Genomic DNA, 144,179 nt, shown 5'->3' on the forward strand with positions numbered 1-144,179 from the left:
ATCTGTCGCGATAGTTATTAATTACTCCTCCGGTCCTTATTATAAGACCCAATTTGACTTTTTATTTGGTCCTAATTATAAGACCCAATCCATTTTGTCTCTTATATTTATGCATTTTTTTCCAAGATAATCCTTCTAATAATGATAGTTTTAGCCAATATACTTAATTAGCAAGGATATTTTAGGAATGACAACACTTATTTATTATAAATAACCAACTTAACTTACTTCCTTAATCTCCTCAAATAAGTCAATTGGGTCTTATAATTAGGACCGGAGGAGTATTACACTTTAAGTTGTTTCGCCACTAAAAGTCAATTTTGTTTTGGTAAAGGGTTCATCAGATATGTGTGTGTGTTGTGCATGGTTGGTTTGATTATAGATCCTTGTCCTTTCTCCTGTCAGGGCCCTTGGCTGAATCGGGTCAGTATCCATGTTATTGTTATCTGGGTAAAAATTAAACTATAATTTTAAAAGTTATTTTATAATATATGAGAAAAGTTTTGTCTCAATTTCAGTAAAAACATTTATTAAATTATTTTTTTGCATATACCAAATACCTACCGAGTCTACTTAAATACACGTGTGTATTGTTTGTCTGTTTTTCTTTTAAATCCGTGCTGGTGCACATATTGTCTGTGTTATTATTTATTAGAGTAAAATGCTCTGGTCATATTTTTGTTTTCGCTTGATTATTTATATAGACTTATCTTCTATTTTAAAACTATATAATTTAGTCCAAATCATTAACATCAGTTAAAAGAATATTTTGTAAATATTCTTGAAGTATATTTTTTAATTAAAAACCATATTAGAATAAATCTTGTTTACTATTCTATCTCTTATTTATGCTAAATCTCTAATTTATCTTTTAATTTTATACTTATTAATGATTTATTTAATATTTTTACTAAAATTAGACAAAATTTAGGTAACTTCAAATTTGAACAAACAACTTGATCAAAAATTTGAGTAATTTGTTTAACAAAGATATGTTTTAAGAAATATATTTAAAAATTTTAATTATATAATATCAAGATATGATTCTCGAAATTATATCCTTTTATGACTTTATAACTTAATTGAAAATACATATATATATATATGTTTGAAAATATTTTTAATCAATATATATTTAAAAGATTGCATTACAAATAAATGTTAATAAATAAATGATATTAAATATTTAGATTTATTGAAAAATAAAATTTATGTTTATAAAATTAATTAAGTTTGTAATATGGTCACAATCTTTAATAAAAATATTAAACTATATGTCAAAATTATCTTGAATAAGAATACATTATATGTGATTAAATGATATTTATTAAGTAATATTTGTGTTAAGGAAGGGCATTTTGGTCAGAATAATGAGTTAAAATTATGATGCTATGATCAATTAACGGCTTGGTGGATAAAAGTTGAATATCAAATTAAAAGAAAAATTTATGCAACTTATATTTTGATTTTAACGAATGTCCATATAGGTTTTCAAAATAAAAGAAAGCTCCCAATAATTTAGTTTATATAGAAATGAGGTTGACGTATTTTACTATATTTATTAATGTATAAGCACTATTTTATTTTACTGATCTAGTCATATTTATAAGTTATTTCTAAAATATTTCACACAAATTAAAAAATAAATTTTATTAACTCATTTAAAATTTAACAATTTTTTAATTTGGAAAACTAATTTGGATGTCCTTGTACTTTTTATCAGTTTGGAATCAAGTCTTTATGGTTTTTTTTCCTCTTTTTATTAGATCCTTTACTTTTCTCCGGTCGATTAATCCTTACCGTTAAATAACACAAACACTGTTATAACTTTCTGTCAACATCTCCTCCTACCCCGCCGTTCTCGCGCCCTCACCGATATGAGTAGTGTTAGCTCGTCGATCAAACTCGTGAAAACACCTTGAATTCCAGCTGCGTCCCACTTGTTCATATGATATATTTCCCCACTTCCACTTTCTTCCTTTTTCTTTTTCTTTTTTTAACTGATCTGCACAAGTCTCTCTCCCTTTAAGCTGTTTGTTAAATTGAATCTATGCTAGTTATAGAATTTATCTTTACTTTATTGTTGGATTTAGTTTATTTTTCATTTGTTCCTCAATTTTCTGCGATCCTCTTATCTCAAATTTGCTTCCCCTTAGTCTGGACTCTGAATATTCTATCTTAGCAATTCAAGCTCAAAGAAATGAACTTTGTACGAAACCCCATTTTAAGGTTCTTTGCTTTTTTTCTCTTTTCTACTTCGCCTTCATTCCCTGTGTTCCCACCCTACCCCTGTGAGCTATATGGACATGACTTAGGAACACGTTCGGGGGGTTGAGGAGAAGATTTAACGGAAAGTTGTAACGGTGTTTGTTATATTTAACTGTAGGGATTAATGGACCTAATAGGAGAAAGTTAAAGATCTAACAAAAAGGAAAAAAATTTACTAGGATCTGATTCCAAATTGATGATAAAAACTATAAGGACCGTCAAATTAGTTTTTCCTTTTATTAGTATACCTTATACCTCTTGATACCTAATGAGAACAATAATAGTATAATAATAAGTGAAGGGTAAAATTATTCAATTCATATAAAAAAAATTTCTTCCTCTACCCCATAAATAGGGCAAAAATTTCTTCTCACTTCCTTATAAATAAAACTAGATGAGTATGTCCTTAGTGTGATTCCTTTTGTAATTGCGCTCAACCCTAACCCATTTGGAAGTAATTAATATATATAATATTCTAGGCTAAAATATATTTTTAGTCCTTTAATTTTATATAAAATGCTACTTCAAAGAGTATATTTTTAGTCATTTAACTATAAAACCATTAACAAAAAATGATGTCATTGAGATTTTGAATGCTAATAAATTATTTTCAAATGCTAACATATTAAATTTAATTTTTAAAATAATCATTATAGTTGTAAAAAAAATATCATTTAAAACTAACAATTTTAGAGTTAAATGACTAAAAATGTACTTCTTAAAAATTGCAGAGGTCAGATTAAAACTTTGTATAAAATTAAAGGATTAAATATATATTTTGGCTTTTGACATATAATTCACTCTCATGACATAGGTACGAGAAGTGATTTTAAATAAATTTGTGCTGTGAACTAAATATATGAGATGGATTTTTTCTTGTAAAACATAAAATTCTCAAACTAACACTTATTAGTAATAGTAATCACCTGTAGTTTTTCACAACATGGTAAGCTAAGATTCAAATCACTGTTAAAAAAAATGCTTACATTTAGTGTTTGAAAGTGTCTCAAATAAAATGTGTGTGCGCGTAAAATAGTGACCACACAGCAGGGTGAGGACGTCAACAAATCAAGCCATGCAAACGCGGTACACACATACGTTGGTCCCAAACGACAGGCTTTTTCCATACGCGGCCATGCGGGGAGGACCACATCACATAGTGACGCGATGACTGACAGGGGCTTGCTGGCTTCTGCACAGCCACACCATTTCTACAAATTCTTTTAAACAAAGAGGGAAAAAAAAAACTAAGATATATCCAGCACTTCAAAATATTTTTTCAGGTATATTTAATACTTTAAAGTATTTTTTAATGTATCTAGCATATCAAAATATTTTTATGTGTGTTCACCACCTTGAAGTGTTTTTTTTGCCTTAGTGCAGGATGCACGAAAAAATATTTTCAAGTGACTTTGAGGTAGTAGATGCACATAAAAAATATTTTAGGATACTGAATGCCCTACAAAATATTTTAAGATATTGGATGTATCTTAGGCCAAAAAAGAATATTATTTTACACTCCATTGAAGGTACTTAATTACGTGGAAATAATTAAATTGTCTTGCGTTCACACTCTCATATACATAATTTGTAGCGCAATTTAAATTACAAAGTAAATATTATATTAAGAATAGGAGGTATAGCACAATCAACAAACATAGAACACATCAAATGCAGCCAACCAGTAATTAAACAAGCTAATTAAATCACGAGTTATTAGTGTACAATAATAATAATCCAATTAAAAACTACTCAGTTTATTTGTCAATTCTTATCTAATTAAGCCACATAGACCACACAAATAAGAAATATCTAGAAATAACGATACTAAGAATTAATGACAATAAAGAGGACACTCTGGGACGGTGGGAAAGGCGATGAAATCAATAATGCAGCTGCGAAAGGACCTCATACGTATTTCAAATATTCGACAAACCACATAACTTTGGCTGTACGTACGTTCTTCAGTTCACACCTCACACTCTTGCTATTATGACACTCCTTTTCACACGTCGCTTTCTCTCATTCTCTATTTGAATCACTAAGACAAATACTAACGATTTCATAACTTCTGGTTAAAAAAATAAGTTATAAATATTTAAATCATATAAATTAAAAATTAGTTCAAATTTAATAAGTATGTCAGAAATTTATTCTTTTTTCCCCCTCAAAATATGCCCTCGCTCATAGAGAGGATAAGTGAGAGAGGAGAAGTGGGTGTATAAAAATATGAAAGAATGTATAGAAAAAAGTACATATAATTAATTATAAAATAAAAAATGTATTAAATTCATATATGTTCAAAGTGTAGCTTAGAAAAGGATGAGAATTATTCAAAAAATTATAATTTATAAAAAAGAAAAATGATAAACAAAGATTGTAAAAGTTGTAAAATCTCAAATCAGGCATTTTCATAAAAATATGCTGTTATTTGCAAGTCAATTTTTGTTAAAATTTATTAAAGTGTTGTGATAAATCTTGATTTGAAAATGTATCATTTTTACGGTCTTTATTTATTATTCTAATTTTACAAAAAGTATTGGAGGGGATTTTAAGGATGTAGGATGCTGTCCTTTTTTTTGTATCAACTCTATCGAGTTCATAATTCAAAGACAATTAATGCGAAGAAAATGACGGGCGAACATCTCTTCCCACTCAAGCTCAATGATCGTATTTCTTTTAGGCTAGATTCCTAGAAATTCCCTAGATATGCCAAAAATAAAAAAGATTCCTAGAAATTTCCTCCCCTATTTTTTCAGGTGCAGTTAGTGTCTTCAAATATTTTATAGTGTAAATTTGTCTTTGAAGTACTTTTTTCATGAATAATTGTGCTGTTAAAATGTTCTTGGAAGCAATCTTAAGCTTGCCCATAATTCTGTAAAATATCCACACACAAAAAAATAAAGGTATATTTAGTATTCTAAAATATTTTTTTAATAGCATTCAATATTTTTAAATAAATTTTTATTCAATTTTTCCTTAAAATATCTTTTTTTAGTTAATGTTTTTATTACTCCTTTTTTTTCTTCATATTTTCAGTGTTCATCTTCCATATTTTTAGTACTTGTTCTTAACATTTTCAATGAGATGTTTTCCAAATTTTTTTAGTGGTTATTTTAAATATTTGCGATACTTATCTTTCATGTTTTTACCTACAATCTTTAATTACTTTCTTTTTTTCGGGTGATATAATCTTTAATTACTTTCAGGACGTAAAAACTCCGTGGAAGCTTTTCAGTTTTTCAATAATAAGCTTACATATTTTCAATCCTCGTTTTACGAGCTTTTAATACTATTCAAAAAATTGAATAATTGAACATTGAAAATGTTACCTATGAGTACGAAAAATTGAACAAAAAAATTAATTTAGAAATACTTTAAAGGAAAAACTGAGCAAAAAAAATTATATTGGGTGTTGAGTGCTATATTGGTACTAAAAAAACATTTTAAGATGTTGAATGTAAAGTTAAAAGTGAGATTAAAATTACTCTTGAAAAATACTTTAAGAACAAAACTACTTTTAATTTTTAAAAATATGTTTTTAGAACATAATTGTACCACAAATATTTTCAAAATTGTGAACGCCTATGAAAAAGATATTTCACCGCGTTAATTTAACAAGACAGGAGACTCGGGACGCGTTCACAAGCTGAAATGCTAGTACTAAACGACAACACACACACACACATATATTTGGTTTTGTTTTTCTTGGAGAATTGTGCAGAGGCAAATTATCACAAATTCACAGCCACAAACAACAATTCGATTTTTTCATTATCCCATCCGCCGTTATAAATATTGCCACCTCGCTCAAAAATAAACTCATCAAACGTACAATAAAACTCTCACTCTGATCTCCTCCCTTTGTGATTTTGTTCGTGTCATAATATGGCTCCTCCTGAAGCACTTTCCGGCGACGGAGCCTTTACTGTGCGGCGGCACCAACCTGAACTGGTGTCCCCGGCGAAGCCCACCCCTCGTGAATTGAAACCGCTCTCCGACATAGATGACCAAGATGGTTTACGATTTCAGATACCATTTATGCACTTCTACAGTCACAAAGCTTCCATGAAAGGGAAGGACCCAGCTCAAGTGATAAAGAAGGCACTTTCTGAAGCTCTGGTATTTTACTACCCGTTTGCAGGTCGACTGAGAGAAGGAGATGGACGGAAGCTTATGGTGGATTGTAATGGAGAAGGAGTGATGTTTACTGAAGCCGATGCTGATATTAGTCTTCACCAATTCGGTGACACTCTTCAGCCTCCATTCCCATATTTTGATGAGTTGCTTTATAACGTTCCTGGTTCTCAAGGAGTTCTCAACTGTCCCCTCCTAATCATCCAGGTCTTAATGACTTTCCCCAACACTTTGATTTCTACCATATATATCATCCTCCTCGCTTTTATAAAATAAGTCAAATAAGTCCCTCAGTTCTCATAATTTCATGTGATTTTTGAGCATTTATATATATTACGTTTTTTTATTTTTTTGACCAGGGAATTATGTTTTTTATTAAATATTTTCAAGTTTCCAGCTCGATCATTATATTAAGAATCTTCTAATTAGAGTTACTGTGGATGCTGACGAAACGAAACCGTATGAAAAGTTACCACAAAATATAACATAAAAAAGAGTTATTATTCATAATTATCTTCTTACTTTTATACGAATAATATGTAATTTGATTGATTTTGGAGAGGTTAAAAAAACCTGATTGATTTTGATTTTATTTACATCCATGAGATAAAATTAATTCAAGTATATGTTGAGTTAAGAGCTATGTCATCAGTTACTAACGTTGTTTCTCTTATAAATTAACAAATTATGAATATAGAAACCAATATATATATGATTGAGAAAAGCATAAAGACTTGATAAAGAAACTACGATGACCTAATTAATTAAAATTATATAAGATTATACTACTTCTGGTCCTTATTATAAGAACTTATCTGACTTTTATTTTGATCCTAAATATATGCTCCAATCCACTTTATCTCCCATATTTATCTATTTTTTTCTAAGATAGTCCTTGTAATGATAATAATTCTATCTAATAAACTTAATTAGCCAAGATATTTTAGGAAAGACAACATCTGTTTATTACAAGTAATTAACTTAACAAGTTTTCTTAATCTATTTAAATTAGTCAACTAGCTTTTATATTAAAGACCGGAGGTAATAGTTATTTACAAATTAATTTTTCCTGTAACGTATGATGGCGATTTATATTTAAGCATCTGCGCTCATTTTGTTATAGGTGACGCGCCTCCAGTGTGGCGGATTCATCTTGGCCTACCGCCTAAATCACACCATGAGTGACGGTCCTGGCATAGTCCAATTCCTAAACGCCGTGGTGGAGATTGCCGGCGGTGCACGTGAACCGTCGGTTGCTCCGGTATGGCGGAGAGAGCTTCTATCAGCAAGGGACCCGCCTCAAATTACTTGTACACATCGTGAGTACGAGCAAATCCCCAGTAACTACGATCCAATATGGACCCAAGAGAGCATCGCTCATCACTCTTTCTTCTTTGGACCCAAAGAGCTAGAAGCCATCCGCCAAATGTTTTCCAGTTATAATAATGGTCAGTACACTACAAGGTTTGAAGCTCTCACGGCTTTCCTATGGCGTTGTCGTACTAAAGCATTGCAATTAGAACCCTCTCAAGAGGTTCGCTTTATGTGCATCAGTAATGTAAGGGGCAAATCAAACCCTCCAGTACTACCACTTGGTTACTATGGCAATGGTTTTGTGTACCCAGCTGCAGTCACAACAGCAGGGAAGCTATGTGAAAATCCATTTGGGTATGCCTTAGAGTTGGTGAAGAAGGCCAAAGCTGAGGCCACGGTGGAGTATATGCAATCTGTGGCTGATTTTATGGTCACTAAAGGACGACCCTGCTTCGTTATGCCCGGAACATGGATCGTGTCGGACACGTCTCGTCTCGGGTTTAGGGGTGTGGATTTTGGGTGGGGTAAGGCGGTGTACGGTGGACCGGCGACGGCCGGAGCCGGTCCTTTTCCTGGAGCGAGCTATTATGCTGCATGTGAGAATGCAAAAGGAGAGGAAGGTATTGTTGTGCCATTCTACTTGCCGCTCAGTGCTATGAAGAGGTTCATCCACGAACTGGATCGTGTACTTGGCCAACTAGAACAATTAACAAGCTTCTCAGATAGTCTAGCGTCATTATCATAATTATATGGTCGTTTGGGCTGTGTTAAATACATATTGTGCATGGTTTAATTACCTCAATTATTAATAGCTTATAGTTGTGGTTGGTTTGGTTATGGATCTTTGTCGCTGAGGGTCCGTTATTTTAATGAAGTGGGTCAGGATCCATGTTATTATTGATGGAGTACTCTAGATGTAGGTGTGTATTGTTGTTGGTTTTTCTTTGTTGTCTGCATATATGTATATATATCACCATTCCCCCATGTTATCAATATCAGTCTGTTATTCTTTCGCAAGGAAAAATTTCAATAAACACCATTCAGTAACCAATTAATATCAGTCAACCCTTTAAAAATTCTGAAATTTCAATGCATCAAAAAAATTTTATGAGAAAACAAAAATATCCTTACTTTATTTGAGTTACAAATCGCCGAATTTAAGTTGTAAATTGCCGACTTCTTGTTGTAAACTGTAAAATTTTTGTTATAAATGGATGAATTTGAGTTGTTCATTCATTCATAAAATTTATAAGAATTTACAACTCAAATTCGGCTATCTACAACAAGAATTTAGTGATATGTAATACAAACTCTGTGATTTGCAACTCAAATGAGGTAGTAGTATTTTTATTTTCTGGCACAAAAAATTATGGTTAAGAGGATCCAATAAAATTTCAGAATTTTTTGGAAGTAACTGACATTAATTAGCTATAAAGGAGGTTTATTGAAATTTTCCCTCCTTCGAATTGGACTAAATCCCAACTCTAGCTACCTACAATCTGAAAAAATTTGTGATACGAAAAGAAAACCATTTAAAAAAACAGAGAGAAAAACTACAGAAAGGTAGTGATGTTTGAATCGAGGAGGAATGGCTACTACCAAGTGGCATCAAAATTTGTAGCAGAACTTAATTATAGCAGTTGTTGGACAACTAGTTCGGTGTTCATTGCATGTATGAATATTTTGGGACTCAAATACAATTTTAATGATTTAAATTTAAATTTTTTAATCTATAATCTTTAAATTAAAGATTACTTTTGAAAAAAATTAATAATTAGTTGAGATATTGTTTTTACCTTGGATTCTATACCCTTTAAAATAAAAAAATTAAGAAAAATACAAATTATAAAAAGTTTCTAGACCATCCATATTAAATTTGAATTGTCCTGATTTGGTAAGTATGATGCCATTCGTCACTTTGATGAGCTCTGATTCCCTCTAGTGAAATTGGTGGTTAGAAAATCATCCGCAAAATAATATCAACTACTTCGTAAATGTCTTTTTAGCATTCACGTGACACACGTTTTGACTGCATGACACAATTAAGGTGACCTGAAAATCTATATTTGGCGAAAACGACAACAGATGACAGAGAGAATTAATTTTATTTTTGGTAATGTTATGTAATTTATGTTTGTCTCTAGCTACCTCAAAAGCTAAAATTTTATCAACACAAGTTGTTACTTGAAATAGTAAGTGATCTCCCTCTTATAAGGCAGAGAAATAAGCTTAAATCTTGAGAAATACATTTTTTGGGAGAGCTTTAAACTTAACATTATATTCTTGGCCTGACAAAAATTAGTATCAAGTCTAAAGTGACTTGAGGATGCTCTGAGCTAAAAAAAAAAAACCTAAAATTTTTTAAAAAATTATGATTTTAAATATTACTAAAAATATGTTTACATTAGATTTATAATAAAAATATATTTTTTATATTTGACAATCTAATTAATTAAAGATATCTTTACTACACATGCACAGTAAAAACTTAGGGAGAATTAGACCAGAGGACTTATAGAGAAAAATATTTAGTAAGAAAGACCATAAAAATTAGAATTATTTAAAAGAACCAACTGTTCAAATATAGATTTTAAAATACCAAATTACCCTTTTCACTTTATTTGTTGCCTTTGTGATTCTCCTATTTTGTTTACATTTAAGAATAAAAAAAGAGTAAAATATATCAATATCCTTTCTACTTAAATTACAGAGATCTTATTTTTATTTTGAAAACCTATATGAATATCATTAAAATCAAAATATATATTGCACAAGCCTTCCTGTTTTGAGATTTAACTTTTATCCATAACCATTAAATCATAGTGTTAACTTATTATTTGGACCAAAATAGCCTTCCTTAACACAAATATTATTTAATAATTATCATTTAATCACATATAACATATCTTTATTCAAAATTGAAAATACATATTCTAATTTTTTTCCCTATGCTATTAAATCAATTACCATATTATAAATTTAATTAATTTTATAAATATAAAATTTTATTTTTTAGTAATTTAAATGTTTAATTTCATTTATTTATTAAAACTTGCTTGTGAAAATATTTTAAATATATATGTTGGCTAAAAATATTTTATAATTGTATATATGTATTTTTAATTAAATTATAAAATTATAAAAATTTATTGACTAAAATTATATTTAAAGGAACTCATTAACTGTCAATTTTTGATATATCATATGAGAGAATATAAGAAGATTAGTTGTAGACAATTTTATCTTTCTAAAATTATATTTTAATATATGGTTCTTTAAAATAATTCTAATTTTTATGATCCTCTGCACTAAATATTTTTCTCTATAGGTGCTTTGTTCTAATTTTCCCAAAAACTTATTATATTTTATTATAATAATATATATAGATAAAAAAAATTATCAAGTCATCATCCATGAAACTTCCCAGTGTGTCCTGAACTTTTATTTCCTTTTGGTTAGACGTGACTATCGTTTCGTGGGGACTTAGCAAAAGTCTTGACTATACCTATATTTTATTATGGATAAGGTTCAGCTAGCACCCAAATTTTATTGCCTAGGTGCACTCATCACCTCGATTTTATCTTTTTTGATGCATTCAACGCTTTAATATTATTTTTGATATTTCAAAGCACCCTGAAGATTATTGGATGTAACTAAAAAAATAATATTAGGGTGTTGGATACTTTGAAAAAATAAAATCGAGGTGCTAGATGCATCCACTATAAAAAAAAAAACAACTAATTAGCGACGGAATTTGTGACGGAAACAAATTTCATCGCTAATTTCCGACGGAATTTGCGACAAAAAAAAATTCTGTCGCTAATTTTTGACGGAATTACGACGAAAATTCTGTCGTTAATTTTTTTGATGGATTAGCGACAGAATTTTTCTGTTGCTAATATTAGTGACAAATTAGCGACGGAATTTTTGTTCATCAATAAATTCCGTCGTTAATTCATTGGAAAATCCGTCAGTAAATATTTAGCGACGGAATTTTTTTCGTCAGAAATTTTCATCGCTAATTCCGTAGCTAAATTGTTTGTCATAGAAGTTTTTGTCACTAATTCCGTTGCTAATTTCATTCCGTCGCTAATCCTTCACTAATTTTAAATTTTGTTATTTTTAATTATAATCTTACAAAAATTATATAATAACAATTAAGAATATAATGATTTAAAAACATTTTTAATTATAAAATAAATCGATATACTTGTGGAGTTGTTATTAATGAAGATATCGTCATCATTCATGTCATCATTATGTATATACTGAAAATAAAAAGACAATTTCTTAGACAACTTGTTTATATTTTGTTAAAATAAATTCCTCTTGATTATTAATAATAATTAAAAAATATAATAAGAATATTAATAACTTTCTTATACAAACTGATATAAGAAAGAAATAATTTTATCATATCTAAAATATATTGAAATATATAATATATGATAGAAATTCATAACAATTTAATAAATTTATATGAATGCAAGTTAATATTGAAATAAATTTTGAATTTCAATTATTAAACAATCAAATTTAATCAGGATATAATTAATACCCATGATATAGATTGATTTTAGTCTTCAATACAAAAACAAATGGTGTATACAAAAAATTTTAAGAAAATAAATTACATAGGATATATATACAAGTAGGAGAATACTGTTTATCATAATCTATCTAAATCATTTAATTTTTTATATAGAATAATTTATTAGATTTTATTATAGTAGTTATTTTTTGAATAACAAGATTTTTTGCCTAATTGTAAATGATTTTATTCAAATATATAAAATACATATAGATAATATAATATAATGTAATATAATACATATATCATTAAATTGTATATCTTATCAATATTAATTAAAAAATAAATTTAAAAATTATTTATAAAAAAATTATTTATGATTTAAAATTCAAAATTAGTGTCGTTAGAAATTAAAATTATATTAAAAATATTTTTTTAAAAAATAAAACATTATAAAAAATCGATTATAATGAAAGAATATAATTTAATTATATATATAAATATTCATAGACAACTCTAAGAAGTAATATTTAAATAAAATACTAACATATAAGTAAATACAACATTCATGTATAAAACACATACAACCCCACAAAATAAAATCAGACCACAAATATGTAGACTCCTAACTTTTTTTTAACTCAAATGGCGTCATTTTGAACACGATAGGAAAAAAAATTATATAAAACCTAACTTGATGGTCCGGCCAACTCTCTGGACAGTATCGGGTCAACCATAAAAAATCCGGAGTCAATTGACGTTTTTTTTTAACATATGAGTATCCTCTTACTACAGATGATCCCATCTGAGATACTATGAAATAGAAAATTATAATATGAATACTTTTCCAGTGAGAATCCAAATTAATTATTATTTATTCTCAATTAGTTGGGGTCAATTGAACCAGCGAAATAGCCAGTTCTCTGGATCACCAATCCAACAGGCCATTCTAAGAATTTAAAATGCTTTGTGACACAACCCCACATAATTTTGCCCAATGCATGATTCTAGGCTTCGATAAAGAAATTCAGATCTAAAATTACACATAAAGAGAAATAATATGAAACAAACAAGCAATAATAATTTTAAAAACAAAGGGACCTATATTATATGCATTCATTGCCTCCTGATAAGGGTTTGATCAAACAAATTAAAGACATTACCCATGAAACAGACATATAGCCATTGGATGTCTAGAAAGCTTTGCTTGCTGTTGGAGATATCTAAACTAGAGCTAACCCACGTAGTACGTTAATTTGACATAGTAATATTGGTTCTTTGAACAAGTTTCGTACTAAAATATTTAAATAACAATAATAATAAGAAAATGGCAAACCAAAAAAAAAATTAAGAAGTTGAGACGACTTAGTCATCACTGACGCACATTCATTTTCACCTTCTGCAAAATATATCATCAATTTTCCTCTGCCTCTTAATGTTAATTAATTTTAAAATTATCAATATTTCAAAATTTCGGTCGGAACATAATTAATGGTCAACTAACTGTTGAATTAATGAACAAATAAAAGGAATATTGGTATCATATATAACCATGTACTAACTTTTAATTTTAACAAAAATTTGATCGTTTTTGACTTTTGAGAGTGAAAAGGGTAACTCTGGCAATAATTAAGGAAAAATAATATGGAGCCTACCATGCTTCAGTGATACTGTGACAGACTGATAGTACTCTTATAATAATTATGCCGTGGAGCATTTATTTACCCATATTGTTATTAATTAAAAAATAAAATACATATAACCTTACCTGAATCTATCTCAAATGGTAAAGATATAGAGTGAGATGTGTAGATAGAAATGTGAACATAAAATCATCCTTATATAATAAAATTGGCAAAAAAAATAATATATATGATTTATAAGGGGTTCGCTCAATAAATTCACTTGCCCTGAATTGTTTCCTCTTGGACCCTGCGTTTAATCTCTCTAACTAGAGTTTTTTTAACTAACAGCCATTATATTAATCCTAATGGAAGGAATTAGCCATATAAAAAAGCTAAGATATTGAGCTCTAGTATAAGTGAATGTTAGAAGTGCTTTTCATAAAGAGTTGCTCCCAAATAGGGCCCCCCTTTTTATTAAAAGACAATTTCATTAAAAGATAAATAAATACAGATGAAAAGGTCGGCTGGTTACGAAAAAATTATTTGAGCAAAGCCCAAACAATCAACAGACAAAGGCCGGCTCAACATAAAGTAAAAGATAACAAAACTGGAAAGAAAATAAATGTAGAGTAGCCTAAACTCAAGCTCAATGAACCAAATGTCCACAATGAATCAAGAAGAAGTCCACCCACACAAGTCTAAATCAAAGTCAGGTTGAACCAGAATTAGCCTTGCAAAATAGTATCCAATTCAAATGTCCATCATGGACTGACATGCTAGCTAGCTACCCTGCAGAAACCGAGGAAGTTCCGTCAAACAAAGACCTTTTGAAGGTGAAGGATTGTTTGGGATCAAGGAGATACGCCACCGCGAGTTTTTGGAGCAGCAAGCCAAAGCCTAACAACATATATAACTCAAAGGGTATTGAAATCTTGTTGGATGTTATAATGTTTAAAGCATGTCACCCACAAAGCATGAATTGCCTCCGCATGACACACCAAATTAACTGTAAATGGAAGATGCTGATAACAATAACCAAATCGGCCTTAAACTAATCGTTCTATACAAGCACATCAATATGGATAATTCTTTCTGTTGCAGCTGAAATATCATTTTATTGAATAAAAACCCAACAAACTACACATAATTACGGACTACTTGGCTCGTGAAGGCCATACTGCTGACTCCTTTAAAACAGTGTTTCTATAAAAGCAATACCTTTGCTAATAAGCTTCTATCTGACTACTAGAGGTACTGCCTAGTTTTATTTCTCAAGCTTTTTGTTTGTCTTTGTATTCCAAAAAAAAAAAAAAACGTCCACATGGTCTAGAAAACGCTAAACGCAACAAAACCGTAATCACAATATCACTCTGTCATCAGACAACAAATACATCATTCAACGTGGGGGGGTGTGTGTGTGTGTGACCAACCCACATTATTAATTACATTTTATTTATATCCACAGATTGGTTCTTTTTCGCATCGGATCTCATCCAAAAATTTTATGAAGGCAAAGGCGCTTGCCATGAGAAGCCACCCCCCGATCAAAAAGCTCAAAGATGAGTTAACTACCGGTGCCTTCCCCAAACGAGCTATCAACATTCCAAGCGCTGGTGAGGCAACGCTCGCCACACCCACCGCCGCCGCCAACCTCACCTTGTACTCTCTTATGGGTGCCGCCACGATCGGGAAGATAGCGCTGCAGGCGAACCCACCTGCTGCGGCCATGGCAGCCATAAGCGGGCATGGTAAGTTTGTTTCGTCGTCCGTCAATTCTTCTCCTCTTTTCAACCGAGCTTCCTTGATTTCAAACTTCGAAGACGCGGATACAAACTCACAGATGGCCATAGCCAAAGCTCCACAGACTGAGCCAACACATACGACGATGATCCTCGTCCCAACGTCCTCCTTCATCAATTCCACATAGAGCGACACCGTCCAGACCAAGCCCTCGTTCGCTTTGAAAACGGCGGTTCGGAACAATATGGCCCCTTGTAGGTTATCAACCTCGACGAGTCTCATCACCATCACGACGATTGTATATATATATCTAGGTGGGGGGAAAACGATGGGTGGGGGATTCATACTTCATAGGCTTAAAAACTGGACCGACTTTGCTTAGATGTGTTGGATAAAGAGGGGACGGAGAAAGCTATATATATACACAGTGTAAGTGCGGGATTTTTTGTGGTTGCATGCATGGCCTTGTTAAAAGGCATTTTAAGGTTAAGGCTAAATTATTGGAGAGTCTGGTGTACAAATTTAGCAATTCTTGTATTACTTTTCTAATATGCTTTTGTTGTAAAAGAGCTCTTTTGAAATTGATTTTGGCTTGCATAGGGTATTTAGTAATAAGAACCGTCACAATAGTGTTAATAATATTTTATGAATAATGCATGAATTAAAAAAACTACTCCTCTTATCCCTTAATATAAAAACTACTTAATTAATTTAGATATATTAAGAAAGATAAAAAGATTACTTAATCTTAACAAATATGACATAATCTTCTTATATTACTCCTATGTAATATTAGATTATCATTATACATCAATTTATAAGTTAAATAAATTAGTTTGAAAAATAATAAATATGAGAGATAAAGTATATTGAGATTTTGCATTTAATTTTATAACTGGATTTTACATTTAAAACTAGAGGAGCTCTTACAAATATATAAGAAATGTACTATTTTTTTCGAGTATACCTTTGTTTATAAGATATAAGTGATAAAGAGAAATAATAAGCAAAAAGATAAAAGAAAACGTATAAGAAAAAGATAATACAATAAATTAAGGATAAAATTAATAAAATTGTATTTAATGTTCAGAAAATTCCACCGTAAATATATTTATCACAAATACTAAGAGAATTATTGAAAAAAAATGAATTGCTTCATAAATTTTTGTAAAGTGAGTTATAAATAAAATGAGATGGGGTTGAAAATCGTAGATTGTTTGAGAAATGGTTCAATATGAACATGTTGAAAGAGAAAAGGACTCTGAGGATGATATGCTTCCCAAGTTGCGTGCTTCTCCTAGATTTTACTTGGTTCCTTTAAACAATTTTTCTTTATTTATTTTTGCGGTAATACAAATTTTGGTCCCTCAAGTTTATCATTATTTTGTTTTTGGTCCATCAAATTTCAAACCATAGATTTTCGTCCCTCAAGTTTCTTTTTAGTTATAATATTGGTCCCTATAATCTAATAAAAACTTGTATCATTTTACCTCTTCAGGGACCAAAACTTATAGTTTAGAATTTGAGAGACCAAAACTAAAATGAGAGCAAACTTGAAGGACTAAAAATTATATTAACCCTTTATTTTTTTTATAATATAGAGTAATATTTACGGTTTTTTTCATAGAAAGAAAAAGGAAAGAAAAAGACTCAGATAAGATATTATATTATCTAGGAAGAATGAAAAAGTACGAGAATCCTCCATTAATTTGATTGATGAAGTCACAAATTGACTTAAATAATTATACTATAATGAATGGGAAGATTGCGTTTTGGACTTTTGGTTAATCTAAATTTGATTTACCATCCCTTTAAGATAGAAGCAGCAATCAAACGCGCAAAACAAGTTTGTCCGTGCGACAATTTTCAACACAACATTGCCAACCACTCTTGGCGACTAGGTGCCTTCATAACTAAGATAAATAATAATATACTAAGTAGTGTCTCTGAAGCTTCTATTTTATTATATTAATACTCTAATCCTAAATATAAGACACACTACCTCCAGTCCTTAATATAGGACCTCGTTTGACTTTTATTTTGATTCTAAATATAAGATCCTAATCCATTCTGTTTCTCATATTTATGCATTTTTTCCTAAGACAATCCTTTTAATAATAATAGTTATAGGCAATACACTTTATTAGCAAGAATATTTTAGGAAAAACAACACCTATTTATTACAAATAACTAACTTAACTTATTTTCTTAATCTCCTCAAATTAGTCAACTAGCTCTTATATTTAAGATCGGAAGTAGTATTTTACAATGTAATTTAGGTTTTACATTTAGAAGCTGAGAGTATACTATTCATCTACTTTTAATTTCAAAAAAATTATGGTCTTGTTGTTTTAAAAATCGTTTTTATTCGTACCACACACGTACTAGTGGAAAATACATGCTAATTTAATAATTTTATTTTTGTGTTTGTTACTTATGGAGTAGCAGTGGAACTAAATTTATCATATTTTCACGTCTGCTCTATTTTTAACGAATGTCTTAATAATAACAATTATGGTGTCTATTCAACAAACACCAGAATACAGATTGACATACATGTTGAAGCCACACCTGCATAAAGGAAAACAATGGAAATAGTTATCATCGCCGACGTTAATTTGGACGAAGTCAAGAGACATGTTCTGGCCCAGAATAAGGTTCTTATTTTCTAAATTTTATATATACGCCCATACTCATCTTTTAAGGAATTTTATATATTCATCCTCTAAACAAGAGCGTGGTTAGGAAACCCCCACCAAGTGTCTTAACGACAAATCAGAGATACCTCAAGGTGGAGCATTTGCACAGCGAATGTTCTTAACAAATCCACAATTCCAGCTTCCATCATTTCTCCTCAAAACTCCCCTATAGCCACCGTGTCCAGGACACCCTTTAGCGGATCCATCAAAATTCAACTTAATCCAACCAGGTTGAGGAAACTTCCATTTAGCATCCAGATTCAATCTAGCCATACCAAATTTATTTACCTTCGGAGTGAGAGTCAAACATTCCCAAGCATATTTCTTGGCACATATATCAGGTCTTATAGGCATAGTAAAACCTTCTTTAAACAACAATTTTTTCCTCCAATTCCATATCATCCAACAGCATATTCCAAATGTCATACTCCACTCACATCCTCCACCTAAGTTCCCTATAAACTATCTATTCAGGGTCCCATTATAGAAGCCACCCGCCGCTTGGACGCCCAATGCGGTCCAAATTTTCTTAGATTCAGGGCAATCTCACATTACATGAAAAAGATCCTCGGCACCTACCCCTCATCTCATGCATTTCTGATCTCTTCCAAATATTTTCATTCACCTCTTAGCAGTGCAGAGACGGTTTTGAACAGCCAACCAGAGAAAAACTTGGATTCTCCTGGTCACTTTTAAATTCCAAATGAGCCTCCATATTCGGTTCCTTGGACCTGCTTCCATGGTAACTAATTTTTTATACATGCCAGCTACCACATAGCTCTTACTCTGGGTTTCTAGCCAAACAATTCTGTCTTTACTGTCCTTCAAACAGGGAGGAGGGATACCATGACATCTATTTACATGTGAGCAGGAAGGACTTCATGCAACTACTGCCAATTCCAATTCCTTGATTATCAATAGCCCCCTCCATTACAAAATCTATATCCAAACTTTCTGGATCCCTTACACAGTGATCAATCAACTTGCCTTCTTTTACTAGCCAGCAATCAGACTAGAATTTCACTTTATTTCCTCTTCTTACCTCCCACCCAACGTTTTGGATTAAGGTCAGCCACATGTCTCCTACCCTTCCATAAAATAGAATCAGAATTCCATAAAATAGAATCAGAATTTTTAACGTACACCTCTCTCATCAGGTCAGCTTGCCTTTTATATTTAGCTAGCACACCCCGTGAGCAAAGACTTTCAGGTTTAGTGATTAAATTGCACCCAATCTTCCCAAGCAGCGCCTCATTCATTTCCTTTGCCCTCCTTATTCCAAATCCTCCTTCCTCCTTAGGTTTACAAACGTTTTCCCAACTCACAACATCTAACTTTCTCTTTTCATCTGCAGAGCCCCACATAAAATTCCTTTGCATATGTTCAGTTTCATTACATATTCCAATAGGAATAAAATCATGCTGCATTTGAAAATAACCTGGTTGCGAAGTAACACATTGTACCAGCATGAGTCTTCCAACCAAAGAAAGAGTTTGAGTCTTCCATCCATTTAAATTCTGTTGAACCTTGTCAATAAGATACTAAAATTTTGCTCCTGGGTAGGTGATTCTAGCACCCAAGTATCTGCCCAAATCCTCCCTCTGAAAACCACTCTGCCCCGAAAGCCGGTTTTGTTTAGACGGATCCACATTTTTAGAAAAAAAGATTGTAGTTTTTTGATAGTTGATTTTCTGTCCAGATGTAGCACCACAGAGATCCATACACTCAAGAACATGTTGCATTTGAGTTTCAGGTGCCTCATAAAATAGAAGAAAGTCATCTGCAAATAGGAGGTAAGAAATACAAGTTCCATTGCGTCCCAATTTTATAGGCTTCCATTTTCTACAATGTACAGAGTCAGCAATAATATGGGATAATTTCTCCATAGCTAAAACAAATAGGCATGTAGAGGGGAGATCTCGTTGCCTTATACCTCTGGATGGTCTAAAAACCTCTTTTTTACTACCATTCCACATAATCTGCATCTCAACAATGGAAATATAAGCTCGAATGTTGAGGTAGATTAATTTCCTCTAAGGCCTTCAACAAAAAATCCTAGTTTTAAGTGGTCATATGCTTTTTCAAGGTCAATTTTAGTGACCATAAAACCTCTCTTGCCTTTCATCCTTCCTATTGTATGAGCCACTTCTTTAGCCATGATGACGTTGTCTTGAATATTTCGGCCTATAACAAAACTACCCTAGAAAGGTGAAACCAATTTTAGCCATACTAGCAACTTAGTTAATCCTTTATACAACACATTACATGAAGTGATCAGTCTAAACTGAGACACGTGAATTCAGGGTTCTCAATTTTTGGGATTAGGACAAACAAGATTTTATTGAGATCTTTAACTAACTCAGGCCGCATCCACAATTTCTTAATCAACTCAGTCACTTCCCCTCCTACAACATCCCAATTCCTATGATAGAAGATTGCAGGGAATCCATCATCTCCCAATGCTTTTAGTCCCCTAATCTCAAAGAGAGCATTTTTTATTTCCTTATCATCAATTCTTCTTCCTACTCTGTCTAGTTCACTTCTTGATATATAACCCCACCTTTGTCGAGTCACATGCCAAAAGTTCTGGAAACAACATCCTCTTTAAAAAGCTTCTCATAAAAATATTGAAAATGTTTGTAGATAGTCCCTTCCTCTTCAACCCAAGCCCTTGCGTTATTTTTCAAGCTATGGATTCTATTTCCTCTTTTTCTCACCAAGGTTTTGTTGTGATAATACTTAGTGTCACCCTGTCTGATCCACCTACTTCTAGACTTCTGAAACCATAATAATTCTTCCAGCTTTAGATTGACCAGCAACTGTTCTTCAAGTTCTTTTTCCAATTTTCACAAAAAAGATTCTCAAAGCAATTAATTAGCACCGCACTATATCTCTTTAATTCTTCTATTCAATCACTTATTTCCGAATTGAATATTGCCAAAAATCTCTTTATTCCAACTAGCAAGAGCATTTTGTAAATCTTTAACGTTACCTTGCACCACACCTCCTCTCGGCTAGTGTTCCTGCAAAATTGGTTTAAAATTGCTATGACAAAGCCAAGCCGCTCAAAATGAAAAGTAGCATCATTTCTACTCAGTTTCGGTAGACAAGTAATAACAATCAAGGGATGATGATCAGAACTCAACCTTGTAACTACTTTGACTCCTGTATCTAGAAACAAATTTTGCCACTCAACATTGCAAAGGCAATGATCTAGCCTCTTGAAAACTCGTTCTTGCCCTTGCCATTTAGGTCCCTTCCAAGTAAAGAAAGGCCCACAAAAGCCTAAATCAGTTAGTGCATTACCTTCAATCCATTCGCAAAATCACCTACATTTGCTCTCATTAACTCTCCCACCCTTTTATTGCTCTAAGTGATTGCAAATTTTGTTCTAGTCCCCGGCTAATAACCAAGGCTCTGTCGTATTTCCAGCAATCTCATCAATCCTTTCCCAAAGCTCTTGCCATTGGTTCTCATGAGGATTTGCATAGACAAGAGTGAAAAACCATGGTACCAAATTACCATAGCAAACACGATAACAATGAAGGAATAGTAAATGTCGCAACAAAACTTTAATTTTAAGGTGGACATCATTCCAAAATAACCAAAACCCTCCTAGAGCCTCTAGCCTCCACTAACTCAAAGTGTTTGAAACCCAATGAACGGATAACCCGCGCTACTCTCATCCTACCAATTCATGTCTCAAGCAACACAACAAAATCTAGTACCAACGAATGTGACTCTAACATTGTTCAATATATTCTATAAAGTGATACTTACACATTTGTCAATGCATGACCAATAATCAAAATATTGTCCTGTGCAATGTTTATGCCCAGATTCGTCATGTTGGATCCTTTTAACGCAGGAAGTTGAAGAATTGAACTTTATATGGTATCAAAAATTGCATTCGCGTGAAGATTTGGGAGATGGAAAATCCACAAGATCACTCTTTCCATCCCAAGTTTGAGATTGCCTAGCCAACTTCTAATTTTGAAAGCAAGGCGAAGAAAACAAGTTTGAATGGTTTGTAAAACCACCGGTTTACTGGTTGAGTTGATTTATATGATCCAATTTAAATAACCATGGTGCAAAACAAAGCCCAAACAATGGGACAGCTGCAGCCCAAATAATTGTTTTCTACATCTACATCGCATTTCTAATAGTTTTCCCTATTTCTTGCCATGGTTAGTGATTATCTTTTTGTTCTACAATTAACTAATTTTTTTTACTAAGTATAAGTATTCTCCTATTGGAAGCAATTTTTTTTTAGGTACTGTTAGGTATTAAATGTAGTCATCTCATCTAATAGAAATTTGAATCTTGGTTTGTCATATTACGAGTGACTAGTCCCTTCTACTAGACCCAATCCTTTTGCTTAATTAACTAAATTTTATCCATTCAATGTCATCTTCAATTCCCTATGCACCCACCCTATAACACACCAACAGCATCCCTGTCATTCTAAATTTCCTCATGGCAGATTTTTCATCAGAATTTAATGGGATTTCACTGGTTAGAACCAAATGCTGTATTATCTTAAACAGGTTTACCCACCTTATGAGTCATTATTTTTGTTCATGTTCCTTTTGGTTTCCTTCTCGATTGTGAATGACTGATCAACTGAATTCTCTGGGACCCACATTCTACTCTATATCACAACCAGTGTGTGCAAAATAAAATAAGAAATTTCAAAGTGAAATTTTTCCGAGTCATTTGATGCCACAAGTGTCCCCTGTCTATAACTGATTGAAAGTAAAAGGACCTCGAGTTTGTGTCTTTGAAAGCTGATTAGTCATTGAAATGATATGGCCTCCAATCCTAAACATCAAAAAGAAAATTTTCAAAATGCATACCTGATATTCCAGCAATGGTTTCACACACTTTGGTTTGCCTCGAGATATCCCTTAGGATCAACAGGTTCTTCGTCAATCCTATATTCAAAATAAAACACCAAGATGAAATAACAGTATTGAAAACTAAACAGCAGAGCAACGACCAGAGCCAAAATAAACAAGCAACAAAACTTACAAGAAGCATCCGATAACGAAGTTACTAAATACAAAGAACCAGATCTAAAAACTCAAACTCCTCCTAAATATCCAATAAAGAAAAAGAAAAAGAAAAAACACATCGCCCTGTGTAAGAAGGATATTACAAGTCCACAACTTTAATTATGACTTATTTGCGATATCGCTATGATCTTCTGGGTCAGTCTTGCGTATATGCAATATTGGAATCCATAAGTTTATCAAAAGATACTTCTTCCGTGTAGTCCTACCCAAAAAAAAAAAAAAAAATCCAGTCATTGGAATGCCATGGCTCCAAATGATTACTGTAGAGAAGATATTTAAAATATAAGAATTTGTAAGGTATCTGGCTTTGGATGCCCTATCTAAGTCCAGTTTTGCGAATTGCACTCACAAGCAATTTATGTCAATCTCTAGACCTGGAGGACACGACCCCCCAAATGAGAATAAGTACGGATATAGGGCACAAAAAAATGACTTCAAAAAGAATGCTCATTAATGGTTGCACATGTTGGTATAGGTTACACGCCTCATGTGTGGGGGATTCATCTTTGGCCACAGCCTAAATCACACCATAAGTGATGGTCCTGGTATGTTCCAATTCCTAAACGACGTGGCAGAGATTGCCGGCGGCGCATGTGAACCGTCCGTTCACCACTCTTCTTTGGACCCAAAAAGCTAGAAGCCATCCGTCAATTGTTTTCCCCTTACAATAATGGTGAACATACTACGACGTTTGAAGCTCTTACAGCTTTCCTCTGGCGTTGTCGTACTAAAGCATTACAATTAGAGTCCTTGGTGGAGGTTCGTTTTTTCTGTGTCAGTAACATAAGAGGCAAATCGAATCGTCCATTATTTCCGCCTGCTTACTATGGCAATGCTTTTGTGTATCCAGCTGCAGTCACAACCGCAGGAAGCCTCCGTGAAAATTAGATCTCGTTTGGTAGAAAGAATTGAAAATTATAGATAGAGATTGGGATTGGAATTGGAAAAATCTATTAAAAAAGTATTTAATATAAAAGATTGCTTGTTATATGGGATTAGCTAAACCCATATATATAGGATTGGGGAATACCATGGGAGAAAGTAGTATTCTCTAATTCCATCTCTATGAGTTTATCTAATTCCATGTAATATGTAATTACTTATACTAAATATATTTTAACAATTATTTTCAATTGTAATTATAATCCCTATTCCTCATTTTCAATGCTTCATGCCTAGCGGGACCTTAAGTTATGCCTTAGAGTTGGTGAAGAAGGCGAAGGCTGAGGCAATGGTAGAGTATATACAATCGGTGGCTGATCTTATGGTCATAAAAGGACGACCGCGCTTCACAATGCGTGGAACATGGAGTGTCTCGGCTATTTCGCGTCTTGGGTTCAGAGATGTGGATTTTGGGTGGGGTAAGGCCGTGTAGGGTGGACCCGCGACCGCCGGACCCGATGACTATATGCTCCCTTTTGTCCTAATTATAATACTTCATTCTTATAATTACGACAAGATAGTATTATATGTTCTAGGTATGTTTTTGCTTGGTTTGGTTAAAGATCTATATTGTTTCACGGTCCATGTTATTATTGATTATATCAATTTTCATTCTCTCACTATTCTTATTAAATACTACCTCCATTCCATAATATAAGACTCTGTTTGACTGTTATTTTGGTCCTAAATATAAGACTCTAATCCACTTTGTCTCTCATATTTATACATTTTTTTCAAAATAGCCCTTCTAATAATAAGAGTTCTAGTCAATACACTTGATTAGCTATGATATTTTATGAAAGACAACACCTATTTAGGACAAATAACTAACTCAACCTCCTTCCTTAATCTCCTTAAATTAGTCAACTGGCTCTTATAATTAGGATCGAAGGAAGTATAAGCATATATATAAGAAGAATATTTAATTCTTATCAGAATTATCTAAACGTCTTATAAAATGGACTAAAATTTCTTTTTAGAAGGCTTCCTATGATAATCCGATGTACGGGTTTTGACTAAGTGGGTTGGGTCAGGATTCAATGGATCGGATGTATTAACGGGGACTTTGAACATGCATATTTGGCGAAAATTAAAACCTAAATATATAAATTGAAAAAACATGTCAAAATGATATTGTAAAATCTATAATTCATTATATTTTATAATTTATTACCTCTGTGCATAAACCTAAACTGTATATTTTATTCGAAAATTTATTACCTTCGTGCATAGTGAAAATTATAAAATATAAGCAATAGCGTGCGGTTCAAAATTTATGATCCTGTGCATAGTAAAAATATAAAAAAAAAACCTGTTTTATTTTTAAAATTTATTATTTTTATACATAATAAAAATAGAAATGACACATTGTTTTATTTCATAATTGTTCACCCCGTGAAATTTAAAAGCTAGTCTGGTTAATGATATGAACGAAATTATTTATTAATTTTTTACTCTGCGTAACTTATAAATTTTTAACAAAATATCTTATTTCGTAATTTATTACCCCATGCATCCCAGTATTTATAAGTCTTTTGAAAAATTAATAGCTGATCTCAAGCATGTATAAATAAAAAAAAAATCTAACATAATTCCATATAATTTAAAAAGAAAAAATAAAAAAGCTAAAATTAAAAAATTATATTAAATCAGTAAAAAGGTTTTTATATTAGACTTATAATAAAAATATATTTTTTTATATGAATATCTGACTAAGTAAAGATATATTTACCCATACATCTACAGTAAAAACCTATTATACTTTATTATAATAATACACAGACAGATAGAAGATGATCAAGTTACCATACCCGAAACTTGCTAGCACGAGTGTGCTGAACCTTTTTCGTCAAACAATATATTTTTATTAAAGACAATTCTGTTCGAGATATTATTAGATATTAAGTATGGATAGTTACTTTAGCCGGAATTCACACTTTAGTTTACTACATTAATTATGGGGAATTTCGCTAAATCTTATCCCTTAATTGCGTGTCCTAAACTTCTATTCCTTTTTGGTTAGACGTGACTGTCATGTTGGTGAGGACTTAGGAAAAGTCTTGACTGCGTATTAAAATACTATTCATTGACACAAGTACAATTTTTTTTTTAACTTAAAATATTTCAAATGAAAAGTTTCAGGCAAGGCCCACTGTTTTATAAATTTTGTATGGAACACCAAATTAATCATTCAATCCACAAGCGGTAGTTCAGGAGTTAGAATTGGGATCAAGTCCACTATAATTAAAATAATTTAATTTAATTAAATATATATAATTCATATATAATCCTAAAAAATAATACTTAAATAAAAATTACAAAAAATCCTAAAAAAATGACCGTTGAATTTCAAATTTTCAAATCAGTAATTACTACAAAAATATGTTGTTATTTACATTTTGAGTGTAGTTATTTTCTTTACGAATATAGTAGCCAATGCTGATTTAAAATTCTAAAATTCAATAGTAATTTTTTTGAAATTTTATCTAAAAATTAATATATAAATAAATAGAACATTCATGTATAAAACATATGTAATTCAACAAAGTAAAGTTATCAAAGTACAAATCTGGAAGACTCCTATTTTTTAAGATTCAAAATGTTATCATTTTAAACACAACAAAAGACATTGCCCGTGAAAAAGACACATAGCCATTAGACGTCCAGAAAGTTTGCTTCATGGAGATATCTAAAGCTAACCCACGCAGTAAGTTAATATGACATTGTTGTGTTGGTATTTTGAACAAGTTTCCAAGTAATAGAATATAAAATATTTATTGAATATTGCTACCTCCCTCAAAAATAAACCCAACACAACACATAGCTCATTGTGATTAACACGTGCACTAGGTCGCCTCCTCCATTTGCAATCTTGTTAATTTGTGTGATGACATGGCTCTGCCCGTGGCGTTTTCCGGCGGTGATTTAGGGTTTACAGTGAGGCGGCGCGAACCAGAACTTGTGGCTCCGACGAAGCCTACCCCTCATGAATTGAAACTGCTTTCAGACATAGATAACCAAGATGGTTTCCGATTTCAGATGCTGGGGATACACTTCTATGGTCACAAAACGTCCATGAGAGGAAAGGACCCAGCTTAAGTCATAAAGAACGCACTGGCTCGAGCTCTGGTGTTTTACTACCCACTTGCAGGTCGACTCAGGGAAGGAGCTGGACGCAAGCTTATGGTGGATTGTAATGGAGAAGGAGTGATGTTCGTTGAAGTCGATGCTGATATCTCTCTTCACCAATTCGGTGACCCTCTTCACCCTCCCTTCCCATACTTTGATGAACTCCTTTATAACGTTCCTAGTCTGAAGGACTTCTCAACTATCCCCTCTTAACTTTCCAGGTCTTCCCTTTCCCCAGCACTTTGATTTCAACCATATCTAAGTTATACAAACACACACTCTCTCTCTACCTCTAGTCTTTAATATAAAACCTAATTGACTAATTTGGAGAGATTAAAAAAATTAATTAAGTTAGTTATTTGTTATAAATAGGTCTTGTCTATTCTAAAATATCTTTGCTAATCATGTATACTAGCTAAAATTACCATTAATGAATTCTTTAACGTATGCAACTATTATACGGATTATTTTTAAAAAAAATAAATAAATATGAAAGACAAAATGGATGGGATCTTATATTTATGATAAAATTGAAAGTCAAACAGGTCTTATAACAAAGAAGGGAAGTAGTATATATAAGAATGCTCTCATTAATGGTTGCACATGTTGGTATAGGTTACACGCCTCAAGTGTGGGGGATTCATCTTTGCCTACAGCGTAAATCACACTGTAAGTGATGGTCCTGGCATGTTCCAATTACTAAACGCCATGGCAGAGATTGCCAGCGGCGCATGTGCACCTTCTGTTGCTCCGGTATGGCGGAGAGCTGCTATCAGCAAGGGATCCGCCTAGAGTTACTTGTACACATCGTGAATACGACCAACTGCCCAATAACAATGATCCAATATGGACCCAAGAAAGCATCGTTCACCACTCTTTCTTCTTTGGACCCAAAAAGCTAGATGCCATCCGTCAATTGTTTTCCCCTTACAATAATGGTGAACACACTACGAGGTTTGAAGCTCTTACCGCTTTCCTCTGGCGTTGTCGCACTAAAGCATTGCAATTAGAGTCCTCCGAGGAGGTTCGTTTTTTGTGTGTCAGTAACATAAGAGGCAAATCAAATCCTCCATTCTTGCCACCTGGTTACTATGGCAATGCTTTTGTGTATCCAGCTGTAGTCACAACCGCGAGAAATCTCTGTGAAAATCCATTAGGGTATGTATTGGAAATGTTGTGTATATATTTCTTATTTTGTTTTGTTTTGTATGGGCTGACCGCTGCGTGTATATGTGAGTAGCCTGCCCGCTTTTGTACATAGTCAAGACTATTTATAAATAGAGTCCAGTAGGCCCATTTCTGTGTAATCTGATTTTCAATCAATGAAATATTCAGTTTCATTACTTTGAGCTGTGCGTTTTGGGAAAAGTGGAGGCAGGGCGTCTTGTTCAACATGGCATCAGAGCCACATGCCGTCGTCTAGGGCTACCGACAAAGCCAATCGACGCAAGCCCTTGAAGAACCTCACACACACAAACCCTACACAGCAAATTCAATGGGAGAGGAGAAGATCGCGGCCGAAGCCATCCCCTTTTCACACCCTCTATTTCTACACCCTTCGGATACCCAGGGAACAACAATCATTCCTCATATCCTCACCGGCACCGAGAACTATACGGTATGATCTCATGCGATGCGAATCGCTCTCCTTGGCAAGCATAAGCTTGGCTTCGTGGACGGCTCGTGCAAGAAAGCAGATCAAGATAGCCATCTACAGCCATAATGGTAGAGATGCAACGCTGTCGTCCTTTCGTGGTTAATCAATTTGATTTCTAAGGAATTGGCCACCGGCATCATCTACTTTCAAGATGCTCATGATGTTTGGACTGAGTTAAAAGAGCTTTTTGACAAGAAAAGCGGCTTAAGAATATTTGCATTACACCGGGAAATTAATTCTCTCCGTCAAGGCCCCAATTCTGTCACGGTATATTTTTCGAAACTAAAAGAATTATGGGAGGAGCAGGCGGCACTCGTTGCTATCCCATCTTGCAATTGTTCGACCGCCAAGGCATATTTTGATTCAATCCAGGAGCAGAAGTTACTCCAGTTTTTGATGGGCTGAACGAAAACTTTACACAAGCGCAGAGTCAAATCCTGCTCATGTCCCCTCTGCCATCCGTCAACGAGGCATATTCTATGATCATCCAAGATGAAACTCAACGGTTCATCAGCTATGGAGATAAAAATGTCTCAACAGAGGGACTTGCCATGACCGCAAGAGGAAGGGGTCGCGGACGTGGACGGGGAAGAGGAGAAAATGTACCGGAATGTACCCACTGTCACAAGAAGGGACATGTTCGTGAAAATTGCTTCCAGATCATTGGGTACCCGGTGAATTTCAAAGGCAATAAAGGGAGACAACAAAAGGAATTTCAGCAAAGGGAGCAGATTCTGTCAAGGATTCAGATTTTCATGGCCATGCAGCAACTACGGTCGCTCCAACTTTTACGCAGGAGCAATATGAAAAGATCTTGGAGCTGCTCAAGAAAGACACAAAACCTGCAGTGCACGCTTTAACTGGTACAGGTTTGATTTCTCTTATCCCTAGTTTTCAATCTTATACACACTGGATACTGGATTTGAGTGCCACAACCCACATGGCTAGTAAACTGGACCTATTGGACAATTATGAACAATATTTTGGACCGATCAAATCAATTAAAATACTTAATGGGGATAGGTTATCTGTTACTCACATCGGTTCGGTCACTGTAGCTGAAAATGTTATCATTCATAATGTTCTTTATGCACCCCGCTTGGAATTCAACCTTATATCTATATCCAGATTCACGAGAGAAAATAATTGCATGGCAGCCTTCTTCCCTGATCTCTGTATACTGTAGGGCCTTCAGGATGGGAGGATCAGGATGACTGGTAGAGAGTATAAGGGATTGTATGTACTAAAAGTGATCAACAGTATTCACGATTCAGCTAATGTTGTCCAAAATGAGAAAATTTTGAAGAAGGATTGTGATGTTCAATTGTGGCATAGAAGGCTAGGACATGCACCCCTATCTGTGTTAAAACATTTGAATCTTACATGTACTGATTCTTCTATATTGAATAAAGATTCTCATTCATGTGATATTTGCATTCGGTCTAAACAGACTGAGTTTCCATTTAATTCCAGTGTGATTAAATCTAAGAGATGTTTCGACTTAATTCATGCAGATGTTTGGGGTCCCTACAGGAACCCCACACATCAAGGTTTCTAGTTTTTCTTAACTTTGGTGGATGATTTTTCAAGGGGGACTTGGATATTTTTAATGAGACATAAGAATGAGACTGAATCACATATTAAAAATTTTATTGCTTATGTTTCAACACAATTTTCTGTCACTGTGAGAAAGATTAGGAGTGATAACGGGACTGAATTTACTAACAACCAACTAAGAACTTACTTTCAAGAAAAGGGCATAGTTCACCAAACATCCTGTCCCTATACTCCTGAACAAAATGGGGTAGTGGAGAGAAAGCATAGAACCATCATGCAGATTACTAGAGGTCTTATTTTGCAGTCTGGGATTCCCATTAAATATTGGGGAGAGTGTGTCAAAATGGCTGCCTATATTGTGAATAGGATACCTTCTAAAGTAATCGATTATCAAACACCTTATGAGCGTGTCTATGGGATCAAACCAGATCTGAGTCACCTAAGAAAATTTGGATCCCTTGCTTATGCTACTGATTTGAAAGCTAATGATAAGTTATAGGCCAGATCCATCCCTAGTATTTTCTTAGGATACCCAGATAATCAAAAGGGTTTCTTACTCCTTAACCTGAAAGAAAGTACTTTTTTTGTTAGCAGACATGTTAATTTCATTGAGGATAAATTTCCTTTTAAAGATGTTAAAGATAATTTTCAAAAAAGAATAAGCAGTGATATAAAGTCAATGTTCTGGTTTGATTCTGATAACTCTGTAAGTCAAAAACCTGAGACTATCAAGGGGTGTGAATCAGTGAATAATAATGAGAATTCTTGTTCAGTTGGGGATAGAATGAATTGTGAAGAAGAAAGTAATAGTAATATAGACAGCAATGTTAACCGAACTGATCTACCTGGTCAGAGATCCACGTGTGTGAGGAGACCCCCTATTTGGGCAAATGATTATGTTTGTTCCTTGTTACAGTTTGATTCCAATTATTCTGTGAAAGGGAATTGTAAATATCCTATTGATGATTATCTATGTTATGCTAATATGTCTGCTGATCACATGTGTTTTTTGACCTCCCTTGATTCTAATAATGAGCCATCTTGCTATGAAGAAGCTGTGCAAAATACTAACTGGATTAAAGCCATGGAGGCTGAAATGAGTGCTTTAGAAGGTAACAGAACCTGGACAATAGTACCTTTTCCTAAGGATAAAAGACCTATTGGTTGCAAGTGGGTGTACAAAATTAAGTATAATGCTGATGGTAGTATAGATAAATACAAGGCTAGACTTGTAGCCAAAGGTTACAGTCAAAAAGAGGGGATTGATTACCATGAAACTTTTTCCCCTGTTGTGAAAATGTTCACTGTTAGGGTTGTTTTAAAACTAGCAGCAATGAATAAATGGAGTCTTTACCAAATGGATGTCCATAATGCCTTTTTACAGGGTGACTTAGATAAAGAGATTTATATGAAAATACCTCAAGGTTTTGATAGACAGGGGGAGCAAATGGTTTGCAAACTAAATAAGTCTCTCTATGGTTTACAGCAGGCTTCAAGACAATGGAATCAAAAGTTGTCTGAAGCATTGCAAATAGGGGGGTTTATACAAAGTAAATCAGATTATTCTTTGTTTCTTAAACATTTTGATCATGGAGTTGTTCTTATTCTGGTTTATGTAGATGATCTGTTGATAACTGGAAGTACTAAAATCAGTATTGATAAAACTAAAAGGTTCTTGCATAGTCATTTTAAAATAAAAGATCTTGGTCTAATGAAATATTTTCTTGGCATAGAGGTAGCTAAATCTGAAAAAGGGATTGTTCTGTCACAAAGAAAATATGTGCTGGATCTTTTGTTTGAGACTGGTATGACAGGTTGTAAACCGTTGGGAGTACCTATGGCGCAGAGCTTGAGACTTCTTGCTTATGATGAGAAGAAAAACTACAAGGAGGACCTGTTAAAGGAACCAGGGAAATATAGACGATTGGTTGGTAAGTTGATTTATTTGACTATGACCCGGCTTGATATCTCTTATTCTGTGCAGACATTGAGCCAGTTCATGCAAAAGCCAACCAAAGCACACATGGCCGCTGCTAGGAGTGTTCTGAGATATCTTAAGGGAACTCCTGGGCTAGGGATTTTTATCAGCTCAGAAGGGAAACCAGAGCTAGAGTGCTACTGTGATTCAGATTGGGCTTCCTATGCAATGACAAGAAGATCAGTTTTTGGCTATCTGCTGAAGTTGGGAGGATCGCTTGTGATGTGGAAAACTAAGAAACAACATACTGTTTCGAAGTCTTCTGCAGAAGCAGAATACAGAGCCTTGAGTATGGCAACTTCTGAGGCAGTTTGGGCTATTGATCTGTTAAAAGACTTGGGTATAAATCATGAGGGTCCAGTGAAGGTGCACTGTGACAGCAAAGCTGTGATACATATTACAGCTAATCCAATTTTTCATGAGCGTACAAAACACATAGAGATAGACTGTCACTTTGTCAGGGAGAAATGGGAGTCAAAGCTAATCGATTTGTGTCATGTTAGAAGTCATGATCAAGAGGCAGACCTGCTGACAAAGGCTGTAGGAGGAAATGTACAGAAGAGTCTTTTAGGCAAGTTAGGAATTATTGATGTTTTTAAGCCCCCAACTTGAGGGGGAGTATTGGAAATGTTGTGTATATATTTCTTATTTTGTTTTGTTTTGTATGGGCTGACCGCTGCGTGTATATGTGAGTAGCCTGCCCGCTTTTGTACATAGTCAAGACTATTTATAAATAGAGTCCAGTAGGCCCATTTCTGTGTAATCTGATTTTCAATCAATGAAATATTCAGTTTCATTACTTTGAGCTGTGCGTTTTGGGAAAAGTGGAGGCAGGGCGTCTTGTTCAACAGTATGCCTTAGAGTTGGTCAAGAAGGCCAAAGTTGAGGCAACGGTGGAGTATATACAATCTGTGGCTGATCTTATGGTCATAAAAGAACGATCGGGCTTCACAATGCGTGGAACATGGAGTACGTCGGATATTTCGCGTGTTAGGTTCAGAGATGTGGATTTTGGGTGGGGTAAGGCCGTGTACGTTGGACCGCCGACGACCGGAGCTGGTGACTTTCAGTGGGTAAGCTATTATGTTGGATATCAGAATGGAAAAGGAGAGGAATGCATAGTTGTGCCATGCTTCTTACCGCTCAATGCTATAAGGAGGTTCATTCAGGAAGTGGATCAACTGCTTGGGTAACTTGATCTATTATGAATCTTCTAAATTAATGGAGGTTGCTCCGTAGCTAAACTATATACTATTAAATAGGTCTTACTTCTATGGATGTCTATGCTTGGTTTGGTTATAGATCTATGGTGTTTCAGGGTCCATGTTATTATTAATCATATTAATTCCAGCATTATATTAATTTTCATCCCCTCACTATTCTTATTAAATACTACCTTCAGTCCTTAATACATAAAAAGTTAATTGACTAATTTGAGTAAATTAAGAAAATTTGTTAAATTAGTTATTATGTGTAATAAATAGATGCTGTTTTTTTTTAAATACCATTGCTAATCAAGTATATTAGTTTTAATATTTGATGAAAACTTTTAATAATATGTAATTGCTATATCGAACATCTTCGAAAAAATAAATAAATATATATGAAAGACAAAGTAGATTGGGGTTTTATATTTAGGGCCAAATCAAAAGTCAAACTAATTCTTATATTAAGAATTGGAAGTAGTATGAGCATATAAATAAAAAAATATTTAATTCTTATCAGAATTATCTAAATGTCTTATGAAATGGACTAAAAAGACTTTTTAGAAGGCTTCCTAAAATATGAACCGCAGTAGCATCCAAGCGCTTCTTTAATGCCTTGATAGGATTCATTTGGATAATCCGATGCACGGGTTTTGACTAAGTGGGTTGGGTCAGGATCCAATGGATTGGATGTATTAACGGGGACTTTAAAAATGCATATTTGGCGAAAATTAAAGGGAAAATGACATTGAGGTCCCATGGAGAACAAAATACATCAAATAGGTCCCCTGAAATCTGATAATTTTTTTGAAGTCCCAAAGGGACTTAGATGCAATTTTCAGAATCCACTAATTACCGTTTTGCCCTGCCCCTGCCATCAGAAAAAAAAAAAAAGACGGGAGAATGAACTTTGAGTATTTCCTGCGCAGAAGCTTGAGGGAGAAGACATTGGGAAAGAGAGAAGGAGCCATTTATGATGAAAAATCTTCTCCATTACCATTATTGAACTCCAAAGTGCTTCCATGTGAATCTTCACAAATCTTGAGGTGTAAAACTTTCTTTTCTCTCCTCTCCTACCTTTCTTGACAGATTCTGGATTTGTTTGGGAATGAGAAATCAAAAAATCACTTTTGCCTTTAGTATTTCAAAGCTTTTGTTTTTGGTTTAGGATTCAGAAGTTAATGAATGGGAAGGCTGTGTTTTTGGTTGGTGTGTGTTGTGATTTAAATTGGGTGTGTAGAATGATAATGGGTGCTCTGTTTTTGGGTGGTTTTCCTCTGTTCTGACGTTATTTTAGTGGCAAAGGAAGAAAAAGATGAAGGTTAGTGAGGGTAGAAACCCTTAGCACGAAATGGGATTGTGTTGTCAATCAGGCCGCGATTGTTGTCAATGTATGCTGCCACACTTGTCAATGTAGCTCCTTAAGTTGTCAATGACAGTTGCGTGCTGGTTGATATAGGTTTAAGTTACTGATGGTATTTCAAAGCTTTTGTTTTTGGTTTATGATTCAGAAGTTAATGAATGGAAAAGCTGTGTTTTTGGTTGGTGTGTGTTGTGATTTAAGTTGGGTGTGTAGAATGATAATGGGTGCTCTGTTTTTGGATTGTTTTTGGGTAGTTTTCCTCTGTTCTGATGTTACTTTAGTGGCAAAGGAAGAAAAAGATGAAGGTTAGTGATGGTAGAAACCCTTAGCACGAAATGGGGTTGTGTTGTCAATCAAGCCGCGATTGTTGTCAATGTGTGCTGCTACACTTGTTAATGTGGCTCCTTAAGTTGTCAATGACAGTTGCGTGCTTCTTGATGCAGGTTTAAGTTACTGATGGCAAGTACGTCTAGAAAACATCTATTTTGCTTTGTTCACATAGGGAGAAAGTTTATAAATGATGAAGAAGATGATATGAGATATGTGGGAGGAAGTGTAAGAACAACCAATGTAAAGGAGGGCACAAGTTATGAAGAATTGAAGGAAATTATATCATCAATTGCTGGAAAAAAAAAAAAGCAACTCATTTCTTCTGAAATTCTCAGTTGTGTGAAGAGAATTTTTTGTAAATGGATATACACCAATAGTTAGTTTTGTAACTATATGCAACCTTTATGTTTTTTTTTGGATGGATTGTGAAATAAGTGTAGTTTTATGTATATGAAGGTACAAATAAAAGTTGGCTATGAATTGGCATATTAGATTCTGCTATCATTTCAGTTGTCATTACTTGTACCCTGTATTGTCATTAGACCTGTTATGACTTGTCAATAGAGCACTGTGACTTGTCAATTAATTTGCTGATATAAGTTGTCAACAATATGAATTCAAGTTATTTAACCTGTTTTAGTATCATATGATATTTTCAATTACTTTATCATATTATATTTCGGTTATATTGTCATATATAATCATTATTAATAAAGTGTCAATGGTGACACTATGACTTATCAATGGTCGCACTGTGACTTGTCAATAGTGGCACTATGATTTATCAATAATGGCACACTGACTTGTCAATGGTAGCACTGTGATTTGTTGTTCGCCGAATAACTTCTTAAAACGGTTGGGTGCCGCGGCAAATATGATTAGGAGTCGCAGCGCCTTGCACAGAATGACAGCTACTTGGGACAGATGGGGGAGTTGTGACGGATATGGTCAAACGCCACGGTGAATTATCAATTGTCAATAGTGGCACACTGACTTGTCAATGGTGGCACTATGACTTGTCAATGGTGGCACACTGACTTGTCAATGGTAGCATTATAACTTGTCAATGATGACACTATGACTTGTTAATGGTGGTACACTGACTTGTCAATGGTAGCACTATGACTTGTTGTTTATCGAATAACTTCTTAAAAGGGTTGGGTGCCACGGTGGATATAATCAAGAGCCGCAGCGCCTTACATAGAATGACAGCTCCTTAAATAGATGGGGGAGTCACGGCAGATATGGTCAGACGCCGCGACGAATTATCAATTATCAATGGTGGCACACTGACTTGTTAATGGTGGCATTATGACTTGACAATGGTGGCACTATAACTTGTTAATGAAGGCACAGTCCCTTATCAATTGAATATAAATTTGAGTAACACCTTCTTTTTAATAATTATATTTTAATGCAAATATTACTTAACATTATAAATAAATGACATGTTCAGTTGTAAAAATTTTGAATATCAATTGTTAATATGCACACATTTATTTGTTATGAAATTGTTAATATCACTTGTGACCATATAAATCCATTGCAGCCCCCCCATCCGTCCCAAGTAGCTGTCATTCTGTGCAAGTCGCCACAGCTCTTGATCATATTCGCTGTGGCACCCAACCGTTTTAAGAAGTTATTCGGTGAACAACAAGTCACAGTGCTACCATTGACAAGTCAGTGGGCCACTATTGATAAGTCATAGTGCCACTATTAACAAGTCACAGTGCGACCATTGATAAGTCATAGTGTCACTATTGACACTTTATTAATAATGATTATATATGACAATATAACCGAAATATAATATGATAAAGTAATTGAAAATATCATATGATACTAAAACAGGTTAAATAACTTGAATTCATATTGTTGACAACTTATATCAGCAAATTAATTGACAAGTCACAGTGCTCTATTGACAAGTCATAACAGGTCTAATGACAATACAGGGTACAGGTAATGACAACTGAAATGATAGCAGAATCTAATATGCCAATTCATAGTCAACTTTTATTTGTACCTTCATATACATAAAACTACACTTATTTCACAATCCATCCAAAAAAAAAACATAAGGGTTGCATATAGTTACAAAACTAACTATTGGTGTATATCCACTTACAAAAAATTCTCTTCACACAACTGAGAATTTCAGAAGAAATGAGTTGTTTTTTTTTCCCAGCAATTGATGATATAATTTCCTTCAATTCTTCATAACTTGTGCCCTCCTTTACATTGGTTGTTCTTACACTTCCTTCCACATATCTCATATCATCTTCTTCATCATTTATAAACTTTCTCCCTATGTGAACAAAGCAAAATAGATGTTTTCCAGACGTACTTGCCATCAATAACTTAAACCTGCATCAAGAAGCACGCAACTGTCATTGACAACTTAAGGAGCTACATTGACAAGTGTAGCAGCACACATTGACAACAATCGCGGCCTGATTGACAACACAATCCCATTTTATGCTAAGGGTTTCTACCATCACTAACCTTCATCTTTTTCTTCCTTTGCCACTAAAGTAAGGTCAGAACAGAGGAAAACCACCCAAAAACAATCCAAAAACAGAGCACCCATTATCATTCTACACACCCAACTTAAATCACAACACACACCAACCAAAAACACAGCTTTTCCATTCATTAACTTCTGAATCCTAAACCAAAAACAAAAGCTTTGAAATACCATCAGTAACTTAAACCTGTATCAACCAGCACGCAACTGTCATTGACAACTTAAGGAGCTACATTGACAAGTGTGGCGACACACATTGACAACAATCGCGGCCTGATTGACAACACAATCCCATTTCGTGCTAAGGGTTTCTACCTTCACTAACCTTCATCTTTTTCTTCTTTTGCCACTAAAGTAACGTCAGAACAGAGGAAAATCACCCAAAAATAACCCAAAAACAAAGCACCCATTATCATTCTATACACCCAACTTAAATCACAACACACACCAACTAAAAACACAGCTTTTCCATTCATTAACTTCTGAATCCTAAACCAAAAACAAAAGCTTTGAAATACCAAAGGCAAAAACGATTTTTTGATTTCTCATTCCCAAACAAATCCAGAATCTGTCAAGAAAGGTAGGAGAGGAGAGAAAAGAAAGTTTCACACCTCAAGATTTGTGAAGATTCACATGGAAGCACTTTGGAGTTCAATAATGGTAATGGAGAAGATTTTTCATCATAAATGGCTCCTTCTTTCTTTCCCAATGTCTTCTCCCTCAAGCTTCTGCGCAGGAAATCCTCAAAGTTCATTCTCTCGTCTTTTTTTTCTGATGACAGGGGCAGGGTAAAACGGTAATTAGTGGATTCTGAAAATTGCATTTAAGTCCCTTTGGGACTTCAAGAAAATTATCAGATTTCAGGGGACCTATTTGATGTATTTTGTTCTCCATGGGACCTCAATGTCATTTTCCCAAAATTAAAACCTAAATACATGAATTGAAAAAACTTGTTAAAATGATATTGTAAAATCTATAATTCATTCTAATTTATAATTTGTTACCTCTGTGCATAAACCTAAACTGTATATTTTATTCGAAAATTTATTACCTTCGTGCATAGTAAAAATTATAAAATATAAGCAATAGCGTGCGGTTCAAAATTTATGATCCTGTGCATATTAAAAATTTTAAAAAAACCTGTTTTATTTTTAAAATTTATTATTTTTATGCATAATAAAAATATAAATGACACATTATTTTATTTCATAATCTTTCACCCCGTGAAATTTAAAAGCTAGTCTGGTTAATAATATGAACGAAATTATTTATTAATTTTCCACTCTGCGTAAATTACAAATTTTATCAAAATATCTTATTTCATATTTTATCACCCCATACATGTCAGTATTTATAAGTCACTTGAAAAATTAATAGCGGATTTCAAGCATGTCTAAATAAAAAAAAAAATCTAACATAATTCCATATAATTTAAAAAGTAAAAAGTAAAAAAGCTAATATTAAAAAATTATATTAAATCAGTAAAAACTTTTTTATATTAGATTTATAATAAAAATATATTTTTTATATGAATATCTGACTAAGTAAAGATATATTTACGATACATGTACAGTAAAAACCTATTATACTTTATTATAATAACATTCAGAATAGATAGAAGATGATCAAGTTACCATCCCTGAAACTTTCTAGCAAGAGTGTCCTGAACTTTTTTTTTTTCCAAGCATAATATCTTTTTATTAGAAACAATTCTATTTGAAACATTATTAGATATTAAGTGTGAACACTTCCTTTAACCAAAATTCTAGCTTTAATTCATCACATTAATTACGAGGAATTTCGCTAAATCTTATCCCTTAATTGCATGTCTTAAACTTTTATTCCTTTTTTGTTAGACGTGACTGTCATGTTGGTGAGGACTTGGGAAAAGAGTCTTGACTATATGTTAAAAAACTATTCATTGACGCAAGTACAATTTTTTTAAGCTTAAAATATTTTAAATAAAAAGTTTCAGGCAAAACCCGCTATTTTATAAATTTTGTATGGAAAATCAGATTGATTATTCAACCCACAAGCAGTAGTTCAAGAGTTAGAACAGGGATCAAGTCCATTATAATTAAAATAATTTAATTTAATTAGATATATGAAAATATTCACATATAATCTCAAAATGTAATATTTAAATAAAAATTAATAAGTAAATAGAACCAGTGTTTTAAAAGCCGGACCGGATATCAAACCGGAAAGGTCGGCGGGTCATGGTTCAAACAGTTAGATCGGTTGAATCATCCGGTCGGACCGGTAACATAATAATTAAATAAAAATAATATTATATAAACATATGATAACATATGTGTAAAAAAATAAAAAATCAAATCGTTAGATAATTTGAAAATATAAGTATGTAGTTCAATTTCATCATTTTAGTAGCAATTCAACCCATCATAGTTAAAATATTATCAATGTTAATTAATTTTAATATAAATGAAAACTGATTCTAATTTATCTTTAAATAAACCAAGAATTAGTTTACAATTTATTTAATGTCACTTTTGTAATTGGGATGAAATATAAAAAAAAATATGTATTTAAAAAATTATTCAGCAAAAATAGTTAAAAAAAAAGAGATGAAAATATATAATGTAAACTAAGGTGATTAAATAGTTATCTATTTGTTGAAAAAATAGTAATTTAAAAAGTCAAAGAATAAAAAAAAGTTGATGACTTGGAAAATAATAATCATCATCATCAAATATACGTTTACTATTTTTGCCAACTATAAAATATGCATTTATAATTACGTTGAGATTTGTTATATGACATGTTTTATATTTAAAGAATGCTCATAAAAAATAAAAATCAAAAGTAAAATGTGCAAAGTCTTGTCAATACACGTTTTACCACAAGTCTGCAACATTTAAAGTTATCTTCCCTTCCCTATATGAGCCGATCAGACACTTTCTCTTGAGCAGTTGAGCTGTCCACTTTCTACAACTATTTTCTTCTTCACTCCCACAATGTAGACCACTGAATTTCGCAAGGTCTAAAACGGCATGGATGGAGGTTGCAACTTGCATCTATGGAGAAAGAAGGAAAAGAAAATGCTATTGGTAAATTTTATTAATTTTTGTTCTTCGTTTTTATTATCATCTCCTTCCCCTTTTCTTTTTTCCTTCTTCATCGTTGTTATTTTTGCCATAACACCACCACGGACCCATGGAGAAAGATGAACAAGCGAGAAAATGTGTCGGCTTGACGAAAGAAAAAAGACGAAGCAAGTGGTGAGTAACAGAAATTTCAAACTCGTCCGGTTTTCTTGAAGCAGCTCCGGCTTTCGGCTTTAATCTAGATTCCGGGTCAAATGCCGGTTTAGGACAGCCTAAAGCAGTCTAATCCTTTGAACGGTTAAAACATCCAAACCGAGCCGGGAAGATGAACGGGTGACGGTTGGACCGGTCTGACCGTCCGGTCCGGTCCAGCTTTCAAATCATTGAATAGAACATTTATGTATAAAACATATATAATTCAACAAAGTAAAGTTATCAAAGTACAATATGGGAGACTCCTATTTTTTTTAATTCAAAAATGTTGTCATTTTAAACACAACAAATGACATTGCCCGTAAAAAAGACACGTGGCCATTAGGGGTCTAGAAAGTTTGCTTCATGGAGATATCTAAAGCTAACCCACGCAGTAAGTCAATCTGACATTGTAATGTTGGTATTTTGAGCAAGTTTCCGACAAATAAAATATAAAATATTTATTAAATAAAAAGAAAATGGCAAGTAAGAAAATAGTTGAGACGACTAACTCGTATATCATTGACGCACATTCATTCTTCACCTCGCGCAAAATATATCATAATAATTTTGCCTCTGCCTCTTCATCTTAATTAATTTTAATAAATAAATATTTCAAAATTTCATCTCAAAATTTTGGTCTTAATATGTAATTAACGGCCGACTAACTGTTGAATTAATTATTAACTCTTGAATTTTGAGGGTCAAAGGAGATAACTGTAACAATTAAGGTAAAATAATAAGGAGACTAGTATGCTTTAGTACTCCTATAAAAATTATGTCCAGAGCACGTATATTTGACCCTCAATATCATTTATTGTTATTAATTAACCACTCCTGAAGTTATCTCCGATGGCAAAGATAGAGTAAGATGCAAATAGAAATGTCAACATAAAATAACCCTTATATAATTTAATATAATATAATTAGAAATATATATATATATATATATGATTTATAAGGAGTCGCCAATTTGTTTCCTCTTGGACTCTAATCTCTCTAACTAAAGTTTTTTAACCCATATACATTAGTTCTAGAGAAGAGGATTTTGATCACGTCAGCATGAGATATCTAGTCTAAATGATTTTTTTTTTTTTGGGGTATAAAGTGATCATAGTTTTCCTAAGTCATTTTGTACTTGAAATTAATTTTTGTCAGGCCGAGAATATAATAACGTTAAAGCCCTTCTAATAAGTATACTTTATAAAATTTGAACTTGTATTTTCCCCTTTATGGGGTGAGATAGTCTAAATGAATATTAAAAATGTCTTTTAAAGGGTTATCTCTAGTTAGGCCCAGCATTAATCAAATTTCATCCAATTACATGGCCATAAAAAAAAAAAAGTTATCTACACATTTCATTTGATACCAATTCTACTACTACTATTACTTTTAACACTGTTGTCACTGCTACTATTATTCATTCAATCTGCTTTACACAATTCAATAGAATTTAAGTGTTACAAGAAAGAAATACAAATTTAGCTTTCTAAAACTTGCAAGTCATATATCTATTCTGTGCATCACAGTGCTGAAAAAGGCATCAAGATGATGAAATGAGAAATCAAAGCCAAGAGTACAAAAGAAAGAATTAATCTTACCATTTTGATACGTTCATATATAATAAGAACCTTAAACTGATCGTTCTATAAAAACACATCAATATGGATAATTGTTTGTTGCAGCTGAATTATCATTTTATTGAATAAAAAGCCAACAAACTACACATAATTACAAAACCCTAATCATAATCATCACTTTGACATCAGAAAACAAGCATATCATTCAGCATGAATCATAATTTTAAAAGTAATTTTACGATAAAAAGAATAAGTACGAGGAGTTATATCTTGACTTGTAAAAAAATACTTTTAAAAAGTGCTTTTTAATTTGGAGGTATCCAAACACCCTACATTTAATTACATCCACACACTAGTTCGTTTTCTGATCGGAACTCATCTAAAAATTCTATGATGCCAAAAGCGATTGCCATGAGAAGCCACCCTCCGCTCAAAAACCTCAAAGATGACTCAACTACCGGTGCCTTCCCCAAACGTGCTATATATCAACATTCCAAACGCTGGCGAGGCAACGCTCGCCACATCCGCCGCACCGCCAACCCCACCTTGTACTCTCTTATAAGTTTGGGATTTTTTGTGGTTGCGCGCATGGCTGTTTTAGAGGCATTTTAAGGTTAAGGCAAAATTATTGGAGAGTCTGGTGCACAAATTTAGCAATTCTTGTATTATTTTTCTAATATGTTTCTGTTGTAAAATAGCTTTTTTGAAATTGATTTTGGGTTGCATGGGGTATTTGGTAATAAGAACCGTTATAATATTGTTAATAATATTTTATGAATAATGCATGAATTAGAAAAACTACCCATCTTATCTTTAATATAAAAACTACTCAACTAATTTAGATATATCAAGAAAGCTAAGTAGATTACTTAATTTTAACTAATATGACATGATCTTCATCTATTACTTCTATGTAACATTAGATTAGATATCAATTTATAAGTTAAATAAATTAGTTTGAAAAATAATAAATATGAGTGATAAAGTACATTAAAGTTTTGTATTTAATTCCTTAATTGGCTTTTACATTTAAGACTAGAGGAGCTCTTACAAATATATAAGAAATATACTACTCCTCCGGTCCTAAATATAAGACCCACTTTGTAGTGTAATTTACACTACAAAGTGGGTCTTATATTTAGGACTAGAGAAGTTTTTTTTTTTCAAATATGCCTTTATTTATAAGATATTAGTGATAAAGAGAAATAATAAGGAAAAAGATAAAAGAAATAGTACAAGAAAAAGATAATACAATTAATTAAAAATAAAATTAATAAAATTGTATTTAATGTTCACAAAATTCCACCGTAAATATATTTATAATAATTACTAAGAGAATTATTGAAAAAAATTAATTGCTTCATAAATTTTTGTAAAATGAGTTATTAATAAAATGAGATGGGGTTGAGAATCATAGTCTGTTTGAGAAATGGTTCAATATGAACATGTTGAAAGAAAAAAGAACTCTGAGGATGATATGCTGGCCAAGTTGCGTGCTTCTCCTAGATTTTACTTGGTTCCTTTAAACAATTTTTCTTTATTTATTTTTTTATAAAATAGAGTAATATTTACGGTTTTTCTGAGGAAAAAAGACAAGAAAAGAAAACGTACGAGAACCCTCCATTAATTTGATTGATGAAGTCACGAATTGACTTAAATAATTATAATCTAATGAATGGGAAGGTTGCGTTTTGGACTTTTGGTTCATCTAAATTTGATTTACCAATCCCTTTAAGATAGAAGCAGCAATCAAACACGCAAACCAGATTTGTCCGTACGACAATTTTCAACACGACATTGCCAACTACTCTTGGCGGCTAGGTGCCATCCTGACTCAGATAAATAGTAATATAATAAGTAGTATCCCTGAAGCTTCTATTTTGTTATATTAGTACTCAGCTTACAAATGTAAGATTTACTGTATAATAGATTAAGAAGAATATTTATGTACTTACGTTTTCAAACAACGTTATGGTCTTGTTATTTTAAAAATCATTTTTATTGAGTATCACACACGTACTAGTGCAAAACACATGCTAATTTAATAATTTTATTTTTGTGTTTGTTACTTATGGGGTAGCAGCAGAAATAAATCTATCGTATTTTTCCGTCTGCTCTATTTTTAACCAATGTCTAAATAATAACAATTATTGTGTCTATTCAACAAACACCAGAATACAGATTGACATATATGTTGAAGCCACACATAAAGGAAAACAATGGAAATAGTTATCGTCCCCACGTTAATTAGAACCTCATTAAATAGAATACTACCTCTCATCCTTAATATAAAACCTCATTTGACTTTTACTTTGCTCTTAAATATAAGATCCTAATTCACTTTGTTTCTCATATTTGTATATTTTTTCCCAAAGGAGTCCTTTTAGTAATAGTATATATAGCCAATACACTTGATTAACAAGAATATTTTAAGAAAAATAACACTTATTTATTACAAATAACTAACTTAACTTATTTTTTTAATCTGCTCAAATTATATATATGTCCAGACTCATCTTTTATTCATCCTCTAAACAAGAATGTGGGTAGGAACCCCCACCAAGTCCTTTTAGATGGAGCATTATCAAATTTACACAAAATAATAGCCAAGAGATAAAATTAAGTTAGCAAGCCAATCAGCTACAAACTACCCTCTCTATACGGATGAGAAAAAACAACCTGTACCCTCCTCTGAAAATTCCTCAGCGCGCGTTGGAGGACTCTATTCTGGCATTACTCTCCTCTCCAAGCATTTTGAAGAAGATTGATCACATTCAGAGAATCTCCTTCAATGATCCACTTGGAAATGCCTAATTCCTGCGCAATATAATCTCCCACCCATGGACGACCTCCCATAGCTCAGCAGTGTAAGCATTTGCACAGCCTATGTTCTTAACAAATCCACAAACCCAGCTTCCATCATTTCTCCTCAAAACTCCCCCACAACCAGCGGGTCCAGGACACCTTTTAGCGGATCCATCAAAATTCAACTTAATCCAACCAGGTTGAGGAAACTTCCATTTAACATCCAGATTCAATCTTAGCCATACCAAATTTATTTACCTTCGCAGTGAGAGTCGTACATTCCCAAACATATTTCTTGGTACATATATCAGGTCTTGTAGGCATAGTAAAACTTTCTTTAAAGAATACTTCGTTCGTCCAATTTCATATCATCCAACAGCATATTCCAAACGTCATACTCCACTCACCTCCTCCATCCAAGTTCCGTATAAACCATCTAGCAAGGGTCTCATTATAGAAGCCATCCGCCGCTTGGACACCCAATGCAGTCCAAATTTTCTTAGATTCAGGGCAATCTCGCATTACATGAAGAAGATCCTCAGCAGCCACCCTACATCTCATGCATTTCGGATCTCCTCCACATATTTTCATCCATCTCTTAGCAGTGAGGAGACGGTTTTGAACAGCCAACCAGAGAAAAACTTGGATTCTCCTGGTCACTTTTAAATTCCAAATGAGCCTCCATATTCGGTTCCTTGGACCTGCTTCCATGTTCACTAATTTTTTTATACATGCCGGCTACCACCTAGCTCTTACTCTGGGTTTCTAGCCAAACAATTCTGTCTTTACTGTCCTCCAAACAGGGAGGAGGGATAGCATGACATCTATTGACAATGTGAGCAGGAAGAACTTCATTCAACCACTGCCAATTCCAATTCCTTGATTATCAATAGGCCCCTCCATTACAAGATCTATATCCAAACTTTCTGGATCCCTTACACAGTGATCAATCAACTTGCCTTCTTTTACTAGCCAGCAATCAGACTAGAATTTCACTTTATTTCCTCTTCTTGCCTCCCATCCAACGTTTTGGATTAACGTCAGCCACATATCTCCCACTCGCTTCCATAAAATAGAATCAGAATTTTTAACATCCACCTCTCTCATCAGGTCAGCTTGCCTTTTATATTTAGCTAGCACACCCCGTGAGCAAAGACTTTCAGGATTAGTGATTAAATTCCACCCAATCTTCCCGAACAGCGCGTCATTCATTTCCTTTGCCCTCCTTATTCCAAATCCTCCTTCCTCCTTAGGTTTACAAACATTTTCCCAACTCACAACATCTAACTTTCTCTTTTCATCTGCAGAGCCCCACATAAAATTCCTTTGCATATGTTCACTTTCATTACATATTCCAATTGGAATAAAATCATGCTGCATTTGAAAATAACCTGGTTGCGAAGTAACAGATTGTACCAGCATGAGTCTTCCAACCAAAGAAAGAGTTTGAGACTTCCATCCATTTAACTTCTGTTGAACCTTGTCAATAAGATACTAAAATTTTGCTCCTGGGTAGGTGATTCTAGCACCCAAGTATCTGCCCAAATCCTCCTTCTGAAAACCACTCTGCCCCGAAAGCCGGTTTTGTTTAGACGGATCCACATTTTTAGAAAAAAAGATTGTAGTTTTTTGATAGTTGATTTTCTGTCCAGATGTAGCACCACAGAGATCCATACACTCAAGAACATGTTGCATTTGAGTTTCAGATGCCTCATAAAATAGAAGAAAGTCATCTGCAAATAGGAGGTAAGAAATACAAGTTCCACTGCGTCCCAATTTTATAGGCTTCCATTTTCTACAATTTACAGAGTCAGCAATAATATGGGATAATTTCTCCATAGCTAAAACAAATAGGTATGTAGAGGGGAGATCTCGTTGCCTTATACATCTAGATGGTCTAAAAACCTCTTTTTTACTACCATTCCACATAATCTGCATCTCAACAATGGAAATATAAGCTCGAATGTTGAGGTAGATTAATTTCCTCTAAGGCCTTCAACAAAAAATCCTAGTTTAAATGATCATATGCCTTTTCAAGGTCAATTTTAGTGACCATAAAACCTCTCTTGCCTTTCATCCTTCCTATTGTATGAGCCACTTCTTTAGCCATATATGGCAATGCTTTTGTGTATCCAGCTGCAGTCACAACAGCAGGAAAGCTCTGTGAAAATCCCTTAGATCTCGTTTGGTAGGAAGAATTGAAAATTATAGATAGAGATTGGGATTGGAATTGGAAAAATCTATTAAAAAGGTATTTAACATAAAAGATTGCTTGTTATATGGGATTTGTCAAACCCATATATGTAGGATTGGGAAATACCATGAGGGAAAGTGGTATTCTCCAATCTCATCTCAATGGGTTTGCCTAATCCCATGTAATATGTAATTACTTATACTAAATACTATTTTAACGATTATTTTCAATTGTAATCGTAATCCCTATCCCTCATTTTTAATACTTTGTGCCAAACGGGACCTTAAGGTATGCCTTAGAGTTGGTGAAGAAGGCGAAAGCTGAGGCAACGGTAGAGTATATACAATCGGTGGCTGATCTTATGGTCATAAAAGGACGACCATCCTTCACAATGCGTGGAACATGGAGTGTCTCGGATATTTCGCGTCTTGGGTTCAGAGATGTGGATTTTGGGTGGGGTAAGGCCGTGTACGGTGGACCCGCGACAGCCGGAGCCGATGATTTTCGGGGACTAAGCTATTATGTTGGATATCAGAATGGAAAAGGAGAGGAATGTATAGTTGTATCATGCTCCTTGCCGCTCAATGCTATGAAGAGGTTCATTCACGAAGTGGATCAACCACTTGGGGAATTTGAACTATTATGAAGCTTCTAAATTAATGGAGGTTGCTTTGCAGCTAAACCATATTCTACCGCTGGTGCTAATTATAATACTTCATTCTTATAATTAGGACCGAAGATATTATTATATATTCTAGGTATGTTTTTGCTTGGTTCGGTCAAAGATCTATGTTGTTTCAGGGTCCATGTTATTATTGATTATATCAATTCCAGCATTATATTAATTTTCATTCCCTCACTATTCTTATTAAATATAAGCATATATATGAAAAGAATATTTAATTCTTATCAGAATTATCTAAACGTCTTATGAAATGGACTAAAATTACTTTTTAGAAGGCTTCCTATGATAATCAGTTGTACGGGTTTTGACTAAGTGGGTTGGGTCAGGATCCAATGGATCGGATGCATTAACGGGGACTTTGAACATGCATATTTGGCGAAAATTAAAACCTAAATATATAATTGAAAAAACTTGTCAAAATGATATTGTAAAATCTATAATTCATTATATTTTATAATTTATTACCTCTGTGCATAAACCTAAACTGTATATTTTAGTCGAAAATTTATTACCTTCGTGCATAGTGAAAATTATAAAATATAAGCAATAGCGTGCGGTTCAAAATTTATGATCCTGTGCATGTTAAAAATATAAAAAAACCTGTTTTATTTTTAAAATTTATTATTTTTATACATAATAAAAATAGAAATGACACATTGTTTTATTTCATAATCTTTCACCCCGTGAAATTTAAAAGCTAGTCTGGTTAATAATATGAACGAAATTATTTATTAGTTTTTTACTCTGCGTAACTTATAAATTTTTAACAAGATATCTTATTTCGTAATTTATTACCCCATACATCTCAGTATTTATAAGTCATTTGAAAAATTAATAGCTGATTTCAAGCATGTATAAATAAAAAAAATCTAACATAATTCCATATAATTTAAAAAGAAAAAATCTAAAATCTAAAATTAAAAAATTATATTAAATCAGTAAAAAGTTTTTTATATTAGACTTATAATAAAAAAAATTTTTTTATATGAATATCTGACTAAGTAAAGATATATTTACCGATACATGTACGGTAAAAACCTATTATACTTTATTATAATAATATACAGATAGATAGAAGATGATCACGTTATCATACCCGAAACTTGCTAGCACGAGTGTCCTGAACATTTTTCTTCAAACGCAATATATTTTTATTAAAGAAAATTCTGTTCTAGATATTATTAGATATTAACTATGGACACTTACTTTAGCCAGAATTCAAAGTTTAGTTTACTACATTAATTATGGGGAATTTCGCTAAATCTTATCCCTTAATTGCGTGTCCTAAACTTCTATTCCTTTTTGGTGAGACGTGACTGTCATGTTGGTGAGGGCTTAGGAAAAGTCTTTAAAAAATGACTGTTGAATTTCAAACTTTCAAATCAGAAATTACTATAAAAATATATTATTATTTACTTTTTGAGTGTAATCATTTTCTTTACGAATATAGTAGCCAATACTGACTTGAAATTTTAAAATTCAATAGTAATTTTTTTGAAATTTTATCTAAAAATTAATATATAAATAAATAGAACATTCATGTATAAAACATATGTAATTCAACAAAGTAAAGTTATCAAAGTACAAATCTGGAAGACTCCTGTTTTTTTAGATTCAAAATGTTATCATTTTAAACACAACAAAAGACAGTGCCCGTGAAAAAGACACATAGCCATTAGAGGTCCAGAAAGTTTGCTTCATGGAGATATCTAAAGCTAACCCACGCAGTAAGTTAATAAGACATTGTTGTGTTGGTATTTTGAACAAGTTTCCAAGTAATAAAATATAAAATATTTGTTAAATATTGCTAGCTCCCTCAAAAATAAACCCAACACAACACATAGCTCATTGTGATTAACACATGCACTAGGTCGCCCCCTCCATTTGCAATCTTGTTAATTTGTGTGATGACATGGCTCTGCCCGCGGCGTTTTCCAGCGGTGATTTAGTGTTTACAGTGAGGCGGCGCGAACCAGAACTGGTGGCTCCGGCGAAGCCCACCCCTCATGAATTGAAACTGCTTTCGGACATAGATGACCAAGATGGTTTCCGATTTCAGATGCCGGGGATACACTTCTATGGTCACAAAACGTCCATGAGAGGAAAGGACCCAGCTCAAGTCATAAAGAACGCACTGGCTCAAGCTTTGGTGTTTTACTACCCACTTGCAGGTCGACTCAGGGAAGGAGCTGGACGCAAGCTTATGGTGGATTGTAATGGAGAAGGAGTGATGTTCGTTGAAGCCGATGCTGATATCTCTCTTCACCAATTCGGTGACCCTCTTCACCCTCCCTTCCCATACTTTGATGAACTCCTTTATAACGTTCCTGGCTCAGAGGGACTTCTCAACTGTCCCCTCTTAACTTTCCAGGTCTTCCCTTTCCCCAGCACTTTGATTTCAACCATATCTAAGTTATACAAACACACACTCTCTCTCTACCTCTGGTTTTTAATATAAAACCTAATTGACTAATTTGGAGAGATTAAAAAAATTAATTTAGTTATTTGTTATAAATAGGTATTGTCTGTTCTAAAATATCTTTGCTAATCATGTATACTAGCTAGAATTATCATTAATGAATTCTTTAACGTATGCAACTATTATACGAATTATTTTGAAAAAAATAAATAAATATGAAAGACAAAGTGGACGGGTCTTATATTTATGACCAAATTGAAAGTAAAACAAGTTCTTATAACAAAGAAGGGAAGTAGTATATGTAAGAATGCTCTCATTAATGGTTGCACATGTTGGTATAGGTTACACGCCTCAAGTGTGGGGGATTCATCTTTGCCCACAGCGTAAATCACACTGTAAGTGATGGTCCTGGCATGTTCCAATTCCTAAACGCCGTGGCAGAGATTGCCGGCGGCGCATGTGCACCTTCCGTTGCTCCGGTATGGCGGAGAGAGCTGCTATCAGCAAGGGATCCGCCTAGAGTTACTTGCACGCATCGTGAGTACGAGCAACTGCCCAATAACAATGATCCAATATGGACCCAAGAAAGCATCGTTCACCACTCTTTCTTCTTTGGACCCAAAAAGCTAGAAGCCATCCGTCAATTGTTTTCCCCTTACAATAATGGTGAACACACTACGAGGTTTGAAGCTCTTACCGCTTTCCTCTGGCGTTGTCGTACTAAAGCATTGCAATTAGAGTCCTCCGAGGAGGTTCGCTTTACGTGTGTCAGTAACATAAGAGGCAAATCAAATCCTCCATTATTGCCACCTGGTTACTATGGCAATGCTTTTGTGTATCCAGCTGCAGTCACAACCGCAGGAAAGCTCTGTGAAAATCCACTAGGGTATGCCTTAGAGTTGGTGAAGAAGGCCAAAGCTGAGGCAACGGCGGAGTATATACAATCTGTGGCTGATCTTATGGTCATAAAAGGACGACCGGGCCTCACAATGCGTGGAACATGGAGTGCGTCGGATATTTCGCGTGTTAGGTTCAGAGATGTGGATTTTGGGTGGGGTAAGGCCGTGTACGCTGGACCGCCGACGACCGGAGCTGGTGACTTTCAGGGGGTAAGCTATTATGTTGGATATCAGAATGGAAAAGGAGAGGAATGCATAGTTGTGCCATGCTCCTTACCGCTCAATGCTATGAAGAGGTTCATTCAGGAAGTGGATCAACTGCTTGGGTAACTTGGTCTATTATGAATCTTCTAAATTAATGGAGGTTGCTCCGTAGCTAAACTATATACTATTAAATAGGTCTTACTTCTATGTATGTCTATGCTTGGTTTGGTTATAGATCTATGGTGTTTCAGGTTCCATGTTATTATTAATCATATTAATTCCAGCATTATATTAATTTTCATCCCCTCACCATTCTTATTAAATACTACCTTCGGTCCTTAATACAAAAAAAGTTAATTGACTAATTTGAGTAAATTAAGAAAATTTGTTGAATTAGTTATTATGTGTAATAAATAGATACTATTTTTTTTTAAATACCATTGCTAATCAAGTATATTAGTTTTAATATTTGATGAAAACTTTTAATAATATATAACTGCTATATCGACTATCTTCAAAAAAATAAATAAATATATATGAAAGATAAAGTGGATTGGGGTTTTATATTTAAGGCCAAATCAAAAGTCAAACTAATTCTTATATTAAGATCTAGAAGTAGTATGAGCATATAAATAAAAAAATATTTAATTCTTATCAGAATTATCTAAATGTCTTATGAAATGGACTAAAAAGACTTTTTAGAAGGCTTCCTAAAATATGAACCGCAGTAGCATCCAAGCGCTTCTTTAATGTCTTGATAGGATTCATCTGGATAATCCGACGCACGGGTTTTGACTAAGTGGGTTGGGTTAGGATCCAATGGATTGGATGTACTAACGGGGACTTTAAAAATGCATATTTGGCGAAAACTAAAACCTAAATATATAATTGAAAAAACTTGTCAAAATGATATTGTAAAATCTATAATTCATTCTACTTTATAATTTGTTACCTCTGTGCATAAACCTAAACTGTATATTTTATTCGAAAATTTATTACCTTCGTGCATAGTAAAAATTATAAAATATAAGCAATAGCGTGCGGTTCAAAATTTATGATCCTGTGCATATTAAAAATATTAAAAAAAAATTTTATTTTTAAAATTTATTATTTTTATACATAATAAAAATAGAAATGGCACATTATTTTATTTCATAATCTTTCACCCCGTGAAATTTAAAAGCTAGTCTGGTTAATAATATGAACGAAATTATTTATTAATTTTCCACTCTGCGTAAATTGTAAATTTTATCAAAATATCTTATTTCATAATTTATCACCCCATACATGTCAGTATTTATAAGTCATTTAAAAAATTAATACCGGATTTCAAGCATGTATAAATAAAAAAAATCTAACATAATTCCATATAATTTAAAAAGAAAAAAGTAAAAAAGCTAAAATTAAAAAAATTATATTAAATCATTAAAAACCTTTTTATATTAGATTTATAATAAAAATATATTTTTTATATGAATATCTGACTAAGTAAAGATATATTAACTATACATGTACAGTAAAAACCTATTATACTTTATTATAATAACATTCAGAATAGATAGAAGATGATCAAGTTACCATCCCTGAAACTTTCTAGCAAGTGTCCTGAACTTTTTTTTTTCCAAGCATAATATCTTTTTATTAGAAACAATCTATTCGAGATATTATCAGATATTAAGTGTGAACACTTCCTTTGCCCAAAATTCTAGCTTTAATTGATCACATTAATTACGAGGAATTTCGCTAAATCTTATCCCTTAATTGCGTGTCTTAGACTTTTATTCCTTTTTTGTTAGACGTGACTGTCATGTTGGTGAGGACCTGGGAAAAGAGTCTTGACTTTATGTTAAAACACTATTCATTGACACAAGTACAATTTTTTTAAGCTTAAAATATTTTAAATAAAAAGTTTCAGGCAAAACCCGCTATTTTATAAATTTTGTATGGAAAATCAGATTGATTATTCAACCCACAAGCAGTAGTTCAAGAGTTAGAACAGGGATCAAGTCCATTATAATTAAAATAATTTAATTTAATTAGATATATGAAAATATTCACATATAATCTCAAAATGTAAATTTTGAATAAAAATTAATATAGTAAATAGAACATTTATGTATAAAACATATATAATTCAACAAAGTAAAGTTATCAAAGTACAATATGGAAGACTCCTATTTTTTTTTTTAATTCAAAAATGTTGTCACTTTAAACACAACAAATGACATTGCCCGTAAAAAAGACACGTGGCCATTGGGCGTCTAGAAAGTTTGCTTCATGGAGATATCTAAAGCTAACCCACGCAGTAAGTCAATCTGACATTGTAATGTTGGTGTTTTGAGCAAGTTTCCGACAAATAAAATATAAAATATTTATTAAATAAAAAGAAAATGGCAAGTAAGAAAATAGTTGAGACGACTCACTGGTATATCATTGACGCACATTGATTTTTCACCTCCCGCAAAATATATCATAATAATTTTGCCTCTGCCTCTTCATCTTAATTAATTTTAATAAATAAATATTTCAAAATTTCATCTCAAAATTTTGGTCTTAATATGTAATTAACGGCCGACTAACTGTTGAATTAATAATTAACTCTCTTGAATTTTGAGGGTCAAAGGAGATGATTGTAACAATTAAGGTAAAATAATAAGGAGACTAGTGTGCTTTAGTACTCCTATAAAAATTATGTCCAGAGCACGTATATTTGACCCTCAATATCATTCATTGTTATTAATTAACCACTCCTGAAGTTATCTCGATGGCAAAGATAGAGTGAGATGCACATAGAAATGTCAACATAAAATAACCCTTATATAATTTAATAGAATATAATTAGAAAAAAATATTATATATATATATATGATTTATAAGGAGTCGCCAATTTGTTTCCTCTTGGACTCTAATCTCTCTAACTAGAGTTTTTTAACCCATATACATTAGTTCTAGAGAAGAGGATTTTGATCACGTAAGCATGAGATATCTAGTCTAAATGATTTTTTTTTTGGGGGGTATAAAGTGATCATAGTTTTCCCAAGTCACTTTGTACTTGAAATTAATTTTTGTCAGGGGGGAGTATAATAACGTTAAAGCCCTCCTAATAAGCATACTTCATAAAATTTGAATTTGTATTTTTCTCTTTATGGGGCGATATAGTCTAAATGAATATTAAAAATGTCTTTTAAAGGGTTATCTCTACTTAGGCCCAGCATTAATCAAATTTCATCCAATTACATGGCCATAAAAAAAAAGTTATCTATACATTTCATTTGATACCAATTCTACTACTACTATTACTTTTAACACTGTTGTCACTGCTACTATTATTCATTCAATCTGCTTTACACAATTCAATAGAATTTAAGGGTTACAAGAAAGAAATGCAAATTTAGCTTTCTAAAACTTGCAAGTCATATATCTATTCTGTGCATCACAGTGCTGAAAAAGGCATCAAGATGATGAAATGAGAAATCAAAGCCAAGAGTACAAAAGAAAGAATTAATCTTACCATTTTGATACGTTCATATATAATAAGAACCTTAAACTGATCGTTCTATAAAAACACATCAATATGGATAATTGTTTGTTGCAGCTGAATTATCATTTTATTGAATAAAAAGCCAACAAACTACACATAATTACAAAACCCTAATCATAATCATCACTTTGACATCAGAAAACAAGCATATCATTCAGCATGAATCATAATTTTAAAAGTAATTTTACGATAAAAAGAATAAGTACGAGGAGTTATATCTTGACTTGTAAAAAAATACTTTTAAAAAGTGCTTTTTAATTTGGAGGTATCCAAACACCCTACATTTAATTACATCCACACACTAGTTCGTTTTCTGATCGGAACTCATCTAAAAATTCTATGATGCCAAAAGCGATTGCCATGAGAAGCCACCCTCCGCTCAAAAACCTCAAAGATGACTCAACTACCGGTGCCTTCCCCAAACGTGCTATATATCAACATTCCAAACGCTGGCGAGGCAACGCTCGCCACATCCGCCGCACCGCCAACCCCACCTTGTACTCTCTTATAAGTTTGGGATTTTTTGTGGTTGCGCGCATGGCTGTTTTAGAGGCATTTTAAGGTTAAGGCAAAATTATTGGAGAGTCTGGTGCACAAATTTAGCAATTCTTGTATTATTTTTCTAATATGTTTCTGTTGTAAAATAGCTTTTTTGAAATTGATTTTGGGTTGCATGGGGTATTTGGTAATAAGAACCGTTATAATATTGTTAATAATATTTTATGAATAATGCATGAATTAGAAAAACTACCCATCTTATCTTTAATATAAAAACTACTTAACTAATTTAGATATATCAAGAAAGCTAAGTAGATTAATTAATTTTAACTAATACGACATGATCTTCATCTATTACTTCTATGTAACATTAGATTAGATATCAATTTATAAGTTAAATAAATTAGTTTGAAAAATAATAAATATGAGTGATAAAGTACACTAAAGTTTTGCATTTAATTCTTTAATTGGCTTTTACATTTAAGACTAGAGGAGCTCTTACAAATATATAAGAAATATACTACTCCTCCGGTCCTAAACATAAGACCACTTTGTAGTGTAATTTACACTACAAAGTGGGTTTATATTTAGGATTGGAAAGTTTTTTTTTTTTCAAATATGCCTTTATTTATAAGATATTAGTGATAAAGAGAAATAATAAGGAAAAAGATAAAAGAAATAGTACAAGAAAAAGATAATACAATTAATTAAAAATAAAATTAATAAAATTGTATTTAATGTTCACAAAATTCCACCGTAAATATATTTATAATAATTACTAAGAGAATTATTGAAAAATTAATTGCTTCATAAATTTTTGTAAAATGAGTTATTAATAAAATGAGATGGGGTTGAGAATCATAGTCCGTTTGAGAAATGGTTCAATATGAACATGTTGAAAGAGAAAAGAACTCTGAGGATGATATGCTGGCCAAGTTGCGTGCTTCTCCTAGATTTTACTTGGTTCCTTTAAACAATTTTTCTTTATTTATTTTTTTATAAAATAGAGTAATATTTACGGTTTTTTCTGAGGAAAAAAGAAAAGAAAAGAAAACGTACAAGAACCCTCCATTAATTTGATTGATGAAGTCACGAATTGACTTAAATAATTATACTCTAATGAATGGGAAGGTTGCGTTTTGGACTTTTGGTTCATCTAAATTTGATTTACCAATCCCTTTAAGATAGAAGCAGCAATCAAACACGCAAACCAGATTTGTCCGTACGACAATTTTCAACACGACATTGCCAACTACTCTTGGCGGCTAGGTGCCATCGTGACTCAGATAAATAGTAATATAATAAGTAGTATCCCTGAAGCTTCTATTTTGTTATATTAGTACTCAGCTTACAAATGTAAGATTTACTTTATAGTATAATTTATACTGTATAATAGATTAAGAAGAATATTTATGTACTTACGTTTTCAAACAACGTTATGGTCTTGTCATTTTAAAAATCATTTTTATTGAGTATCACACACGTACTAGTGCAAAACAGATGCTAATTTAATAATTTTATTTTTGTGTTTGTTACTTATAGGGTAGCGGCAGAAATAAATCTATCGTATTTTTCCGTCTGCTCTATTTTTAACGAATGTCTCAATAATAACGATTATTGTGTCTATTCAACAAACACCAGAATACAGATTGACATATATGTTGAAGCCACACATAAAGGAAAACAATGAAATAGTTATCGTCCCCGCATTAATTAGAACCTCATTAAATAGAATACTGCCTCTTTTCCTTAATATAAGACCTCATTTGACTTTTACTTTGCTCTTAAATATAAAATCCTAATCCACTTTGTCTCTCATATTTGTACATTTTTCCCCCAAAGGAGTCCTTTTAGTAACAGTATATATAGTCAATATACTTAATTAATAAGGATATTTTAAAAAAAATAACACTTATTTCCAGCAATCTCATCAATCTTTTCCCAAAGCTCTTGCCATTGGTTCTCATGAGGATTTGCATAGACAGCAGTGAGAAACCATGATATCAAATTACCATAACAAACATGAGAACAATGAAGGAATAGTGAATGTCGCAACAAAACCTCAATTTTAAGGTGGGCATCATTCCAAAATAACCAAAAACCCCCCAGAGAAGCCTCTAGCCTCCACTAACTCAAAGTGTTTGAAACCCAACGAACAGATAACATGCGCCACCTTCGTCCTACTAATTCGTGTCTCGAGCAACACAACAAAATCTGGTTTATTCATCTAAATCAAATTCGCAAGAGTAGCTATAAAGCCTTTGCTAGTTGCGCCCCTACAATTCCACACTCTGAATTTCAACATTAGCAAACAAAGTTGGAGATTTACCTTCCTTTTTACATGACAACTCCTCATTCTATCCAAACTTAGAATTTCCACAGGGACCCTTTTGGCCAAAGACAAGTCTTTTTTCAATCCAGAAGCCCCTTTCTTTAGCCATGTCATCACCATAAAACTATCAGACCTCCTCTACTAAAGTTTTGCGAGGCTTGTGAGTCACTTCAAGACCCATATCATATCCCTCAGTAGTCCCCTCCCCACCCTTAAATGGTGCTAACCTAGTCTATCTTCTTAACTTAGGAGGTTGGGTCCTACTAGGTACATTGGAAATATCCATCAATAGAGCTATAGGGTTCTTTGGTGTAACAACACTACTCTTCTTCTTCTTTTTTTAACAAACCTCCTATCAGCTAAAATGACTTCCTTCCTCGCATCTTGAGCCATTCTATCGCCATTCCTAGAGACTACGTAGTTATCAAGGACAATAAAAGGTGAAGAGGTCTGAACACTACCACTTTCAACCTTCACTCTCCTCTATCTCCTATTCCTCAAGACTACCTTCCAAGGACTCTCTTCCAGGTTCAATAGCCCTATGCTTTCACGCTCTCTAACAACCATACCATCCTCTAGGTCTGCAACCACCTCATTACTATTCCCAAATTCCTTCTTCATGTCCAGGCAAGAGTTCTGAAAATGTCCATACATTCTGCAATTTGAGCACAAAGTATGCAAACTTTCATATTCAATTTGTTTCATCTCTCCATCAATCATATAATGAGGAATTAAAGGTTTAGTTAGGTTCGGTTCTACGTACACATGGGCAAACTTGTTTCTCCCTCTACCAACGATATACTTATCTAACCCAAGGACCTTACCTACCATACTATCCAAATTATATAAAATCTTCTTGTCAAACAATTCAACATCAATACCAAGAAATCTTATCCACGTAGCAATCCTGTCTATCTTTTCTTTGCGAGGGTATTTGGATTAGCTTATTTATGTAAGAAGACTTTTGTCTTATAAAGCACAAAACAACTTTTCTTATAGCTCCTACTTTTGAATACAAAGCTATAATGTAACTCTAACATTGTTCAATATATTCTATAAAGTGATACTTACACATTTGTCAATCATGACCAATAATCACAATATTGTCCTGTGCGATGTTTGTGCCAAGATTCATCATCTTGGATCCTTTTAATGCATGCTTGCAGAAAGTAGAAGAATTGAACTTTATCTGGCATCAAAAATTGCATTCGCTCAAAGATTTGGGAGATGGAAAATCCACAATATCACTCTTTCCATCCCCAGTTTGAGATTGCATTGCCAACTTCTAATTTTGAAACCAAGGTGAAGAAAACAAGTTTGAATGCTTTGTAAAACCATCGGTTTATTAGTTGAGTGGATTTATATGATCCAATTTAAATAACCATGGTGCAGAACAAAGCCCAAACAATGGGACAGCTACAACCCAAATAACTGTTTGCTACATCTACATTGCATTTCTAGTAGGGCTCGTTTGGTTCAATCCCATTGCACTTCGCATTGCAATGCAGTGCCATGTAATGGGTATACAATGTAATAGTAATTACGTCATTAGTGTTTGGTATGTTTATAAATGAGAGTGCAATGAAGTATTTTTTTAATGATCATATAAAATTAAAATGCGATAAAAAGACCATTTTACCCCACAGATAATTCCCTCGCTCGACCCCTTTTCCACATTCTCTCGTGTTCATCAGCTGCACCCATTCCTGTGGCAGAGGACGCGCACGGTAGACTTGCATGGTTGTTTTTTTCATACAGTTCTATGTCTAAGCTCTCCCTTTGTATTTGTCATTGTCTCGCTCAATTAAGGTCAAAGGTTAATGCACAACGTGGTTCTAATACTCATTTCTCACAAGATTTGATTAAGAAATTGGGTTGGCGATTAGACTTTGGCCATGTTGACACAGACATGGTTAGTGCAAAAATTCAATTCTTATTCCCTGGTATAGTTGGTTGTATCAAATAATTCTAATTTTAAGTCTGATTTTGTGTTGTTGTTAAAAAGAAATTTTGTTTGAATGGGGGTCTCTTATTATTTTACTTGTCCAAATATACAGAAGATAGAAACCGTAGGAGGTGAACCATGGACAACCATTTCAAGCTTAGATGATGCCAACAAACTTTGGTATGGTCTGTAATCATTGAAAAATTCATGAGTTATGCAAGTCATAACATATTTGATGAAAATAGTATATTAAAAACTTTGACATGTACTAAGTGCCAAATTATTGAATAAAAAACAACATTAAAAAAGAGGAATTCATCAACGTGTAATAATTTGCATAATGCGAACCCAAGAAAGAATGTTAGCTATATTACATAATCCAAGGACTTTACTGTTATGATGACTTGTGGGGTTTCATTCAAGATTTCTGGTTTTACTCATCCAAGTAAAATAATTTAAATTTGGCATATCATGTTGATTCCAACTTGAATTTACACTTTATCTTTTCTCCATGCCGTAAGTTTGTTTTTTGCCCTTTTAAAAACAAATTCTGATTGAATTTATACAGGAATTGATTTCTTGCAATTCAGGCCTTAGAGATAGTTGCTATAGTATAGGGATGTTTGATGCTGCAAGCTTAAGCTATCAAAGTGAGGAACTGATAGATGGATCAGGTCTTCTTCACATGATAGTGCAAATACCAGGATGAACAAATCAAGCAAACCTGAAGACACTTCCAAGTTGCAAAACGTGAACCTTTTCTTTATAAGACGTGTGTAAGGTGGCATCATATTAGATGCTCTTAGAAGGAAAATGTATTGTAAATATTTTGTAATGAATCTCAATGCCACGGAAAGCTATATATTTTCTCTATTTCCTCATTCAATATTTCTTTATGATAGTCACTATTCATTAAATTTTGAAATGCTTTAAAACAGTAAAACCAATCTGGTTACTAATTTTTGTGTGATGTAGCAGCAAGGCTCACTAAATTTGAGCAAATTAGTTATACTTCATGCAATTGAAAACAACAATGAAAGAGAGGATAGTGGTATGAGCAACCTTTAAATATAAATTTGCCGCACATTTTATTTAGAAGTGCATAAATAAAAAAGATGTCTTATGCAGCCATACACACCACATAATTAAATGTAGCACTTGTGATACCTAAACAAAAACTCAAACATGGAGTTCCTCTAATCAAGCACTAGTAAAATAGTTATACTAGCTAGTTGATGACATTGCGAACCCAAGCAACCTTGAGTTCATCTAGAATGAGTGGAAATCCAATAATTAGATTCTGAGATTTAGCAATTCTAACATGAGCTCTGTTGATCTCTTCAAATGTCAGCCCTTCAACTTTTAGCAGTTCAGTGTATAGTTGTTGAGCAACTTTCACAAGAGAAGAATCCTGACGAGCCTCAACAAATGATTTGCGTATGTTATCGGAGACTTAGATCAAAGTCTTAAAAGATTCCTTCATTGCTTCAGACAACAATTCTAAACCATCACGACTTGTTCTACACCTCTTCCTAGATGTTGAGTGTGCCTCAGTTGAAGAAACATGTGGCTGGCTGTCATTTTGATCCGCTCAACATATTGTTCAATAGTAGGCTCAGCTTGTTCATTTTCAGTTGTTTTTTCATTTTCATTTGCCTCCTGTTCAGCCTCCTCAAGAGCTTGAGAAGGCATTACAGTGCTTTTGCCAGTGGCTCGATCCTTTCCCTATATAAATGCTAGCTTTTCAAAGTGCCGTAACTTCCTATTGCAAAATTTACCAGCATTCTTGTTCCCCTAAAACCACAATAATATTTGTAAAATAACAATAATATGAACCAGTTTTGCCTCTTCAAAAATAAAAAAAAGCCATACCTTCACATATTGCTCCCACACTGCATCCTCAGCTTTAATGCACTTGTTTACTGGGTCCCGACCAAATCCAGATGTATTGGCATCATAAATCATGTTGTGTACAATCTGCCACTGGTGCTTTAATGTCCTCAATCTAGACCATATGCTGGGATGTGCTTTGATGTTGGTAACCGGAATCTTTTCTTTTAGCATTTCCTCTAACTTGCCCACATAGCCTCCACCAAATCCTATATCGACAACAAACCTGCCTTTCACCTTTAATTGAACCAAACAATCAACAAGTACATCATCCTCAGAATCAGTCCACAAATGCTTCAGTCCGTTGGAGGCATTATCCTGCTCTTGATTGTCCATTCTAACAAGATCATATAAACACATTGAAACTAGGTATAATGTGAAACACACAAATTGATAATGGAAAATAGCTTTCAAACACATTCCAACAAATTTGAATTACACATATATCATAAAATCATATATAACATGAAAGTTTTAAATCCAAATTAAAGTACTGATAACATAAAAATATCAAATCCATCACAAATAGCTTATCTATTTCCCCTACGAGCTCTAAATGCATTACACATTTCATTGGCTAAATTATCCCGAAGTGCACTCTAAGCATCTGAAGACTCCATAGTCACAATGGGATTAAACTCCACGAGGATGTTTGGTTCCTCTTATGTATCATATTCAACTGCTAATGGATCATTTAAGTTGTCCCGCACTATGAGATTATGGAGCAAGCAATAAGCAATGATTTATCGATTCTGCATGCGAATGGGATAAAATATGGACTTCTTAATATTGCCCATCTCAATTTCAACATCCCAAAACACCTTTCAATTATATTTCGTGTCGATGAGTGCTGCATGTTAAAACACTCTTGGGGAGTTTGAGGATGTCGACCCTCTCACCACTCACTTAGATGATACCGTTGACCTCTGTACAAGGCAAAAAACCCTTGACAATTAGTGTAGCCCACATCAACCAAATAAAAGTTTTCTGCATCCAATTAATAATTGTCAAAAATAAACACATAGGACACAAAGTCAACATGTAAACTCTAAACAATGAAGGAATTAATGTTGTATTTGTACCTTGGGCTACCTTGAAGCCATTAGGTCTATCAATAGCATCTCGTAACACTCTTCTATCTGCTACAAAGCCTTCCCAACCCTGGTATACAAGTATAAATTGGCCATCTGGGGAGCATACACCAAGTAGATTAGTAGTTACTTCTCCTTTGCTATTTTGATACCTAGCTTTTATGGAAATCAGAACTTGAACCTGTATGTGTGTGCCATCTAATGCACCCAAGCAGCCCTGCATCCAAAAATAATCATATAAGGTACCATGTATTACCTCATAAGTTAATTTCAAAATACAAGATGTATTGGTACCTTAAACCACTTCCACCTCTTATCATTTGAATCTTCAAGAATTGGCTCAGGAGTTTTAAAAAGTTCTCCTTGGATGCGCATCATGGCTCTTAGTACTATGGTGAAATACCTACTAATGGTCTCCCTAGACCTCCCAAACTCAAATTGGGTTGCCCTATTTTTCATATGATGAGCAAGTATACACAAGAACATAGCTACTTGCTCATCCACTAGCATGTGTCTAGATGGTTTGAGGCCACCTATTGTATCTAGCATACCACAAAGTTTATCAAATGTAGATCTATACATCCTAATTTGATTGTAATAAGTATTGTCACTACCATAAACCAACTCCCTAAGATGCCTGCTCTTAGTATGAAAATCAAGAGAGTAAGAACGATCTTGTATGCTCCTTTTGCTTAAAATAGTTATAGCACATATCATATTCATCAATATTCTTTGAAAAGCGTGAAAACCATTAACCATCCAAGCATTAGATGGAGATCTGCTTCGTCACTCTCTTGGTCCATATTGTCTGTTTCAGTTAACTATTCATATATATGTTTAAATTTAAAAAAAAAAGCCCATGGAGCTATCAACCATTTAGCACAAGGATACAAAGCACCAATTAAAGAAAATATAGAACAACAATAGTAGAGGAACATATCACTTAAAGAAATCATACTTCATTTAAAAAATTCATATAGAGCAACAATTCATGTCACTTAAAAAATAAAATCATATTCAAATAAATTATGAATATCACTTCCAAGAAAATATAACATACAAATTAATTTTATCAACGTTTTCTTGTTCTGAGGGTAAGACATAAGAATTCAATACTAAACCCGCACTCCTGCACCTCCAAACTACCAAAAAAAGATTAATTTCTTTTTTAAAGTATAAGTATAATTGTCTTGTCCTTTCAATATTTCAAATCCCATTTGTTCATATTTCATCAATATCAGTATATAAAAATATATGAACTAGTGACACACGCAAGATAGAGCTGCCAGTGTTTTTTGTTTGGGTTTTTTGAAACTAGAAACCCAAAATCATGGTTGACAAATTCTTCAACTATTTTTCTTAGCCCCCTCCCTTCACAGACGCACAAGATAGCGACTTCAATCAGAACTCAATGGAAAACAATAACAAAATGAATGGCAATAGTAGAAGAAACAACACTGAAAGAGGACAAAAAACCAACACTTACCTCATCAGTGCAAGTAAGGATGTCTCTCCTTCTGTTTGCCGCAAACCCACCTTGTTCTTGAGTGTCGCACCCATGTTTGCATTTTTGGAGATATATGCTAGGGCTTTTGCTGATGAATAAGTGGATTCCACCATTTGTGAGATTTCTTGATTAATGACGTGATTGCATAATTTGTGAGATTTAGCTGATGAACAATCCGATCGCATGAGATTGTGCTGATGAACAATCTGCTTGTACGATTTGTGAGATTTGCTCACGACTAATCTAATTAGGCAATTTGTTTATGAGGGCAAATTTTGTCTTTTCGTTATGTTATTTAGGACAAAATTGATATTTCATAAAATATTACATATTTGCAATGAGGATTCATAGGGGTTCCCCTAGGAATGAATATTACCAAAAAAATATGCAATCATTTTTACCAATGTAATCTCTTTTACCGTCAATAAGTCCAACCAAACAAGTCATATGTGGTAATGCAATAAGAATTACCATTGCATGTGTGCAATGGGATTAAACCAAACGGCCCGTAGTTTTCCCTATTTCTTGCCACGGTTAGTGATTATCTTTTTGTTCTATAATTAACTAATTTTGTTTACTAAGCACAGGTATTTTTTTATTGGATGCAATCCTATTTGAGGTACTGTTGGGTACTAAATGTAACCACCTCATCCAATAGGAATTCTAACCTCAGCTCTTTGCATTGTGAGTTACTAGCCCCTTCCACTAGATCCAATCCTTTGGTTTAATTAATTAAATTTTATCCATTTAATATCATCTTCAATTCCCTATGCACCTATAATATATCAACAACATCCCTGTCATTCTAAATTTCCTCATGGCAGATTTTTCATCAGAATTTAATGGGATTTCACTGGTTAGAACCAAATCCTGTATTATCTTAAACAATTTTACCCACCTTATGACTCTATATTTTTGTTTATTCATTTTGGTTTCCTTCCCTAGGGTGAATGACTGATCAACTGAATTCTCTGGGGCCCACATTCTACTCTATACCACAACCAATGTGTCCAAAATAAAATAAGAAATTTCAAAGTGAAATTTTTCAGAATCATTTGATGCCACAAGTGTCTCCTGTCTATAACTGATTGAAAGTAAAAGGACCTTGAGTTTATGTCTTGGAGACAAAAGCTGATTAGTCATTGAAATGATATGGCTTCCAATCCTAAACATCAAAAAGAAAATTTTCAAAACGCATACCTGATATTCAAGTAATGGTTTCACACACTTTGGTTTGCAAGACTCTTCAAGATATCCCTTAGGATCAACAGGTTCTTCGTCAGCCCTATATTAATAAAACACCAAGATGAAATAACAGTATTGAAAACTAAACAGCAGAGGAACGACCAGAGCCAGCAACAAAACTTACAAGACACATCCGATACCGAAGTTACAAAACACTAAGAAATCTAAAAACTCAAACTCCTAAATATGCATTAAAGAAGAAAAAACAGATCGCCCCGTGTAAGAAGGATATTACAAGTCTGCAACTTTAATTATGACTTATTTGCGATATCGCTATGCTCTTCTGGGTTAGTCTTGCATATAAGCAATATTGCAATCCATAAGTTTATCAAAAGATACTTCTTCTGTGTGATCCTACCAAAAAAAATTCCAGTTATTGGAATGCCATGGCTCCAAATGATTACTGTAGAGAAGACATTTAAAATATAAGAATTTGTAAGGTATCTGGCTTTGCATGCCCTATCTAAGTCCAGTTTTGTCAATTGCATTCACAAGGAATTTATGTCAATCTCTAGACCGAGAGGACACAACAACCCAAATGACAATAAGTACGGATATAGGGCCCAAAAAATGAGTTCAAACATTTTGTAAACCTTATTAGTTAGCTGCGTGCTTATTTTAAGGATAGGATCTTACCTTTTCTGAAAGTAACACAAAATGCAATCCAATATGAATCCTATGAGGTGCCTTTCTCGCGCACTCTCACACACAGAGAGATAAAAATACAAATAAAATCACGTCAAAAATCATTAAACTCATGAGGACAGTAGTTATTTCCGAGAGAATAAAGTGTCAATTTCCAAAATAAAGGTGAGCATGTATACAAAGAACAAAGTATGCATAAAATTCATGCAGCTGAACATGAGGAAACAGATATATAGCATGATTATTTATAAATATGCGTTTCTTATCTGCATTTCTTCCTATTACTTACAAATATGTCACTTCTATTTTTCAATATTGCTCATCCCTCTTACTAACCTATTTTTGAAGGAGGAGAATACAAACTTATAGCAATCTTAATCAACCCATAGCCTAAATTATATTTTGGTGATATTAATGAAGGTTTTGGGACGTACCTGGAAGAAACCAAATCACAAGTTTAAACTCCGATTGTGATTAGGGCTGGTAATACAGGCCAACCCGCGGGTTGTGGATCGACCCGTGACGGTTAGGTTGAAAAGGCTTGTTTGAAGGCAGGTTAGCTTTTAGCTAACCCTAACCCACCAAGATGGGTTGGTGGGCCGCCAATACTTTTTTTTGTTGAAAATTTTCTTTTATTTTGTAATTCTTTTTCTTATACAATTTCCAAAAATAGTAATAAATTTTTTCTTTTTCCTTAAAATATTTGATTAAAAGCACCAAATAAATTATATAAGTATTTTTTTAAATTTTTTTAGATAGGATATAATATATAATAATATAATTATAATAATTAAAAATTTTCCAAAAAAATAAAAAAATAAATGTGGGTTAGCCCGCGGGTTGGTAGGCTAACCCACGGCAGGTTGCGGGCCCGGCAATACGAGTTAAAAAAGCTCATTTACTAGTCGGTTGGCTTTTGACCAACCCTAACCCGCCATTTTTGGTAGGTTAGCGGGTTGGACCTGCCATATTACCAGTTCTAATTGTGATGCATGCACAGAAAATGATAGATGACACCATGGAGGAGAGAAGAAGCAATATTGATAGAGAGGGGTCATTTGGAAGTTGTCATTCAATTCTCCGAAATGATTGGTGATATTGATGATAGTTTTGGAGTGTACGCAAAGATAAGTGTCATGAAGGTTGGCACAAAATCAAATCACAAGTTTGGACTCAAATATAGATTAATTAAGTATTGGTAATTACACTTGACGATTATGAGTTAAATTGTTAAGTATTTGCTACAAGAAAACGTTTTATTGAGCTAAATACTAGAAGATTTTTGCATTACGACTGTCAACTATTTTTGTAACCATATATGACAATGTTTGCATATTTGACGGTTCATAACTATCAATTATTATAATAAATAATCGTCAAGCATTGTATTTTTGTAATAGTAAAATGATAACACCATGAAAGAGAGAAGAAGTAATAGCCCGAGAGAAAGGAGGCATTAGAAAGTTATCATCATTCAGTTCTCCAAAAACTAATTTCCTCAAACCCATTTAGCATATTTCACACATAGAAGTGATTACATAGTTACACGAGTCTAATTTAAATCACAAAGGGAAAACTACCGCTATGGACCCATACTTTTCCTCACTTGTATCGGGCTTCGGTCTTAATCCTCAAAGTTAGATTAGGTATAACCTAAAATCATACCATCTCACAAGCTGGTCCACATTACGTGGTTACATGGCCAAATATATTGGTAGGGGTTTAATTTGCTGGCCGGTGCACAGCCATGGAAAGTCAACAAATTTCAATTCATTAAGGGGCGTTGAAATAATTAGCATTCTTCTTTTCACACTCCTTTTCACGTCACTTTCTCTACCTACACCGCTCACTCTCTCACGGCTTTTTATTTTTCTTATCTTTTCTTCTAGACTACAGTAAGAGGTTGCAATCGGGATCAAACTGGTCACTTCTCGTTAATAGATGAGCTTTTATGCTACTATCCCAGCCAAGCATCAAGCGCTGTCCTATCCCAGTGCCAACTCTAGAGTTCATAATTCAAATACCTTCACCACTCCATCGGGTCACTGGCTCAACCCAGGGCCACATATATATAAGAAATATCCATAGAAACAATAATAAATACCTCTAATTTTTAATATAAGAGTTAGTTTCGCTTTTATTTTAGTGTTAAATATAAGACCCAATATATTTTATCTCATATATTTATCTATTTTTTTCAAAGTAGTTCTTATAATAGTAGTAGTTATAATTAATATACTTGACTAGTAAGGATATTTTAGGAAAAATAACACTTATTCATTACAAATAACTAATTTAACTAGTTTTCTTAATTTATTTAAATTAGTCAATTAGTTTTTATATTAAGGACAGAAAGTAGTATTTTTTTTATTTTTCAGAACACAATGATAATAACACATTTTAAAAATTTTTATTTAAAAAAACTGTTTTGAAAACAGAAAACTAAGTAGGCCCAATATTATTTGGATACTGATATTGTCCCATTATTATAACGCTATAAATATTTTTACCTCCCTCAAAAATAAACCCAACGCAGAACATAGCTCATTGTGATTAACACTCTAGGTCGCCTCCTCCATTTGCAATCTTGTCAATATGTGTGATGACATGGCTCTGCCTGCGGCATTTTCCGGCGGTGATGTAGTGTTTACAGTGAGGCGGCGAGAACCAGAACTGGTGACTCCGGCGAAGCCCACCCCTCATGAATTGAAACTGCTTTCCGACATAGATGACCAAGATGGTTTTCGATTTCAGATGCCGGCGATACACTTCTATGGTCACAAAACGTCCATGAGAGGAAAGGACCCAGCTCAAGTCATCAAGAACGCACTGGCTCAAGCTCTGGTGTTTTACTACCCAATTGCAGGTCGACTTAGGGAAGGAGATGGACGGAAGCTTATGGTGGATTGTAATGGAGAAGGAGTGATGTTCATTGAAGCCGATGCTGATGTCTCTCTTCACCAATTCGGTGATCCTCTTCACCCTCCCTTCCCATACTTTGATGACCTTCTTTATAAAGTTCCTGGTTCTGAGGGACTTCTCAACTGTCCTCTCTTAACTATCCAGGTCTTCCTTTCGCCCAGCACTTTGGTTTCAACCATATCTATACATACATACATACCTATATATATTTATATATAAGAATGCTCATTAATGGTTGCACATGTTGGTATAGGTTACACGCCTCAAGTGTGGGGGATTCATCTTTGCCCACAGCCTAAGTCACACTATAAGTGATGGTCCTGGCATGTTCCAATTCCTAAACGCCGTGGCAGAGATTGCCGGCGGCGCAAGTGAACCGTCCGTTGCTCCGGTATGGCGGAGAGAGCTGCTATCAGCAAGGGATCCGCCTAGAGTTACTTGCACGCATCGTGAGTACGAGCAACTGCCCAATAACAATGATCCAATATGGACCCAAGAAAGCATCGTTCACCACTCTTTCTTCTTTGGACCCAAAAAGCTAGAAGCCATCCGTCAATTGTTTTCCCCTTACAATAATGGTGAACACACTACGAGGTTTGAAGCTCTTACCGCTTTCCTCTGGCGTTGTCGTACTAAAGCATTGCAATTAGAGTCCTCCGAGGAGGTTCGCTTTTTGTGTGTCAGTAACATAAGAGGCAAATCGAATCCTCCATTATTGCCACCTGGTTACTATGGCAATGCTTTTGTGTATCCAGCTGCAGTCACAACCGCAGGAAAGCTCTGTGAAAATCCACTAGGGTATGCCTTGGAGTTGGTGAAGAAGGCCAAAGCTGAGGCAACGGTGGAGTATATACAATCTGTGGCTGATCTTATGGTCATAAAAGGACGACCGGGCTTCACAATGCGTGGAACATGGAGTGTCTCGGATATTTCGCGTCTTGGGTTCAGAGATGTGGATTTTGGGTGGGGTAAGGCCGTGTACGGTGGACCCGCGACGGCCGGAACCGATGACTTTCAGGGACTAAGCTATTATGTTAGATGTCAGAATGCAAAAGGAGAGGAGTGTATTGTTGTCCCATGCTCCTTGCCTCTCAATGCTATGAAGAGGTTCATTCACGAAGTGGATCAAGTACTTGGGGAACTTGATCTATTATGAGGCTTCTACATTAATGGAGGTTGCTTTCTAACTAAACTATATACTATAAAAATAGGTCTTACTTCTATGTATGTCTGTGCTTGGTTTGGTTATAGATCTCTGTTGTTTCAGGGTCCATGTTATTATTAATCATATTAATTCCAGCATTATATTAATTAATTTTTATTCCTTCACTATTCTCATTAAATACCACCTCCGGGACTTAATATATATAAAGTTAGTTGAGTAATTTGAGTAAATTAAAAAGTTTGTTGAATTAGTTATGTATAATAAATAGATGTTTTTTTTTTCAAATACCCTTATTAATCAAGCGTATTAGTTTTAACATTTGATGGAAACTTTTAATATGTATAATTGCTCCAGGGCTACCTTGGGGAAAAATAAATATATATATGAGAGACAAAGTGAATTGGAATCTTATATTTAGGACCAAATCAAAATCAAACTAACTCTTATGTTAAGGCGCGGAAGTAGTATGAGCATATAAATAAAAAAATGTTTAATTCTTATCAAAATTATCTAAATGTCTTATAAAATGGTTTAAAAATACTTTTTAGAAGGCTTCCTATAATATGAACCGCAGCAATATCCTAGCGCTTCTTTAAAGTCTTGATAGCATTCATCTGGATAATCCGACGCACGGGTTTGACTAAGTGGGTTGGGTCCGGATCCAATGGATTGAACCCATTAACGGGGACTTTAAAAATGCATATTTGGCGAAAATTAAAACCTAAAGATATAAGTTGAAAAAACATGTTAAAATGATATTGTAAAATCTATAATTCATTATATTTTATAATTTGTTGCCTCTGTGCATAAACCTAAAGTATATATTTTATTCGAAAATTTATTACCTTCGTGCCTAGTACAAATTAAAAAAATATAAGCAACAGCGTGCCATTCAAAATTTATGGTCCTGTGCATATTAAAAATATTAAAAAGACTGTTTTATTTTTTATACATAATAAAAATATAAATGACACATTATTTTATTTCATAATCTTTCACCCCGTGAAATTGAAAAGCTAGTCTGGTTAATAATATGAACGAAATTATTTATTAATTTTTTTACTCTGCGTAAATTATAAATTTTAACAAAATATCTTATTTCATAATTTATTACCCCATACATCTCAGTATTTATAAGTCATTTGAAAAATTAATAGCTGATTTCAAGCATGTATAAATAATAAAAAATCTAACATAATTCCATATAATTTAAAAGAAAAAGTAAAAAAGCTAAAATAAGAAAATTATATTAAATCAGTAAAAACGTTTTTATATTAGATTTATAATAAAAATATATTTTTTATATGAATATCTGACTAAGCAAAGATATATTTACTATACATGTACAGTAAAAATTAGTAGACTTTATTATAATAATAAACAGATAGACAGAAGATGATGAAGTTATCATCCCGAAGCTTCCTAGCAAGTGTCCTGAACTTTTATAATTTTAGCTGAAATTTGAACTTTAGTTCACCGTATTAATTACAGGGAATTTCGCTAAATCTTATCCCTTAATTGCGTGTCCTAGACTTCTACTCTTTTTTGGTTAGACGTGACTGTCATGTTGGTAAGGACATAGGAAAAAAGTCTTGACTATATATTAAAATACTATTCATTGACACAAGTACAGTTTTTTTTTTAAACTTAAAATATTTTAAATAAAAAGTTTCAGGCAAAACCCACTATTTCAGAAATCTTGTATGGAAAACTAGATTTTCGGCGGCGTTTGGATGCACTTGCAAACCATGGTTTGGAAGCCCAAACCATAGTTTGCACAAAATACTATCCAAACACCCCCTCAAAAACCAAAACCATGATTTTGGGTCAAATTATGGTTTTGGCTCCAAAACTATGGTTTTTGGAAAAGCAAAATTTTTTTGCTTTTGGAGAAAAAAGAGAGAGTGTGAGAGCCTATAGGATATGTATCTTGTTATTTTTTTTATAAACATATTTTTTTTATAAACATATTTAATCTTATATTTTATAAATATATATACATATTAATTATTTATTAATTATATTATCTTATGTATTATTAATTATGTTAATAAAAAATATATTATTAACAATTTTATTCCTCTAAATTAAAATATATCATAAAATCTATTTTTTCTGTAATTATCATATTAACTTATTTCTTTTTTTTAGTAATTTATATATATAAAAAATGCTTCTGATAACAACTATCCAAACACTCTCACTTCTCAAAATCACTTTTTTATAAAATCTATTTTCTAGAATCTATTCTTCCCAGAATCTATTCTCCAGAATCACTTTTCCAAACCACGGTTTGGTTTCATCCAAACACACCCGAAGGTAGTTCAAGAGTGAGAACTGGGATCAAGTCCATTATAATTAAAATAATTTAATTTAATTTAATTAAAAATATAAAAATATTCATATATAATCCTAAAAAGTAATATTCAAATAAAAATTAATATATAAGTAAATACAACATTCATTTGTAAAACATATATAATTCAACAAAGTAAAGTTAATTGCGTGTCTTAAACTTTTATTCCTTTTTGGTTAGACGTGACTGTCATGTTGGTGAGGACTTGGCCATTAGAAGTCTAGAAAGTTTGCTTCCTGGAGATATCTAAAGCTAACCCACGCAGCAAGTTAATTTGACATTGTAATGTTGGTATTTTGAACAAGTTCCCAACAAATAAAATATAAAATATTTATTAAATAATAAGAAAACGGCAAGTAAGAAAATAGTTGAGACGACTCATTCATATATCATTGACGCGCATTCATTTTTCACCTCCCGCAAAATATATCATATTCTTCCGATCCTAAATATAAGATCTTTATACCAGTGTCTTATACACATTAGTATAAGAGTCTTATATTTAGGATCGGAGGAGTAATAATTTTCCCTCTGCCTCTTCATCTTAATTAATTTTAATAAATAAATGTTTCAAAATTTCACCTCAAAATTTTGGTCTAAATATGTAATTAACGGCTGACTAACTATTGAATTAATTAACTTTCTTGAATTTTGAGAGTCAAAAGAGATAATTGTAACAATTAAGGTGAAATAATAAGGAGACTAGTATGCTTTTGTACTGCTATAAAAATCAATCAATCATCAACTATATTTTTAAAAACTTGTAATACCCAATTTGTTTGAAAATAGATCATATTATTGAATCCGAATATATTCAATTAATGAAATTTGAATAATATATTAATTGAAACTTGAATATATTGAATTAAATAAGAAATATTATAAATAAATGAAATTTCAATTAGATGCTTAAATGAAGAAATTAATAATTAATTTTAAATTTGAATAATATTTTAATTGGAATTTGAATATATTGCATTAAATGTGGAGCATCATAATTAAATAATATGTCAATTGGAGCCTTAAATGAAGAAATAAATAAATAATTTTAATTTTTTATTGATTCCTCTTAAATTCTGCATCTCTAATTCAAGTTCTATTTGAATGAATAAAAAAAATCATACTCTTATAAAAAGTAGATTTTGAGCTATAATAGATAATGTAATTTATTAAAATTTTAAATCTAATCAAATATGCTAATCCATACATCGCATGCAGAAGAAATTTCTAGTTATGTCCTGAGCACGTACATTTGACCCTCATCAATATCATTTATTGTTATTAATTAAAATATAAAATATATATCCACACCTGAATCTATCTCAAATGGCAAAGATAGAGTGAGATGCACATAGAAATGTCAGTTAAAATAATCCTTATATAATTTAATATAATATAATTAGAAAAAAATATTTTATATACATATATATATATATATGATTTATAAGGAGTCGCGCAATTGTTTCCTCTTGGACTCTAATCTCTCTTACTAAAGTTTTTTGACCCTGAGTCCAAAAAAAAAAAGAAAAGTTTTTTGACCCGTATACATTAGTTCTAGAGAACAGGATTTTGATCACGTAAGCATGAGATATCTAGTCTAAATGATTTTTTTTTTTTGGGTATAAAGTGATTATAGTTTTCTTAAGTCACTTTGTACTTGAAATTAATTCTTGTTGAGCTAGAAGTAAAAAGTTAAAGGCTTAAAACCCTCCTAACAAATATACTTTTTAAAATTCAAACTTGTGTTATCCTCTTTATGGGGTGAGATAGTCTAAATGAATGGTAAAAATGTCTTTTAAAGGGTTATCTCTAATTAGGCCCAGCATTAGTCAAATTTCATCTAATTACATATCCATAAAAAAAAAAATTATCTACACATTTCATTAGATGCCAATTCTACTACTATTACTATTACTTTTAATACTGTTGCTACTGCTACTATTATTCATTCACTCTCTTTTACACAATTCAATAGAATCTAAGCGTTAAAAGAAAGAAATACAAAGTTGGCTTTCTAAACTTGCAAGTTATATATCTATTCCGGGCATCACAGTGCTGAAAAAAGCATCAAGATGATGAAATGAGAAATCAAAGCCAAGAGTACAAAAGAAAGAATTAATCTTACCACGTTGATACGTTCATATATAATAATAAGAACCTTAAACTGATCGTTCTACAAAAACACATCAATATGGATAATTGTTTGTTGCAGCTGAATTATCATTTTATTGAATAAAAGCCAACAAACTACACATAATTACAAAACCCTAACACAATCATCACTTTGGCATCACACAACAAACATCATTCAACAAGAACGTGTGTGCATGAGCGATCATAATTTTAAAAGTGATTTTACAATAAACAAAATAAGAGGAGTTATATCTTGACTTGCGAGAAAATATTTTTAAAAAATGCCTTTTAATTTGGAGGTATCCAAACACCCTACATTTAATTACATCCACAAACTGGTTCTTTTTCTGATTGGAACTCATCTAAAAATTTTATGAAGCCAAAAGCGATTGCCATGAGAAGCCACCGTCCAATCAAAAATCTCAAAGATGACTTAACTACCAGTGCCTTCCCCAAACACGCAAAGTTTGTTTGGATTGGCGGTAACAAAACTGATTTTTGTTTTATCTGACTTTTACAAACGTGAGCTAAGATAAAAGTCAATTAATGTAAGGTGATTTATGTTTGGATTGACATTTGAAGAAAAGACATTTGAAGAAAAGTCAACTTAAACTTGTTTGGATTAATTGTAGAAAAATAAGTTTAGATGTAAAATTACTAAAAGAACATAAATTTTGTTAACTAATTATGTATATAATGTGATAATTTTAAAAAAATATTAAAATTATAAAAATAGTTAATATATTATTGAGAAAATTTGAATATACTAAATATAAGATTTCAATCCATTTTGTCTCTAATATTTATTTAGTTTGTTCCTAAGTAATCCCTATAATGATTATACACATTAAAGAGTTTTTATTGATGGATAGTTTTAATGCACATGATTAATAAGAATATTTTAAGCAATATAATATTAATTTATTATAAATAACTAATTTAATTAATTTTATTAATATCTTTAAATTAGTTATCTAACTCTTATATTATAAGAATATGTAGTATCAAATTATTGCATTTGTTAGGAGTAATTTTTTCTTTCTTCATTACCATCTTTTCTCTCTTCACGTTTGTGACCGCAAAAGCTCAAAAAATTAGCTTTAGCATTAGGCTATTTTCTTTACCCAAAAGCTCATTTGCAAAAATGCTCACCAAATATTTGTTTGAGCATTTACCTGCTAGTAACGTGGGTTTGCATCATTCCAATGCATGTTTTCCGTTGAAAACGTTGATGCAAACATACGCTAGATGCCTTCATGACTCAAATAAAAAGTAATATAATAAGTAGTACTCCTCCGGTCCTAATTATAAGACCCAATTGACTTATTTGAGGAGATTAAGGAAGTAAGTTAAGTTGGTTATTTATAATAAATAAGTGTTGTCATTCCTAAAATATCCTTGCTAATTAAGTATATTGGCTAAAACTATCATTATTAGAAGGATTATCTTGGGAAAAAATGCATAAATATAAGAGACAAAATGAATTGGGTCTTATAATTAAGACCAAATAAAAAGTCAAATGGGGTCTTATAATAAGGACCGGAAGAGTATCTCTGAAGCTTCTATTTTATTATATTGGTACTCTCCTCATAAATGTAACACTTACTTTCTAATATAATTTATAACACAAAATAAATCTTACGTCTAGAATCAAGAGGAGTATTTATGTACTTCCTTTTTCAAACAACATTATGGTCTTGTTATTTTAAAAATCATTTTTAGTGCGTATCACACACGTACTGGTGATACAAATCTTTTAGGGCTTATTTGGTTTGAGGGGAGGGTAGGGGAGGGAAGGGGGAAGGTTTCAACCTCACCTTGTTTGGTTTGATTAAAAAGGAGGGGAGGGGAGGACATTTAATGATCCCTTGTTTGGTTCAAGGAAGGGAGGGGAGGGATAGTAATAATCAATTTATCATTTTACCCTTACATATTAGTTTATGTTTTTTATTGTTATATTATATAAATTAATTTACATCTTAATTTAAATCATATAATTTAATAAAAAATTCAGTCTTATCATGTTAATATGTGTATTAAAAAATTGGTACAGTAATTTTTTATTATAATTAATATAATAATATATTTAAAATAATCAAATTAACAAATTTTATATGCTCTAAGAAAAATGAAATTTTATTCTCTTTAGGCTATCTTTTTTTCCAGCTTTAAAATATATTTAATAAATAATATATTTATAAAAAACAATTAATTTTATAATATTATAATTTTTTATTTAAATACTTTTTTATAATATATTTTTAATTATAATATTGTATATATTTTTTATTTTTTTACTTAGGATAATATATTTTTTATTTGAAATAAATATTATAATAATATATTTTATAGGTAGAAGTGGAATATTAAAAAAACTATAATGGCATAATAGTCCAAAAATTTGACTCCCTTCTAAAAACCTCTAATTTGGAGGGGAGCTAAAATGTCCCCTCCCCTCCCGCCCCCGCCCCCGCCCCCGCCCCCGAATAAGGTGTCTGCCTTTTGAAATTTCTATTTCACTAGATAGAATAGTATGAAGTCGAGAGACATATATGCTCTTGGAAATTTTAATTTCAAATTGCTTTATGTTATTGGAAGAATTACATGCAGGGGCCAAATGGGAAAAAAATTAATTACCCGCAAATCTTAACTACTTGCAAATTTAAAAGTTAATTCTGTTACGTGAATATTAAAGCATGACATATAGATGAGATAAGAAATAATTAGTTTTCATTTGGGGCCTATTTATAATTCTTCTCGCTTCATTTTATCATGCATCTCAAAAATCAAACTTAATGAACTCGTCAAGACGCCAGTTCAGGCTCCATTAGTCAGATTCCAGTTAGATCATGGTTAAATTAGTTTTAAAAAAAAATTAACAATATTTTTTTATTTTATATATTAAAATTGCATATGATATGAAGCTTCCAAAAATTGTTTGATATAAAAAATTAATAATAAAGATAATAGGCACATAATATATGTATTAATTATGAACTCCCCTCAATAATAATAATTTAACCCCACAATGTACGTCGGCCCAGACAAATTAAACTTCCATTGCACGACAAAATCCCACTTAAAAAGTCAGATCCACCACATTGTCAAGTGAAAAAGCATCCTTCCAAATCAAAAGGAGTAACGACTTCGCTAGTGTTTCACTTTTTTTCTTTTTTATTAAAGACCGACCTAAGATCACCCTGAGTTCAAACTTTCACAGTAACCACAATAACGGGTGCAAAGGCAAATGTGAGGGAGCAGTCATTTCCAACAAAATAGGAGATGAAAAGATAATCATCACAATATACCAAAATCATCTGCCATCACTTCAGTTTGGAGAATAGCTTCGGTGCAACCTGCATGCATTGAAGGATTATGGTTTAGAGGGTGTTTGGATTAGCAAATTTATGTAAATAGATCGTAAAGCACAACACAACTTTTATTATAGCTCTTAAAATTGAATACAAAGCTATAATGTGACTTGTTCAATATATTCTATAAAGTGATACTTACACATTTGTCGATGCATGACCAATAATCAAAATATTGTCCTGTGCAATGTTTGTGCCCAGATTCATCACCTTGGATCCTTTTAACGCATGCCTGCAGAAAGTAGAAGAATTGAACTTTATCTGCTATGAAAAATTGCATTCACACGAAGATTTGGGAGATAGAAAATACACAACATCTTTCCATCCCAAGTTTGAGATTGCATTGCCAACTTCTAATTTAGAAAGCAAGGTGAAGAAAGCAAGCTTGAATGGTTTCTAAAACCACCGGTTTACCAGTGAGTTGATTGGTATGATCCAATTTAAATAATCATGGTGCAAAACAAAGCCCAGAGAATAGGATAACAGCAGCCCAGAAAACTGTTTGCTACATCTACATCACATTTCTAATAGTTTTCCCTATTTCTTGCCATGGCTAGTGATCACCTTTTGTTCTATATTTAACTAAATTATATCCATCGAATATCATCTTCAATTCCTTACGCGCCCACCCTATAATACTCCAACAGCATCCCTGCCATTCTAAATTTCCTCATGGCAGATTCTTCATAAGAATTTATGCTGTTTTGTCTCAAACAGTTTTACCCACCTTATGAGTCTTTATTTTTGTTCATGTTCATTTTTGTTTCCTTCTCGAGGGTGAATAACTGATCAACTGAATCTCTAGGGCCCACATTCTACTATATATCACAACCAGTGTGACCAAAATAAAATAAGAAATTTCAAAGTGAATTTTTTCAGAATCATTTGATGCCACAGGTGTCCCCTGTCTATAACTGATTGTAAGTAAAAGGACCTTGAGTCCATGTCCTTGAGACAAAAGCTGATTAGTCAATGAAATGATAAGGCTTCCAATCCTACACATCAAAAAGAAAATTTTCAAAATGCATACCTGATATTCAAGTAATGGTTTAACACACTTTGGTTTGCAAGACTCTTCAAGGTATCCCTTAGGATCAACAGGTTCTTCGTCAGCCCTATATTCACAATAAAACACTATGAAATAACAATATTGAAAACTAAACAGCAGAGCAACGACCAGAGCCAAAATAAACATAAGCAACAAAACTTACAAGAAGCAACTGATGCTGCAGTTACAAAATGCAAAACCAAATCTAAAAACTCAAACTCCTAAATATGCAATAATTTTCATCGGGAGGAATACAATACCTCATAGGACCACCCCCCCCCCAACAAAAAAAAAAAAAAAGAAACAAAAGAAAAAACAGATCACCCTGTCTAAAAAGGATACTACAAGTCCACAACTTTACTTATCACTTATTTGCGATATTGCTATGCTCTTATGGGTCAGTTTTGCATATATGCAATATTGCAATCCATAGCTCACTTCAACAAGTCTATTATCAAAAGATATTTCTTCTGTATGATCCTACCAAAAAAAAAAAAATCCAGTAATTGGAATGCCATGGCTCCAAATGATTACCGTAGGATGTAGATATTTAAAATATAAGAATTTGTAAGGTATCTGGCTTAGGATGCACTACCTAGGTCCGGTTTTGCCGATTGCATTCCCAAGGAATTTATATCAATCTCTAGACCTAGGGGCCACAACCCCAAAACGAGAATAAATACAGATGTAGGGCCCAAAAAATGAGTTCAAACATTTTGTAAACTTCATTAGTTAGCTGCGTGCTTATTTTAGGGATAGTATCTGCCTTTTCTGAAAGTAACATAAAATGCAATCCAATATGAATCCAATAAGGTGCCTTTCTCGCACACTCTCACACACAGAGATATGAAAATACAAATGAAATCATGGGAAAAATCATTAAACTCATGAGGAAAGCAGTCATTTCCCAGAGGATAAAGTGTCAATTTCCAAAATAAAGGTGAGCATGTATACAAAGAGCAAGGTATGCACAAAGTTCATGCAGCTGAGCATGAGGAAACAGATATATTAGCTAATACCAGAAAAAGTATGGAATGTCAAATGAATCACTAAACCACAAACCCAACCTCAAACACTTGGAAGACATCATCTTTTTCACTTTAAAGATGCTATCCAAAGCACCGCAAAACATGAAGGGACAAATTTTATCAGGAATCAAAATAGCAGACACCTTACAAGCATCCCCTAGCATCATTTCTGGCCTCAGAATAATCCATTTTTCAAGGGGTTATAGACAAAAGGCTGCAGCATATCAAGCTCCGATAAATGTGAAGAATGCAGAAAGAAGCTAAGTTCAACTAAGTCGGAACGCTAGCGTATGACAGTCCCAATTTATTGCGTTAAACATCTGCCCCACATTGATTACGATACCAAAAAAATTAAAAAAAAAAAAAATGGATGCAACTACAAAGAACATCAGTATCTCAATTTATAACTCCTATTATAACAGTTTCCGCGGGAATCAAATGAGGACTAGAAGTTAATTTCAGGCCTTTATCTAAAAACATTCTATGGGTTTCATAACTAAACAATCAACTTACAGCAAATTCCGAAACCCTAGATTTGCAAAACACTTTTATAGCACCACATTCAGATTAAAGAAAAATACACTACCGAAAATAAAAATTAGAGACAAACATAGATCAGATTGAGAAGTAACGGAATGAACAAGGAACTTGGGGCGTACATTGTGTTAGTAAGAAGAAGACGAGGGTCGCAGGTCAAGGAGATCTAGCAGTTGGAAATAGTGGTAGACAATGGCTGCGGTGATCGTTGGTTTCAGCGGAGCGGAACGAACTCGAGGCATAAATGGCGGATCCGGGTTTGATCCGAACCGTGGAGGGAAATTCAGGATGATTCCAGAATTCGAGGAAATTATGCTAAGAACCAAAATCAGGAGTTACCTGTACTGAAGGACCACAAATTTCTGAATTTGAATACCTAAGGCCCTTCTTTGTGCCAAAACACAAAAAATATCGTGCTGAATGAAATTTGTTTTTCTGCCAGCGTGATGAATGGATTGCTCTTGTGGTTAAATTTACAATCTCTATAATTGATAAATATATATACTCTTCCGGTTCTAATTATAAGACCCAATTGACTTATTTGAGGAAATTAAGGAAGTAAGTTAAATTGGTTATTTATAATAAATAAGTGTTGTCATTTCTAAAATATCCTTGCTAATTAAGTATATTGGCTAAAACTATCATTATTAGAAGGATTATCTTGGAAAAAAATGCATAAATATAAGAGACAAAATGGATTGGGTCTTATAATTAGGACCAAATAAAAAGTCAAATTGGGTCTTATAATAAGGACCGGAGGAGTATATTAAGACCTGTAAATTTGTGTTTATACAATGACGGGTGATTAGTTTAAAAATTGTTTGGTTAACCCTAAAAATACTTTTAAAAAGTACTTTTACATAAATTAAAATAAAATTCTTTTTACATACTTACTCCATATATTATAAAATCATTTTGTGTTTTGGTAGACACAAATGCTTTTTATTAAAAATAATTCTATTTAAAGCACTTTCAAACATTAAATATAAGAGTCGCTTTAAATATTAAAAAATAGTTGAGAGTTTGTAATTATTTGAGCTTGAGTTCAAATCAAATAACTTTAAAAGCCCAACTTTGATGGTTTAAGTTTTCAAGGTTTTTCTTTTGGCCAAAAAAAAAAAAGTTTTCAAGTTTTTTAGTAGCCTTTTTACGGTTAGGTCATGCTTTTAATAATAAATTTAACCAGGATCCAAATAAAACATTATATAAGTTAGGGATAATATAATTTTTAATCTATCAAATTTGTTTTCATTTTTGTTTTGGTCCTTTAAATTTTAAACCATATGTTTTGATCCTTCAAGTTTCTTTTCATTTATAATATTTGTTCTTGTAATCCAATAAAAGTTTAGACTATTATACCCTATAAGGGACAAAAACTTATGGTTTAAAATTTGAGGAACTAAAATCAAAAAAAAAAAAATTTAAAGGACCAAAGATTATATTAACCCTATAAGTAAATTGGTTAACTTTAGTCTTTAAATTTCAGTTACCTCCTATTATAATTTAGACCATTTTCACTCTACCTACGTAAAATGTTGAATCTCTTTATAGCTTATATTTTGGGGAAATTATTTAGGACAAACGGCTAACACTTATTACGGTGCTTTAATTACATAAAATCAATAATATTTTAATATTTTATGATCATGTATTAGTATAATTTTGAATTTTTTTATGATTTTTAAAAAATGCTTTAAACTTCAAAATTTCACAATTTAAAACTCAGTCCGAGTTAATTCACTGTATTTTGACAATCATGATTTTGACCCAAAAAAATGCTTTTAGCTTTTTTTTTCAAATCTATTTTACTCAAATATTTTTTTAAAAAAATTTATTCCTCAAAATCTAATCCAAATAGCATGCTTAGTTGCTAAAATCTCTACATGGGGACAATAACATGATTTTTAAAACAAGTTCGTTTGGTTCATTTAGGCTGGGAGAAGATTCTCCCAATACAAGATACAACAAGTGAGAAGAGAAAGATATTACCAAAAAAAAAAATGTAAGCAGAGAAAGAGAGATTTTAATAGGACCCCCTAAATTAAACCTCTTCTTTCTTTTTCTTCCATCCAAATTTGAAATTCTTCTTAAGAAAATTAAGACCCTTTGAGCCCTCATTCCTTTTTTAATGTTGAGGTGGATTTCAAGCAAACGTGCAATAGACATGGTCACCCATATACACTTTTAATTTATTCTGTTATTAAAAAAATGGAGAATAAAAAAGAAATGTAACACATTCTATATGCTTCATATCTTGAAAAGGTCTCAATCTAGCAAGAAGCATTCTCAATGACACACTACAAAAAAAAAAAAAAACTTATGTTTGCAGCGATTTATTTGTGATAATGACAAACAACCGCTACAAAGTGCATGATTTGTGCCATTTTTTTTTTGCTAAACCACTATAACTTTGTAGCCTTTTAATGAGGCTAAAGTTTGTGTCATATTTTGTTGCTATTTTTCGCTTAAATAATTACTCCTCCGGTTCTTAATATAAGACCCAATTCTTAAATTGGTTTTAATCCTAAATATAAGACACATTTATCATATTTATCAATTTTCTCTAAATTACCCATATAGATACTTCCTCAATCATAATCAAGTAGAAGAGGGAGATGAGATATTAAAAAAGATTATTATGGTGTTTTAGGAAAAATGTGTCACTTTTCTTATAATTAACTAACTTACCTAACTTTCTTAATTTAATCAAATTAGTTAAATGGGTCTTATATTAAGGACCGGAGGAGTATTATGTTTAGACCACATCAGCATTTGTCTTTAGATCTTCAATGATTTCAACGATTGAATCCTTGACAGATTAATCTCAAAAAAACTTTAGAAAAAAGGGAGGAAACAAGATTTCACATTTGACTATAGGTGAAATTATTAAAATCTAAAATTTCTTAAACCGGACTAATTAAAAGCCCTCATGAATTATAGAGCAGATACAAAACCAGACAGAATTCTCATGCAATGCATGGTTTTAAATTATACTAAATCTTTATCGAATATAATAATAAAAATAAATAGTGAATTTAAATGACAGTATTAATGAATATATAATTAGTAAAAACAATGGTCGATTTGAAAAACATATATAATATTAATATTTACAGTAATGAATGATTGGAGGAAAAAACAACAAATGTACCTAATTCCATTTGAACACTAAGTTTAGTTTTGATGATTAGACTAAATTAACATGCTTACTCTAGGTTCTTTAATTTAACTCTATCAGATTTGTAAGGTATATATTTTTATTGTATATATATACCAAATCATTCCACAAAAGCAATCTTCTAGCAAAACCCATGCAGAATGATTTATGGTTTAATTAGCCATAAATTTTATCCCGTTACGTGCAACTGAAAAAAAAAAAAAACTGGAACCAACGGTAGCCAATTCACTTACAAACAATATGAACTAAATAAAATAAATAAATAAATTACATGGTACTTTGTTTATGTAACTAATTTAATGAAATTAAAAAATTAGGTATGGGTACTAATAACTCATTTATACACTCGGATGACAACTAGCATGATTCGTACACCTTTTCTTTTCTTTTTTCTTTTTTGGAAAAGGTCCTCACGTTACGCGGAATTGAAACTTTGAATTGAATTTTGATGATTATTTAATAATTTATAGGTTTCTCATACGATCATATCAACGTAGGCAATCAACTAAGAGAAATACCAAATAATAATGAATTGAATAAATTAACATCATTTCCTTGGCCGCATAAGGGGCCCACGGCCTAAAGAGGTGACACCAATTTTAGCCTTAAACACTAAGAAACATAAATTTAATACATATATATTTATATGTATTTCTATAATTATTGTAATTTTATTTTGGATTAATACAAACTTTAGTTTCTCAAGTTTGCCTTCATTTTAATTTTGATTCCTCAAATTTCAAATTATAGGTTTTGATCTCTCAAGTTTCTTTTTATTTATAATATTGGTTCCTATAATTCAATAAAAACTTGAATTATTTTGTTCTTTATGGAATCAAAACTTACAGTTTAAAATTTGAGAGGCCAAAACTAAATGAGGACAAACTTGAAAAGCCAAAGATTATAATAACATTTTTATTTAACTTTAAATTTAAACCCTTCCTGGCCAAAAGATAGACTTCATAATTGAAGATATTGTGTTTAAATCTTTACTATAATTCAAATAAAATTTCAATTCTATAATATTCATTGAATTTTTTGGATACTATTTTATTGCAAGCCATCATATGTGTGTGTGTGTTTAAGTTCTTAATAAAATATCTATAGTTAAATAAAATAAAAAAGTTTAACAAAATATTGACTGAATTATTGAGCAAATTACAGCCACGGGTTGAATAAAATCATCAGCACGAAGATATAATTTTTCCCTAAAATGCAAAAAAAAAAAAAGAGTGGTAGAGTGTGCTCTTCTTTTCTTGTCCTTTAAACCCTCCCAGAATTATCATACATTGATTTCCCCCCAACATTTGACATATTGGTTAATAATGTACTTAAATTATATACTTATTTCAATTTACATTAAGTATATGAAAGCACTAGTGATCCGTGATTTGATCATATTGTTGTTTTTCTTAAATTGTACTAATAATCAAACTGCTGTCAAAATACTCTTGAAATGATTGAGTGTTGGATATATAAAAATTAGAATACATACAAATTTGATTCATTATTTTTTTTTCCTATTTTTACTCATTAACTCTTCAATACAATGATCTAATTATCAATATGTCGTTGTAGGGGGACTAACTTTGCCCGTTGTGGCTCGCCAAAGCTTCTTTAAAGGAGTCTTGTTCGGTGATTTGGATTTGGAGAACTCTTGATCAACTATAATCTCTAGTTAAAAGTGATAGATAGTGCTTGGTTTAAATAATATTGCTTCTGGTGTTTAATATATATAAGACTTAATTAACTAATTTGTAGAGATTAAAAAAGTTAGTTAAGTTAGTTATTTATAATAAATAAATATTATTTTTTTCCTAAAATAATCTTATTAATAATGTGTATTTGAATTATAAATTGACAGCAAGTGCTTAACAAATACTCCTCCAACCTTAATATAAGATCCATTTAACTAATTTGATTAGATTAAAGAAGTTAGGTAAATTAGTTAATTATAAGAAAAGTGACACATTTTTCCTAAAATATCATAATCATTTTTCTTAATATCCCTTCTCCCTTTCCTACTTGATTATGGTTGAAAAAATATCCATAGGGGTAATTTAGAAAAAAACTGATAAATATGATAAATACGTCTTATATTTAGGACCAAAACCAACTCGATAATTAAGTCTTATATTAAGGACCAGAGGAGTACAACAACTATATGATTACTTTAGGCAAAATAAATAAATATTAAAGACAAAGGGGATTAAAGTCTTATATTTATAACTAAATTAAAAATCAAACTAATTCTTATATTAAAAACTCTGGTAGTAGTTAATCAGCATCTCTAGGAGACATTTTGTCTTGGACTTATTTACCTGTGATTTGTACTTTGTTTTATTTTAATGGAATTTCTCTTTCTAGCAAAAAAAAAACTCAGCCTTAATAAGTTATGAACATGTGATTCTTGCTTAGAATTTATACTATAAATAAAAAATATATTTTTGGCCAGAAAATGAACGAAATAATGAATAATTGATGAAATGAGAAGGGAAGGTGGGTAGTGATAAAGTATAGCACGACTTTGAACGTATGGTCGGTTGAGAGCGGCCCCCGAAGGAACCGCCAGCCCATCATAGCCGCCCGTTGTGACGTGGCAGAGCATCAACATGAGGGACATGGACGGCAATGACAACTTTGTTGGATTCCAAATCCACCTCAGATCATCTCCCCTTCCCAACAAGTCGTGACTGGAGCCTTTCTTTCCTCAACCCCTTGTTTGGTTTCACAAAAGTACTGAGAATGCGGGTTAGTAATCTAATTATAATTAAAATAATACCATAATTTAACTGAAAATATGTAAAAAATATTTATACATAATTTTGAAGGAATAATACTTTTAATCAATGAGTAAATAAAAACAAAATTATTAAAGTATAACATGACTAAGGGTCTGTTAAGAATAGCGTTAAACAATCATAATTTTAGATAATCATAATTTTTATAAGTGATATCAGTTAAATATAATGCTGATTAATCATGATTTTTGTTTAGATACTTTTTTCTTATAAGTAATTTTAAGAATGCAGATTATTTTTAAATTTTGTTTATTAAAATCGCTTATAAATATATAATTAGTCAAGAGCAATAAGTGTAGGTAAAAGAAATATAATTAAATACTAGTATAATTTTTATAAGTATTTATTTATTATTATTTAAATATAATTTTAAGTTAATAATTAATAATTATTATTAAAAAAGGTATATAGGAGAAATTCTTGTAGTAAACCTCAATTGGATTTTCCAATCATAAAAGTTACTCTTAATAGTTTATGCTCAAACGTGCGATTGGAATTGAAATCAAGATTTATTGAAATTTCAAAAAATTCAGCAAATAGGATACATAGATTACTTATTTGATTTCAAATGTGCTTATTTGAGTTCTTACCATTTAACCAAACAAGGCATAACTCTTACTTTTTGTTGTTAAACTTAGGATGATATCATTTCAGACCCTAAAAAAAAAAAAAAAACCAAATTAGTCAGTCTATTAAGGAGTGTTTGAATTAGTTTTTCAAAAGTAATTTTACAATATTTAAATTAAGTATGTGAGAGTGAAATTATTTTTTTTTTTAATTAATTCTAATACTTTCCAAACACCCCTTAAAACTCTCATCCTTCCAATTATGGGCTTGGTTTATTGACTCGAACCAATCCATTTGAAGTGGTTTTAAGTTTTAACACCATGGGTTTAACAATCTCCATCTTTAGTTTCATAAATTAAAAGTAGACTAATACCCACATTATTATAAGGGGTTTAAAGCAGAATAATATATTAATTTATTTAAAGAATATTTATAATAAGAATTTAATGGAGTATCTAAAATATTTTTGCTGCTAACCATACGTAACTAGGTAATAAACATGTTTTAGTCAGGAAAATATGTTAAATATATCAATGGGTTATTTATATGACAAAGAAGAATATCCATGTTTTGTTTTCCTAAGAATGGGCACATGGTAAGTAAACAAATTGGTAACAAGACAAACTAATGTCAGTCAAACCATGCTGCGACCTTTTCCCCAGAAAAACTTTTTCTTTGCCATTCGGCAGTTTCAAATTCCTTGCATTCATAATTTTCATTTACTGCTCCAACCAAACAGAGCCATGTGGGCATCTTCTATCTGCATTTGAGTTTCATTTCACTTGCATTTCACTCTCATTTAGCTTTGCTCATCTGATATAAAAGCATAAATAAGGAATTCGCTCTTATTCTCTGTTTTATACTTTTGCTTTCAGCTGCTGCTTCATCGAACTGATTCTCTCCTGTTCTTCTTTTAGCTGCAACCCGGGGAGTTCAAGTTCAAATTTGAAAGGTGTGTTTGGATCCTTGTTTCCCTTTCTTGTTTTAGCTAGTTGATCTTGTGAATTTTCAGTAAATTTTGTTTTGCATGGTTTCTCAATAAACCCCTTTTTCATGTCTTGCTTTTTTAAATTCTGAATGTGTAACCCGAAGTCTTTGTCTGATAATGTGTGCTGGATTCGAAACCATCCTAGCTTTATTTGTTTCTGTAGGGGATAGATCTGTTTTATTGCTCAATTTTTTGTCTGGGTAAGTTATAAGGTGTTGATTTTTTATGTGTGGTGTCTGTGATGCGGTGGATTTGATGTTTGTTTCGTTTCGGATATTCTAGTGTAGGAAATTGGACTTGTCTTTTATATTCGGGGTCTTGCCTATGGTTTCTGTTATGCCTACCTCTGATCTCTAAGGTTTTTGCATGTAATGTAATAAGTCCTTTCAAAACAAAACTGTATTATTTCTTGGTTCCAATGAATTGATTGTAAAATAGAATGGCACGACTTTATTCTATTGTATGGGTGTATATGATCAAACTAATACCCGCATAGATTTTCTTATGCTAATTGTTGCTGTTACTACTGACTGTCTTTCATATTTTCCAGCGAATGAGCAATAACTATTTGATTTCCTTTCTGTTGTACAGATCATAAAAGATGGCGGATGCCGAGGACATTCAACCTCTTGTTGTTGACAATGGGACTGGAATGGTCAAGGTTAGTCTATCTGTTTTTAAGGAATGAGAAATTGAAGATTGCAGCCTTTACATGTTTAAAAGGCCTGAAGGCTGATGCTGTTCTATTTTGCAGGCTGGTTTTGCTGGTGATGATGCGCCAAGGGCTGTGTTCCCTAGCATTGTTGGGCGACCTCGCCACACAGGTGTTATGGTTGGGATGGGTCAGAAGGATGCTTATGTGGGTGATGAGGCACAGTCAAAAAGAGGCATCCTTACCTTGAAGTACCCCATAGAGCATGGAATAGTAAGCAATTGGGATGATATGGAGAAGATTTGGCATCACACTTTCTACAATGAACTTCGTGTTGCTCCTGAGGAACACCCTGTACTTCTCACCGAGGCACCACTTAATCCCAAGGCCAACAGAGAGAAGATGACCCAAATCATGTTTGAAACTTTCAATGTGCCTGCTATGTATGTTGCCATCCAGGCTGTTCTATCTCTCTATGCGAGTGGTCGTACAACAGGTTTGTTACAAGTCCAGATTTTATTCCTTGCGTTTTGATAATTGATATTGAACTTGATCTGGTTGCTAAAGTAAACTCTAAGACCCTAATTATTTATAAAGATTGTTGAATAATGACAATCTCCACAACTCAATAGGCACAATGGCACTTGTTCTGAGTAACTCCAAGCTTACTTTGATGGTACATTCTTATCGGAGTCGTGAATTTTTAAATAGGTATTGTGCTCGATTCTGGTGATGGTGTGAGCCATACAGTGCCTATTTATGAAGGGTATGCTCTGCCTCATGCAATCCTACGTCTGGACCTTGCTGGACGTGACTTGACAGATTACTTGATGAAAATTCTTACTGAGAGAGGATACACTTTCACTACCTCTGCTGAACGGGAAATTGTACGTGATATGAAGGAGAAACTAGCATATGTTGCTCTTGATTATGAGCAAGAGTTGGAAACTGCTAAGACTAGTTCAGCTGTAGAGAAGAGCTATGAGTTGCCTGATGGGCAGGTTATCACAATCGGCGCTGAGAGATTCAGATGCCCAGAAGTACTTTACCAGCCATCTTTCATTGGGATGGAAGCTGCTGGAATCCACGAAACAACCTACAACTCTATCATGAAATGTGATGTTGATATTAGGAAGGATCTGTATGGAAATATTGTGCTCAGTGGTGGTTCAACTATGTTCCCTGGCATTGCTGATCGTATGAGCAAGGAAATTACCGCCCTTGCTCCAAGTAGCATGAAGATCAAGGTGGTTGCTCCTCCTGAAAGAAAGTACAGTGTCTGGATTGGTGGCTCTATTTTGGCATCACTTAGCACCTTCCAACAGGTTTGCAACCTCACATTTCTCCAATTAGTAGGATAGATAGATTTATGATTGTTATACACTGCTTTGCTCATTGATTGTCCTTTTCTTACTATCCAGATGTGGATTTCCAAGGGTGAGTATGATGAATCTGGTCCTGCAATTGTTCACCGCAAGTGCTTCTGAGCTGGTTTAAAGAGAAGTAGAGGGTAAATTCAAGTTCTTCATGCATCCGGTCTTGTGTGATGTGCCAGTCAACTATGGTTCAAATCTTGAAGCTTCGGATTTTAGAAGAAGGGGTATTTCTAGTGTACTAAATGATTTGGCTTGTAATTTATGTGTTTTCATTAGGTCCTTGAAAGCTGCTCTAGTTTATGAAATTGGCAGACTTGGTAGGTTTTGTTTGGTTTATTTTATTCACTTTTCGTGCTTTGGCCATAAAATCTAGATGCCTTTTGAGTTAGGAGAACGAGAGGTTCTATGATTTTTTTCCCCCTCTTTCAGGCTGGGATTTTTGAGTTGGTTCTGTCTATATTTGTTGTATGCTTGAATGGATTCTGAGTTTGCAGGGAATTTTCCCCTTTTTCCTTCAACGTGACAATCCTTCTTTTCTTCAGCTTCTGTTACTTAGGTCTGTTTAACCCTCAACTTGGCTGAATTTATTATTCCCCCCAAGTTAGACAGTTGTGTAATTATATTTATTTAATTACACAAATAATTAAGTAATTTAAAATGAAATTAATAAATTAATATACGAGGGGCATTCAATGATGTTGTGACGCAAGAAATAATTCATGTTTTCATGTAATGTATTGATATTTCCATTCATTTAATCATGCCGTTATACCATCAATCAATGCTTAGTCTTTAAATTTCTTAATTTTAATATAAAATATTTATTTATAAATAATTGAAAATTAATGTGCAAGTTGTCAACTTGCCATGTTTTCTCCTAATTTTTAATCAAGTTCTTGTAGTTCTTCTAGTTCTTTATAGTTTTATTTATTTTTAATTTAGTTCTTATAGTTTTTTTTTTTCAGTCACCTGAAACTATAATTTAAAACAAGTGCTGTTTTTTTGTTTTGGCCTGAAAATAAGTGCTGTTTAAAGATAGAAAAACTACAAAGACCCCAATTAATATCTGTGAAATATCAGGATGGGGTAAAACATAATAGGATTTTAATTAAAAATTGGGAAAAATTATTAGGAATTGCCGGTTGATTTTTCCAAATAATTAAAACAAATTTACAAATTAAATTTTCAAGAAATTATCCCCTGACTAAAATTATAAGGACGTGGTAAAAAATAATAGGATTTTAATTAAAAATTCTAATATAAAATTTACGCACGCCACTCCAGTAGCTTTCAAAATCTGCATCGTTATTTTTTTTCTTTTAAATTCATCATATTTATGAGGGTTGATTGCATAATAGAGTTCTTAAGAATTTTATGGCGTGATTCAAATTTTGTTTGCCAACACAGATCAATATGCCTGCACAAAAATATAGAAATACATTATATAGAACTTTATATAAAATAAAATAGAAAAATCAGGTTATTGAATTACATGAACACCCTTAGCTATTCCTACCAAAAAGTATTTATATTTACGGAGTGCTTGAAAGCACTTAAAAGTACTTCTTAATACTTTTTCGTAAAACGAGACAAATTTTTTTATATATTTATTTCGTATATTGTAAAAGCACTTTTAAAATTATGGTTTTGATTCCATCCAAACACTCCATATCTCTGTGCCTCAGAATGTGTTGGTTGAACAAAGGAAAAAAGGAGGGTGGATTTTAATGAAGGAAAAAAAAAGAGAAATGGAAGGGAAGGGTTTCAATGAGGAAAAAAAAAAAAGGAGAGGGAAGGAATTTTAATATTATCCTATTTAATTCAAGAGGGGAAGGAAGAAACATATTTTTACATAGACAAGTTTGTCCTTATTTTATTTGGTAATTGATAGGTAATATATTTTTATATGGGCAAAATGCAAACAAAAAATGCCCATTCAGTCTTGCCAATCAGTTGGGAAAGCAAAATATTTAGGAGAAACAAATGGCTATCAGTCATGACGAGCACTCGACTAGTACATTACAGTAACAGATATTTTTATAACTTCTAGGATGACTTAAATCATTGCCTCTAAAGATATGCCTGAATCTCCACTCGTTGCCGCACTGTGTAAATCCTTCGCCACCAACTCCTGGTTGGGTGGCTGCTTCAACATATCTTGTTAATAGAGCACAGAGAATTCCTCTCATTCAGTATCGATGACAACAAAACAGAGCATAACAAGGAGACAAAGGCAAGGACTCAGATCTAGAGAATGATTCGGTGATGGACCAGGACTTGGAGGCAATTACCAGGCGTCGACGGTGATGACAGGAGGATGCAAGTTACCCGAGCACGACAGAGATGCAAGGTGAGAGGTGGCTGAAGCAAATCAAAGAAAGCCTTGACACTAGAGGGTGACGTTGGAGTATTAAAAAATTACTATGGACATTTTTGTCAGAATAGGACGATAAATTCCCCCCGGTGGAAATATCCCAATTTTAGGGGAGAGGAAGGAAGGGAGGGAATCAGATAAAGACAAAATTTTTTTCCCTCCCCTCTGTTTTAATTTTTGAACCAAACAGGCTTGATTCCCCTTCTATCTTCCCCTTTCCCTCACCTCTCCTGGAAAAAAAATTAAAAAAAAAAACTCCAACCAAATATGATTGGGAATATAGATCAGTCCATGAGTTATAGGTCAGCCCGTCACAATTTGTGGGTTATGCGGGGTTATATTGTGTACGTTAAAAAAATGCCAACCATAACTTGTCATAAGGGGTTGGCAGGCCAACTCTCTAACTCTTTTTTTTTTTAATTCTCAATTTTTAAGCTTTATTTTTAATTTAATTTTTTAAATTAATAAATGGTGATCTAAAATTTTAAAAACAATCACAAGTATAAATTATGTTTAACCATATTTAAAATAGTCAATACAATATAAAACAATACATTACAAATATTTTATATAATTAACATTCATCATCAACTGATCGAATAATAAATTTTATGATTTTTTCATATAAATACATGCTTGATTAAAAAAAAACTATCTCTTAATATTGGAGAGGTTTCAGGACCGTACCTGTGTGCCTAAAAAAAGGCATTGGATAGAGATGCCTAATTTGCTTATCTTTAATACCCAGCCCTCCCACATCGGAGACTTGAAGATTGAAAAAGATGTCAAGAGAAAGGAACTCTATAATGGAGAATTTAGATACGCAGAGATAAGATTTCCTTTTGATTTCTATGTCTTTTTTGCCCTCCTTTCTATTTCGTGGAAGTCAACTCGTTAAGAAAGATTTGGGTTCCACATCAGAATGACTTCAGAAATACACACCCATATGTTTATCTTGAAGAGCAAGAGTAATTGACCAAGCACTCCGCAAAAACAGCATATAATTGGGAGATTCCAGCCAGGTTTTCCATCTCTTTCTTTTCTGTATTCTTTTGATCCTCATCTTCTTCGGAATCATCCTCTGCGTGCGTCACCTCCGCTTTATGATCCTCGCATTTCGGAATAGGCCTCCGTATTATTCCTTTGATCGGCTACCATTTCCTCTGATTCTCTGGAATAGCTCTGTTTTGGCGAAGGAAAGGAGAGGTAGGGATTTGAGAAGAGAAAGAAATGGATCACGCGGCGGATGCTCAAAGGACTGATTTGATGACGATCACTCGATTCGTTCTGAACGAACAGTCAAAGCACAAGCAATCGCGCGGCGATTTCACCATTCTCCTCAATCACATCGTTCTTGGCTGCAAATTTGTCTGCTCTTCTGTTAGTAAGGTTCTCTTCTTCCTCCTCACCTCGCTCTCTTTTCTGCCAGTCTTCCTTCGCTCCTTCATGTTTAGAGAATTAGTTACACACACACACACACAAAATTGGAGAAATTTTACATAGTAGTGGTTAATATGTGAGTATATACTATGTATCAAAAAAGCATGTATATACAGACTGAAGGACTGGGGGTGAAGGAAAGGGAAGGGAGGAAAATCAGTAAAAATGGAAAGGAAGGCTAACCAGGCAGTTGAGCGTGCGGCCTCTTACGCCGAAAGTATTTTTTTTTTTAAATTTTTAATTGTCCGAAAAAGCCGTGTTCGCGTTTAGCTCAGGGAGAATGAAAAAAAAAAAAAAGAAACTAGAATTTTATAAATGCTAAATGAGAAATGTCATTGGTAAATTCAAACTTGTCAATGTCAATATCAAATTAAATTATGTTATCAAACCTGATTTAAGATTTACAATTGCTAATTTCTTTTCCTGTCATTCTCTTTTTAGTTTAACTCATTTTAAATTTTAGAATGTACAAATAAACATGTGAGAGCGCTGTCGTCTTGAAAAGCGTAGAAGTAATTTTCTCATGGTATGCCAAACACCTACTAATATTTTGCCTTTTTTTTTTTAAATCCCTTGGTTGGCCAAAAAAAAAGGCTTGCCTTTTTGTAAGTATTTGAAATTAAAAACTTATATTCATTGTATAAAAATTGAAATATAAAATTTTTTTTATTTATTTATTTTTAATACTGTAAATTTTGTACCTACAAAATGGCTTTTTATAATATTTCAATTTTCATTTTATTTAAATATTTAATTCTATATATCAAAACTCAAAAGAGGCTTCAAAGTCAAAACCTAATTAGTTTGGAGGAGAACAAAAAGATGCTTGGATTATTAAATTTCAAATCAGATTTGGTAACATTTTAATAGATTTTGACAACATTGAATTTGTAAATAACAAATATTTTTGTTACAATTCTTTATTTGAGATTTAATAATTTTAATTTTTTATGGGATTTTCCTTGGTTTCGACAGATAAAAAAATTGAAGATATGATGACAGTTCCATGAGTAAAAGATGTTTAATATCTTTTAAATAAAGTAAATGATTCAATTCTTGTAAATAAAAAAAATACCCTATTTGAATTTAACTATGCGTAAATATGAATTAATGGGTACTACTAGATATTATATTGTGAAAAAAAGAGAGAAAGAAATGTAGGCTTTGTAATAATCATTTTCTTTTAATTTTTGAGTTATTAATGGGAAAGCAAAGTTAACAGGGAATTTTCAAGTAACGTTATAAGAATTTTCTCCTCTGTATTCTAAATTACTCCATGCATGTGTTTGCTCTCGGGATTTAGTAACTTCAATGATTACTTCATCAACAATTTAATCTTATTAACTTAGTTACGTTTCCTTGTCAAAGTACTCATATAGATGAATGCCAATGAAATAATAAATAATTAAATATTAACTTAAATTTTATGCTAAAATAGAGATTATGTCAGTAATTTTACTAAATAAAGTTGTTTGAATTACAGAAGGGACGAAAATTTGAAAGGAACCAAAAAAAAAAAGTCACTAAATTGAGCAATACTTTCTTTAACAGGCAGGGCTGGCAAAAGTGCTTGGACTTGCGGGGCAGACCAATGTTCAAGTAAGTGAGCTCTCTTAAGAATTCCTTCTAATGCTTCCATGAACTCATTTTTTATTTCTTTCAAGGTATTTTATTTTTTAATCTGGAAAACCATTTCCAGGGTGAAGATCAAAAGAAACTGGATGTTCTTTCAAATGAAGTGTTTGTGAAGGCCTTAGTTAGCAGTGGACGTACTGTGAGTATAATAACATCCAACATTTCTCTCTTCTCATTTCTCAATATCCTGTGTTCTTTTCTCTCACCTAACCAGACATGTTACTCTGTACATTGTACGAAATATGAGAAATAAAACATACTCTTCATGATTTGTATTCTGAAGATATGTTGAAAAGGAGATACATTCATATTGAAAATTTATTAGATATAATCCTAAATTATAATCTAGCATTTATACCATATATAATCAATTGAAATATAATTTGCTGCCTCATCACTTGTCAGTGCATTCTTGTTTCTGAAGAGAATGAAGATCCTATATTCGTGGAGCCATCACAACGGGGAAAGTAAGTTCAAATACTCTTTGAAACTCATCCATTGAACAATTCCATGATATTTATGTGAGACCCTTTTGATTTTGACAGATACATTGTTGTATTTGACCCTTTGGATGGATCTTCCAACATTGACTGTGGTGTTTCCATAGGAACTGTACGTATGAATTTCTCATCCTCAAAATAACTAATCAATTTGAAAAACTATTGTAACAAATTATTCTGATAAATAATACTTCTCTTGTTGCATTTAGATCTTTGGCATTTATCTGGTGAAGGATCAGAATAATCCAACTCTTGATGATATTTTGCAATCTGGTAACAGCATATTAGCAGCTGGTTACTGCATGTATGGAAGCTCTTGTACGGTAAAACAAACATCCGTTTTCTCAATTATGGATTATTTTCATTGTTCCATTGAAAGATTTCAGTTTTCTACTTTTCCTGTGATGAACATGTAATGTTGATTCAATAAGTTTTGGAATTGTAGTTTGTGCTAAGCACAGGAAATGGAGTAAATGGCTTCACACTTGATCCTTGCCTTGGGGAATTCATATTGACACACCCAAATATCAAGGTATTGAAGTGGACCACAAATTGGTATATCAAATTAATAGCTATGCTTTTAAGTGTGAACAGTATGCTAAACTATATATTCTTAACAGATACCGAAGAAAGGAAAAGTTTATTCCGTGAATGAGGGAAATGCTAAAAATTGGGACGAACCAACTGCCAAGTAAGTTTTAGGGATTTTCTCAATTGTCTATAGAACATATCAGATGAAGATTAAGGTAATTAAGAATTAAGATTGTCTAGCATCACTTGGCAAAAAACAAAAAAAGATTGTCTAGCATCACACATAGTATGGACTGTTTTCTGGGTTACTGTAAGTGGATTAAATTTTAAATCTTATCTTTAATAGCTAACTTCTGAGGGACGATTCTTACCCCTTTGAGATGACCACCAATTTGGACTAGAGCTGATTGCTTGGGCTCAAAAAATGGTAAATTAAGAGAGGATTCTGGCTAGCAAGAAAACCGAGTAAAATGTCCCAAAGTATAGACATTAAGATAATGGCTCTCAAAGAGAAGCCAGTTGATGGAGGACAATGTAGTGTAAGTTACCTAGTTCCGCATTGAGTAATATGACCTACTTTATATGGTGCTCAAGCATAATTACTTTCTTACTTTCAGTATCTAACTTTTGAGAGAGGTTCTCTACTTTATTACCTAGTCCCATCAAATATTTCTCTCGCCTCTTTTGAGGTGTTAGAATCTATATTTCAGAGTTGCCATTGAACCTTACACCTTCTTGCCGCGAGGTCTACTTTTTATGCTATTAGATTTCCCATACCTCAATCTAATGCTGTGCAGTTTTTACCAAAGATTGGCTCATACTTCCAAGATTACTTCCATAGTTCAAACCAGTTGTGGTGTGAGGGAATAATGTTTTGACGGATATTTCTGAGGCTATCGCAATTTTGCATTTTCAGATATGTACAAAACTGCAAGTATCCTCAAGATGGTTCACCATCAAAGTCTCTTAGGTACATTGGAAGGTATTTGGTCTCCTCAACATACATGATACAATTTCTTGATTTTCTTCGAAATTATTTTCATTGATGCTAACAAAGATGAGTTATGCAGCATGGTTGCTGATATCCACCGGACACTGCTTTATGGTGGTATCTTCATGTACCCTGCTGATAAGAAAAGCCCAAGTGGAAAACTCCGGTATGACACTTTTTGTTTCGTCCTAACCGTATGAACCCATCATGAATCTACCTTTTGACATTGATCCCGCCCTCCATTTGGTTATAGGAACAAAAGAATCCGTCTATCATCTCTACATGATTCTATTATGTTTTTGTAATAATTGTTCAACACAGCAACAAGTTTTATTCCATTAAATGAGGTTGGCTATATAAACAGACATCGTTGCATGATCTCCGAAGGAGAAGGAACATAACAGAGTGCATTATATTGCAGTTTTCTTTCTGCTGGCGTTATTAGTGGTTGTGTTTCATGGATATATGAGTGGCTTATGAGGACTGTCTTGTACTTTTGTGATTAATAGGATTCTGTATGAAGTGTTTCCCATGTCATACTTGATGGAGCAAGCAGGAGGTCAAGCTTTTACAGGAAAACAAAGGGTATACAAGACATTTCTCTCTCTCTTCTTTGGGGTTCTGTTAGTTTTCTTAACTTCATAAATTATTATTTGACAAGAATATCTTATAAGAAAAAAACCTGACTTTTTATTCATAAGCATATTGATTCTTATGATTTGAAATAGAATGTGTAACGATGCAATTAAAACTGCAGGCACTTGACTTGGTTCCAGAAAAAGTACACGATCGATCTCCAATATTCTTAGGAAGTTACGATGATGTTGAGCAAATCAAAGCTCTCTATGCAGCAGCAGCAGAAGCAGAAGCATCAAATGGACCAACGGAAAATGATATTGCTTAGTAAATCTCTGAGCATTAATCGTACAAAAAGAACAACAGAAATTGTCAAGTCCCATTTGATAAATTCATTTATGTAGATTGTTTCCCCCTACTTTTAAAAGCCAATATATAAGCTTGTGTTGTTGTGAAGGACAGCACAGATCTCAATATAGTCCCATGCATGGACAATAAATCAATATATTAACTAGGAATCATTTTTAGTCTTAATTTTCTTGATAAACCCAAGAAGATAATTTAAATAGGATGTGGTGTTCATCGTAAGATTTTCTTTTTTTCAAAGAAGTAAATGTGAGGACATGGACACATGTATTGTAATTAAAAGTTTTTAATTTATAGTGATTTAAATAGTTAAAAAGATTAATCCCAAAATTCAAGGGTGGAAAGCAATGTTACACTTTAAGGTGTGCTGGCATGAAGTAGGGTCATATTTGGTAAGATGGAGTCTTTTTTGAAGTAAATTGAAGGGAGAGGGAGAGAGATATCCATGGTTAGATGATTTTGTTAAAAATATGTTTTTTAGGAGAAAGGAGTTATGATTTTTCTTGCAATAAAGGTTTAGTATAAAATAATTAAGAATGGTCAAATGACATGAATACTCCTTTTTAAAACGCTCAAGTCTAGTTTTCAAAATCATGGGTATTATATGGATAAAAAAACATTTTTAAAAATTAAATAGTAAAACGTTTTATCAAGAAGGGACAAAATAATTAAAACGTTTTTTGAAAAATTGGAGGTAAAAACATAAAATAAAATCATTAGACATATATAGTTCATTTTATACACATGCCAAACCCAACAACTAATCTAGTGTGATGGGTTGCAGTGTTTTTTTTTTTTTTTCCCAGTAATACGGTAGATATTAGATAGTGGAGCAACACAAAACCTATTAATCTAATATTCTTAATCGGAAATTAGCTTACTAAAAAGATTTTAAAGATAGCATCATTCCCACAATCCCACGTTAATGTTATTTCCTTCCCCCGTTTCTTCTGATCAATGGGAACCATTTTCCTTCACTCCTTCCCCTGATTTCTCCTCTTTCTCAGCAGACAAATCCTTCTGTATGGTTCCTTCATCTTTCTCCTTCTTCTCTGTCTTTGCCATTTCAAGAGCTTCAATCAACCTCTTCAAACAAATCTCTTCATCTTCCTCCATTGACTTCGGCATCAGATTCTCAGCAACATCGGCAGGTGTCATCTCCGTCTCCTTCAGCAATCCCTCAATTCTCGAGAACAAGTGGTGGCTCTCAATATTCAAGTAATTCTTAGCCAGCACCTTGAAGGCTTCATAGCAACAGTACGATAACTCAATATGCTTATCCATTCGTCCTCTTCTGATCAAAGCAGGATCCAGTTTGTCCACAAAATTAGTTGTGAACACAATGATCCTCTCTCCTCCACAAGACGACCAAACTCCATCAATGAAATTCAACAAACCAGACAGAGTCACCTTACTGTTCTTCTCTTCTTCTTCATATCTCTTCAAAAGGTCTTCTTTGGATTTCTTGTCCTCCTCCTCGTCCTTAGTTCCTTTTGCATTCTTGTTCATCTTTTTCCTTTGCCCAGTGAGATTAAGAGAGCAATCAATATCTTCAATCACTATTATTGATTTACCGTGAGTTTGGATCAAGAGCTTCCTGAGCTCTGTGTTGTTCTTCACCGCCGTCAACTCCAGATCGTAGATATCGTAGTTCAAGAAATTGGCCATGGCGGCGATCATGGTGGACTTACCGGTCCCAGGAGGACCATAGAGCAAATAGCCACGTTTCCAAGGCTTACCGATTTTCGCATAATAGTTCTTACCATTTTTGAACCTAACAAGATCCTTTACAATCTCCTCCTTCTTCTTGGGATGTAAAGCCAGAGTATCAAAACTCGCAGGGTGCTCGAAAACAACACGGCTCCAGTTGTATGTGCTCAATCCATTGCTCGGATTGTTCGTAAGAAGCTTGATTTGCCTGTTTCTGGATGCAATGGCCTTCCCTTCATCCAACACATGCCTCAGATACTGTCTCGTGATCAGATCTCGATGACATTTGTGAAATTTCAGAGTGAATAACCTCTCACCGGAAGAAACAGGGTAGTGTGAGTACGTGGTCGTTATGGGACCGGTTTTGATGGAAAGCCACCAGATCTTAACGCCATGAAACTCGTCGGAGACCTCTTCGTTGTCGTCCATGCTAAGAACCAGAGGGTTTTGGCCATTTTTGACTAGCTCGGCTTTGAGTCTGCTGGCTCGCTGGGAAAAGTTATGACTGAGATAGGTTTGGACGGCAGAGAAAGCTTCGCTGCACTTGAGGCGATCGCCTGAGTATTCAGAGAAGGAGATTCGGACGTAAGGAGAGAAAAGGGAGGTGTGTCTATGGATGTAAGCTAGAACATAGTCACGAAGAAGACAAAGAGGAGGGAATTTTTCAATCATGGCGTACAGAAACATGAGGGTGGCCATGGCTGAACCTAGTTGAGCCCATAACGTCGCCATTTCCATCTTCTTTTGCTTCAGAAACTGAACCAGTGAATAATTGTGTGTTCTTGTGATGGATCACTACTTCTCAGAGTCACTTTGTGATGGGTATAATGCTATTTAATTGTTTCTACGTGAAGGAATCAGAATGATCAGATCATGCAAAAGAGATGAACATTGTTAAATTGGAATGAGCATGCTTTTGTTATGCGGAATCACTGAACTGTGCATGAGAAATACATGAGTGAAAAGTGAAGAAAACAAAACACAAACACATAATGAATTTCTGTTTCCATTTGCTGATCTGGAATTTTAGACGGATTTGATTATGGACATTCCATTTGAACTATAAAATTTCAACAATGAAACAGCAGATATACAAAAAAAAATTCTGCTAGTAACATCTTAATGCCTCTCTCTCCCAAAAACAAAACTATTTGCCTCAACAGCATGTGGAAGAGAAGCAATATATTTGTATGTTTTTATTATGCTATTTCAATATAATACTACATCATATAAAATTTTTTGTCAACATTATATATCACATAAATTAAACATCATTAATATATATCAATTTTACAAAAAGTCAAATTAATTATAGGATATATCCTATCCATATGCGGTATGCGTGCTTATTTTTGATAGGCTCCGTGTAACGTGTGAAACCCAGAGGCACTTAACAATATGTTATAACATGTTAAGATTATTTAATAACATTAAGACTTTGAGGTAAAAAAAAAAAGACTATTTAAAAATGTTCAGCATGGATAAATTTTACAAACAATTTTTTATGAATATTAAAATAAAAAGTTGAGATGCATCTACCATCTTGTAAGTTGTCTCTATCAATTTAAAGTACTTTGTAGGTTATTCAACATTATAAAATGGAAAATTTCAATTAAAGACCACGGTAGCCAATTAATTTTAAGGAGCCCCAAAACAATCTGAAATGTCACTGCAGGACTAAAGGAGCAAATTGAAATTAATTTAAGAATAAAAGAGACGTTGTTGCCTCTCAAAACTATGACCCTGATATTAGGTCAAGCTCTTTCTCCTCTCACTCTCTTAAACCTGTCAACACCTCAAGCTTTTCCCTCTCTCACTCTCTGAAAAATCCTTAGCATACATTGAAAGAGATCCTTCGCTGTCATTGCCGTTCTAGTAAGGAGAGTTTTCGCTGCCTGCAATTTTTTGGTAACAAGAGCTTTCACTATCTCTATGACCTCTTTCACTGCCTTTTCAATTCAAAAATTTCTGCATAAAATACTGTTAAATCCTTCTCCATTTCTTCTATTGTAAATTTTATGGGTCTAGTTTAGGCTGTCGTTGTGTTCTGAACCAGTGAGAAATTTTTTTACTACTCAGATTTGAGATAAAATTATTCAGTACGTTGAGTTCAGATCCACACTGTTGAGTGTTGAGGGTGAGCCTTTCAATTCCTATTATGGATTGTATTGTGAATTTGCAAATTCTACTGGTCTACTGAAATGGTGATTTGGTGTTGTGAAAACTTGCATTTCTCTTGTAAATTCGCAAATATCTATTATAAACATATGATGTGTTTAATTATTAAAAATTTATTAAAATTGATACTTGAATGATGTGCAGCAACATATTATATAAGGCCAACAGTAGTGGAATTAAATGTTTATGAGTTTGTTCATTATTTTGGGTTTTTATTGTTGCATCATGTGCAAATGTATTGATGGTTCTTATCCTTATGCTATAGGAACAACACACTGTACTAAAGTCTGAGTTGTTATGATGGTTCATTACTCATAATTGCAAAATTATTTCAATGGATAAAGATACAACTGAAAAGAAAGCGATGGCACATCAATTATTTTATTTCTATCCAAGATATAATGTAAACTACTTTTGAATGTGTTTAAATTTGTGTATAGAGAATTTGTACAATTTTAGTTTCAAGGAATATGTATTATGAGTATGTTTTATGTCAATTAATTCTAATCTTCTGCCTATCCCCACCAGTTTACAAGTATATGATATACTATTGATGAAGGATATTAGGGAACTTGCAAGATAGATACATAGATTACCAATAACAACACGTCCATTCGCAAGTGGAATTAGACAATTTGCAACATAAATACGTCTATTAACAATAATTCATAAGTCTAGGAGCAATGGTTCACAAGTGGAATTAGAAAATTTACAACACGGTTACGTCCATTAGCAACATAAATATGTCCACTTGCAAGTGGATTTGTTTCATTCATAAAATTGAATAAAATAATTCACAAGTCTAGGAACGATGGTTCACAAGTGGAATTAGGACATGTGCAATACAGATACACTCATTAACAACATAAATACATCTATTTGCAATTATATTTATCTCATTTATAAAGTTGAATAGAACAATTCACGAGTTTGGGAGCGACAGTTCACAAGTGGAATTAGAACATTTGCAACATGAATCTGCGCATGAACAACATAGATACGTCTTTTTGTAAGTGGATTTATCTCATTCATAAAATTGAACAGAATAATTCACAAGCTTAGGAGTGACAATTCACAAATAGAATCAGGACGTTTGCAACACAGATCTGCCCATCGACTACATAAACACGCCCTTTTGCAAGTAGATTTATTTCATTTATAAAGTTAAACAAAACAATTCACAATTCTAGGAGTGATGGTTCATATGTGAAACTAGGATATTTGCAATATGTGAGAAAGGAAGGGTTCTACTTGGGTACATATAAGATATCTATGTAAGTCATCTTCATCCTAAAATTTTTTATTATTTAGCTTATTCTTTTATTTTCTGAGTTATGGCAGAATGAATATTTTTAGGGCTTGTTAGAATTTTAATTATTAAGGCTTCTAATTTAGTATTAGGATACTAATAGAGCTTATGGGGTTAGAATAGAAGCCTTATGACTTAGATTTTTAGTTGATGGTTGATTTGAGGCAATGTGAGTTAGAGATTGGTTGGGAAATTGTGATTTGTATTAATGATGATATTAATTTCGAAATTTATCTCTTAGTTGAGTTCACTTGAGGTTATATTGAGGATCCAATGCTTAAACTTTGAGGATTGTTGTTGAAATAGTAATATTGATGATTCATTGGAGAGACTTTAATTAGTGGAAGTTGGGTGTTTGGAGGAAATTGAGGAAAATATTCTAAGTTATTGATTCTAATGAGTGGGAAATGATTAATGGAAGAAGGGAATAGGATTTTAATAATGATTGAAGGCATAGTTGATATATGGTTATTTTTCTAAGAGTTAAAGTAAGCACTTTTTGGAGATTGTTAGATGATTTGAAGGAAATATTCTTATTAATGATGTGAATGAGAGAGATAGAGTTGGGAAGTATTAGGAATTGTCACTTGGAGGAATAGATGAATTATTATTTTTCTAAAGATAAATTTTTAGATAAGCCAATTATGGGGATTTAGTTAATAAACTATTTTAATGCTATATTAATTAGTCTTTTTATATTAATATATGTTTATCAATTTATTATTGTAGAGTGAGCTTGGTTTGGGCTCTTGGGTCTTGAATCCTCCTATTTTTAGTTCTTGTGTCAAGAACTTAAGGTAACCACTTTCTAATTTACCTTGTATGCTTGTTGATGTGATTATAAGCATGTGTTGATATTATAAATGTTCTCAATATGTGTTATGGTGGTTTTTGTATGAAAAGTAATTTATATATCTATATCAAGATTTATGTTTTGATAAATTTATTAGTTAAGTGGGCATGAATTATTTCATCTTATGAATATCTTGTTGATGTTGAACAAACTTGATTATTGAATATGAGAATACTTTATGGATATGAAATTGTGTGGAATTGGATGGTTGGATTGAGCTGTGTTGGTTGTGCTGAAATGTAGTTGTGGAAGGTCTGATTATTTATACCACGTGGTATAGCCGCCACTTGGCGCCCAGTGGTTGGCATTAACATTCTTAGGGCCCTCGGTATCACCCTTCCTTTGGCCGGGTCAAGGGTCAGCCCAAGGGACATGACACCTTTCCATATTCCAAGGAAAGGGAACCTATGGTCCGATATGAGCTCTGTAACTTTTGGCCGAGTTACACCTCATTATTGGAGAGCTTGGTGCAGTCTTGTAAAAGAGATGAATCCTGTTATGTGTGAATAGCCCATGGGTTCTGTCAGAGGTTACAAGGAGGTTATAAGGATGGTTGATGAAGTTCTATGCATGCAAGTTACTTTCTGAATTATTATATATTGTTTTCTGTAAAGATGTTTAACTTATATATTATTAGAAGTTGTACTTTGCCCGCTTAGCTATCTTGTAATCACTCCCTGGATACTTGTTGAATTGGAATTGTGGTTACTGGGTCAATTTGACTCACCCCGTGGTTATTTAACATTTTTCAGGCGAGGGTTCAGGTATTGGTCCCAAGGGGAAGGTGTCTGAGGCTTGAGTTTTCCTTTCCACTCAGTATAGCCTCTATTTTGATATACATGATTTGACTGATGTATATTGCCAAACTTTAGGGCCTTTTTGTTTTAGTTAACATTATCATAACCTTTCCGCTGCATTCTAGACTTGTACTATTGGGCGGAGCCCTTTTTGGACACATGTGATTGTTATTTTGATTGCACTTGATAATGGGCAGCAATGGTAGTTGTTTTGGTGGACTTCAAATGCCCTAGCCCATTTACAATTGGTCTTAATTGTATTTGAGATTTTAGAGTATTGCTGATGGATTTGATATATACATGAAAAATCAAATGTTGATCCTTTCTTATTTGATTAACTATCTTTACTATTCTGGAACAGTAACTATTACTCTGTTAAAGATTTGGATTGTTGTTGACTATGGTAGATTTCTATTTGATTAGGTTTGTCCTTCCTACCATGGTTAACCTTTTAAAGCAATTATCATTTTGAAAATGTTTATTTACCATGAATTACGGGGTTGTTACACAATACGGATGCGCCCATTAACAACGTAAATATATCCATTTGTAAGAGGATTAATTTGTACTACATTTACATAGTTGCCACCCAATTTCAGTGCAGTACTTCATATATCATTTGGCCTTCCAAGGTCTTCACAAATTCACCTTCCACATGTAAGATGCAAAATAATTGTTTTTCGCTGTTGTTAGCCATATATGATATGTTGCTGCATATCATTCAAGTGTCAATTTCAATCAATTTTTAATAATTAAACACAGTATATGTTTACAACAAAAATTTATGAATTTACAACAGAATTACAAGTTTTCACAACATCAATCACCATTTTCAGTGCAGTACTTCATATATCATTTGGCCTTCCAAGGTCTTCACAAATTCACCTTCCACATGTAAGATGCAAAATAATTGTTTTTCGCTGTTGTTAGCCATATATGATATGTTGCTGCATATCATTCAAGTGTCAATTTCAATCAATTTTTAATAATTAAACACAGTATATGTTTACAACAGAAATTTATGAATTTACAACAGAATTACAAGTTTTCACAACATCAAATCACCATTTTCCTGGACCAGTGAAATTTGCAAATTCACCATATGATCCATAAGAGGAATTGAAAAACTCACCATCAACGCTCAACGGTATGAATCTAAACTCAACCCATTGAATAATTCTATCTTAAATCTAAGTAGTAAAAAAATTTCTCATTGGTTCAAAATACAATGATAGCCCAAACCAGACCCATACGATATACAATAGAAGAAATGGAGAAGGATTTGACAGTATTTTATGCAGAAATTTTTGAATTGAAAGGCAATGAAAAAGGTCACAGTGACAACAAAGGCTCTTGTTACCAAAACAGCATAGACGATGAAAGCTCTCCTTACTAGAATAGCGATGACGACAAATGGTCTCCTTACTAGAATAGCGATGACAGCGAAGGATCTCTTTCAACGTATGCAGGGGATTTTTCAGAGAGGGAGAGAGGGAAAAGCTTAAGGCATCGACAGGTTTAAGAGAGTGAGAGGGGGAAGAGATTGACCTAATATCAAGGTCATAGTTTTGAGGGGCAACAACATCTTTTTCGTTCTTAAATTAATTTCAATTTGCTCATTTGGTCCTGCAGTGACATTTCAAATTGTTTTGGGGCTGTTTGAAATTAATTGGCTACAGTGATCCTTAATTGAAATTTTCCCATTATAAAATCCCCCCTCAGTATTATTTATGAGTTTCAAATTTGAAGAGTAGTATGACCCATTTTATAAGCTTTAATTTAGGGTTTGTCTAAACGTTTAATGTGCTTTTTTCATTTTTGCCTTAAATTATTTATTCTCTCTCTTTTGTCATACCTTCTTGTCATATTTCTCCATACATTCTTTTTTTTTTTTTCATTTTTCTCATTTGTTATAAGGGCGTATTTAGAAATAAAATTATATTTCTAACCTATTTATTATTTTTTAACTAATTTTAACTATTTGTTTGTTATCTTTAAATTAGTTATGTGAAGCTTATAATAAGGACTGGAGGGAGTATTTTTTAGAATATTTTCAATACCTTAAAATATTGGGGAAATTTCACTGTAGGACCGCAGAAGACAATTAATTTCAAAGAGTCCCCAAAACTTTCTGAAATTTCACTGCAGGACCAAGGGGGCAAACTGATATTAATTTCACAAAGAAAATGACCCTATTGCCCCTCATGTGAACAATTATGGGAGAACCCATTTGCAAGTGAGGTTAGATAATTTACAACATGTATAGATATATTTACAATTAAAATTAGTCTATTTACATATTACCTTCTTCACCTGAAGAATGTGTCTGGGTGAACAAGTGTGGGACAGCCCATTTGCAAGTGGGATTAGACAATTTGCAACATACATATATTTATTTACAATTAGAATTAGTCCATTTACATGTCACTTCCTTCACCTGAAAAAGGTTTCTGTGAGTGAACAAGTGTGGGAGCGCCCATTTGCAAGTGGAATTAGTCAATTTGCAACATACATACATTTATTTACAATTAGAATTAGTCCATTTACATATCACCTCATTCACCTGAAAAAGGTGCCTGTGAGTGAATAAGTGTGAGAGAGCCCATTTACAAGTGGGACTAGTCAATTTGCAACATACATACCTTTATTTACAACTGAAATTAGTCCATTTACATGTCACCCTGCAATAAGTATTATGAGGGGCAATAGCGTCATTTTCTTTGTGGAATTAATATCAGTTTGCCCCCTTGGTCCTGCAGTGAAGTTTCAGAAAGTTTTGGGGGCTCTTTGAAATTAATTATATTCTGCGGTCCTACAGTGAAATTTTCCCTAAAATATTTTATAGTGCACGTGCTCTGATAATCAATCTTGAAGCTAGAAGGGAGAATGAACTGAGGATGAGAAGTGCTATTCAAAGGGCGCATGGGGATTCTAGCATAAACAAAATTGAGAAGTTACGAAATGCGTATGAAAATAATTCACAAATTGTTGTAAGGAAGTATGGTGGCCAAGAGGTAGAAATGTTAGATAAGGAAAATGTAGATCCAAAGGAGTTAATAGCTAATCGAGGGGAAAAGGCTATAATGGATCCGGGGGATACTAATTTGTTGATTAAGGAAGATGATCCAATCCAATGTACAGATATGTATATGGAAGTGGGAGTGGCTTCCACTCTCAATTAGTGTTGTTTGAGTACTTTTGTTTGGTTTGCTGTTTCAGTTTTTTGTTCCCTACTATGAAGTTTTTGATCCGGAATAGCAGAGGTGCTGCAAGCAAAGGTTTTGCTGCTGCACTTAAAAATTTGAAGAATAAATATAAACTGGATATTGTGGTTATTCTTGAACTACGTGTTAGTGGAGCTGTGGCTGATCGAGTTGTAAAAAGTTGGGGGTTCAGAAAATCAATTAAAGTAGAGGCAGAGGGATTTTCTGGAGGAATATGGGTGATGTGGGACCTTGGGGGTATTATTGTGGAAAGTATTATAATGGATGAGCAATTCATCCACTGTAAAGCAAAAGAAGGGGATGAGGAATGTTTACTTACGGCTGTATATGCCAGTCCAAATGAACAAAAAAGGCAGCAGTTGTGGAGAAAATTAAAAAGCTTGTCTGAAGGTGTTAGGGAGGCTTGGATGATTGTAGGAGATTTTAATGAAATCAAGTCACCTTTGGAGCCAAAAGGGGGCGGAAGAATAAATGAAAGTAGGTGCAAGAAAATTTGCAGAGTGGATTCAGGAGTGTGAGTTGATTGATGTAGATACTATGGGTCCCTACTTCACCTGGAAGGGGCCAAAATGGCAAGGCCTAGACAGGGTTTATAAAAGATTGGACAGATGTCTCACTAACTTGACTTGGCAGCAAGGTTTTGTAAATGCAGAAGTGAAAATAGCACCAAGGGTGTGTTCGGATCATCATCCAATCTTTGTTAACTTACATCCTGAAATGTTTTCTAATAGTCGAAGGGTTTTTCGTTTTGAGGCAACATGGCAACTTAATGATCAATTTCAGCCCCTTTTAAGGAAGTGGTGGAGAGGGATGGATGAAACTCATAAGAAGTTATTGAGATTGCAGAATGACTTCAAAATTTGGAATAAGGAAGTGCTTGGAAGGATAGAGGGAAGAAAAGGGAGGTTAATAAATAGGCTCTATGGGGTGCAGAATTCCATAGATCGTAAAGGCAATCCTTTTTTGATACAGCTTGAGCGAGATTTGGAGAAGGAATTGATTGAGACTTTGAAAAAGGAGGAATTGAGAAAAGTCAAGATAAGTGTTGAAAGGTGAACACAAAATACTATCACACAAAAACTCTGATAAGAAGAAGAAGAGTATTGGAACAGTTGATTGAGATGAAAAGGAAATTGCAAGTCTGTTTAATGACTTTTATGTGAAACTATTTACAGAAGAAAGAAAGGATAGAGATTGGGTTGTAACAAAGCAAAATTGGGGAAGGGTGGAAATTTGTGAACTTGATCGGATTTGTCAACAAATAAGTGATGATGAAGTTAAAAAGGCTTTTTTCCAGATAGGGTGTTTTTAAGCTCTAGGGGAAGATGGTTTTCCACCTTATTTTTATCAGCAAAATTGGGACATAGTTGGTGACTTATGACAAATTTGATGAGGGAGCTATGGAGAAATCCAGAAAGAGTGAAAGAAATTAACAACACTTTGTTAGTATTAATATCGAAGATGGAGAAGCCTAAGGTGGTAAGTCAGTTTAGACCCATTTCTTTGTGCAATGTGTTATATAAGGGTTTGACAAAGTTAATTGTTAACAGGTTAAAGCCCTTAATGGAAAAACTTGTTTCACCTCATCGAACAAGTTTTGCACCTAAGAGAAATATTCATGATAACGTTATCATTGCAAAGAGATGGTGCGTTCTATGGGAAGGATGAATGGAAAGAAAGGATATATGGCTATAAAAATTGATTTAGAAAAGGCATATGATAAAATGTCATGGAGTTTTATTGAGATGGTTTTGAAGGAAATAGGGATTGACGAGCATGTGATTAATGTGATTATGCATTGTATTAGCACTCCTACAATGGCTATAATGTGGAATGGTGAGAAGAAGGATATTTTTTCTCCTTCACATAGATTGAGACAAGGAGATCCACTTTCTTCATATTTGTTTGTTTTAGGTATGGAGAAACTGACATATATGATAATGGATAATGTGAATATTGACATATGGAGGCTGGTCTGGGTGGGAAGAAGAGGTGTTGTTGTGTCACATCTTTTATTTGCAGATGATTTATTGCTCTTTTGCGAAGCAAGCCTGGATCAAACTTGCAATGTTCAGGAAACTCTTGAGAAGTTTGGAGAAGTTTCTGGGTAGAGGGTAAGTGTACAGAAAAAAAAGCATTTTTTTCTTTCAGAAATACAGAGAGCAGAATGAAAAATGATATTTGTAGTTTAACTGGGTTTAAAATGGTTTATGACATGGGAAGATATTTGCGAGCAAATATTACTAAGGGAAGAAGTGCTAAATAGAAATTTCAATTTCTAATTGATCGAATGTAGAGCAAGCTTAGTGGTTGGAAAAAAACAGTGCCTCTCTTTGGCAGGGAGGTTAACGCTAGTGCAATTTGTTACAAATCAGATGAATGTGTTTCACATGCAACATTCACACATACCAGTTGGGGTAAGACAAAAGATGGAGAAAATATAGAAGAATTTTATTTGGAATAATGATGAAAACAAAAGGAAAATACATGCAATTAGTTAGGATATATTGTGTACTTCAAAGGAAAAGGGGCGTTATGGTTTGAAGGAAGTAGGAGTGATGAATGATGCGTTGTTGGGTAGAGTGGGTTGGAATATATTAGCATAGCCTGAGAATCTGTGTTCAAGGGTTTTGAGAGGCAAATATGGTGGGAATGCAGATTTGAAAAGGGAGTACATTATAAAAACTTCAGATTCTGAAATCTGGAAGAACCTTGCTTGAATATGGCCCCATATAACTAGCAATCGGAAATAGGAAGTGGGGGACGGAAAAAATGTGAATTTTTGGAAGGATTCTTGGTTGAAGGAAAATTTTTGTTTAATAGATAATTGTATGACACAATTAAGTGAAAGAGAGGTGAGCAGGAAAGTTTGCGAACTGGTAAATGAAAGGGGGGAATGGGATCTTGTAAAACTAGAGGGAAGGATTTCTAGTGAAGGGAGGAACTTGATCCTTCCAGTGCCTCCTCCAAATGATGCTTATGGTTGTGATGAAATAAAATGGGGATCAGCGCTATAGAATAGTTATGTTGTTGCTGAAATGTACTAGAAAATAAAACACGAAGCTGGTATGAATGATGTTGTGTGGAATAAAGTCTGAAAGTGGAAGGGACCTAGAAGGGTTCAAGTGTTTACGTGGATTGCCATACATAATAGATTATTTACTGCAAAGAGAAGAAGCAGAATTTTGGGTGGAAGTGCTCTCTGTTATAAATGCAATAATGAGGAGGAATCTCTCATGCATGTATTGAGGGATTGTAGCCTTGCAAGGAGGGTTTGGATCCAATTGGGTGAATCTGATTTGAATTCAGATTTTTATAAACTGGATGGTAAAGAGTGGTTCATGCGGAATTTTAGTAGAGGTGAAAAAGGGTTGATGATTGTGTTTGGGTATACTTGTTGGCTACTATGAAATTGGAGGAATAGGAGTATATTTGAGGTGGGATTTAGGTGGCCAGAAAACCCAAAATTGATAATTGATCATTATGTAAACGAAACTTTGTTTACTTTGGAGAAATATGATGGTATGGGGGAGAGGAAACAGGAGAGAAATATTGGATGGGAAATGCCCATGGAGGGATGGATGAGGCTTAACACTGATGGAGCAGCTAAGGGGAACAATAATCTTCCAGAATGTGGCGGGCTGATTCATGATTGTTGTGGAAGATGGTTTAAAGGTTTTGCAAAAAAGTTGGGGTTCGTGCTGTGCGGTGAAGGCCAAAATTTGGGAAGTCATCACAGGGTTAAGAATTGCAAAGGATTCTGGCATTAAATTTTTGATTGTTGGGTGTGATTACATTTCTGTTGTTAATATTTTGCATAGGTTAAAAAGAGGATAAAGTGGCTGATTCTAGTCTATTAGCAAGTGTAAATGTTAAGCTAGATAGTTTTGAACAAGTGAGGTTTAAACATGTGTATAGGGAGTGCAACACTTGTACTGATTGCCTTGCAAACCTTAGTTTTGAGATGAGTAAGATTGTTAATGTTTCTCAGGAACCTCCTCAAAAAGTGAGAAATTTGTTGCACAGGGATGTTGCAGGGGTTGCTTACCCAAGAATGATAATGAGGTAAGCTTAGGCCCCGTATTTTTCACCAAAAACATATATTTTATAGTACAGTTTTATTCTTAATCTTAAATTATTAATTTTTTCAGAAGTAATTGTCTTGTTATAATATCCCAGTATTTTTTTATACGCATTTGAAAAATTACTTGAGCTGTTAAATCAAGCCAAAATATTTTAAGACAGCACATGATACTATTTTTATTTATTAATATAAGAATTAATTGATTAATTTAAGTAGATTAAAAAAATTAGTTATGGTAGTTATTTGTAATAAATAGATATTGTCTTTTTTAAAATATCCTTACTAATCAACTATATTAGTTAGAATTACTAATCTTAATCCCAAATAAAATTATCAAGCTCAGTATTTTCATTGGGAATAATATAATCGTTTCTTTAATTCTGTATGTTTGAATCATTTTTATCGTAATAGACGCAGTGGTGCAGTGCGGAGGGCTGCGTGAGCTTTGGTCATGGCTTCCAACTCTGCATCAACGGCTTCGGTGTCCGAAGAGGAGCTCACTCTGACAGTGAAGTGGAGTGGTAAGGAGTACACCGTCCGGGTCTGCGGTGACGACACCGTCGGCGAATTGAAGCGCCGAATCTGTGAGCTCACGAATGTGTTGCCCAATCGCCAGAAGCTTCTCTACCCTAAAGTCGGTTCTAAACTCGCCGATGACTCTCTCTTGCTCTCGCAGCTTCCCCTCAAGTCTTCTCTTAAGATGACCATGATCGGGTATCTATTTATCTGCCCTTTTGTGTTTATGATTGTGAAACTTATCGATGATAAGGAAGTTAAGTGTGTGAGTCCCAAAAAAAAAAAAAAAGGAAGTTAAGTGTGACTTGAAATATGGGCAATAGCTTAATTGGTTTCGGGGTATTTGATTTTATGGCCGAAGTTGAGAGATCAAAGGAATGTTCACAGTCTTGTTTCTAGCATGTTCTAAAATGCGAAGCTTTTGTTCAACTAGTGGAGAATACCAATACCCTTTCGGAACACATTTTTTGCTTATAGACATGTTGGGAAAAATGGTTGAACTTGCAGTACTACTGAAGAAGATATAATTGTTGATCCAGTGGAATCGCCTGAGATTGTGGACGATTTTGAGCTTGGTCAAGAAGAAGTTGTAGACATCAAAGACATGGAAGTGAACAAGCAAAAATTGAAGAGACGTGTAAGCCAATACAAGGTAATTCCCTAATGATCGGTCTCTTTTATATCCATAAGTATCATTCAGTGTAATTTTTTTCCTCTTTGCTGGGTCGTTATTTGTATTGGCCCCTCCGTTGGAAGGAGGGTCAATGTGTAAGAATTATGTTGACTTTCTACTATCTAATTAACTTGTTTCGCATCAAAATTCCTAACACTGTCACCATGATACTGGCGTTGAGAGATTTTTCATGTTTTTCCGCTCAAAACTTGTGTCACGTACTCCGATGTTATAATTTTGCTTTAAGTACAATCATCGCAGTATGCTCCAAGATGATGAGGCTGTTTATTGGGCGGGGACGTGTTCTATCAGCTCTCTGTTATGCCCTGTTTGCCAAGGATCTTCAATTTATTGTTTATTTCGCTTATAGTTAAACGTGAAGCCGTAACTTTGGTTTAAGCTCGGAGGCTGTAAAAATCGAAGAAGTCAATTGTTGTTGGAAATTGTATCAAGTTCTCAATTTGTGTAGCTTCATTAATCATCTCTTTAGCACAATCATTTCTTTACTATAGATATGCTGAGGGACCTTAAACAATTTGATGTTAATGCATTGTAAACCTGTACTTTATATCATCTAATGCTGCTAAGGGGGTTGCGTCAGATTTCTATCTCTCACTGACACACATGCATGCATTTATACGTAGAGGACAATGCATAGATACACCCATTCACAAATATTCGGCATGTACTTCAAATTCCAGATAATAGGCTACCTTACTTAGGCAAACTTGGAGGCAAACCCTGCTATCCACCCTTCATTAGATATTTGATGGAACTTTGTGGAAGGGTTTCTGGGTTTGAAATTGCAACTAGAATATTTAGGGTTTGAACTTGCAATAGGAAACAATATTGAAGCTTTAACTATAGGTGTTTGGATCTGAAATTGTGAATGGTACAGTTAGAGCATGAGACAAATTCCATCATGGCTGTCTGCGTCAAAATCATGTGTTTGGATTCAGAGATTCACAAACTGAAATTTGCGAGAGAAAAGGCTTTGAAGTGAATGGTGGATATTTGCAGATGGGTCAAAGTACGGGGGTCTTTAGGCCATTTTATCTGTATATTTAACTTCATGCTTTAATGCTAGAACATACATTTTCAAATTAGGAGAGCTAGCTGGTGATTAGTTTCAAGACGACTGCATCTCAGAAAGGAGGTGCGAATATAGATACTGCTATCTATCAATCAATAGTGATGCCGTCATTCTATTGTGACCCGTGATTAGGCAATATGCTTTGTTTGCTTATCAAGCACCTTGTGCATGCTTTCTAGATGAAATTGTCCGGCATGGCTGCATGATTGTCAAGCAAGTTTGGATAATTGTTCAATTCCTCCTCAGTAGTCCTCCTTTTAATGCCATTTGTGGTGTTTTTTTCTCATGGGTTATCTTCTATTACAGATTGAGCTCCGAAATCCATGTCGGAAAGGGAAGAAACTCCTTGTTCTGGATATTGATTATACCCTATTCGATCATAGGTCAACAGCAGAGAACCCCCTTGAACTTATGAGACCTTGTGAGTGGTCAATTTATGGCAAGTTTTTGCTTGGTTTCATCTTTTTTCTTCTTAACATTGTTTTCCTGAAATGGCTCTTCCTGGTGTCATCTTCTGCAGATCTTCATGAGTTTCTTACTTCAGTTTATTCAGAATATGACATTATGATATGGTCTGCGACAAGGTATAAATAACTATTATTTCTTTTAAATTTCCTTTGGGAGAATAACCATGGAAGATACATGGTGGTGATACTAAACTATAAATGACGTCCAAATAAGTGCACGCAAAAGCCAACACGTGATGGATATTTAAATAAGCTCTTTTTATTTTATTTGTTTATTTATTTATTTGTGGTGGTGTACTTTCTTGCAGCATGAAGTGGATTGACCTGAAAATGGCACAACTTGGGGTTTTGGACAATCCTAATTATAAAATCACTGCACTTCTTGACCACATGGCAATGATCACTGTCCAGTCAGCTTCTCGTGGGGTCTTTGATTGCAAACCTCTCGGTTTGATCTGGGCTCATTTCCCCGAGGTATAAATGTGACCTATTTTCTTGCTGGAAACACAACCATGTTATCTTCATAAAGTAGTTGCAACCTGTCTTACACATGCTCATCTCCAGCTAAAGAGAATAGAAAGAGACCTTAATAAACTATAGCTGGGTTGCCATCTTTCTGAAAACCTGGAAATCTTTATTTCATGCTTGAGGATGACTCCGAGTCAGCAAACCGATGTGGATAAGATCACTATGTATTATGTGAATTATAGCAATGGCCAACAATGATTTAAATTGCTTGATGGTGATTTCCTATTTCATTACAGTTCTACAATGCTGCAAATACCATCATGTTTGATGATCTTCGAAGAAATTTTGTGATGAACCCACAGAATGGTTTGACTATCAGGCCATTCAGGAAGGCTCATGCTAATAGAGATAGTGATCGGGAGCTTTTGAAGCTTACCCAGTACTTGATGGCCATTGCAGAACTTGATGACTTGAGCAATCTTGATCATAATAGTTGGGAATTTTTCACAGAAGACAGCACTAAAAGACGTAGGCACACATAAATTTATCCATTGCAAGTAACCACAAAAAGAGAAGGGACAAATGACTGAAAGGAAAGGAGCTCTTATGGAAGATATGTTGTACTTTTGAGTTTATTGATTCTGCTGATATAATTTCTGTTTGTTTTTTTGTTTATTTTGGGCCAACTGCTTATATAACTTCAGCATAGCAGTTTGTGAAACAAAATTTACTACTCTCTCTTATTCTATTTATGACGACTCCTCACGATCCTTTAAATCAAATTTAAGCTTTTCAGTTTTCAAAGGGCTTGGATTGATTTGATCTTTTGATGATCATTATCGTTAAAGGATTGACTTCTGAAATGAAAATTTTGGAATCCAAAATACACTTCCGGTCCTTAATATAAAATCTAATTCTTGAGTTGGTTTTGATCCTAAATATAGGATCCATTTCTCATATTTATCAATTTTCTCTAAATTATCATTACGGATATTCTCTCAACCATAATCAAGTAGAAGAGGGAGATGTGGTATTAAGAAAGATAATTATGATATTTTGGGAAAAATATGTCATTTTTCTTATAATTAACTAACTTATATAATTTTTTTAATCTAATCAAATTAGTTAAATAAGTCTTATATTAAAGACCGGCGGAGTAATAACTTATTTAAAAGTAGATGGAAAACGTGAAGTCAACTTACGTCCCTAAGAAATGATAATGTCCTGCAACATGTGCTTACAATTATTCAGGAATTGGTAGTGTTTGTAGAATATTAGGACGATAATCCAAATCAACATCCATATATATAATAAAATTTTGTTATTCTTGACAGTCCTGGTGATGTGGTGGATACTCTGAAAAACTTAGTAGGTGTTTTTTCCTCCCGTTTTTGTTTTGTTGATGAATAAAGAATTGTAAGGCGTTTTGCCCCTTTCTTACCAACGAAAAAAAAAAATATCCTTAATACACATATATATAGAATAAAATCATTTCCTGGATCCCACCTCCAGATAGTAGATCATTTTTTTAAAAATAAACATCAATTGTAGTAGTGTAAATAAAATGATTAAAATACACAAGGTCCTGCCATAATCCACGGTGAAAATTATAGTTGGCTAAAAATACAATCAACTTGCCACGTTGAAACGTAAAAACGTACATCTAAGATACAAGAATTTATAGTAAATTTTATTCAAATGTAAATTATATATTGAAATAATCAACTTGCGAGCTGAAACGCCCGTATTGAAATAATAACAATAGTAATAATAATATAAAGATGTTCATGACAATGAACTAAACTCTTAATTTTTTTTTTTTAAAGTTTCTCAAGTAACAGAAATATTTTGTTAAAAGATAAAATATAATACAAATGTTATAAAATGTTGTACGCATTATGTAGCAGAGTCTGTAAATAAAATCATATACGCATTAGATATGGATACGTTTACTTCTTTTTTGAAAATATTGGCGCTTCATTCTTTCTTTTTTTGACCAGCAAATTGGCGCTTCATTCGCCTGCACCGAAACTGATGTCCACATGAGCGAGGAAATAAATATTATAGGTAGGTAGCAGGTACATTTAATTATCTCAACACTAGGAGACAAGATCTTCCGAGAAAACATGAACTTCCTCAAATCATTTTAACAAACACTAGCTTAATATAATCCATACAGACAATGCACATCCATATTCCATACAACCCTAAAGATACTTCGCTGCTTACATTAGGCCGAGTTTTCCACAAGCATGAATAAATCACAACAGAAATGGAGGATACACTTCATGAATAAACATACACTGGGGATGTTGAATTACCACCTCCGGCAAGTCATCTGATAGGAAAACCCAGATCAAAACATGATGAGATTTCGGCTGTGACCGCCAGGTGCCCATTAAAATTCATATTAATTTAAACAAGCTAACGGGAAAGACCAGGAAATGCCTGAAATAAGCAAAGCGGGCAGAGAGAGGATGCCTACACTGGAAATCTCTGCAGAATCCCGCACAGTGGAAATATTCAACTGTTTTGATTTGCAGCCGTAGCAACATCTGTTGAATGTAGAGGCAGAACACTGCAATAGCTAGAGTGCAGATTTAACTACGGACTGGACCTGTCATGGGGTCACGCCCTGAGTTGTTGTCTTTATGTTTTAAGGAAAGCTTTGAAAATTGGGAATCAAGGTCTTTGCTTTTAGTGCGTCGGAGGCTACCAGATGGTTGCTGTTGCGGTGTTTGTTGCGGCTGCTGCTGATATAAAGCACGTAATCTTGCAATCTCTCTTTCTAGTACTTCCTGTTCCACTGAATTGCACATTATTTGTATCAGTCAATGAAACAAATTCCTTAAACACCTACACTCTGTTAAAAAAAAAAAAAAAAATCAGTCTACATCTGATGAAACCAATTACGGATGAAAAGAACTTGAGCCCAAAATTCAATCTTACGTCTTCTAGAAGTCTTGCGTACCTAACTTCCATCAATTTATTAGATTGGGTCAGAACAGGAGGCAAATAAATGAAAGTAGTAAATACTGAGCATTTGACAAGGTTGCCAATAGTAAATTCATCCCACATCATCATTTGCTCATGTGGGCAAGGTTGTGTGGGATAATGGACAGATCTGGCCAATCATTGCAGGAAGCTGCAAAGGAATGGCCAGAGCTCCAATCAATGGTGGGCAACTCATTCGGCACCACTTGAGTCTCGAGGTAGGGCGCATCTGATGGTGTAGAGGCTGCACAGTGGCAGAAATGAAGCACACCACCGGAGAAAGCAGGGTTTTCATGGGAAAAAGATAAAAAAGGAGAAGACGAAAGCGAAGGTAAGAGAGGCACTAGTGATTGGAGTAATGAACAATCACTAGAAGTTTTGATATGAAGAGTTTGAGAGCGTTCAGAAATATGAGAGAATGAGATAAAAGATTCTATATCTTCTTTATTCATGGAAAGTGAAAATACAAAACTGAATATGTAGAGGAACTACAACTTTTGCCGCCGTGCATTTAAAAAAAAAAAAAACAAAACAAGAAGAAGAAGAAGAACCTACCAACTACAAGAGTGAATGCTCCCAAGTAAATGCATACATCTACCACAACTTGACAAATTAATACATCAACTACTAACATTCAGACAACAGTCAACAACCACATTTTCAGTGCAGACTAGATTTTGAGCCCATACTTTATACGGAATTTGAGGTGAGTCACTATTTATGGCTTTAAAATAGCATGGCTTTCTATAAATATTTTTATATTGGGTATAGATACTATGCTTAGTGGGATAAGACTTATTTGTTGTTGTTGTATAGATATTATACTTAGACTGTATCATGCTTTAGGATGCTTCAGTTATAAGATGCCAGGTCTTCGTGTTGCAACAAGTCACCTAGAATGAAGAAAGGTACTGGAGTTAAATTGCGCCCCTGACCCAATTTATTTGAGCACAGTACTTAAGATCAAACCATCCTTTACTCAATCTCATTCTTTTGTGGCCTGAATTTACTCAATCTCATTCAAGGGAAACTTGTTGCATGCAATCAATCTCATGTTTATGAGAAATTATCCTTTTCTTTCTCTATGTAAATCTTCCTAAATCAAACTTACAAGAACAAATAAAGCATGTTTCATGGCTAATATGTAAAATAAAATGCATCATGACATCATATCCAGAACAGGTATGGTGAGTTAATATTTGCCAGCTCCCCTAAAGCAAAGTATCAACTATCAAGGATGTTAATTTCAAAACATATAAAAATATATCCTGATGACTTGAGCATAATTCTCAAGGATAAAAACTTACAGCGTTTGATGAGATGCTCCTGTGCTAAACTTTCTAGACGTTGCTTAAGGGCTTTGTTTTCCATGCTCAGGATAAGACGCTGTTGATTAAGAAATTCAACCTCAGCTGATACTTCAGACCCTTCTGCCTGTTGATTAACAAAGAATCAAAATCAGAACTTTCCAGCATAAAAGATGCAGGAATTTGAATGAATATTGCTTCAAAATCATTTAGAAACTTTTATCTTCTAGAACTTACCTGTAAAGCTTGTACATTTCTTTCCAGCTCAGCTATGTATTGTAGTTTACGGACCCGTGAACGTTGAGCAAATTGCCTGCATATAAGCATTTCAGATTTACTTTTTTCGCCTCATCATCATGAATTAATTCATGGTTTGCACGGAAGAAAGCTTAGAACACGGTAAGGGCAAAAGCCACCTAACAGGGCATAAGACACCCAGTATGACAATAACGGCACAATACCCCATCTACCCCCAAGAACAACAGCCCAAAACACTCTCAGCATCCACTGAGCCTTAAATAATGCCAAAATTCACCCTAATTCTTCAAACCAATATAAAAGGGAATGCTTTTTCTGCTACAAGTAAATTACTAAACCTTTACATCACATTGGCATCCGTTGAAATTTGTAATTTTACACAAGATGAAACATGTATGATAATATAGCTCTACATCAAGCACTCTTGTTGGGTAAATTTTAAAAAAGGTTAAGGATTGCTTGAAACAATAAAATGGGTGTGCTATAGGAAAGCATTCTGAATAGAAAAATTAGAAAGGAAACAGCAGTGGGGAGCAGATCAAGCCAGCTTGCAAGTCTTATATTAGTGATATAATTGAGCAAATTAGCGCAACAACCACAAATTCAGAAAGCACACAAAATTAGCACATACTGTTTAGCTCGTTTTGTATCGGTTTCAGAAGCATGTGCCTTCGCATGCGGACCATCCTTTTTTTCAAAAGTTACTTTTGTATCATGCGAGCTAGATTCTGCTGAATCCAGTTTTTCATTTGCATTTGATGGAGCCCCATCTGCTGCTTCACATGGTGTACTAGGTGATCCTGAACTCTGAAAGGCACCATTGTCCCTCCCAGAGGGAACACCACTTGGATGCGATACAGCATTTAAAAAAGAGTCCCATGCTCTATTGTTCTTTTTGGTTGACTTGATTTCTGCATACATTGGTAAATGACCAGTATCTTTACCATAATCAAAGTCCTGGGATGCCCGAGATGGAATAGATTTTAAATTCTTATAATTCCACTCATCCTGATCTGTATAGCTAATGTTAGAAGAAACATTAGCCGTGTCTAGGTAAGCAAAAGAATCACTTGATGAACGCCGATGACCACCCTTACGGATTGGTGTATCTGGCTCATTAAGAAGATCATCAAGCCAAGAAGGTTGTTCCTCTATGACAAGGCTCTCAGATGAAGTCCGTTGATGGTGTGCGTTTCCCTCTCTAGGTTTCTGAACAACCTTGGAACCAATCGCAGTATTTGGGACATGATCGGCATATGCTCCAGAAATACTGGGAAATGGACTTTTAGGAGGGAGGAGAGCATGCTTTCCAGAATACATGAAATTTCTCATGCCTGACGAAGCCTTTGAATTAGCCATAGAATTAGAAATAATACCTGTCAAATAAGTAACCATGTGAATGCATTAGCTACTAACAAAGAAGTTATACGATTGTGTCTTCTGAATATGCCACTTCAAATTAAGATCTTCTAACAATAATTTCTTTGGGGGGAAAAAAGCCCATTGCTTAAAACACAAGATGATTCTGAGCGCTCTGTCTTTATTTCTCCATGGCCACCTAATTAAAAGATTCTACAATGGCATACATGTATGCCTACCAAGAATTAAAGAAGCAATAAATAAAGCAACGGAAACATGTACATGAGCATCCACTCATGTACACATATTTGAAAAACTATTAATCAGGACAAACCACATAACATCAAGAAAGCATTACAATTTACAAAAATAGCATCCAGTACCCTCAAGTCTTTTTCAAGAGATTATTATAGTAAATTATTTTAGAGAAATTACCATGGCAACAAGTAAAAGTAGATAACCCATTGACATAATGCTAAGAGCTACTTAGCACATGCCTCTATAGAGCATATGCTTCACTAAGAGAAAAGTCAGCATGATGCTTGCAGCTTATAGATCTCTCCTTTCACATTTTCTGTCACAAAAATTCTCAAAATTTTTCTGGGCATCTCATAATAATCAAAGTGTCTAGATTAAGTCATTAGCATCATGCTGAACACACAATTTTATTCGGTGGCACAGTTGACATGAAAATCCCAGATCAAAACAACAGTTCCTACTAAATCTTGAAAGGCTACTAATAGATGAATTGTTCACTACCAATGTAACAGAATACTCAAGTAAGAACCAAATAAATCACAAGGCTTTCGTGGAGAAGCAAAATCAAAACTCTCGGCAACCATAAGTGCAATTGAAAAGAATCTTACAACACAAAGCTCAGCTTCCAGGTCTAGAAAATTTATAAGGGAGAAGTAAAGTTGCTCTCAGACACCCAAAGATTCTTTCTATTCTTTCTCCATGTCCCAGATCAGGAAAAATTAAAGATCAAAACTTCATTTTGCTGCTTTTCCCAGGCCATCTATCTAGAGCAATAATTTTCACAACAGACAACAGCATGCATTCAGAAGACAATAGAGGAAATTCCGAAATATGGAAATTACTGCTTGCAAGGACCATACGCTGCAATGTATGAGACTGAGGCATCAACCAAAGAAATTTTTTTATAAGTTTAGAAAATTGAGCATGAAAATCGGAAACTGACTGTCCTGCAACCAACCATCCGAAGGCAATTTCGTATTTGATAATCCAACAAAAGAAAGAGACCCACCTTTTGCAGATTGAAGATTCCAGATCGCTAAATGCAATGCAAAAAAGGCTTCAAAACAAAGCAACCTTTCTCTCTCCTAGGGTTCGCTTGCCCCCTTAGTAGTTGTAAACCAAGCTAGCTCTCGCTCGCTCTCTCCCTCCCTCCGCCCCAGTACTTAGTACCCTCTCTCTCTTCTCGTTGAAGCTGCCTGAGGCTGAGGCTGAGGCTGAGGCTGAATAGGAGACCCAAGACAAGTAATATTGCTTCCAAGTCCTCAACTTTTCTCTATTTTCACAACTTGGCCACATTATTATCGCATATTCCATCATTGAAAGACTTAGCACATTATCCTGCCTGTGATTACATCTCAGCACAGAAAAGGGCATTTTCCGTACATTTATATTTTTATTTTTTTAGATGATTATTTTTAAAATTAAAAATTTAAAGAAAAAATATTTTTAAGAGTGGTTTAATATTTTCACAGCCAACTAATTTAAATTCGGGAGACGCTTGAACCCAAAACTTTTATCCTAGTCAATCTAAATAGTTTTAAATTTTATTAACTTTACCATGATATTTTATCTATTAATTTATATTTTATGCAAATTTCATTTTTGAAATCCTATTTATCTTGTTACTCCAATGTTCGGAGTATATTTTAATTGGAATTTTGTATTATTTCAGACAATGATACTTTATTTATTCATACTTTCATTGTAAGAAAGTACTATTATTATTTTTTTATAATTATTTTCAGTGTACTCAAATGTTAAATACTGTAATGGAGGCTTTAAACTTTCAAGCAACTGGATTCCCTGCTATATATGAGATGATTTTAGAAAAGTTTAATTCTGAATTAAAATTTTGTTACAACTTAAATTTTTACTCATTTTTTATTTTTCGGCATGCATTTTTTTTAAAATCATAATTTAGTATTAACCTTCTTTATATTTCTTATATTTTGAATCTTTTATTATTTTATTATATGCAAGAGATAAAATAAATACAGTCTTTTAGAAGTAAGTTCTTTAAAATATGCAATTATCATTTAATAATGAGGAATTAAAAACTGTAAATTTAGAACAACTAAATTAAAATTAAAAAATTCAATTTTTATCTAAAAAAATAAGCACAAAATTAATTCAGGTTCGGTTACCAATAAATGAGTTTGAGGGTATCTTAAGTTTCCCTTTGTTGGTTATCTCATGCTTGTCCTATTCCTAATTTTGATAAATAATACTCCTCCGGTCCTAATTATAAGACCCAATTGACTTATTTGAAGAGATTAAGGAAGTAAGTTAAGTTGGTTATTTATAATAAATAAGTGTTGTTATTCCTAAAATATCCTTGCTAATTAAGTATATTGGCTAAAACTATCATTATTAGAAGGATTATCTTGGAAAAAAATGCATAAATATAAGAGAGAAAATGGATTGGGTCTTATAATTAGGACCAAATAAAAAGTCAAATTGGGTCTTATAATAAGAACCGGAAGAGTAGTTTTTTTCCCCAGATATTTGTAGTTTTAAAACGAGCCAAACTTCTTCGGTCAAAAAAAAAAAAGCCAAAATTGACTATGAAGTTAATGACCGAAAATTAATATATATATATATATATATATATATATTATGCAATGCTTTTGGCAAATACACTTTATGAATATCCTTATACAAAATTCTGAATATTTTGTTTCTGAAATGTATCAAATTAATCATATAATTGCAATGCGTTGACTTAAAATAAACTTCATATATGTGAGCATAATTTCATGTTTTCTCTATTTTTCGAAAGGATTCTGCATCTTTTAAAGTGTGAGTCTCACTTTCAATTAAGAAAATTATGAGTCTCATTAACAAGTAATAAAAATACTTTTATAGGAAGAAATATGGATGTTGGATTAAGGAAAAAGAAATTTTGATAATTTTGATCAAAACGGAAAGAAACGTCAGTCGCCCAATTGATTTGTCTTGTATTTTTTTAATTAAAAAATATTAAGGATGGTGTGATATTTTCCAGATATATAACTTTTTAAAATTTAAGAAACATATGTACAATATTTAATATGATATAATCTTTTTAATAGATAGCTAAATTGAATGAATAAAGTGGCAATTTAAAAAAGTGTATAAAAACCAACAGTAGCATGACTCATCAAGCAATAAAAATATGATGGAAATCACTTTTCTTAAATGACCACATCACTAATTTTAGAGGAGAAAATTAATTTCCAAGTTGTTATAAATTTACCTGATTTTTAAACAAGTTACGTAGTCTTTTTTATTTATTACGTTCTTATAATTTTTTCTAATTGTATGTTGTTTCAATTGAGGGGACATAGTTTTCTTCAATTCTAATGAGGTTTTTGCAGTCTTTTTCTTTAGCTCTTTGTAGTCTTTTAATTAGGTTTTTGTAGTTTTATTATGAGTCACCTAAAAAGGACCTGATCAAAAATTACACAAACATATATGGATTTGATTAAAAAAAACAATAAAGTGATTAAAATTAGGTGAAATATAAGAAAGCTGATTGAAAATCAAATAATTCTATAGGGACTTGCAGATTAATTTTTTCATTTTAGACTATTATATTAAATTTGATAGTTTTTAAAATCATAGGTTAACTTTTATTAAAAGTTAATTTCAGCAGCCCATAACCATAATAAAAATATAGTATGATGAAACATAGTTAATATAACAAGTCCAAATAAGAGAGGATGTAAGTAGAGACCCAATTTAAAGTTCAAACTGTCATGATATGAAACACAAAAAATATTTTGAGAAAATTATTTGTATGGTCAAAAGGAAGGAAGTGCAAGGCTAAGCCAAAGCCTTCTTAAGATTAAAGCATGTGATGTAATCAAAGGAAAAAGAAAGAAAATAAAGGAGGGAATTTATAAAATATAGATATTATGCACAACACTTTTTGGTGTAATTTTTTAATTAATTATTTGATGCAAAAAATATTTTTTGGATGTAAAGTTGGAGAATGGTGTGAGCTGTTGGTCTAACAATTAGCATAAAAAGGTGAAAAAAATGAGGAGAGGGTGGGGGCAAGGAGACAAATAAAAATAGAGAAAAGGGACAAATAGTAGTTGCCATTGGTTTGAAGGCAGGGCATGTCCCAATTGCATGCCCTGTTGTTGGACTGAGGTTTTGTACTGTTTTGCTTCTTTTGGGATTTGATTCCTGCAGTTTAGATTTTGTCAAATTTTTGTTCCTTCTTAATATTTAGGTGTAAGAATTAGTTGACAAATTTGTTTTCATGGTAAACATAAAAAATAATTGAATAATTTATTCTGACTTCAAATATAATATTTAAATTTTATTTTGGTAAAAATTTTGTTTTTCTCTTAAATTTATTAATAATTCTTTAAATTATTCTTATTAATTGCATTTATTAAGAAGATTTTTGTCATTAGGGTTTTTCAGAGAAATAAGAAACCAACACATAGTTGTTATAAATAACTAATTTAAATAATTTTCTTAATATCTATAAATTAATCATCTAAAATTTTCATTTGGAATAAAAAAATAATTTTTGTAAGATTGGCTTTGATATTGAATAACTGTCAATAGTTGAATTAGACTATAATCCAGATGTTGTCATATTTTTTATACCCAAAACCATTGCCTTTGATATTGAACATAACCACACACAAAAAAATACTACCCCACTAATATTAAAACATGGTTATTCTTCTTAAATGTGTCGCAAATTAATTTTTCTCTTTAAAGATGCCTTTATTTATATACATAAATTTCAAATTAAAATATAAATTATCCAAATAAGATTTATACACACTGGATATCCCTCAACATGTGTTAAGTCGATCACCATCACTGGCAATATCAAGGCGAGAACAAGAGGCAAGGAAGAGGACATGGAGGACTGAATAATAGGGAAAGAGGACATGGAGGACTGAATAATAGGGAAAGAGGACAAAAGGGGTGCACATCATGTTTTGTCCTTTTTTCCCCTCGAAGGGGGTCAAAAGTGGTATTTCACATAGAAAAGGGTCGTTGCTGAGCTGGATTAAAATAAAAAGAGGTAAGTGGTTGCAGTTGAAGTTGAGAGCGTCCCAATTTCCAACTCAAATAACTAATTTCTTAGCTGGGGAAGCTACGGATCAAAGGACCACTTCCTCACGCGCACTTATTATTATTATTCTCTTCTCTTCTTCATTGGCTCCCAACCAAAAAAATCTACCAACCCTACGAGATAAAGTCTCACCTATTGATCTCAACATCATTACAAAGTGAAGTGGAAGAAGATCCCACAAAAAATAATACTCACAAACATATTAATACCGGTCTCAAACTAAATCTCTAAAAGTAACGGGTCGTATTGCCAGTGAGACAACTAGCCGTTGATAAAAGAAAATAAATTTATTGTCTCTTAAATTTATTATTTCTAATTTCCCCTAAAACCTTCTTATTAATTACATATATTAAGAGAGTTTTTTGTCGAGATAACAGTTTTTAATGGAAATGATTAAAAAGAATGATTTACAAAAATCATTAGATCTTTTTTTTTTTTTTACATATAACTAATTTATCTAATTTTCTCAATTTTTATGAATTAGTTATCTAATTCTAATGTGTAGGGCGGGGAGGAATTTTATACAAGTGTTATACAATTTTAACGTTTTAAAAAGTATTGCTAACTTTATGCCTCATGCCTTTTAATATCGGTCCTAATTTATAAGTAAAATCTGTTCATGGGTGTAAAAGTTAGGTTCACAATTTTGTTTTTGCTTTTTTTCTGCTTTATCACGCAATGAATTTTAAAGGATTCTGGAAGAGCATATGTTCATGTATGTTAAAAAGAAAAGAAAACGAAGAGGAAGAAAATGATTTTTCCAGATATTTGGATTCCCATGACTTTGTCTCTTTGCTAGCATAATGTTATACATCCTTAAGATATTTTTATAACTATGCAATTGTATGTCCAATTGCCATGAAAATCAAATGATTATGAAAATAAATTGATTCAAATTGATTTTAATTTTCTCCTGACAAAATTAAGTGAATTAGATCTTAAAGACTTACGAACATGAAAGAGTACTTATAAAGATATTTATAAATTACTTATTAATAAAATTATGATATTAACAGAAGAGCTGAACTTAGGACTTTGTTTAATCAATCAATTGTAGTGTTATTCTTGTACGATCAATTTATTTTGTCATTTATTTAACCGATTTTTTAACCAATCAAACTATATGAAGAACCAATATAATAATTTTTGGATCGAATCGAACTGTCCTCCACATAATATTTTGTATACTTTCGTACAATTTTCTTCTTTTTTATTTTATTTTCCAAAGAAATATCTCAAACGATGGATATTGCTTTCTCCAAACTTTGAAAGAGATCATCAATTGATTCCCACACACATAAAATAACAAAAATAATCCAAACTTTTTAAAAAATTTGTTTTGATGAAAGCACTAAACAACTAAGAGACAACGTGCAAATTAATGGATCATCACTCCCTAAGATTCAATTCTTTTTGTGGGAGAGAATAATATTAAAGAAACAAACAAAATATTTAGAGAGAGAGAGAGAGGATCAATTACTTTGAGTGTATCAATTTGTGATAAAGAAGCAAGTTGACAAGTTGGCCTGGCTATCTGCAAACAATTTTTTATATGCTCCACAAAATATTACATTAGTATAATGCTTTGCTTTCCCACCATTACCCCACCACTCTCTTTTAAGGGGAAGAAAATAATAACAATACAATTTTCTTATCTATTTTCAAGTTTCATCACATGATTCGTTGAATTAATTTTAAAAATAAGCTAATATAATATTTGGTTTCTCAAAATTGCTGTCATTTTGGTTTTGGTCCCTCAAAGGGCAAAATGATCGATATTTTTATTGGATTATAGGGACTAGTGTTTTCAATGAAAAGAAACTTAAAGTACCAAAACATATAATTTAAAACTCGAGAGATTAAAATCAAAATGAAAGCAAATTTGAAAAACTAAAAATGTATTAACCCTTTAAAATTTAAAATTACTGCTCCCTTAGGTCTTATGTGTAAAAGCTTAATAATCAATTTATAGATATTAAAGAAATTAAGTAAATTGGTTATTTATAAAAGATGAAAATTCTTTTGATACGAGCAAACGGCTGGATAGTTTAGGAAAAAATGACTCATTTTAATCCTTTCTAACTTCTATGTTTTGGATAGAAGAGAGTAATTGTTTTAAAAAATTTCAATTGATGTTTCTTTATGTTTTTTTGGGTAACAATTCATTCAGTATCTAGTTTTATTGAATAATATCTCTAATGTAAATTTAGAATTATATGCAAATAGTTTTCTTAAATTTTAAATGATGTGATTATTTGATGCCTTGTATCAATTTTTTTTCCAAGTGTACAGATTTTTCTGTCAAATTCTTTTAAAAAAAAATTAACATGCACAAAATATTAAACATACTGGGCTTCATATATTGTTAATGATACGATCCAGATTCCTTGTCGATCTCATTATTCATGACTAAATTTGTCCGTCTCATAATATCTTCGTCTAGCATTTTGCCCTTACTCTGTTGAATTATTGATTCATTATTCTTGTGTGTATTTCCCCAAATTTTATGCAAATATAATGATAAATTGTTTATATATATATATATAAATCCTTTCGTACATAAGAATTCTCACTAGTAATTTTTTTTATGATTCATCAAAATATTTCTTATTTTAGAATTTCAATAAAGTAGTCATCTTTTTTTAAAAACTGTTTTAGTCTTCATTAGACATTAGTATGGAAGAAAGTATATAGAAAGCATTTTAAGTAAAGGGTAATTAATAAAATATCATTACATTTTACTGTAATCCAAGTCACCTGATGATTTTCTTGGCATGTGTAAAATACTCCGAAGTGACACTTTTTATGAATAGAAGGAGTTCTCTTTGTTTTTTTTTTTTTTTGTGGGTTATGGGAATAGATGTAATTTCTTTGGATTGCCTATGAATGTTTTTCTTTGCCATCCTTTTTGCTGCTAATTTATTAGAATTTAAATGTTGGGTGAAAATACATTACACTCCCTCTAATTTAAGAGTTGGATCTATTTAACCTTTTAAAAATTACCATAAATCTTCAACAATTTTCAAACGGTTACAACACGAATCTTTTAACATTTTTATCAAATCTCCAATTTTGAATCCTCCCAGGCTCCCACTATTTATGTAGGTTGAAATCAGTTCAAACAAATCCCAAGTGTCATCTCAAACTGGCCAACAAGAACACTTCATCATTCTCTTTGTACTTGTAGCTTTCTCCAATCATACGAAAATTTTAAAGGAAAAAAGAAAAGAAAAGAAGGGATAAGCAAAATCCAAAGAACTCATAATTCATCGAACATTATAATTCACTAAGGTTAACCGTAACAACAAAAACTAAAGAATCACTTAGAAAAGAAGAAGAAAACAAAATTTTTAGTCCTTGCTAATGTTACTTGATTTTGACTAATAGATAAAATTTTTGTTTCTCATATCTGACATTTAAGATCCCAATTTTAGTTTATCAGAATGAATATGTAGAACGACAAAGATTAGGTGCATGTAAACTTGTCCCAAAGTCGGATAATAAAACCACAAAATAAGACAAGAATAGAATCAAATGCTGGTTCATCCCAGACTCTGAAAACTTGATATCAACATGAGTAGGATTTATAAACGGTATGAACTTGCAGAATCTGCAGAGCAACAGAAAAGTATAGAGTCAAGTATGGCAAGGCCACATGTTCTAGTCATTCCTTACCCTGTCCAAGGACATGTGATTCCTTTAATGGAGCTTTCTCTATGCTTAGTTAAACATGGGATCAAAGTAAGCTTTGTAAACACCAAGTATAATCATGAGAGGATCACGAGTTCATTTGCAGAGGGAAGTGACATAGGATCAAAAATTAGTCTGGTGTGGATAGCTGATGGGTCAGATTCTGCAGAGAAGGCAAAAAAGCCGGTGTCCACTGGAGAAGTCTTGAGACACATGCCTGGGAAAGTTGAAGAGCTCATTGATTGTTTGATTAATGGTTCAGAAAGTGAGAAGATAAGCTGTGTTCTTGCTGATCAAAGCATTGGATGGGCCCTTGATATTGCCAAGAAGAAAGGAATTACACGAGCAGCCTTCTGTCCTGCAGCAGCAGCACAGTTGGTGCATGGATTGAGCATCCCAAAGTTGATTGAGAATGGAATCATTGACAAAAATGGTTAGTTCATGGTACTTCACTTGATTATTTAGAACATAATAACTTGTTGATTATGATGTTTTCCCATTCAAAATTTGCAGGAACACCATTGAGAAAAGAGACCATTCAACTATCACCTTCAATGCCTAGCCTTAGTACTGAAAACCTCGCCTGGCTTAATGTTGGGAACCTGACCACTCAGAAGCATATTTTTGAACTGATGATGAGGAACATTAAGTCTATGCAGCTCACTGAATGGCTTCTCTGCAATTCAAGTAATGTCCTTGAGCAATCTGCATTTACTTTGTCTCCAAATATCATACCCATAGGCCCACTTCTGACAAGCAATGCTTCAGGAAACTCAGTGGGCAATTTCTGGCCCCAAGACCTCACTATTATGAACTGGCTAGATCAGCAGTCACCTAGTTCAGTTATTTATGTTGCGTTTGGAAGTTTCAGAACTATGAGTCCAACCCAGTTCCGAGAACTGGCTTTAGGGCTTGAACTTTCCAACAGACCTTTTATCTGGGTTGCACAACCGGACTTCAGACAAGGGAACAATAATGAATACCCTCAAGGATTCGAAGACAGAGTTGGTGATCGTGGTCAAATGGTTGGTTGGGCTCCGCAGAAGAAGATTCTGAGTCATGCTTCAGTTGCTTGCTTCATAAGTCATTGTGGTTGGAACTCCACCATGGAAAGTGTAAGCAATGGAATTCCCATTCTTTGCTGGCCTCACTTTGCAGATCAGTTCCTGAATAAGAGCTATGTCTGTGATGTTTGGAATGTGGGAATGGGATTTGAGACAGATGAAAGGGGCATAATCACAAGCAATGAAATTAGAGGCAAAATTGAGCAACTCTTGAATGATGAGGATTTGAAGGAGAGGGCAAAACATCTCAAGGAAAAAGTTCTAAGTGGAATCAGAGAAGGTGGTAAATCTCGCAATAATCTAGATGGTTTTGTCAAGTGGATCAAAATGAAGAATTAGATCTACGAAGTGTTGCAATGATGTTAAACTTCTCAGCCTACCTTATAAAATAAATGAACAAGAATCTAAATCCATAGCCCCTGAAAGGTGTTTCTCAACCACCTTTCACAACTACTTTTTTTTCCTTATGGGTGCTTGCAATAAGCATTGTTAAGTTTAGAATCTATAAACAGCAATACGATTTGTTGTGTGGTTTTAGAGAAGATGGAAATTGTAATAAGCATTGGTAGTTTTAGAATCTATAAACAGCAATACGATTTGTTGTGTGGTTTTAGAGAAGATGTAATCAAACTAGTTGCATTCTAGCCTGATCCATCTTCCCTGATGGTACTTGAATTTAACTATGGCAATAAAGTCAAAAAAAATTTAACTAAGAGAAGTTTGATACTTGAATAAGAGAGGATTCTCTTGTACGAAACTATTACTATTTATATTTGGGTTAATCGACTAAGATATATAATTAAATTTATAATCATTTTTGTTGATTATCTATAATTTCTTTATATATTTATGTTAGTAAGATGAAAATTTAAAAAAAAAAAAACCAAGCTTTTTTTAAAGGCCAATAGCACAGTTGTTAAAATTGAAGTATCAATATGTGGCTGGTACATTGGCATTGCTTCTTTCGTCTCCTCCTCTGTTTTGTTGTGGCCCACATAAATTTTCAATTCTTTTTCTCAAATTACACTGTTTCTTTTGTTTGTCCTTATGCTCAATTCCCATTAAAGAATTGATTTCCGTGCAAATCAGCATGCCAATAGCAAATATTAATCATTAGACTTTCATCAAAAGAAACAAATAAACCCAAGATACATCTATGAAGACAAAGCCAATAGCTATTAAGGGACAATGTTTACAAAAACAAGGATTAAATTGTTTTCTCAGGCGTATCATAAAAATGTAGTAGTATATATACGACTTGGAAGTCTTGCAATTCTTGCACGAGCATTAAGTGGAAAGAATAATCATCATTATAAGAAGCTACTTGTTCACATAGAGGAGAACAGTAAGATCTGGTTTTGAGTTAAACAATGAGTAGAGCACATATTTTGGCTTTGCCTTATCCAGAACAAGGCCACGTCAAGCCTCTTATGGAGTTTTCATGTGAGCTAGTCAAACATGGCATCAAAGTCATATTTGTGAACACTGATTTCAATCACAAGAAATCGCGAAAGCTCATGAAGCAAGAGGTGAAGATCAAGACCAGGTGGGGAAGGAGGTTAAACTAGTCTCAATCCCAGATGGGTTGGGACAAGATGAAGATAGAAACTGTCTGGAAAAATTGACAGTGTCAATCTGTGAAGTAATGCCAAAGAAGCTGAAAAAGCTGATACGAGAGATAAATGAAGAATCAGAGAGTGAAAATATCAGTTGTGTTGTTGCAGATGGGAGCATGGGATGGGCACTTGAAGTTGCAGAAAAGATGGGAATCCAAAGAGCTTCATTCTGGCCTGCTTCAGCTTCACTCTTGGCCTTGTCTTTCAGCAAAACTGCTTGATGATGGAATCATTGATACTGATGGTGAGACAATTAATTGCCCTTCATCTAATCATTTAAATATTTTGAATATATATAAACTAACTTTTATATTGATACCAAATCTCTTTTACAAGTGTTGGGCATTATAATTAAATTAACCAACAGTGACTATAACTTGTCCAAAATGATTTCTGATTTCCAACTCAGGAACACCAGCAAAAGATGAGATTATTCGTGTGGGGCCAAATATGCCTGCTATGAGGACAAAACATTTTGTGTGGACACAAATTAGTGATGACTTTGAATGCACAAAAAATTGTGCTCAACTATGAGAAACAACAAAGCTGTAGAAGTTGCAGAGTGGGTGATCTGCAACTCGGCTCCTGAACTTGAGCCTTCAGCATTTGCTTTTGCTCCAAATATTCTTCCTATTGGTCCACTCCAAGCAAGCAAGAGCAACGATGTTCATCATTTAGCAGGATCGTTTTGGCCAGAAGACTCAACTTGTTTAAAGTGGCTTGATCAACAACCAGATAAGTCGGTTATTTATGTTGCTTTTGGAAGTTTTACTATCTTTGATTTCCTCCAGTTGCAGGAACTAGCACTAGGACTTGAACTCTCAAACAAGCCATTTCTATGGGTTGTAAGATCAGATATCAACAATGAGGCAAACTATGCCTTCTTAAAAGCATTTGAGGACAGATTATCTTCTCATGGGAAGGTTGTTTGTTGGGCTCCTCCGCAGAAAGTTCTAAGGTGTCCTTCTATTGCTTGCTTCGTAAGCCATTGTGGTTGGAATTCTACCACAGAAGGGCTCATTAATGGAGTTCCTTTGTTGTGCTGGCCTTACTTTGCCGATCAGTTCCTTAATGAGACCTACATTTGTGATATTTGGAAGGTTGGCTTAAGGCTCGACCAACACGACAGAATCATTGGTCGAGAAGAAATAGCATCTAAGATTTAGCAAGTTCTCCTTGATGAGGGATTTAGAGCAACGGCTTTACAGCTGAAGGAAAAAGCCATTCAGTGTCAAAGAAGGTGGCAGTTCAGACAAATTTTTGAAACTTTGTTCACCATATGATACAGAAGAATGTCCCTTTAAACATACCAAATACTTGCACTGATATATCACTGTAAAAAAGCTCTAATGAACTTGTCAAGGGTGTGGAAGCTCATGGATTTTCTTTAACAGTATCCTAGTTTGTTTTTATTCGTTTTAGTTGTTTTGAGGTGCTTTTGTCGAATTAACCCAAGAGTCTAAGGCCACTGACGCCAATCCTTACATTCAACTTTCTAGTTTTTCTGTCACAAGTAAAAATTGAGTTCCTCTTTCCAAAACTAATAGTTCTCATAATCTACAATACTCGAGATCATTCTTCTTAACCATTATCAGCTTCAACTAACAAGCCAATGGTCGTTCTTTACAGTGAATACACACAATTGAACATTAAAGCAAAAACAAATGTCAATTTATGAAGAACATAAAGCCCAAGAAGTATAAAGGAGAGCAGGATTCAATAGCTTTCCACACAATCTCACAAAATATCGTTATAAACCGATATCTTGTTGATTTCCATGATATGTACACGGGTTTCTAGCCTAAACACGGTGCAATATATGTTAAGTTCATGACAGAACTAAATAGATCAGAGTCACAAAGCATATTTACTTCTTCTGTTAACTGCCCTCATTCTTTATGCCATTTGGCAGTGTAGGAATGAATTAACTTTCGAGACCTCTCAAATTAGCCCTACGATTCATTATAGTCAAGTTATCATTGTCAACTAGGAATTCTGAGAAATTACGTCTCAGAATCTCCAATAGAGATATATATTTCCGTCCAAAAGAAAATTACGTGTTGAGCATAATATAAGGGATGTTTAGGGAAAATAATTTTGGAATGGAGAACTTACACAATATGCTCACTAGTTCTTCACGCCAACCATAATGTAATATTCCTCCTCTCCTTAATGTAAGACCTATTTAATTAATTTAATTAAATTAAGAAAGTTAGATAAGTTAATTAATTATAAAAAATATGACATGTTTTTCTTAATATACTATAATTATTTTCTTTAATATTCTCCCTCTCTCTCCTACTTGATTATCATTAAAAAAGTATCCATAAGAATAATTTAAAAAAAATTAAAAAATATACCGTATATTTAGAACCATCATCAAGGGAGGAGTACAAGCTAAGTCTGAAAAGAAACCAAAGAGATCAGTGGCGGCATTATTTCAAAGAGAAAGAATTGATACACAATTATCACGGTACATAAAATAGATTATCTTGAAGGATTTGCACGTAGGAAAGCTAATTCCACATCCAATTGTTTCCAATCACGTTTTATGTAACTGGAGCATCGACGAAGACGTTATAATTACTAGTATTCTTTATTCAACATCAGTCAATCCCCTGATGTAGCCCCTTTTTCAAAAGGAAAATATCAAATTTTGTACCGCTGGGAAGTATTTACCTCTCATAATTCCTGGAAATGTTTCCGCAAAATGTCAGAATTCAGAATCAAACAATGAGTAGAGCACATGTTTTGGTTTTACCCTTACCAATACAAGGCCATATTAATCCTCTTATGGAGCTTTCACTTGAATTGCGCAAACATGGCATCAAAATCACATTCGTGAACACGGACCTCAACCACAAGCGAATCATGAAAGCTATTCGGGCAACAAGGGGTGAAGAAGAAGGAGAAGAAGAGCGAGTGGGAAATTATCAGATTAAACTGGTATCAATCCCTGGAGGGCTACAACAAGAGGAAAACAAGGCTCGTCCTGTGGACAGATTAATGGATTCAGGGTGGCAAGTCATGCCAGAGAAGTTGGAGAAGCTGATCCAAGAGATAGATGAATCAGAGAGCGAAAAGATCAGTTGTATATTGGCAGATAAGGGTAGGGGATGGGCACTTGAAGCTGGAGAGAAGATGGAAATCAAACGGGCTGTGTTCTTTCCTGCTTCAGCTTCAAACTTGGCCTTGTTTCTCAGCATCCCAAAACTGCTTCATGATGGAATCATTGACAGTGATGGTGAGGCCATTTGCTTTGTTATTTTCTTTCGCATTTAGGAATCAGCATACGAAAATGATAATGAACACTTGATGAGAATTTAGCCTTCAATATTTAAAAAAGTCAAGGCACTAGTTATAGATCCTCATTTGAACTGTTTAAGATTTTGATCTGAAACTGTTTCAGACATAGCACCTAAACCTTTAACATTTATGTCTGACATCACAACTAAACTTTTCGTAAAGAAGATCATAAAAAATCATTTCACAAGCATTTGGCTTTTACTTACTATAGCTTAAGTGTCTGTATCTGCTAGTGCCCAAACAGAAATAAGGGAGAAACAACAATAAAACTGGATTTACTCACAATAATCTTCCTCCCAGAACAGAAAGAAGTTACAAAAGTAAGAAAAACACACCGAAAGAGAGAGATAAATGATGAAGAAAGGCTATCTTCCTCCACACCAAACTGGCATTCGAGAGGCCAGAGCTCTCCTCACTACTCTCAAATTACAAAAAAGCTCTTCTCACTACTCTCAAATTACACAACAAGTCCTACCCCTCTCAGGATACAACCATTACTAATATAAGCCCAAAAAGCGAATCACACAATCCCCAATACACCCTTTTCTAGGTCAGGCCTATAGCCACCCTAAAACAACTCCAATGCTTAGTTTCTTTCTCCAAAACAGAAGGAAGCTTGAGGTCAATACCCTGGACGGCAGAAATGGCTTTCCCCTTTCTTGTATCTTCCTACTTTTACTTTTAAGCTTTGACCAGTAAAAGCACCTCTATCAGTATCCAAACAGTTAGAACTTCTCAAAAGTGATTTGTAATATGTATTCTAGGAACACCAACAAAAGATCAGATTATTCATTTGGCTCCAGAGATTCCTGCCATGAGGACAACACATTTAATGTGGACACAAGTTTGTGACAACTTGGATGCACAAAAAACTTTGTTCAACTTTGTAATGAGGAGCAACAAAATTGTGGAAAGCACTGACTGGGTCATCTGCAACTCAACGCATGAACATGAGGCTCCAACATTGTCTTTTGCTCCGAGGATTCTTCCTATAGGTCCACTTCAAGCAAGAAAGAACAACCACATTGATCATTTAGCAAGTTCCCTTTGGCCAGAGGACTCAACTTGCTTAAATTGGCTAGATCTACAACGAGAAAAATCAGTTATTTATGTTGCTTTTGGAAGTTTAGCTAAATTTGACCATAACCGGTTGCAAGAACTAGCATTGGGACTTGAGGTCTCAAACAAGCCATTTTTGTGGGTTGTAAGATCAGATATCAATAACGGGGCAAACTGTGAGTTTCTAAAGGGATTTGAAAAGAGGTTATGTTCTCATGGGAAGGTAGTTGGTTGGGCTCCTCAGCAAAAGGTTCTAAGTCATCCTTCAATTGCTTGTTTCGTTAGCCATTGTGGTTGGAATTCTACCATAGAAGGTGTCATCAATGGAGTGCCTTTTTTGTGTTGGCCTTTCTTTGCTGACCAGTTTATTGATGAGACCTACATTTGTGATATTTGGAAGGTCGGGTTAAGGCTTGATCGAAGCAATGTGATAGTTAGCCGAGAAGAAATAGCAAATAAGATTAAGCAAGTGGTCTATGATGAGGGATTCAGATTAAGGGCTTTACAACTGAAGGAAAACGTCATCAATAGTGTCAAAGAAGGTGGCAGCTCATACAAAAATTTGAACAACTTTGTTAATTGGATTAAAGCATAAGGAAAGTATTTCGAATTTATAACTCAAGTGCAATATGACAAAGGAACTAAGAGAAACTTTGTTCACCCTCTTAGCATCTGAAATACTTGCACTGATATATCACCGTAAAAAAACTGATGAACTTACGGAGGGTGTTAAATGTTTTTTTTTTCTCAAGGCAATCTTCAACAGTATCCTACTTTGTTTTTGTTCTTTTTGGTTGTTTTGAAGTTTTTTTATTGAATTAACTTGAGGCCCATAATGCCAGTCCTTAAATTCGACTTTCTAGCTTTCCTATCACGGGTAAAAAAATTACAAGTTACTATCTCCAAAACTATTAGTAGTTCTCATAATCTACAGCACTCAACAATAATTCCACACAGAGTGCTTCATTGGGTTAGAAGATCATTCATCTTAGCAGTTATCAGATCCAACTAACAAACCGATAGTCTTTCTCTACACAATGAAATATTAAAGCAAAAACAAATAATGCCAATTTATGGAGTGTGGTGGCTCCATTTGCACATCGTTTAGAAGAAAGCAGGCTTTAATAGGTGGCCACACAATCCCACAAAATATTAAGTTATAAACCATTATATTAATTACACGTTGATTTCCAAGATGTTCTAAACATGGCCCAATAGTTAAGTTACCATCAGAGTCAAAATGTTTCAGAGAGTAAAATTTGATGCACAATATTGGTGCACAAAATACATTATTCAAAAGGAGTCATTTTACCATTTATTGTTAGGATATGCTACCTCCAATTCTTAATATAAAACCTAATTGACTAATTTGAGGAGATTAAGGAAGTCAAACAAATTACTTTAAAATATTATATTTATAATTTTTAAAACAAATTTGACTGGCTTATAAACTGATATTTAATCCAATAATATATATAAATATTTTAGAAAAATCATGTAATAGATGCTATAATTAAATAAATTTTTAACTACCTTAATTTTTCACTAATTAGTCAATTCGGTTAAAACGTTCCCAGCAGAGTTGGCGAAATGCTTAAGGATATTCTCGTATGGGTATATCAGTTTGTTGAATGGAATACTTTAATGTTCCAGACAGGTGTGTCGTCTATATCTCCTTTTCAATAACAGAAATATATATTTCCATCCAAACAAAAAATTACATGCTGATGATAGTTTAATTTTCCTGAGGTCTTATTTATAAATCACTTCCAACATGTTTCATATAAACCAATAAAAACCAAAATTCATTAACTTTCATTAAAATTTAATAACTTTCTAACTTTATCCCTATTTAATATAAAATACACTTCATAAGAATACGTCAATACAATAATAAATGAAGGGCGACGTTATATATTCATATGAAAGTTTTCTCTCTTTATCTTATAAATAGGATTAGAGGAGTACATATTAAGGCTAAAGAAGAACGAAATAAGCTAGTGGAGCACTTATTTCAAAGAGGAAAATTTGAAGCATAATTAATCAAAGGATTCGCACACAAGAAAGCTAATTCCACGTCCAAATCTTTCCAATCACGTTTAATGTAATTGAAGTATCTACGACGAAATCATAATTATTGGTATTCTTTATTCAACATCCACGTCACATCCCATGATATGATTCCATTTCAATAAAGGAAAACATCAAGTTTTGATACCACCGGAAGTACTTACCTCTCATAATTCCTGGAAATTTTCCCATAAAATCTCATAATTCAGAATCAAACAATGAGTAGAGAGGGATGGAAGTTTTTTTTTTTTTGGAAATAGGAGGGCGCACGTTTGATCCTACTTGTAACCATAGGTCATTAATGCTTGTCCCACTAATTCCAAGAAAATAAATTGATGAAAACACTGGTTATGACACCTCACTTAAAGTCTTTGAGATTTTAAACAGAAATTGTTTATGACATTGTAGCTAAACCTTGAATATATGTATGCCTGCCATCATGACTAAACTATTTAATTATAAGGAAGATCTTGATAAAACTTCTCATAAGCATATGATTTTTAGGTAATGGCTTAAATTATGAGTTAAAAAGAGGGAGTGTACCAAATATATGTATCCAAACTCTTAGAACTTCTCCAAAATGATTTGTTATATCTATTATAGGAACACCAACAAAAGATCAAATTATTCATTTGGCTCCAGAGATGCCTACTATGAAGACAAAACGACACAAGTTTGCGACAACTTGAACGCAAAACAAATTTGTTCAACTTTATAATGAGGGGCAACAAATTTCTGGAAAGCACAGACTGGGTAATATGCAACTGAACTCTAGAGCTTGAGGCTCCAACATTTGCTTTTGCTCCAAACATTCTTCCTATAGGTCCACTTCAAGCAAGAAAGAGCAACCATATTGATCATTTAGCCTGATCGTTTTGGCCGGAGGATTCAACTTAATTGGCTATATCTACAACCAGATAAATCAGTTATTTATGTTGCTTTTGGAAGTATAGCTACATTTGATCATACCCAGTTACAAGAACTAGCATTGAGACTTGAACTCTCAAACAAGCCACTCCTATGGGTTGTAAGACCAGATATTACTAACGGGGAAAACTATGACTTCCTAAAAGAATTTGAAGAAAAAGTGTATTCCCGTGGGAAGGTAGTGGGTTGGGCTCATCAACAAAAGTTTACAAGTCATTATTCAATTGCTTGCTTCTTAAGCCACTGTGGTTGGAATTCTACGATAGAAAGCGTCATCAATGGAGCACGTTTCTTGAGTTGGCCTTTCTTTTCTGACCAGTTTATTGATGAGAGCCACATTCGTGATATTTGGAAGGTCCGGCTAAGGCTTGGTCGAAGCGATATGATCATTAATTACCCAAGAAGAAATAGCTTCTAAGATTAGGCTAGTGGTCCATGATGAGGGATTTAGAGTAAGTGCTTTACAGCTAAAGGTAAGGGCCATTAATGGTGTCAAAGAAGATCGCAGCTCAAACAAGAATATGAAGAACTTTGTTGATTGGATTAAGGCATAAAGGAAATATTTCGGGTTTATAAGCCAAGTGCAATATGGCAAAGGAAAATAGACAAATTTGTTCTGCATATGACATAGCATATGAAAATACTACCTCCCATTTTTAATACAAGACCTAGTTAACTAATTTAAAAAAAGTAAGAAAGTTAAACAAATTACTTTAAAATATTATATTTATCATTTTTTTAAAACAAAGTTGACTGGCTTATAAACTGATATATAATCTAATAATATGTATAAGTGTTTCAGAGAAATCATGAAATATATGCTATAATTAAATACTTTTTGAAGTACCTTAATTTTTTACAAATTAGTCAATTCAGTTTTATATTAAAACCGGAGGTAGTTTATAGGTATTCCTAGCAGAATCGGCGAAATACTTAGAGATTAATTTCTTATATTGCTATGTCAGTTTGTCAGATGGAATACTTTAATATTCCAGACAGGTATGTTGTCTATATCTCTTTTTCAATAATAGAATATATATTTCCATCCAAACAAAAAATTACATGCTAATGATAGTCTAATACTCATATGGTCCTATTTATAAATCACTTCTAACATGTTTCGTATAGACCAATAAAACCCTTAAACTTCATTAACTTTTATTTAAAATTCTACAATTTTCTAATTTTATCCCTATTTAATATACAATATATCTCATAAGAACAAAATCAATACAATAATATATGAAGGGTAAAGTTATACATTTGTATGAAAATTTTCTCTTTTTGTCCTGTAAATAGGACTGCCAAGGCTAAAGAAGAATGAAATAGACCAGTGTGCACTTATTTCAAAGGGAAAAAGTTAAAGCATAATTAATCAAAGGATCCGCACATAAGAAAGCTAATTCCACGTCCAAATGTTTCCAATCACGTTTAATGTAACTGGAGTATCTACGACGAAATCATAATTATTGGTATTCTTTATTCAACATCCACGTCACATCCCATGATATGATTCCATTTTCAATAAAGGAAAACATTAAGTTTTGATACCACCGGAAGTACTTACCTCTCATAATTCCTGAAAATTTTCCCATAAAATCTCATAATTCAGAATCAAACAATGAGTAGAGAGGTATGGAAGTTTTTTTGTGTAAATAGGAGGGCGCACATTTGATCCTACTTGTAACCATAGGTCATTAATGCTTGTCCCACTAATTCCAAGAAAATAAATTGATGAAAACACTGGTTATGACACCTCACTTAAAGTCTTTGAGATTTTAATCAGAAATTGTTTCTGATATGGTAGCTAAACCTTGAATATATGTATGTCTGACATCATGACTAAACTATTTAATCATAAGGAAGATCATGATAAAACTTCTCATAAGCATGTGATTTTTAGGTAATAGCTTAAATTATGAGTTAAAAAGAGGGAGTGTACCAAATATATGTATCCAAACTCTTAGAACTTCTCCAAAATGATTTGTTATACCTATTATAGGAACACCAACAAAAGATCAAATTATTCATTTGGCAGAGATCCTACTATGAGGACAAAACGACACAAGTTTGTGACAACTTGAACGCAAGACAAATTTGTTCAACTTTATAGTGAGGGGCAACAAATTTCTGGAAAGCACAGACTGGGTAATATGCAACTGAACTCTAGAGCTTGAGGCTCCAGCATTTGTTTTTGCTCCAAACATTCTTCCTATAGGTCCACTTCAAGCAAGAAAGAGCAACCATATTGATCATTTAGCCTGATCGTTTTGGCCGGAGGATTCAACTTGCTTAAATTGGCTAGATCTACAACCAGATAAATCAGTTATTTATGTTGCTTTTGGAAGTATAGCTACATTTGATCATACCCAGTTACAAGAACTAGCAGTGAGACTTGAACTCTCAAACAAACCATTCCTATGGGTTGTAAGACCAGATATTACTAATGGGGAAAACTATG

The 144,179-nt window shown here is 33.2% G+C and overlaps 12 protein-coding genes and 2 pseudogenes across 16 annotated transcripts; 9 read left to right on the forward strand and 5 right to left on the reverse strand.

The window, feature by feature from the left end:
- Window positions 1–6,122: 6,122 nt before the first annotated feature.
- On the forward strand, window positions 6,123–8,736 carry LOC114756119 (benzyl alcohol O-benzoyltransferase). Its single transcript, XM_028945034.1, has 2 exons — window positions 6,123–6,612; window positions 7,529–8,736. The coding sequence occupies exons 1-2, from the start codon at window positions 6,157–6,159 to the stop codon at window positions 8,462–8,464; spliced, it is 1,392 nt and encodes a 463-aa protein (XP_028800867.1). The 5' UTR covers window positions 6,123–6,156; the 3' UTR covers window positions 8,465–8,736.
- Window positions 8,737–15,324: 6,588 nt separating this feature from the next.
- Window positions 15,325–15,903, reverse strand: LOC114756115 (vacuolar iron transporter homolog 3-like). Its single transcript, XM_028945030.1, has one exon. The coding sequence runs from the start codon at window positions 15,901–15,903 to the stop codon at window positions 15,325–15,327; it is 579 nt and encodes a 192-aa protein (XP_028800863.1).
- A 9,172-nt stretch (window positions 15,904–25,075) lies between these two features.
- Window positions 25,076–29,220, forward strand: LOC114756116 (benzyl alcohol O-benzoyltransferase-like; annotated as a pseudogene).
- A 21,293-nt stretch (window positions 29,221–50,513) lies between these two features.
- On the forward strand, window positions 50,514–52,278 carry LOC114756126 (benzyl alcohol O-benzoyltransferase-like). Its single transcript, XM_028945043.1, has 2 exons — window positions 50,514–50,972; window positions 51,362–52,278. The coding sequence occupies exons 1-2, from the start codon at window positions 50,514–50,516 to the stop codon at window positions 52,247–52,249; spliced, it is 1,347 nt and encodes a 448-aa protein (XP_028800876.1). The 3' UTR covers window positions 52,250–52,278.
- A 9,536-nt stretch (window positions 52,279–61,814) lies between these two features.
- Window positions 61,815–64,947, reverse strand: LOC114756129 (uncharacterized). The gene is made up of 3 exons (XM_028945047.1): window positions 64,907–64,947; window positions 62,312–62,666; window positions 61,815–62,233 (listed from the first exon to the last, which is right to left on the reverse strand). Exons 1-3 carry the CDS (start codon window positions 64,909–64,911, stop codon window positions 62,165–62,167), a joined length of 429 nt encoding a protein of 142 aa, XP_028800880.1. The 5' UTR covers window positions 64,912–64,947; the 3' UTR covers window positions 61,815–62,164.
- A 4,390-nt stretch (window positions 64,948–69,337) lies between these two features.
- On the forward strand, window positions 69,338–71,054 carry LOC114756125 (benzyl alcohol O-benzoyltransferase-like). Its single transcript, XM_028945042.1, has 2 exons — window positions 69,338–69,883; window positions 69,993–71,054. Exons 1-2 carry the CDS (start codon window positions 69,413–69,415, stop codon window positions 70,893–70,895), a joined length of 1,374 nt encoding a protein of 457 aa, XP_028800875.1. The 5' UTR covers window positions 69,338–69,412; the 3' UTR covers window positions 70,896–71,054.
- Window positions 71,055–78,428: 7,374 nt separating this feature from the next.
- On the reverse strand, window positions 78,429–81,609 carry LOC114756130 (cytochrome b-c1 complex subunit 6). The gene is made up of 4 exons (XM_028945048.1): window positions 81,500–81,609; window positions 79,795–79,879; window positions 78,907–78,996; window positions 78,429–78,749 (listed from the first exon to the last, which is right to left on the reverse strand). Coding segments are annotated over exons 1-4 (210 nt in total). The 5' UTR covers window positions 81,502–81,609; the 3' UTR covers window positions 78,429–78,716.
- A 7,168-nt stretch (window positions 81,610–88,777) lies between these two features.
- On the forward strand, window positions 88,778–91,457 carry LOC114756127 (actin-1-like). The gene is made up of 5 exons (XM_028945044.1): window positions 88,778–88,875; window positions 89,503–89,572; window positions 89,666–90,059; window positions 90,275–90,888; window positions 90,985–91,457. The coding sequence occupies exons 2-5, from the start codon at window positions 89,513–89,515 to the stop codon at window positions 91,048–91,050; spliced, it is 1,134 nt and encodes a 377-aa protein (XP_028800877.1). The 5' UTR covers window positions 88,778–88,875; window positions 89,503–89,512; the 3' UTR covers window positions 91,051–91,457.
- A 2,666-nt stretch (window positions 91,458–94,123) lies between these two features.
- Window positions 94,124–99,491, forward strand: LOC114756128 (fructose-1,6-bisphosphatase, cytosolic). 2 transcript variants are annotated; one of them, XM_028945046.1, is made up of 13 exons: window positions 94,124–94,335; window positions 94,494–94,702; window positions 96,305–96,352; window positions 96,453–96,527; window positions 96,794–96,855; window positions 96,934–97,000; window positions 97,098–97,211; window positions 97,334–97,420; window positions 97,509–97,579; window positions 98,336–98,401; window positions 98,490–98,576; window positions 98,920–98,995; window positions 99,168–99,491. In XM_028945046.1, exons 2-13 carry the CDS (start codon window positions 94,544–94,546, stop codon window positions 99,312–99,314), a joined length of 1,059 nt encoding a protein of 352 aa, XP_028800879.1. In that variant the 5' UTR covers window positions 94,124–94,335; window positions 94,494–94,543; the 3' UTR covers window positions 99,315–99,491. The 2 variants fall into 2 exon arrangements, with proteins under 2 accessions (XP_028800879.1, XP_028800878.1); XM_028945045.1 differs by having other exon boundaries at window positions 94,124–94,702.
- An 815-nt stretch (window positions 99,492–100,306) lies between these two features.
- On the reverse strand, window positions 100,307–101,800 carry LOC114756117 (AAA-ATPase At3g28580-like). Its single transcript, XM_028945032.1, has one exon. The coding sequence runs from the start codon at window positions 101,798–101,800 to the stop codon at window positions 100,307–100,309; it is 1,494 nt and encodes a 497-aa protein (XP_028800865.1).
- A 12,106-nt stretch (window positions 101,801–113,906) lies between these two features.
- LOC114756102 (ubiquitin-like domain-containing CTD phosphatase) lies at window positions 113,907–117,506 on the forward strand. The gene is made up of 6 exons (XM_028945021.1): window positions 113,907–114,221; window positions 114,531–114,675; window positions 116,096–116,210; window positions 116,310–116,373; window positions 116,565–116,730; window positions 117,021–117,506. Exons 1-6 carry the CDS (start codon window positions 113,959–113,961, stop codon window positions 117,264–117,266), a joined length of 999 nt encoding a protein of 332 aa, XP_028800854.1. The 5' UTR covers window positions 113,907–113,958; the 3' UTR covers window positions 117,267–117,506.
- Window positions 117,507–118,838: 1,332 nt separating this feature from the next.
- Window positions 118,839–124,079, reverse strand: LOC114756121 (uncharacterized protein At4g06598). Of its 4 annotated transcripts, XR_003741410.1 has the most exons (6): window positions 123,509–123,554; window positions 121,915–122,659; window positions 121,263–121,338; window positions 121,026–121,152; window positions 119,210–119,530; window positions 118,839–119,062 (listed from the first exon to the last, which is right to left on the reverse strand). XR_003741410.1 is itself a non-coding variant. In XM_028945037.1 (5 exons), exons 2-5 carry the CDS (start codon window positions 122,640–122,642, stop codon window positions 119,325–119,327), a joined length of 1,137 nt encoding a protein of 378 aa, XP_028800870.1. In that variant the 5' UTR covers window positions 122,643–122,659; window positions 123,910–124,079; the 3' UTR covers window positions 118,839–119,324. The 4 variants fall into 4 exon arrangements, 3 of the variants coding, with proteins under 3 accessions (XP_028800870.1, XP_028800869.1, XP_028800871.1); XM_028945037.1 differs by lacking the exon at window positions 123,509–123,554 and adding an exon at window positions 123,910–124,079 and having other exon boundaries at window positions 118,839–119,530; XM_028945036.1 differs by having other exon boundaries at window positions 118,839–119,530.
- Window positions 124,080–131,628: 7,549 nt separating this feature from the next.
- LOC114756120 (UDP-glycosyltransferase 83A1-like) lies at window positions 131,629–133,155 on the forward strand. Its single transcript, XM_028945035.1, has 2 exons — window positions 131,629–132,109; window positions 132,190–133,155. The coding sequence occupies exons 1-2, from the start codon at window positions 131,629–131,631 to the stop codon at window positions 133,077–133,079; spliced, it is 1,371 nt and encodes a 456-aa protein (XP_028800868.1). The 3' UTR covers window positions 133,080–133,155.
- Window positions 133,156–134,110: 955 nt separating this feature from the next.
- LOC114756118 (UDP-glycosyltransferase 83A1-like) lies at window positions 134,111–139,316 on the forward strand (annotated as a pseudogene).
- The last annotated feature ends 4,863 nt before the right edge of the window (window positions 139,317–144,179 follow it).

Source organism: Neltuma alba, unplaced genomic scaffold (assembly GCF_004799145.2).
Source record: "Neltuma alba isolate B1F8T4 unplaced genomic scaffold, ASM479914v2 tig00010372_pilon, whole genome shotgun sequence".
NCBI lineage: Eukaryota > Viridiplantae > Streptophyta > Magnoliopsida > Fabales > Fabaceae > Neltuma > Neltuma alba.

What these genes read in the sequence shown, in the direction of transcription:
- LOC114756102 (XM_028945021.1), top strand. Translation starts at nt 113,959, where the DNA reads ATGGCTTCCAACTCTGCATCAACGGCTTCGGTGTCCGAAGAGGAGCTC. An exon ending in ATGATATGGTCTGCGACAAG is followed by an intron (nt 116,374 to 116,564) that starts GTATAAATAACT and finishes ACTTTCTTGCAG; the next exon opens with CATGAAGTGGATTGACCTGA. An exon ending in TCTGGGCTCATTTCCCCGAG is followed by an intron (nt 116,731 to 117,020) that starts GTATAAATGTGA and finishes ATTTCATTACAG; the next exon opens with TTCTACAATGCTGCAAATAC.
- LOC114756117 (XM_028945032.1), bottom strand. Translation starts at nt 101,800, where the DNA reads ATGGAAATGGCGACGTTATGGGCTCAACTAGGTTCAGCCATGGCCACC.
- LOC114756115 (XM_028945030.1), bottom strand. Translation starts at nt 15,903, where the DNA reads ATGGTGATGAGACTCGTCGAGGTTGATAACCTACAAGGGGCCATATTG.
- LOC114756121 (XM_028945037.1), bottom strand. Translation starts at nt 122,642, where the DNA reads ATGGCTAATTCAAAGGCTTCGTCAGGCATGAGAAATTTCATGTATTCT. An exon ending in GATACAAAACGAGCTAAACA is followed by an intron (nt 121,339 to 121,914) that starts GTATGTGCTAAT and finishes GCTTATATGCAG; the next exon opens with GCAATTTGCTCAACGTTCAC. An exon ending in GAAATGTACAAGCTTTACAG is followed by an intron (nt 121,153 to 121,262) that starts GTAAGTTCTAGA and finishes GTTAATCAACAG; the next exon opens with GCAGAAGGGTCTGAAGTATC.
- LOC114756119 (XM_028945034.1), top strand. Translation starts at nt 6,157, where the DNA reads ATGGCTCCTCCTGAAGCACTTTCCGGCGACGGAGCCTTTACTGTGCGG. An exon ending in GTCCCCTCCTAATCATCCAG is followed by an intron (nt 6,613 to 7,528) that starts GTCTTAATGACT and finishes ATTTTGTTATAG; the next exon opens with GTGACGCGCCTCCAGTGTGG.
- LOC114756120 (XM_028945035.1), top strand. Translation starts at nt 131,629, where the DNA reads ATGGCAAGGCCACATGTTCTAGTCATTCCTTACCCTGTCCAAGGACAT. An exon ending in TGGAATCATTGACAAAAATG is followed by an intron (nt 132,110 to 132,189) that starts GTTAGTTCATGG and finishes CAAAATTTGCAG; the next exon opens with GAACACCATTGAGAAAAGAG.
- LOC114756130 (XM_028945048.1), bottom strand. An exon ending in AACCATTACTTGAATATCAG is followed by an intron (nt 78,997 to 79,794) that starts GTATGCATTTTG and finishes TACTTTCTGCAG; the next exon opens with GCATGCGTTAAAAGGATCCA. An exon ending in GGTCATGCATCGACAAATGT is followed by an intron (nt 78,750 to 78,906) that starts GTAAGTATCACT and finishes CAATGCATGCAG; the next exon opens with GTTGCACCGAAGCTATTCTC.
- LOC114756126 (XM_028945043.1), top strand. Translation starts at nt 50,514, where the DNA reads ATGGCTCTGCCCGCGGCGTTTTCCAGCGGTGATTTAGTGTTTACAGTG. An exon ending in GTCCCCTCTTAACTTTCCAG is followed by an intron (nt 50,973 to 51,361) that starts GTCTTCCCTTTC and finishes ATGTTGGTATAG; the next exon opens with GTTACACGCCTCAAGTGTGG.
- LOC114756128 (XM_028945045.1), top strand. Translation starts at nt 94,544, where the DNA reads ATGGATCACGCGGCGGATGCTCAAAGGACTGATTTGATGACGATCACT. An exon ending in TCTGCTCTTCTGTTAGTAAG is followed by an intron (nt 94,703 to 96,304) that starts GTTCTCTTCTTC and finishes TTTCTTTAACAG; the next exon opens with GCAGGGCTGGCAAAAGTGCT. An exon ending in TGGGACGAACCAACTGCCAA is followed by an intron (nt 97,580 to 98,335) that starts GTAAGTTTTAGG and finishes TTGCATTTTCAG; the next exon opens with ATATGTACAAAACTGCAAGT.
- LOC114756129 (XM_028945047.1), bottom strand. An exon ending in TGTGGGAGCAATATGTGAAG is followed by an intron (nt 62,234 to 62,311) that starts GTATGGCTTTTT and finishes TTGTGGTTTTAG; the next exon opens with GGGAACAAGAATGCTGGTAA.
- LOC114756127 (XM_028945044.1), top strand. Translation starts at nt 89,513, where the DNA reads ATGGCGGATGCCGAGGACATTCAACCTCTTGTTGTTGACAATGGGACT. An exon ending in ATGGGACTGGAATGGTCAAG is followed by an intron (nt 89,573 to 89,665) that starts GTTAGTCTATCT and finishes TCTATTTTGCAG; the next exon opens with GCTGGTTTTGCTGGTGATGA. An exon ending in CACTTAGCACCTTCCAACAG is followed by an intron (nt 90,889 to 90,984) that starts GTTTGCAACCTC and finishes CTTACTATCCAG; the next exon opens with ATGTGGATTTCCAAGGGTGA.
- LOC114756125 (XM_028945042.1), top strand. Translation starts at nt 69,413, where the DNA reads ATGTGTGATGACATGGCTCTGCCTGCGGCATTTTCCGGCGGTGATGTA. An exon ending in GTCCTCTCTTAACTATCCAG is followed by an intron (nt 69,884 to 69,992) that starts GTCTTCCTTTCG and finishes ATGTTGGTATAG; the next exon opens with GTTACACGCCTCAAGTGTGG.